Source organism: Nyctereutes procyonoides, unplaced genomic scaffold (genome assembly GCF_905146905.1).
Source record: "Nyctereutes procyonoides isolate TBG_1078 unplaced genomic scaffold, NYPRO_anot_genome, whole genome shotgun sequence".
Classification (NCBI taxonomy): Eukaryota; Metazoa; Chordata; class Mammalia; order Carnivora; family Canidae; genus Nyctereutes; species Nyctereutes procyonoides.
Genome location: NW_026575131.1, coordinates 13701697 through 13806886, shown reverse-complemented (window position 1 = coordinate 13806886; position 105190 = coordinate 13701697). Strand labels below are relative to the sequence as shown.

Sequence of the window (105190 nt, the reverse complement as noted above, 5' to 3'; positions counted from 1 at the left end):
AAACACATTTGCAAAGGAAAATACCACTGACCTTACCATTACTTATGACACTACAGTAATAAGGGAAATAAGCTTCAACTGGCAGCTCCATTCTTCCTAGTTTTTAAAACCCAGATCAAGTCTCTTTTTCTATTAAATGTTCTTGGACTACACAAAAATTTCTCTCTCTCAACAAAAAGCTCTTGTTTTCTTTCTATCTTTCACTTAGAAATGAACTGTGCAATATGAGAGCTCCTGAAAGTCAAGTTCCTTGGGGACAGGGATAACTTCTACTTCTAAGCTTCTCAAAGAGACTGATCCCATTATTCTTGTTTAGGGATTTGCATCTTATTTAGAAGTCAAAGGAGGTACATAAAATCCCCCTTTTGGAGCAAGGCTTTGGGATAATGTGGAAAGAAAATGTCAACAGAGAAATATATTTAAAACATAGGGCAACCTGTAAATACCCCACAATCACTGAGAATATCACCAGTATGAAATCCTAATGGTTGATTTTCAACTGCTTCAGAAAGCAACTCCTCTTGTTGATATTTCCCAGGCCAAAGGCAAAAAGAAAAACACTGAATGAATGGATCAAAAAGATATGATACACACACACATACACACACACACACATTAGAATACTATTTAGCCTTAAAAAATAATGAAATATTGCCATTTGCAGCAACACAGACAGACGCTAAAGATATCAGGCTAAGTGAAATAAGTCAAACAGAGAAAGACATACTGTGTGACTTCATTTATATGTGGAATCTAAAAAACAAAACAAACAAAGTAAAACAGAAACAGATTCATAGATACAGAAAACAAATTGGTAATCCCCAGAGGGAGGGTGGTGGGGGAAGGGAAGAAACAAGTGGAAAGGATTAAGAGATGCAAATTTCTAGTTATAAGTGAATAAGTCATGGAGATGTAATGTACAACAAAGGGAATATAGTCAATAGTATTGTAATAATTTTCTACAGTGAAAAAAGGTAACTAGGCCTATCGAGGTGATCATTTTGTAATACGTAAAAATATCAAACCAGTATGTTATATACCTGAAACTAATATAATATGATGTCAATTATAATTCAATTTTAAAAAGTAAGAAAAAAAAAGAAAAGGACCCTGAACATAGAATCAAAGTTTGACTACAAAAGAAAGCAGTAGTTTAATTGATGGTGTTAGCATATCTGAAGAAAGAGCACATCAGTAGAAATGGGGGGTGGTCCACATGGAATACAAATAAGGGAAAAGATGTGGGCAATACGTAGCCAGGCCTGTGGATATGCAGTGCCTTCCACCAATCTGTTTTCATGCAATCATTTTAATGTTAGAAGGGGCATCCTTTAAGACTATCACTCTAGGAAAGGGAAGCTGAAGATCACATGTCTCAAATTTTTCAGAGAGGAAATAAATATGTTAATTGTCAGGAATATGAGAAAAAGTGAGAAATCTATGAAATCATTTATGTTAATTGTGACTGATAAGTCAATGTTCTATCTGAAGTTCAATAATTGAAAAATTATAACACTTGTCACCAAAATAGAAAACAGATAAACTTTATCATTTCGGAAGAACAAAACTGATATGCAGTTCTACTCCTGAGCCCTATAGACAGACTTCCTCAACTGTATGTAAACCTTATGGTCAACTCCATATTCTCCTAAGATTTTGATTCTAGGGTCGAAAGCAACTTTGGGAATGTAATTAACTTCCCACAGTACATGTGCTTCCAGGTGTAGGGTATTTAGGTGTTTTTTTCTCTAACTCTTCTTTGGACTTCATGAAATATAACTTCCCTAGAATGCTTTCCCTGGCCAGTCATTGTAACAGGTCTTACACTGCCCTTATAAAACTCACTGCACATAAAATTATAGGCTCACAGTCTCATCTCCACCACATTGTAATCTCCTTGATGAGTCCAGGGTCTTTTTTTTTTTTCTTCAAGATTTTATTTATTTATTTATTTATTTATTTATTTATTTGAGAGAGAGGGGCAGGAGTGGCCGGCCAAGAGGCAGAGAGAGAGAGAGAGAGAGAGAGAGAGGATTGCTAAGCATGGAGCCTGACTAGGGGCTGAATTCCACCACTGTGAGATTCTGACCTGAGTGGAAATCAAGAGTCATGCTTTCAACAGAGTGACCCAGGTGCCCCAAGGCCAGGGTCTTTTTATAGGATGACCAACAGTTCTGGTTATTTGAGGCTGGGCAGGTCAGGTAGGGAGGGGGCTGCTAAATGCAAGAATTTCATTGCCAAAACCGGAAAAGTCACAGAAACTAAAGTAGGACAACAATTTGATCATTCTATTGGGCATTGCTGTTTTTGAAACACTTAGCATGTTTACAAAGTATTTTCCAAACATATACATAAGGAAAATGTGGAAAAAGCATACCTAGTACGTAATTATTTGTATACTATTATATCTCTGAAATACACTGAAAGGGAAAATTAAAAGTAGTTACTGTGGTTCCATAATAAAGTCATGGTTTTATTTTATTCTTACATTAAAAATTGTTTTTACGGTTTTTAAGTTAAAGTAATACTGGTTCTTCTGAATTCCAAATTCTATCCTACTTTTCCTCTGAAACTTTTTCAGAACTTTCTGAAAAGAAATAACTTTTCCTCTCTAAATTCTTTCACAATGGTTCCCATGACACTTATTTGTCATATTCCATTTTAATGACTTGTTATCACTGCTCCCACCCTTACCACCCTTGTGTCCTAACTGCTTATCTAGAATTGACTCTATGCCCCTAGGGGACAGCCATTATATTTTCTATTGCTTAAGGGCCTTCTCCAGTGCTTTACAACCTCTCTGCCAAGCTATCCCCAACCAGGCCCCTCCAGCTCTGCCTGAGGAACTCTCCACTCCATAATACAGAAAGCTGCAACCTACAGCTAGCCTGATCTTGCCATGGTGTGAAACTCAGTCCCTCTTCGAAGTACAGAAATTCTCATGGAAATGGCTGGGCCATTCCTTCTCTATAATTCTTTCCCTTAAAAGTCTTTATAGGCCCCAGGATGGCCATTGTGAGCCGAGTCTCTGTAAATCAGTCAGCCAGAGATATGCTGAATGGAAGTTGAACACCAACCCAGCTCTGCAGTTAACTTACGCTTCTGTTCTGCCCAGAAGCAAGAAGCAGTTTGCTTTTCTGGATGGAGTCAGGGAGAAGCAGGATGCAGCCAGGAAAGAGAGCAGCAGGTTGTTTTTAGAGGCAAGAAGTCTGGTTAAGAAATATACTGTCGGGATCCCTGGGTGGTGCAGCGGTTTGGCGCCTGCCTTTGGCCCAGGGCGTGATGCTGGAGACCCGGGATCGAATCCCACGTCAGGCTCCCAGTGCATGGAGCCTGCTTCTCCCTCTGCCTATGTCTCTGCCTCTCTCTCTCTCTGTATGACTATCATAAAAAAAAAAAAAGAAATATACTGTCATGTCTAAGTTGCTGCCAGTTGTAAGATTTAGACTAACAAAGTTCTAGAAGGGTTCAAAACATGGAACCAAAGTTTAAGAGGCCCTTGAAAACATGTTTTTCATTATCACATGTAAAATTAATAGAGATGAGATATTGGCCACAAAAGAACATCATTTATAGTTGCTACACTGATGTGTCCCTTCCACAGGTAGGTAGAGCTCTGGAAGCTGGCCTGACAGATTTAAATGAGAAAAGAAGATAATCTTCCCTCTAAAAATGTGCATTCTTTAAATCACAGGAAAGGGAGTCCAAGAAAGAGCAAGCTTCAGCTCTTGAACCTGAAGGCAGAGAAAAATGGAAAGGTAATACGGGGAGAGATCTCTGAGAAGTTCTGTATTATGCCTATCTGAGAAGGAAAAATCTCTGTCTCTTGAACAGTCAAGGTAACACTAAATTCATGTTCATTTATTGGGAATAAATGAAGGAGCAAGAAAACCATATACAAATCTCTTTGTAGAGGACACCTTGCTCTCAAACCTAAGACCATATTATACCCTAAACTTTCCTTCCATTCATTTCTTCTCTTTTCCTCTTCATTCCTTGGGAGACTCAAGCAGTAACAAAAGGCCCACTGTCATGTTGGAGACTGAGGACACATCAGGTCTACTGGAATTCCAGCCTGAGGAATACCCATCATTTTTGAACATCTAGTCACTTTATCCTGACATTCTGTGCAAATCTGTGTACTTCTAATCTACATGACCCCCACACTGCATCTTCACAACATTGTATAATTAATACCTTTTAACAAATCTTTTTTCACTACTCTGTCCTCACAATTTCCTAAAAATTAGCTTCTGGCTTATTCCTCAATCTTAGCTGAATTAATACACTCTGCAAGCAAAGTCATATGTAGAGGACAGAAACAATTACTGATAAAATATTCAAGAATAAGAGAGAACAGAGAGGGGGGTAACCCTATCCTATTATGTTACTAAATACAATTCATAATATCACAGCATGAATGCACTGTTAAAAAAAACTAAATGCAAATGATTTATAAAATTGCATTCCTGAGGCAATTTGGATTTTACTTTATTTGTACAGAGTAGAGGTGCTTTGCTTTTATATTTTGATTTTATCTATTATGGCAAATATAAAGAAGGATGCATTCTGTATGATACTATAATGGTAGATATATGTCACCATAAATTTGTCTAAACCAATAGAATGTACAACACCAAGAGTAAACCCTAAGGTAAACTACAAACTATGGGTGATTATGATGTATCAGTATATGTTCATCAGTTATAACTATGAACCTATACTATGGTACCATTATGATGCTGGATATTGATAGTGGGGGAAGCTATGCATATGTGGGATGTATTCCCTGGAATGTCTTCTGCTTCAATTAGTCTACCCAAGTCCCCATCACTCAATACCCAACACAACACATCAGGGAGCTTCCGCATGGTTTTCACCTACAGGCTTTCCTGTATTCCTACTTGTGGATTCACTGTACTCATTGTCCTGATGCTTATGGGCAGGGTCTCTGATTACCTTGTGTGAGGCAAAGAGAGGTCTGAGAAAGAACACCACTGACTAAGAATCTCTTGGGGAGATCTGGGTCCTGGTTTATCTTTAACACTAACTGGGCTGAGATTTTAAGTTAATCACTTAGCCACTAACTGTTTCCTTCTGACAAGGGAAGAGATCAGAGTAAAGTTTGCCAAGATGTTTTAGTTGTTCTTCAAGAAACAATGTTACATTAGTCTTTTTAAAGCAGGAGTCTCAAGAACATTTATACATTAAAATGAAGGATTAAACTTCATGAGCAATTTATAGCATGTAGCCTTTCCTAAGCTTAGTGGATCATGCAGCATCTTATAGGACTGAGTCCCAGTGGAAAACTCTCTGAAAAATATTGAACCCTATTTTGGGTGTGTCTCACAGTCCTAATAGAGGAAGTAGCTACTTCTGTGTTGTCGTTTAAATCACATCTCTTTTATTTTTACTATAAATCACGTGATATTTTATTATGTATGGGATTTTTAAATTATTTCCTCATCCTCCCCATACACAGACAAAAAAATAAGTATACTGTTTAACATATTGGAATTGCAACCTCATTACTGCCTAGAGGAGGATAAATTATTTCTAAGGCATGCTTAGCCAAGAGGCTAATTCATCTGCTAATCTCCAGGGACATGGGGATGAAGATGGTAGATAGACTATCCCCCATCAAACTCTCCTTCACTGCCATTCAATAACTTCTTCAAGCCCAAATCAACAGCACATTTTTTGCCATCAATCATAAAATGTTCCCCCAAAAAAACCTTTTATCATCATCACCTTCTTCTACAGAAATCTAAGAAACCTTTTTCTGAAGTATCACCAGAAAATGTGTTAGTGTGCAAAGGGAAATATCATAGAAAGCAAGATTCTGGTCATCCTTAAAAATGAGTTAAGGATGGGATTCCCTTACAGATAATTTTCCCAAAGTTCACATCATTCTCAGGCTGAACAACCTGAGCCTTGCAATCTCATCTGCTGTCACAGCTACCCTCCTGTGCAGTGGCTTGGAGAGAAGCCTCATACTTTTCCTTATAATTGTTTTCATGTAGCTGTGTCTTGTCTTTCCAATTGGATCATGAGGCATTTATCATGTGTATCTTTGTGTTTTCAGAAATAGGAAAATAGGAATGCAGTTAAATGATTATTGCACTGTTCTTGCTTCTTGTTTCTATGTCTGTAGTAGTGTTATTATCCACCTACTTGTCCCCCCTAAATAATAAACATTCTCTCATCTTCACCTGTATAGGCCCTACACATGCTCTAATATCCAATTCAAACAGTGCTTTTTTTACTAAGTATTTTCCAATCTAAACTCCAAAGCTTTGTGTCTTCAATATGACACCTACCATATCTTATTTTCCCTGTCAATATCCGTACAGTCTTCTTGTTTCTTAGCTAAACTAAATACTCCTTGGAGACAGAGAGAGTATTTACCCATCTGTATTCTCACAGGCTACTCACTGAGTTTGTTGAAATGAATTGAGCACTTGAATCTGTGCAAGCTGCTGCTGCATAACAAACTACCCCAATACAGCGTTCAACACAACCACCATTTCTTTGGCTTATGAACTGTGGCTCACCTGTTTGGACTAGGATCATCTGGGGAGGTTCTTCTAGGGCGTGTGGGGCTCATTCCTGCAATTGCAGTCAACTGCTGGTCAAGTAGGCAACTGTGCTTCTTAGGATGGAAGGCTATTGCCTGGGGCAATGTGGCCAATGAGCCCACATGTCTCTCATTTTCCAGCTAGCCAAGCAGGGCTTATTCACTTGACAGCTATCAGGTATTAAGGTTCTGAGACAACCAATGGAGTGTACCAGACTCCTTGAACCTTAGACTTGGAATTGGCATAAGGTCACTTCTGCCACAATCTATTGCCTAAAGAAAGTCACAAGCCAGCCTAGATTCAAGGGGTGGAAAAATGGACTCTATCTCAGTGGGAGAAACTGCAAAGCCACATTATGAAAATAATGCATAAAGGGAATTATGGATACTGTGCATCTACTACATAGTTTCTCCTTTCTGCATGTCTGAAACTGTTGCATATACTCACCTTGCTCAACCACTCTTATGTTCTCCTCTTTCATGGGGTACCAAGTCACACACATTTCCCAAAGTCCAGGTTACTGCTGAAAGTATGTGCCACACATGGAAGTTGAAGGATATAAGAAATGGGAACAATCATTAGTCCTCTAGAATCCAGTGTCTAGATGAACACATACCTTGAAATGTCTAATTCATCTCTTTCTGTTTTGTTCTTTTTCTGAGAATTAGGAAGTCTGAACTATTAGCGCCAAGATTAAATTTTAAGGTCATCTAGTCCAGGGGGGTAAACTGAAATACCACAGGGAACCAAATAAAGTAAATGAGTAAAACTCAGTTTAAACCAAGACAGATTTAGGGACTGAGACTAAGACAGACTGAGAGACTGGTAGGCAATCGTCTCAACTAAGGACATTAAAATTCTTGCTTTAAAACAATAAAAATAAATAAATAAAATACACTAAATTCAGACCCTAGGCCTCCATGTTGTCATATCTGACACTAGACCAACTCTCACTTTACAGAGGGGAAAGCCAAGGCCCAAAGAAGTTAAAACATTTTTCCCAAAGTGGCCCAGCTGGCAAGCAGCAAAATAAGACTGGACTCCATGCAGGTCTCCTGTGACTTGGCGCTGCCTAGAGTGTAATTTCGAAAGTTTTTATCCTGATGGGAGAGCGAGATTCAATCTCTTTGCAAACAGTTGCCTCATGGGTTTTGTCAGAATAGAAAAAGCTCTCCTGGAAAACAGCTGTCTCATGGGAGTGACTAGCTGGGTCAGGTTTATGAAAGGAACGACAATTTGATTTGTGACACTCACCCCTGGGAGCCCAATTGTGCCTACTGCTTCCTTATTGCAGGCAGGAGGCTGAAGTGAAGCAGACAGAAGCTGCTGTGCTGATAAAAGCCACCAGCCTGGGCACGAGCTGTTTCCAGACAGCCCAGAAGACATATCTGACTTGACCTTCTGGCCCAACAGATGATACTGCCTGGTGGAAGTGAAATGTCAGTATAGGACAAGAAGGAAAAGAAATGCAAGAAGACTCAAGTCACCCATGACTAGGAATTGATGTTTTTATGTGTTTTCCCCCTTGATCCTGCTCATCTGTTTATTTTCCAATTTTAAAATGTCCTGGTTTTCTCATTCTTGGCCCTGATGGGGAAAGGGTGGTTGTTTTCAGGAAAGAAAAAGGAGACAAAGCCAGTGTGGGAAGAGTAAGGAAGGATTTGTAAATTAAAGGAAAATGTTTCAACAGAAAATCATCCCCTAAGTGTCTTAGTCTGTTTGGGCTGCTAAAACAGAACCATAGACTATGTGGCTTATAAGCAACATAAATTCATTTCCCATAGTTCTGGAAACTGGACGTACAAGATCAGGGTACCAATGTGGTCAGATTCTGGTGAGGACCATCTTCTGGGTTGCAGACTAGATGTCTTATCGATGTATTCTCACATGGCTGAAGGGGTGAGGGAGCTCTCTGGGGCCTCTTCCATAAAGACACTCCATTCATCATGATTCTACCTCATGATCTAATCACCTCCAAAGGCCTCAATCCAAATGCCATCATATCAGGGATTATGTCTCAACATATGCATTTGGGGAGACACAAAAATTAAGTCTATAGCACCATGTGTATGCAGAAGTGCAAACCACAATTTGGCCTATAGTCTGGCTTCACATAGAGCTGGTGGCTTTGCTGATGCTCTCAGAAAGACCCCTTGAGGCATCTGTCCATGACCATCAGAGCAGAGATGCCTTTGGCCTAAGCTTGCATATCCCCTCAAAGCTGGTAGATCTGTTCTTGTCCTGGAGAATTATCAGTAGATATTTGTTTATGAAGTTGGTTAGACAAGATAAGAAATTTCTTTATTCCAATTTTTTTCTAGCATTAAAAACACAAACACAAAAAGTTTTGATGACAACACATGGGGGTAGTAATTAAAAGATTGGACACTGCGTGCATAAACTAGAAAAGAAATAGAAACAACAAATGAGCCATTGAGAAGTGGATTTTAAATATATTGTGGCCCAGACAGGCAGTTGACTCCTTTTAACACAGACCAGCAGAATCAGGGTGCTGGACAGAACTTCCAAGCCTGTTCCTTCTAAAGAGCTTTGCCATCCATCTTTTTTCAAAAATGAATGAAAGTGTTTGCTTGAGATGCCTGTGGTCTACCTGAGCTAATTTTAGAAAAAAAGATTAAAAAGGCAAAAAATATCAGGATAGGTACTGCCTCTGAATATTTTCAGAAATATGTACACCCAGGTCATATTAGCTCATTTCCTACCCTTTGCACAGCATCCACTTACTTCCATACTGTTTTTACAATGTGACATTTTGGTATACATCAAATGAAAAATAGAGATGTGTTATAAAGGTGGTCAGGAGGCCTAAGCTCTGTTCTGGATCTGTTAAGAGTTGGATCTGTGATCTGCTCAGCCCTAAATTTCCTTATTTGTAAAATGTGAAATTTGAGTACAAATTTATGAAATTATTTCAGTTTGATAGTTCTATTGTCATCAATTTTGATATAGAGTATATTCATGCACTCATTCATTTATTCCTTTTTTTCATTAATTCAGCATATTTTATTGAGCCCTAGTCCATATGCAGCATTGCACTGTAACTAAGTATAAAGTAGCAAGCAGTAAAAACAAACTCCCTGTCCTAATGGAGCTTCCACTCTAGACAGTGAGACAGATGATACTAAACCAAGTAAGAAAGCAAGATAACTTCAGATTCATTTGAGGGATGATCACCAGAATAAGGGAAAGAATCCAGATAATATGTTGGAGAGGAACTGAAGTTGAAAGGAGTGGGGAAGACCTAGAACAAGAGGTCAAAAGTCCTGGGTATAGCTCCCAGCTGGGATATAAATTAAGTTTGTGGTATCAGCAAAGTCTCTTTGGAGACTTTGGATGCCTATATTCATTTGCTATTGCTGTCATAACAAATTGCCACAAATTTAGCAGCTTAAAACAACACAAATAGGTCAGAAATCCAACATGGGTCTCATTGGGCTAAAGTCAGGTATAGGCAGCGCTGTTTTTCTTTCTGGAGAATTTGGGTCTTTGCTCATTCAGACTGTTGGCAAGATTTAGTTCCTTGCTTTTGTTGGACCAAGGGCCCTATTGTCTTGCTGCCTGTAAGGGAGAGCCAATCACAACTCCTACAGGACTTAATTCTTTGGCTGAAGGTTCCCTTCATCCAGCTTCAAAGCCAGCAACCACTGGTGGGCTTCTCATACTGAAGCTCTCTACTCTGCTGCCTTTCTCTTGTATTTCTAAAGACTCATGTGATTAGAATGAGCGCATCAGGACAACCCAGGATAATCTCCCACCACAAGGACCTTCCTTAACTTTAACCACATTTACAAAGTCCCTTTTGCCATGTAAGGTAATATTTTCATAGGTTCTGAGGATTAGGACATGCACACTCTTGAGGGGACATGATTTTGCATACCACAATGCCCCAGTTAACTTATCAGTAAATGAAGTATGAACTAAAGCTCTTTCAAATCTAAAGTGTCATAACTCCTTTTGTTCCTACGTTTTGTTCCTAAGTCCCTTTTCCATAACAACTCACTAAAAATTTTGCTGAAAGTGAAGGCAAAATCTCTTATTTGAAGACAGTGCTTATTTAATCTAGGACAAATAGTGGATAGTGAGGTATGGCGTTGTGGCTGTAAATACTAGGCATTCTCCAGGATGGTGTAGGGAGCGTGCTTACGGTTGATCCCTGAAACTAGTTGCTGAGGCCGCCCTGTGTTACATGGCTGCTTATGACCCTCCTGACTATAATAAATTAGAATCACTTCTGTTAGAGCCACATTTTACCATCAGGCAAGCAAGTCAGGCAAGCAAGTCAATGTGATAGACTGTTTAAAGGTATAGCTTCAAGGGAAATATATGTAAAGCTTCCCTAAATATTCCTCTGAGTATATATCCCAGGTGTGGTGACCCAGTCCCATGTCCCTTTCCCAAAATGTGAGGCTACCACAGGCTTCATTGCACCCATGCACACACACCCTGGAAGAATGGAATTCCTACTTGGTCCAGCTTTAGTTGGTGGCTTTGCAACTCTCTTCTTAGATATTCTAAGAATTCCAGCAGTGCTAAAAAGAAATGGGTATTTTCTACTATTGTCTTTTTGTCCTTGCAGCCTGAGAGAAAATCACATTGTGGTGGGGGGTGGGCAGGTAGCAACAACAGTAACTCTGGTAGAGGCTGGCAACCAAGTGGGTGGAAAAGAATCTACATATTTATCTGGACCTCCCCAAAAGCAGTGTTGGGTCCTAAAAAATCTGAGCCATAATCGCAATGGCCTTCCTTGGTATTCACAACATGCTTTGGTCAGAATTGGCTGGGAATAGAACCACAGCTTAGAGGTAGGCTGGTCAACGGGGTCTATTCAGGGATTAAAGCCTAGAGTTTGTGCCGCAGAACACTATTTGAATACAAGTCTCTTGAAAGGTGCAGTCATTCCTACAAGCTGCCAGGTTAGTTTGACAATTTCAAAAATTCTTATTGTGTAGCTCTTGCACTCTCACACTCTTTCTCTCTCTCTCCATGCACATGCACCAAGGAAAGACCAAGTGAGGACATAAAGAGAAGGCAGCATCTGCAAGGCAGGAAGAGAAACTTCACCAGACACCAACCCTGCCAAACTATAATTTGTGACTTCTAGCTTCTAGAACTGAATACAAGTTTCGTGGGTTCAACATCAATCCCCTCACCCAGAGAAGAGGACCATTCTCCTGGTGAAGTGATTGATCTTCATTATCAAGGAGAAAACAGGTGGCTGCTGTACAGTGCAACAAAGAAGACAATATCTGGAATCAGAGGATTCACTGACATTTAGTAGCTTTTAGTGCCCCCACAATAATGGTCAGTGGAACATTGCAGCCATCTACTAAAGACAGGGCCAGAAAAGATTCAGATCCCAGGAATATAGGTTGGATCCATGCCACCTGGTAAAAAATCTTCTCCATTTTAGGTAGTTGTGGAAAACAAAAGGGGCCTTAAGTGGGTGTTGGAAAATGGAAGCTATGGAAACTGAAATCTTAAAGCCAGGTTTTACATTAATTGTTTCTTTCCTTCCCCCTTTAAGTATTAAAAAATGGTGATGGCTAAAATTTTATATTTTTGGTAGGAGTATATCTATAGTGCTATCATCCCATGATTAAATGAAATATTTTGTATAGGTACATAAATTTTTCATCAAGAAGAAGAACAAGAATAGATACTGAAAAGCAAAAGACGTGGATGCTGCTGGATATTTTTGTTTTCATCTCCAAAACTCCTCCTCAGTCCTCCTACCCTGTTCTGTTTCCTGGGAAGTTAATGCTATAGACTGTATCAAAGAACTCCTTTATCCTAGGATAGGATTGACCAATGGGAAGTATCTGCAAAAGATATGATGGAAGGAGGAAATTGAGGTCGGAGTATGTATTACTTAGATTCCTGCAGAGTCTTTAAACACGACAGCTCTGACTGCAGAGCCCCCTCTTACTACTACAGTTGTATTTTCTAGGTTCTAGTAACTGCTTCATCCTCTTGCCTCTTTGGATCTGACTGAGCATTAGCGACTCAGTTCTTGCTAGCCCTGATGTGCTTCACCCAACCTTTCTGGTTTTCCTTAATTGCTCACATTTTGTAAATAGTTCTTCCCTTAATATTTCCTCAGATATATTTCAAATACACCTTGTTTAAATGTGAACTCTATTTCCTGAGGATAATCTGAAGGATATAAGCACAGAATAGACAAAATATTAAATGTTAGGTATTATTTTTTCTTCTACCTATTCAGTATGAAACATTAAAAGTTCCAGGTAAAATAGATGTCACTGTCATAGAAAGTGTTGCCAATATTATGTTCCTGTATGGCAATTCAGTCCTAATTTTGATGAGAGGGTAATATGAAAATAAATGGATCTTCTCTGAAAAAGAATTCTTATTTTTCAGATTATTAAAGAGTGTAGGGTTTGGAGACAGAAGATCCTGCTTTAAGTCTTTTAATAAGATTATTGTGTGACCATAAGCAAGTCACTTAACTTATCAACTTCTTCATATATGAAGTGGGAATTAATAGTATCTATATTATACCACCATTATAGGGTTCAAATAATATAAGGAAAGCACAAGTGCTTTGCAAGTGGAAAACATCTTAAATATTAGTTGCAAATGTTATTATGCTTCACAGTTCTTCAAGCAAGGGTAAATTGAGGGTGTTCATTAATTTTGATTAGCTGTCACTGTCTGGAATTGTATATTCATGCTATTGCTGAATTAATGGCTGCCTCCTGCCCCCAATGTCCTGCAAGCTCCCTGAGAGCTGGGACTGAGTCTCTTGGATCACTACTGCCTTGATGGTTTCTTGCCCATCCCTGGCACTTAGTAAGTACTCAAATATTCAAGAATGAATTAAAGACAGAGAGAGTAAGAAAACAAGGAGAGAGGACAATGGATGACAGGAAGAAAGAAGGGGAAGGAAGGTGGGCGTTTTGAAAAAGGCAACAGTGCAGTGCAAATCTTACTCCCTAAACTGCAGCCTAATGTTACTTGTAGCCTAATGCTATCCTTCCTAAGAGACAGTTTAAAATGATAATAATGAAAATAACAGCTAACAATCTTTGCCTAATAACTATTATGTACTATGCAGTATTATTTTTAATAGTTAATTCTTAAAACAGTTTTATAAGATAGCACTAATGTATGATCTTTTCATAGATAAGGAAACTGAGGTTGGGTATGGTTAATTCACTTGCCCAAAGTAATACAATAAGTGGTGGAAAAAGATGAAAGGCTTAGCTAGAAAATCTAACTCAGAGCCTGTACCATACTACTTATTCCATGTTCACTCTTCTTTTAATTTTTACTTCAAGAAGTACTAGAAAAAAGTGCAGTGAAGATAAATTATTGAAGGCAGATTGTGTTACAGGAAAGTAAAAAGGAGCCTCCTAAAAAGTGTCTTACAAAAGGAAAGAGGAAGAAGTACAGTATAAGGTCAATGGATAGAAGATACTGTAATATGCTACCAGACGGCTTTCATATCAATTCTATAAATAAATTATCTTTGCAAATATTCAGTTAAAAAAAGCAGACATTATTTAAAGACATGGCCAGGTAAAATGACAGATGGCATACAACTTCAATTTTTCTCAGGCATGCAACTTTTAGCTGAATAAACATAAAAGAAATCAATCTACATGGTGCAAATGTGGGGGGGGAAACCACCCAAGACCTATGTCAGCAATAATAAAATCCATCTACTGTTCTAAAACAGTCAACTCATTGTAAGTGGATGCCCAGACCAGAGAGAGAAATGCATGTTGGGAAACCCAAGAACCTCATCCAGTTAGTTTTAAGGGCAAACTCTCTGGAAAAACAGTTCATAAAAAGATTGCAAGATAAAAAAAAAAAAAGATTGCAAGATAAACTGAATAGAGAAACCCTAATAAGGACAAACTATTTGCTTTTGTCCTTCTGTTTATGATCAGCAGCAATTCCAGATCTCAGCCTGATTTTCAAATATTAATTATCCTCTGAAAATTCCAGGAAGCAATATTTATGTTGTGATGTTACAGACCACACCTGCACAGCAAACTATCAGCACAAACTTCATAAGTCAAAGTTGACTAAGAGATATTTTGAGTAAAATTAGGGGTCACTCCAAAATTAATGCATCATTTCCTAAGCTTAGCAATCTTGGTGTAAGACATGCAGCAAAACAAAGAATTAGAGATTTTTGGAATCTTGAAAATTATCTAATCTAGACCTAAAATAATAGTGACCCATGAGCCAGATGTGATCCAGGGATAGATTTGTTTGGCTTGCATTTTTTAAAAAAACTTGAGTTAGCTGCTAATGTTTAAAAATGGGAAAACTCTAAAAGTGAAAAAATCTGGATTTCTCTTGAAAATGTGAAATATTAGACAGCACTGGTTCATTATTCCTGAATGAAAACAATCTGCTAGATTGAAAAGGGGTGATCCCTACTGGACAGGGAAGCTTTCTTAAATTGATAAAGTCCCTACCAGGCCTCATTACCTTGTCCTCATTCTATTTCATTCATTTATACTATTGGCCTGGTCTCTGTGGTCTAACATTTCCATTTTACAAATAAAAGAGAGTCTCTGTAGTTTGAACAATATCATAGAAATAGGGCAGCCGGGCGGCTCAGCGGTTCAGTGCCGGCTTCAGCCCAGGGCCTGATCCTGGAGACCTGGGATCGAGTCCCACGTCAGGCTCCCTGCATGGAGCCTGCTTCTCCCTCTGCCTGTGTCTGTACTTCTCTGTGTCTCTCATGAATAAATAAGTAAAATCTTTAAAAAAATCATAGAAATACCTACTGTGTTAGGATTGGCTCTAGAACCCAAGACTTGTGGACTCTGAGATGTTAACCATCAGTTTCATGTGCTCTTTGCAATCTAACAAGGACATATAAACACCCAGAGCATTCAACCTGCTGTGTCCCTCAGGGGCTTACTACCTCTTACCTTACATTAGAGTCATTTTCTATATGTTCAATTGGCCCCTTATTCCTGTATTCATTTAGTAGTTATTGAACATTGCCTATATGCCAGATAATATGCCAAATCATGGAGATACAACAATGAACACAATTCTGTACTCTGGTGGGCAAGATAGACAAGTCTTAGCTCTGACTATCTGGCAAGCCTTTAAAAGACAGGATCCAACCGGATTTACTTTTGAGATAAAATTCAGCATGACAGTATAAATGTGTAAATGTCCAATAAAATACAGAACAGATAAAGGAATTTTTTGTTCATTCATTTTTCACAAAAAACTAAGAAGGAAGCATGGCAGAGATTATCTCCATTAGCTAACCAGTTAATCATGACACTGAGATTAAATGTCTTGGCCATAGTTTATAAGTGCTAGAAAGAGATACTTTTCCATGCATCCCTAATTAAGGCAAACATCTTTCTATAAAGAGGTTTTTACCATTAAGTCACGATGAAGCATAGCAGTACTGTATGAAGAACACTACATTCTATTTCTCTTTTACTCTATCACATGGATTCTGGTTCTAGAGCAATGCTGATGAGCTAGTGATTTTGGAGAAGTCACTTAATAATTTTCAATTTCTTCATTTATTAAACATTAGATTGGACAAAATGAAGTCCAATATTCTTCATTTGAGTAAAATTCTATAATATTTAGGATATAATTAAAGAACTTTATTTATTAAAGTAATGCTACAGATTTATTCATTTCTTGTTGGATTTATGCTCCTAATAATGTCTAGAGCTTATTGTGTGCTGGCAGCTTAAATAAACTATAGCTAATGTGGTTTCATAATTGAACTGTGATAAATTTAGGCAGATACTCAATGTTGATTCATTTTTAATGGAATAATGATGGTTCCAATGTGTCGATGTCCGCTTCATAGGATCATCATTGGAATAAAAATATCAGTATCTCATTATATTGTTTTAACTATTTTGATTACACTTTGACTTACAATGAAAATGAGAAATTTTAAATTACCAAGCTCTTTTTAAATTAGCTTAGTGTACAGTAAAGATCATTTCTTTTCATTTTGGAGCTCTTCAGTGGTTATCTTTGAATGCTGCTGGTTTATTACAATGATATCTTTTGTTTTTAAGATTTTATTTATTTATTCATGAGAGACACACAGAGAGAGGCAGAGACATAGGCAGAGGAGAAGCAGGCTCTATGCAGGGAGCCTGATGTGGGCCTTGATCCCAAGACCCCAGGATCACACCCTGGGCCAAAGGCAGATGCTCAACCGCTGAGCCACCTACCTAGGTCTCTCAACAATGACATCTTTATTAAGGTTTCTCTAGAAGCACAGGAAAGAAGAGTCCCACTTTACTTTAAAGCTATTTAATATTAATATTTTATAGGGAAATCAAAAGTTATATAGGCTCTGGAAGACTTAGAATATTAGGTTTTACTATTCACAGTGAAATGTTGATAGATGGGAAACTAGCTGAAGGTTCTTCAGGATAGCATTTCAGAAGGCTTTTAACTTCTAGGCAATATATTGAAATAAATCCCACCATGTATATATCCCACCCTTATGTCTCATATTTAGTCTTCTTCTTGGTACGTCATGGAAAGGGCCTATGTAATTCTTAGAACAAAGGAGTAAATGAAATATGATTGTTCTCAAGATGAAGGTCAAGTAATAGACATCTAGATAGGTATATAGGCAGCTTCTATGAAAGATATAGCTCAGGCTCTCCCAAATTAAATCTCTTTAAATTAGGCCCAAGTTTTAAATGCTTCTAATTTGTTCACAGGACTTCTAAACAAAGCTATATTTAAAAAAATTTTTGGCACTATTTTTCATCCATCACCAATACTTTTAGTTGTCTTCATATTCCAGAGTACTAATTTGATGTCCCCAGTAAATACCTAGTTCCTTTGCCATGTGTGACATTGTCTTATGATCTTTGTTGAAAGTTAATTGAATTTTCTACTTCTGTGAAATTCTGCATTTTGTAACTGGACCATAGGAATTTCACTTAAAACAAATAGGTCCTTCATTCATGAATTTTTCCAGTCCCACCACCACTACTCTAGTTACAAGTAGGTAACAAGCAAACTAGATTAACTGTACTGGCAGTGTTATAATTCACCTTTATTCCGCAGCTCACGCTGAACCAGAAACAAAGACTCAGATGATTAGCTGGCAGAAGTTGGAGACAGGAAAATTTGCAGGGTTTTCTCCTCTGTAAAAATCCACAAAACTGAGCTAGAAAGAGGGAGGAGGGATTATAAATATAACTTAGACTACAGGAGTGGGGAAACTGAAGTATTTGGAGTGGCAGGGAGGTAAAAGAACCCCACCTGGAAAAAGAAAATGGATTGGGAACTGAGTGAGTGATGGCCTCCAGGGTCCAACTTGTTGACCACTGACTATCCAAAGTCCCCAAATTCCCATGTTTCCCAAGATTCACAGCTGTTTTCCCTAGAGGATTGGTGGAGAAATGGATCCATGACCCAAGATGGGAGAGGACAGAACCCAATAAACATGGCCCCTGTAAACAAGAGTGCTGATAAGCATAGCAACATCATTTCATATGCTGTTTCCTTAAATGGCCTTCCCCTTTCCCACCTTTGAGCTTTTGCTCTTGTCTTCTACACCTATGATATCTTTCCTCCAAAGATTAGGGTGATCACACATACATTTCCCAGCACACTCCCAGTTTATTCTTATTGCATCAGTGTAATTATTAATAGGATCCCCTTTCTCTCTGCTCTCTCTCCTGTTGTCCAAGGATGAACAACAAATTATCATCTTACTAGGTCCATTTCTATCTTTAAAACTGTCTACCATCAATGTAAATTTAATTACTATCTCTTACAAAAAGCCTTCCTTAATTTCATAAGTTATCATTCCTCTCTTTTCTATGACTTCATAAATATTTGAAGGGATACAATAATATTCTGCTCTTATAAAATAGTAATTTGTGAGTATGTCCTTTCTCCTTCTAGACTTGTAGGGGCAGGACCTCATTCTTTGTAGTGTTATCCATGGTGACTTGTATGTAAATAGTTAATATATATTTCTCAAGTTGTTTTAAAATCATATCATTCCAATATCATAATTTTTGAATGTGAAAATCCAGAGACACATTTTCTGTAAAATTAATATTAGAATTAAATTACATTGCAGGGCAGGCCGGGTGGCTCAGTGGTTTAGTGCCATCTTTGGCCCAGGGCATGGTCCTGGACACCTGGGATCAAGACCCACATCAGGCTCCCTGCGTGGAGCCTGCTTCTCCTCTGCCTGTGTCTCTGCCTCTCTCTCTGTGTGTCTCTCATGAATAAATAAATAAAGTCTTAAAAAAAAAGTTACATGTGCAAAATACTTAGCACATTGTCTCACACATAATAAATTTCATACTGGCAACTATTTTATGATTATAATGTTATATAATAATATATAATTAATATAAAATATAAAAACATATGAATGTATAATTCCATTATCATAATATGTTATTATAGTTATTATAATAAATAATTATATTATGTACTTATGAAATGGTTGTTCCTCTGCATTGCCATTGCAATTTGTCATACATATATTACATTTTTTCATATATTATTCAGATCTATGTCACAGCTCAAGTACAAGATACACAGGACAAAGATAATGTTTTATAACAATTTTAGCATAATGCCTGCTTTACCCTAGAGTTGAAAAATATAAAACATAATGAATTTGATTTTTGTTGTATATGCACAATTGAATTTACTTTTGCAAATCAATAAGGGATTTGTATCCAGAATATGTAAAGTGCTCTCATAATTCAAACATAAAAAGACAAGTAATATAATTTTTAAAATGGGTAAAAGGTAATGTCCACAATAGCAAAAAAATGGAAAGAGCCCAGATGTCCATAGACAGATGAATATATATATATATATATATATATATATATATACACACACACACAGTGGAGTATTATTCAGACATTTGAATGAAATCTTGCCATTTGCAGTGACATGGAAGGAGCTAGAGTGTTTCATGCTAAGTGAAATAAATCAGTCAGAAAGACAAATATCATGTTTTCACTCATTTGTGGAACTTAAGAAACAAAACAGATGGACATAGAGGAAGGGAAGGAAAAAAAATCATAGAGGGACACAAATCATAAGAGACTCTTAACTCTAGGAAATAAACCAAGGGTTGCTGGGTCAGGGGAATGAGGTAACTGGGTGATGGGCATTAAGGATGACACTTGATGAAATGAGCACTGGGTGTTATATGCAACTGATGAATCGCTAAACTCTACCTCTGAATCTCTTATACTATATGTTAATTAATTGATTTAAAAAAATTTTAAGTGGGCAGATGGTTTAAGTATACACTTCTCTGAAGAAGATACACGAATCACAAATGTTCAGTAATCACATGAAAAGATGTTCAACATCATTAGTAATTAGAGAAATGCACAACAAAATCATAATAATATACCAGTTCACATCCACTAGGATGGCTAAAATAAAAAAGACAGCCAATAACAAGTGTTGATGAGGATAGGGAAACTGAAACCTACAAATGTTGCTGGTGGGAATGGAAAATGGTAGGTCTGCTTTGGGAAATAATTTGACTGTTCCTTAAACAGTCACACATAGAGTTATCAGATAATTTAAAATTCTACTCCAAGTTATATTCCCAAGAGAAAAGAAAACATACGTCTACACAGAGACGTGTATACAAATATTCAGGAAACAGTATTCACAATAGCCAAAAATTGGAAACAACACAAATATCCATCAGCTTGTGAAAAGAGAAACAAAATGTGGTATATCCAAATAATTAAATATTATTAGTCATAAAAAGGAACTCAGTACAATACCACAACAAGAATGAACTTCAAAGACATTACCCTTTATGGAAAAAACAGGCACAAAAAATCCATTATATTGTTATATTATTCCATATTTATGAAATGTTTGGAAAAGGCAAACATACAGAGACAGTGGAATAATGATTGATTAGGGTTTGATTAGGAGTGGGGAATAACTGTAAATGGGCATAAGGCGATGGAAATGCTCTAAGACTAAGTAGCAGTGATGATTGTATAACTGCAAATACACTAAATTTCATTGACTTGTACACTTAAAATGGGTGAATTTAATGGTATGTAAATTATACTTCAATAAAGCTGTTTAACAGAAATTGAATTGACAACCTATTGAATTCAGACTAGTAATGTAGAAAACCCTAGATGCATCTCTTACTTGCCAATCACCCTTTCCCTCAGTTTCCCAATCCAAGAGTGTTCTCCTTCCCTCTAATTAGGAAGAAATGCTAGAGAGGTGTAGCAGATATAATATACCTTTGATGATTAAAGAAGGAAAGGGAGAAATGTGGTGTGAACTATAGAGAAATAAGGGGCCCAGTCTGCCAGTCAATAACTGGGGTGACAAATCACCCCATCACTGGTGTTCAGTTCTCTCATCTTTAAAATGAAAGTAGACCTAGTTTGTTATGTTTGCGCATCCAAAAGCTGCACAAGGGGCTGGCCCAGGTAGCTACAGCTGATAGGATGAAGGGTAGACAGAAAACTGAGCCTGAGCCAATCAGACTCTCCAAGAGATTTTTGCTTTGGGACTCTAGGCCAATAACTATGTGCAGTTAGGAAAAGTCATGTCGACTGCCCTTAGTCCAGTATTTTAGACCATTGATAATCTGAGAAATGCCAGAGGAAAACAATCCATAGCAAAGAGCAATACAATGAAGCAAACCTAAAGCAGAAGCAAACAATTTTGAAAGATGATGGCAAAGGCAGACTTAGTTTCTGCCAGCTTTCTGGTTCTTATGAAGTCAAGCAATTTCTGTGTCCTTTTCTTGGATTCCATAAAACCTGTTGAAATCCTTGTATAATATTTAATTTTTTGCTCTAACGTGAGCAGCCTCTGGTCCTAGTAATCAGAAGAATTCTGTCTAGAGAAGAAGTCACTGCAATGATTTCTACAGTATTTTCCAGCTCCTACACTTTCTTTAGACTTGATGCTACCTCCCAGCTTGCTTTTGGTACTCAAGCCCAGAAATGAGACAACGACTTCCTCACAAACGAGTTGTTAATTTCCCCCATTAAAAGCTACTTTCACCTCAGTGAAATCACCTTTGAATTGACCAAACCAAAATATGCAAGGCTGAAACTTATAGCAATATGTGTCAAGATTAAAATACTTTACAAAAGAGTTAATTTTTTTAAAAAAAATACACTCTTAAAACTTTTAGGTTAATGGCACCACTGAAATAGCAATGTTTCTAACTTTCGAGTCCTGAAAACAATATTATTCATTACCATGAACAAAAGTGGATCCTTAAGTGAGAGCTGGAGAAGATTTCCTCTAGTATGCCAAATAAATATTTGGGAATACTTATTGGGTGAGCCTAATATAATTACGAGGCTCATTTTACACCCCCCATATTTTAGTGTAAGCATGATTTTTTTTTGTAAGCACGATTTAAAAATTAAGGCAACCAAGGTAAAGGGTGGGATTCTGTGATCTACAATAGTTAGCAAAAACACCTCAGCAATCACTCATTAAAAGCCACTCCTTCCATCTCAGCCACCTCTATTCTCTTGCCCTCTGTAGTTTCTAATCTTTAAAATTGCATAGTAGCTCCCAAGAGGAGAGGTCAAATTTTAATGATTAAAATCCAACTATACCATTCTGCCTCCCTCCTGCTTCATAGAAAAGGATTTTTTTCAATGGCAGGCAGATGCAAATCACCACATTATCCCATTTCACTGGGCCTAAATGATTTTATGTGCTTCCTAAAGAAGGAGCTAATGCATCCCATAAATAAAACAATCAAAGTTTAAAGCCTCCAATCTGTTTTTTCACCAGACCATCCACTCTGACTTTATGGCTAGACTGGAAATAGGAAATCAGACATTTTAACCAATCACACAGAACCCATGAAATTATCTTTACTATACTGTTGAGTCATGAGAATTTAGAACTACCACATGTCTTTGCTGGGTATCACAGAAAAATCACTAGAACACAGTGCCTGAACTTAAATTTCGATATTAATTACCCATCTAACAGAAGTTCATTTATGCTGTGGAGCAGTGATTCTTAACCAGTGGTGATTTGGTCCCTCAGGGGCATCTGGCAATGCTTGGGGACAACTTGAAGAGGGAAGGATACTATTGTTATCTGTTGGGTGAAGAATGGGGATACTGTTGAATATACTATGTCTAAATTTTGGTTCAGATCTCAAGACACATGCATATGGCACACACAAACAACACACACAGAGTATGAAAAGGTTTATCGCTCACACAATGAAACTTCTTGGAGAATGCAGGGCAGGTGCCCAAGCCAGTCTTAAAATGGTTTGGGTTTTTATTGTAGTTAGGGTGAGCATTCTCATCCTTCAGGCTGGTTCAGGTGTGGGACAAAACAGCAAGGAGGAATGGTGGACCTTGAAAGTTGTCAGTGGTCAGCCATCAAAAATGGAGTCAAATTCTTATTACATCCTGCAATACAGGACAGTCCCCATAACAAAGTTTCTCCAGGCTTGAACTTCAATAATGCTGGGGTTGAGATACCATGTGCTGCAGCTGGGGTGGTCTGATTCAGATTATACATAGGTTAGTGACCATGTAGATGCTGTGGCACCTCCCAGATAGCCCCCCTGAGGAGCCAGGCACTCATTCCTCCAGCTATGCAGGCTGCTGACTGCTCAGAGTAGAATCCCTCTGCTGGAACTGCCCTTAGCCAGTAAAGGGAACGACTTCACTCAAAGTAATGCCCCTTTCCTGGGAGCATCCCACAACCAGTATCTGGCTGGGTAGGCAGGCTGTGAGGGTACAGATGCTCTGCCTCCTTCTTCAACTTAAGCTGACTCTGGGTGGGGGGGGGGCAGCTAAACTCCAGAGTTACTCGTAGTAATCCACTGAGACCTCTGTGGTAATTGCATCTCTGTTCAGTTTCTTCTTTTGCCCAATCCTGCCTCCCTCTCATTGTCACATATGTTGTTCCCATTCTGCAATTCCCAATAAACCCATTGCACACCAATCTCTGTCTTAGAACTTATTTCCCCAGGAACTTGAACTTCCTTAACCAGACCTGAGTGACAAATAAAATTCACATCAAGACCAGACCATATATGCAAATATATATTCTCTCTATATGAATAAAATTAATTTTGCAAATTAATACTAACCATTATCATGAAATACCCTGATATTTCCTATTCTACTCCATTTTGTTTTTTATTTTTTCAATTTTTTTAATTTTTTAAAAAGATTTATTTATTTGTTCATGAGACACACACACACACACAGAGGCAGAGACACAAGCAGAGGGAGAAGCAGGCTCCTTGCAGGACCCCAATGAGGGACTCAATCCTGGATCCTGGGATCACGACCTGAGCCAAAGGCAGCCACCCAACTGCTGAGCCACCCAGGCGTCCTCATTTTGTTGTTTTTTAATGCTGTCCCTGAGCCAATACATGGATCTCACAACCTGCTAATCATTCTTGATCTGCAGACTGAAAAGCATTTACTGAGATGTACAACCAGATTAACTCTTTTGGTGGACAGTACTTTTTAAGATGTAACCAATTGTTTTTTATTCTCCCTAACTCAATTTATTAGGCCAATTTGGATCCAAAGACTTGATTAGTTCTCTGTGTGTAACCACAGAGTAAAAAGTCTCAACTATAGTCTACTGTTAAAGTCTACTTTCAATCATGTTTTATAAATCCAACTAAGGCTAACAGATTGTAAACCCTTGCCCAAACCTACTCTAACATTTAGGCTTGTCATTATTGCATCATAAGAACCAACTAGCTGCAAAGCTGCAAGAGCTGATTTTCTTCAGGAGGTCAAATTCCCCTTACAAACCTGACTTACATAGTTTTCCTTTTGTTTAATTTTTTATTTATTTATTTATTTATTTATTTATTTATTTATTTATTTATTTATTTAATTCGATTTGCCAACATATAGTATAACACCCTCTCATCACATCAAGTGCCCTCCTCAGTGTCCATTACCCTGTGACCCAACCCCCCGCCCACCTCTCCTTCCACAACCCTTTTTTCGTTTCCCAGAGTTAGGAGTCTCTCGTGGTTTGTCTCCCTCTCTAATTTTTCCCACCCAGTTCCTCTCCTTTCCCTTATAATTCCTTTCATTATTTCTTTTTTTTTCTTTCACTATTTCTTATATTCCCCATATGAGTAAAACCATATTATGATTGTCCTTCTCCAATTGACTTACCTCACTCAGCATAATACCCTCCAGCTCCATCCACGTCAAAGCAAATGCTGGGTATTCATAATTTCTAATGGCTGAATAATATTCCATTGTTTATATATATATATATATATATATATATATATATATATATCACATCTTCTTTATCCATTCATCTTTTGATGGACACCGAGGCTCCTTCCACAGTTTGGCTCTTGTGGACATTGCTGCTATAAACATTAGGTGCAGGTGTCTGCCATTTCACTGCATCTGTACCTTTGAGGTAAATCCCCAGCAGTGCAATTTCTGGGTCATAGGGTAGCTCTATTTTTAACTCTTTTAGGAACTATACACAGTTTTTCAGAGTGGCTATATCAGTTCACAGTCCCATCAACAGTGCAAGAGGGTTCCCCTTTCTCCACATCCTCTCCAACATTTGTTTTTTCCTGTCTTGTTAATTTGCTCTATTCTCACGAATATCTTCTTTTAGAAGATGTGTGAGGTAGTATCTTTCTTTTCTGAAATAGAGCAAAGAAAAACTCTAATGAGGTTATAACAAAGGAGGTTTTACTAGATAGTTTCCAACATACAAGAAGAGTGATTGAAGAGGCAATAAGTTGATGTGTGTGCCTCTTGCCTTATAAATACCATTTGCAAAAACAGACAGAAGTCATATCTGCAGAGGGTATAGTGCCTCTGGGATGCGGATTCACGAGAAGGTGAGGAAAAGCCACAGCCAAAACTCCAGAAAAGGACAGTGATGAAAGAAAACTCAGAAATTGTCCAGTGCCTTCCTTTTTCCAGAGAGAGAAACTGAGGCCCAGGTCAGGTAAGAGACTTACGTAAAGACACATTATCTGATGGAAGAAGAACCTAGAAATTCACTGCTACCTTTTCCTGATGCTCTTTCTACTACATCATGGGACTTCCAGTAGTGGAGATTTTCTTTTTATTAGCAATATCTTGTTCTTTATGATTTCCCAGGAGATTTATTCAAAATAAGCTCAAAGGAAGAGGTGGGATTATTTTCCATTCAAAATATACCTACCACAGGGTTTGCTGCCAACATTAATAATACTTTGACACCTCTAGAATCACCTCTAACAGAGGCAGACGTTTACTCCATATTGCTTTTCTTTTGATAAAACAGCAATTCCCAAATCTATTCTCTCTTCTCAAAATCCAGAAAAAACTGCTAAAACTTGCTGTGCTTCATTTTTTTGAGACATTAACTGAGTCCTTGGCAGTGAAAAGAATTTAGCAAGATTTTGGCATAATGTGTTGAGGAAATTATGCCTTATTTGCTCATTTTGCAGGTGTTTGAGCTAGTGTAGACTTCAAGTCAAGATCTTAAGGAAGTTCTTATTCTAAATGAGCCATATTTTAGAATTGCCCTTTCCAAATTCCTATCTGATGCTTTAGCAGGCTTTGTAAGGAAATCCCTTTATCTCTTTTGGATTTCTGGAAATCCTACTGGTTGGACCCAGAAAAGTAAATATTTTTGGCTAAGTAAATTTCAGATCTTTAGCACATACTAATGTGAATGTTTGTATTAGAACACATGTAAATATTTTATGAAAAGAATGCTGGCCTAAAATAAACATTTCAAAATGATCAAAGGAAACTTTTATTTAGAAAGTACCTTTCTCCAAGGAGTTCAGAAATGCTTTATAAACACTTGCTTGATCTTAAATCAAGATTTTTTTTGTCTTGAAACTATCAAAATATATCGCTCCTACTGTGTCTTATGTCTGAGTAGAGTTTTTATCCAGAAGAAAATGTTCATGATTTCACTCAAAGTTCCCCAGAAATAGTCTGATAGTCTGAAAATCTAGAAACCTGGCCTTTGGTTCTCTTCGTGCTGTTAACCAGCTAGATGATCTGGAACAGGTCAGCATGCAACTCCTTGTCCCAAAACCAGAGTTTGGGCTGAAACCTCTGGAAGAAAGTATCTATTCTGATTGGTAGAGAGTCACCTAACCCTAGAGGCTTGAGGACATTTTGAGAGATATCAGCCTTTTGAATTTCTTTGTTTATAGTTAATTGTACAAAGGAGCTATGCAATTTATTTGATAAAATCCCACTCAATACAAAGCCCAATTTTCCCTGTCTCTTTTACATGCTTATAGTTTCATTCCAAAATTGGAGTCCACAGAATGTGGGATTAAGAGAAAGAAGTGGGTTCAAAACCTAGCTCCTTTACTAATGAGCTGTGTAGCACTGGTGACATTATCTACCCTCTCTGACCCTCACTGTCCTCATCTGTAAAATGGAAATAAAAACACTACATGAGAAAGTTGTCAGGAGCATTAAAGGAGATAAGATATGTAAGGCCTCTGACACACAGTAAGAACTCAAAGATGGTAAAAGAATCTTAGGATATTTACCACTGACATATTTATCCAGTTTCTGAGAGAACTCAAATAATAATCAATTATTTCCAGAATGAGTTTAGGGGGGAAAGAAGAATGATTAGAAAGAATGTTGAAAATAATGTTTATTTTAAGAAGAAAAGGGATAAATAGAGAGAATCGTCTAGAAATAAGATAGCTTCATAAATGAGGAAGATGTATTGTGTGGATAAGAATAGTGCAGGTTATAATAGAATGAGCTGAGCTTTGAAAGGATCCTACCTGATTTAGAGAATGAAATTATGGATCTTCAATAAATTCTGAGTAAATCCACAAGGCAATGAATGTTGACATTCCATGAGATGACAAAAAGATCTGTGTGCTCCAGAGAATGACTGAGATTTTAAGTAACAGAGGGGAAAAAATCCAGGAAAAATGTAATGTCAAATCTCATTGTCACTAGAAATGGAACTGGAAACAATGCTTTCTGAACTAGAAGTGCTACTTCTTTAACATCATAATTATTAATGCATAGTCTTAGAGATGATACAAATCTCTCATTCATGTATTTGATATTTAAAGGCCACCAACAATACGCCACACTCTGTGGTGGGCACAGGGGGAAAAATCACCTGCAAGAGTTCCTGTTCTCTAGAATTCTAGAATCATCTATTACATACTCCCAAAAGAGATAAGAAAAGCCCTGTACAGCCATTTTGTTCCATTGACTGAGCACCTGTGAAGTGCCAGGGTACTGTGCTAAGTGTTTTTGGCATTACTTCATTCACCCTGACAGATGCACTTCTGCCTCTGCTGGAAAATGACAAGGTACTCTCCACCTAAGGCCACACACTCCACTTGTGAACAGATGCTATAACTGAAGTCTGCATCCTTATAACTTCTGCCTAATACCCCTGGAGCCACATAGTATCAGGCTAATTCTTTTTCACATGTCAGCTGTTCAACAGATGTCCGCTAGCAAGGAGCCCCATATAATCTCCAGATTAATTATCCCCTTTCCTGAAGCTCCACCATGTTTAACTCCTGTTTGTGACTATATCCTAGTACCTAGATCAGTGTCTGGCACATAGGAGGAATTCAGAAATGTTTTTGCTGAATATAAAATCCTAGCCATATACGCTAGATGTCCTATGATTTATTGATATCCAATGCAGAAGAAAAAAATCAGAATTGAACACACTCTTCCAGATATGGTTTGATCAGAGCAAAGTACAGTGAGTTCCTTCCCAATCCCTTGAATATAAACCAATGAAACATCTTTTCTGACAAAAATGTCACCCGTTCATTTTGAGCATGAAATTAACTCAGCCCCAGGTCTTGTTCACAGAACCTTTTTTTTTTTTCAGGTAGGCCTTGCCAGCCCCTCATCTGTGCAGATTTTTTTTAGAATTCTAAACACAGATCTTTACATTTATCTTTGTATATTTATATCTTAATAAACTAGGCCCAGTTTGCCTATCTGGCTGGTTTTCTTTAAACCTTCCATGTGGTTTCTAATAAGATTTCTACCCTCTCCTAAATTCAGGCATCCCACAGACCTGATCAGCAAAGTTTCTATATGTTATATGAATTATTAAAATTTTGAACAAAGCAAAGCCTCATAGAATGCCACTGGCAACCTGGCTCGAAGTTGATCTGGTAACACCATTCAACTCTTGAATCTCCATAAATCACTACAATATGGCAGACATTTTTCACAAGGATATTATGTAAAATCAATTGCTTTGCTCAAATTTAGTTATCCCAGAGAGCCCAACTCATACTGTAGTAATCTTACCCTCAAGCTAAGTATGCTGAGGAGCATAATGTATTTCACTTCATCTAATCTATTGTTTATTGCATAAATTTTACACCCTGAATCCTTCAGAACTTCAAGTTTTGAAACTAATCCCAAGTTCTTACAACTCAAAAGCCTTAGTTTTTGGTACTCAGGGTACTTTCTCTGCTTTTCTGGTGTATTTCTCCCTTACCTGGAACAATGAATACTCAAGATTCAATGAGACAAGAACAATTTGTTTGAGAAAATGGACAATGAAAGGGTGCATTTAAAGGGAACTCCAGTTAAAAACCTCAAAGTGTTCACAAAATATTATTTGATTATACAGGTTTAGAAACCAGTCTCCCTCATGCTGTCAACATTTTTTCCTCATGCTAGAATCTCAATTCACAGGCTAAATGTACACTAAGACTTTCTAGCTAGCTACACAGTAGAGTAATTGAGTTATCACTGGAGAAGCGTTTCTTGGTATTGCACCCTGGTTGAAGATTAAGATAGAGATCAAAGCCTTACATGACTTAAGCTTTTCAGGAACTTGCTTTGCAAGAATGAAGATTATAGCTCTTTACAATGAGAATAATAATTAATTTTTTGAAAATAAATATTTTTATTATTTTGCCTTTAGAACTATTGAGAAATCTAGATTTTTGGAATATGGTGTCTTCAGATGTTTTGGCTTTACCATCTGTTAGTATAGAACAATCTATTCTTCTTGGGGAAAAACCAAACATCTATGACATATGTTTGTTTTATAAGATGCTTTGTTAGAATTTATTAAATAAATCACAATGTCCTACTTCTATTTTTTTGTCCTTTCACAAGGATTTCAACAGTTCCTTTTAAGATATATTTTTTTAATATTTAAAGGGAAAATATCTGTTCAACAAAATAATTGAAATTCTACTATGCACATTCACCAAGGGAACTGTAAAAGTTTTACTCTTGAAAAGCTTACAATATAGGAAGAAGCAATGTTAAGGATATCAAATTGCTACAATAAATATCTACCATAACATTCTTTAATAGCTGATTTTTAAAAATCTGATTATGTAATTGTAATTCTAGCCTTTTTGGGATCTTATATAAAAATAATAGGCTTATTGCTATTTTTTATTGTTGAGTGAAAAGTCCCATGTCAACATTTATATTCTTCCTAAAAATTCTTTTATGATTAGATCCAGAGCTATAGTAAGGCTATCAAGTTTTTCCATATTTGACTCATTATATATATATATATTTTTTTGACTCATTATATATTTTAATGAAAAATGGGGTACCCAAAAGTCCAATAATATGTGATTGTTAGACTGAGTTATTAAAAATAATATCTCATGACAGCAATGTTCCTGATATAAATTATTTAAAAACTCTCATTCACTCAGTCTTTTCGTTGTTCTTATGAATTAATATCACTTACTTTGGTGTAAAACAAGGCTGATAAATAGGAAATTATCACATTTTTATCCACAGTTATTCATTAGAATTTGTTCCTGGTCAATCAGTGCATCTTTCTTTATTATAGTTCATATTGTTTCCTTTCAGTCCTTTCTAGTACTTTTACTAGAAGCAAAGTGACATTGTCATAATTCTGCAGGCTTTGTGTGTTTTCACTGCTGAAGCAACTCAATGTGCATAACTTTGATGAAAAAAATTAAATGATGGAGGAAGAGCTCACTGATGATAAATGTCTTACTGATTCCAAATGAAAATTAGAATAAATTATTGGTTTAATAATATTGCTCAAGAATTTCCAGCTTTCTGAAAATATTAACTAAATGACACAATAGCCGGAGTGAGTTTTTCCTCCACTTGGAGATATTTAAAGACTCTAGTCCCTTGAGGATAAACTAATTTGAATTTTTCTCAGAGTCTAATACATTTTTAAAAAACATATTTAAGTAAGACATTAAAAAGAAAGTCTTTAACTTATTAGCAGTTGTCCCATATCACTCATCCTTACTATCATCATTTACAGATAAAAGACTTGCTTTCAATATAGGCTTCATATTTATTAAATGCCATCGAGATGCAGATTTTATCATGGTTTAGACAGAAGAAAATAAAGAATTAGAAATGTATAATACATTCTATCTTATCTGCTTTATTTTTTTTCTCGTTTTTTTCTTATCTGCTTTAATAACAGGAATTGGATATTGTGGTTAATCCACTAAGAGAGTAATATTAATATATCTGCAGAATCCCAGTACATTTTTTTTAAAGAGTGATACTACATTAAAATTCCTATAGGACTACAATGGCTGTTTTTGGACGTACTTTAAGTTTTATAGTACCTCAGAAACATTATGTCACCAAAATGTAGACAAACTCATTGTTTCATACATAAATTTTGACTGAGTGCTTACTGGATGTCAGGCTGTATCTTAGAATACAAAGACATGAAGACATAATCCCTTCTGTAAAGAAGCTTTTAGTTTGAGAGGAGAAGACAGACAACTAAATATTTACATCTAATAATATGTAAAATATGGTGGCTTAATTTGGATTTCTCCAAAAGCAGACCCTATTACAAAGTCATGGGTAACATGTAATTTATTTGGAAGATTATCCTAGAAACACAAATGAGCAGGTTATCATGTGAGCAACTGGGGCTCAACTCCACAGAACCTAGTCAGGAACCATGAACAGCATACCTCAGAACTGATCTGGTAAGGGATGGGTAAACCAAGTCTTCCATCATGCTCTTCCTCACTGGTCTAATCACATCCTCTTCCTTCTGGACTATCAGCTAGAAAGCACCCTTAAAAAGATAAGCAGAGATATGCAGGCTCTTGAGGTAGGAAGCCACTGATGTGTGAGGGTAACTTCCCCCCTCAGTTGCAAATAGACGTTGAAGTAGACAAAAGGACAAAGGACACACTGTCAACAGCCCCTACTACAGATGATGTTGTAGAAGTCTGTCATTGTAGAGCAGGACCCAGAAGAGGAAAAAATCAGTTCTACCTGGTAAGTCAGGGAAGACTTCAGAGGACAACAGATGCTTGAGTAAGTGTTATCTGGGCAAATGTAAGGGAATGATGTAGAGGGCTGCTACTTGATTGAAAATACGTGGATGCCCTGAATCCTACTTATGCATTAACTGTGATCAAATTCACTGTTAAAATAAACATATATGTGTTTTCACATAGGTAGATACAGGTTCCAGTGCAGCCAGTTTTTGAAGCCAATGTAAATGTTTCAAGCTATTAACCATACAACAGACAATTTCTTGTGAGAACTAAGGAAATAATTGCTTTACTTCTCAATCTTGGCTTTGACTAAAAGAAATGAATGTGACATTGGAAACCTGGAGTGGCATTGATTGCCTGGAGTTCTGCTGGTAATGGAACTTTAGGAGATAAATTAAGTTCCAGGAGAACAGGAGGGCAGGGTGAGCCATTGGTCTTACAGGAAATGGGAGCTGGATCAGGTTTCAAGGCAGCTCGTATGATGAAGAGGACTAGATACACAGTTCTTGAAGTTGTCGTCCAAATAGAGATGGAAAAACAGAGCAGGATCCTACTGACTAGAACTGAGGCCCCAAATCAGAACAAGAGTAGCAGCGAGAGGAGGTGGATTGGGGGATGCGTTAAATACGTGATGGGATGCACTTGTTGTGATGAGCACCAGGTGTTCTTTGTTAAGTACTGAATCACCAAATTGTGCACCCAGAACTATTACACTGTATGTTAACTAACTGGAATTTAAATAAAAACAAACAAACAAAAAAGAATAGCAGTGAGAATGATACATCCAATAAATTTTTATTCATTTCCACATACACTAAGTCAGTACTTTGGGAACATTTGTAGCCATAAGAATTATTTGGCAGGTTTGCTTTAAATGAGCAGGTTCCCTGAGTTCTAACCTTTCTCTGCTCACATAGCACACTTCCATAGGTTTGGAGTGACATAGGGAATTAGCATTTTTAACAAGGGTGCCATGTGGCTCAGATGCACGTTGTCAGTGCACTATGTGGTAAGAAACACTGATTTAGGTAAGGTTGATTTCACGGTCTGGGAAAGAAGTAATCTTCAACTGAGCCCAACAATATGCAAAGTAGGGTGATCAATTCATCCCTCTACAAATCTTCCTCAACTTATGAGGGGTTATGTCCTGGTAAACTCATCATAAGTTGAAAATATCATAAGTTGAAAATGCATTTAATACACGTAACCCACCGAGCACCACAGCTTCGTCTAGGCTACCTTAAAACATGGTCAGAACACTTCCATCAGCCTACAGTGATGCAAAATCAACTAAAATAAAGCATACTTTATAATGAGAATTTAATATTTCATGTAATTTAGTGAATACTGTACTGAAAATGAAATCTAGACAGGTTAGATAGGTACAGAATGGTTATACAGATAACAGTCATCTACCTTCATGATCACGTAGCTGACAGGGAGCTGTGGCTCACCATAGCCACTCATCATCACAGAAGAGTATCTTACCACATATCACTAGCCAAGGAGAAGATCAAATTCCAAATATGGTTTCTACTGACTCCATATCACTTTTGCACCATGGTAAAGTCTTAAAATTGTAAGATGAACCATTATAAGTCTGGAACCATCTTGACACCTTTCCCAATTTTAGCATAAAAAGTCCCATGTCCCATTCTATTGCAGTGTCAGGACAGTTGGTCACCTGAGCATAAAGGAAAGTTCCACTGTGCCATAGAGCTCATTAAAGAACTAGACATTGTTACCTCAATTCTCTGGCATCCCTGTAGACTCCATATTGAGTCACACACCGTTCATGGTACTCCTTTCTTGAGTCAGATTTGTGATACTAACTCAGGTAAGATTTGATGCTTAAAAGCTCATGAGGTGCTAGGCTGAAGGTCCTGCTCCCAGAAGTTATACATCTACCCCTAACTCCCTTATCTTCTTGCCTGGAAATGGAGAAACCCCAGAAAATAAGAGGAAACCAAAGAAAAGCAAATACAAATCACACTAACTTCTGGATGACTATTTATATATAAACATCTTAACATCATGGGCAAGATCGGCTTTGGTATCAGGTACCCAGGTTACAGCTCTGTTCCATCATTTACAAGATATGTAAACTTGGTCCAATTACTTCCCCTCTATGTACCTCTGTTTCTTCATCTGTAAAGTGGAAATGATAGTAATATTAATAATCATAAGAATCAAGGTAATGTCTACTTCACAGAAGTAAATTAATTAACACATGCCCTCAGTACAGTGTGTGCCATATAACAATCACTCCATAAATGGAAGTCAATGTGATTATTAAAACCCTGATATTTAATCCCAAGTCATTCAGTTACTTGTATGAGTAACACTCATCTTTCACTCCCAAGCAAATTAAGTTGTAACATTCAAAGTCATTTTATGCAAAGAAGATTCTTTTCCTATCACCTATAATACCTAGTGGAAAATTTTACCCTGCACTTCAGTCTGTCTCTGGTGCTGATAGAAGACAGGATGAATCAGCCCCACACAGGATATTTATTAGTGCCCAGTCTGCTCCAGCATCCAGTGAGCTTACAAGCACAGGGAGGAGGCTTGGAAACACTTCAAAGCCTGCCGACATTCAGATTGCTTCTGGTGGCGGGTGGATTAGTATTGGTGGTCTGTCCTTAACCACACACTTCACCTCCATATGTCTCAGCCCTCTTCACCTTTCCCTCTGACTGTGACAATGAGAATATTGAAATCAATAAGTTCACTCTCCTTGCTCCAAGTACTCAAGTGCTTTAAAATGAAAAATGGTTCGGGGAAAGCAGCCAAGCAGAGGCAGGGGGGACATAGGTGGAAGTTAGAACTGGTACTTTCTACAGTCTAGAAGAGAAGAGAGAAAAGACAGGGGACTAGCAGTACAAATACTTGGGTCTTACTCCAGTTTTTCACTACTCAGTAGTGGGGACAGGTAATTTTAATTCAACGGGCTCTGCAATCCTTCCTCTGTAAAGTAAAGGCATTGGTCCAAATAAACAGCTATTAATCTTTACAGTTCTAAAGACTCTAAACATATTTTTTTGTGATTACATGTCAGACAGCTGGTTTTAGCTTTCTTCATTCATCTCTTTCATCAAAGCCTCCCCCACTGTTACCCTGTTATAATACATTCTTCTAACACAATTCATAAATTTAAATCATTCTGTACCTTTGTCTCCCCTGCTAGATTAGAAGTCCCTTAATGGCAGAGACTTCGTTTCAATGTCATTTTGTTTCCAATGCTTAGAACAGACCACACATATAAAGGTTTATTCAATAGGTGTTTTGGAACCGAACTGCTGCATTAGCCTCCTCACTTGTATTAGGATTTTGGCTAGAAATAGAGAGCCCATTCACACTGGGTAATTGAGGAGTCAACTAGGAGGACGATTTACAAGGTCTAGGCAGAATTAGGGTAAATTCACCATTGAGGGATTGTGAAGCATCCTGGGACTACAATAGCAAAGAGTTACTCTCCCCCTTCTAGCCCTCAAGGGGGTGAGGGAGAGGGAGCAGTTGCAGGAACCTGAGAAAGGGTAGCTAATGCCTATGTATTGAGACTGAACTGCCTGGCAGGATATGGACCTTCTGGAGAAAGGCAGGAACCAGGGACCTATATGCATCCCAAACTCACCCTCCTCAGCTCTTTGAGCCTTTCAATCTCCTGCCAGTACTTTCATTGGTTGAGCAGGAGGGAAAGCTGAGAAGATGGTAGAGTGTCTACACCTTCCATCAAGGTCAGCCTCCAGAGCACAGAGCAAGGTGAACAAGGGTGAAAAGTAGATCCAGAAGGGTAGACAAACAATAGCCAGCATGTGATCTCCCTACCCTCCTTCCAAAAGGATGCTGAATGACACTAACCTTTCAGGTAACTTCTTTACTCCACAAATATATAGACATTTCCTCAGCAACTCCAAATACAGCAAATATACCCACATACACATGTTTACACATTGCTTTATAAGTGTTACCTAGTTTCTAGCATAACCTCTTTTTCCTCACCAACCAGATTGTAAGCTGCCCAGGGGCAAGGACAATGTCTTCTACCTTTCAGGCCATGTCTAGTCCATCCTTGCTATCCATACAATGAGCACTCAATATTTATAACTTGAATGACCATCTTTCACTAAGTTTTCATATATCAAATTATAGAGTTATCTCATGTTAGCAGATTTGTAAATCTCCAGAAAGAGCCTAAAAAAATAGTGTGGCTAATTGCCAAGTACTGTGTTTCTGTTGAGTGATGACCATGAGTTTCTTCTCCTTAGAAAAACTGGCTTTGGATTTCACTCTACAGTAGTTCCTAGACTTAGTTTATTCAATATGTCTTTATTAATATTCAGAAGGAATAAAGTGCTGTACAAGGCATTGTGGGAAATGAAAGGTCAATTTGACTTATATTCTGTTCCAGGGAATTTAGAGTGCAGTAGGAGAAAGTATTGATGTAACGAGGTGGAAAGAAGGAAAAGAAAACCCTCAGAAAAACATTTTTTAAAAAAGACATGAAACGTTCAGAGAGTTCTAAGCAAGAGCAATGACTTTGGTGGAAGAAATTGAACTGATATCCTTTGGGTGAGGTCTTACAGAAAGGTCTTTGGTCTGAAAAGAGGAGAGAGAATATGCTCTGTGCATATACCTTGAGGCTTTTAGGGAAAAACAATTCTGTTGGTTTTCCTCTGAGTGAAAGCAAAGTGTCTAATGGATATACAATTGGGAAAACAATATGCCCGAATCAGATAAGGAGGGCCCTGAGTGGCAGGCTGAATCTCAACCACATTTCTCTAGGCAATGGGGAACCAGTGAAGGATTCTGAGCAAGTAATGAGAGCTGGAACTTCAAGGAAAAATAATAGCAAGTGACAATGCTTTGCGAGTTCTCTGTGCCAAGCAGTGCTCTTAATATTGTTCCCCAGTGGTATAATCAAGGGTGAAGGTAGGAGGAACAGTCAGCTCCAGGACTAATATTGTTTAGAATTATAGGCATACGAAAATAAAAAGTATCGAGACTTTTAGTTGGTTTCATTCTTTCCAAACTCTCTATAGACAGTGCATCCTTCCCCTTTCTGGCTCCATCTGGGGCAAACCATATACACTTATTAACTCATTCAATCTTCAAAATATCCCTGTGAGGTAGTACCTTTATAATTGCCAGAGAGGCACAAGAAGATAAAGTGATTTTGTCAAGATAAGAAAGCTAGTAAATGGCAGAGCCAGGATTTAAAGGCTGGCTCTCTGGCTCCTAAAACTATTCCAACTGTCCTGGCAAGAAGGTGATAACTTCTTTTAAATCAGGGGTTGTGCCTATTAAATACAGCTCCATGCAACGCCATGACAAATAGGGCCTTAAAGTGGTTATTTTATGACAATAATAGGCCTAAAATGATTAATTTTTCTATATACATCTAGAATCCTAAATAGTTCTATCCTAATTTTAAGTTAGTTCTATTTTGAGCCCCTATATACATAAGTCAGGGTGTTTACTAAGGATACAGGTGTATTTGACAGAAACAAAATAACTACAATTGTCTAATCAGGCATGTGGAGATAAGTGCTATGCCAGCTGCTATATGGGCAGGTCAGTGAGTTAACATTCTCAATGGTTAAGGAAAATCACTTCTTGCATTCTGACAGACAGGCTATTTGCAACATTCCTTTTCATATGGCCCAAGAACTATTGTTCAAAATGGTTGTTCTTAATATTAAAACCTTTGACTATTCTAAATGCCAAGGGCAAAAGCTCTTTGTCAGAGTATGTTTCAAGCATGATTAGGCATTACAAGAGAATTTCATATTATTAGTTCTTATCTTAGTGCACTTACACTCCACTTTGAATAAGAAACCCTTCTGATGGGGGGGATGAAGTAATCATAGTTTCAACTATGGGGTTGCCTTCTGATTCCAGGTGTTCTCACAGCCTACCCCTACCATGCGTTTCTCTCCCAGCCTCACTCCCTTCCAATCACCACCACCTCCTCCACTGTCACCTCCAATGCCGTAGTACTCAGTGGGACCACTGACACTGTGGAAGTTGGCATGTGCATGAGGCCCTCAGGCTGGACCAAACCCCTAGAGATTAAAACAATAACAGCAGGGCACCTAGGTCGCTCAGTCAGTTGTGTCCAACTCTTGATCTCAGCTCCGGTCTTAATCTCAGGGTCATGAGTTCAAGCCCTGCACTGAGGCTCCATGCTGGGTGTGGAGCCTAGTTTAAAAATAATGACTATAAAAATAATATTAATAAACATAACCATAATAACAACTGCTAATACAATTTTGTGCTTAGACTTCACATGCACAATTTCATTTAATGCTCAAACTATTGCTATCCCCATTTTCACATAAAAAAAAAAAGACTCAAGGGGTTCAGTGAAATAGTCAAGATCACACTGTTCATAAATAGTAGCATGTGAATTTGCTGGGAGGTCTATGTGACTTTAGAGTCCTTGCTTCTCCCCCCTCCGCTACACAAAGTATTTCCCCTGCAGTGGTACAATCAGAGGAAATAAAATAACAAAGGAAAGACAGACAGTCTGAAAAAAAAGGGAGATGTCTGAAACAATTTCTGTAAGAAGCAAGAGTCCTAAGATAGTTGTCCCTTTCAGTGGGTACAGTGGATGGGAAGGGGCTTTTTTCCTCTTGGAACAGAGTTGAGCATTTGCAAAATTCTCTGCACCCCTCCTGGGTCATCCTCAAGACTCTGGCTGGCTGATACTATTACCATTTTCTCAAAAAAAAAAAAATCAAACCAACCCGGGAAAATTTTTTTTTAATTTATTTATGATGGACAGAGAGAGAGAGAGGCAGAGACATAGGAAGGGGGACAAGCAGGCTCCATGCCGGGAGCCCGACGTGGGACTCGATCCCGGGACTCTAGGATCGCGCCCTGGGCCAAAGGCAGGCGTTAAACCGCTGAGCCACCCAGGGATCCCCTAACCTGGAAAAATTAAATCACTTTCTCCAAAATATAAGAATCCTAGACTTCTGACCCTCCTCAGTAAGACCTTGGTCTATTCATTTAGTGCACAAAAACTCTTCTGCCTTGCATTAGCAAAGGAAGGTTGTTGTTTTTTTTTTATAAATGAGATTTGACCAACAATATGTTATATGAAACTCTCCAAATTAAGCCCATTTTTAAAGATAATTGAATGTTAAGTTTTTTACTTACTTAAGAGTAATCCCATTCCACCCACTTTGCCTATTAGCATATAAGACAGTCACAAGCACGCTCTAAATGTAGGGTGTTTCACCTACTCCATTCTTCTCCTAGTCAATATATCTTTTTAAGCAGAAAAAAAAGATTTAAGAACATCAGATTTCCCTGCAAGGCAAATGCCAAATCTGAAGGTGCATTATAATGGTAAACATGTCCTCAATTTAAAATGAATATGTTTACTATCCCCCTTGGTTGATCTCATTTTAATTTTATAAGATAAGTGTAGACCCACTTGCATCCAAATAATGCAGTGTCTACAGAGATCTTCCAACTCTGTCATCCAGATGCTCAGATGGCCTAGTTCAGGAAGAAAGATAAAGGAGTAGGGGATTTGCTTATCAGCAAGAGCATCGATGCAATAATTTCTCTCCTAAATAAGGAAGATGGCAGAAAAATATTTTAATGTATAATAATCCTGAATAATTCTTAGAGGTTTCCTGGAATATTGATTTGGAAATGGTTCTTTACACTGTCAGCACTCAGTAGGAGAAAGTGAAATAGTGATGTCTTACATAGGTGCAGAAAGGAGGGGCAGTTTTGGTGGATAAAACGATAATGCAATCAACCTGTCAATTTTTGCTGACTCCAAGGTTGGGTTTCCCATAAGCCATTCTCATTATTTGCCCCTGGTTGCATTTGTATGTATATTGTCTGTCTAGGTCTCAGAGTAATAAATGCAGTTTATAGTTTTTAAAAGAATGCTATGTTAATTCTTGTATATCTCTCCATTTGGTCTCTTTATCATCATCTCCACTACCAGTACAATAGTGCAAGGCAGTATCACTTCTTCCTTGGCTTTTAGCAACAACCTTCTAACCAGCCATCATGAACCAACTCTTAGCCCTACTAAGCCCTCTTCTAGCTATTGATAAAGGATTCCTTTTTAAATACTAGACTAATCATGCCATACCCTGCTTAAAACAAGTCAGTGGCTTTCCATAGCTTTCAAGATACAGTCCAGATTCCTTAACCAGGTTGACAAGCCCCATGTATTGAGCTCTCAAATCTTCCCAACTTTATCTTTAACCACATTTTCGCTAGCTCTCTTGAGCTCCAGCCACAGTGGCCTTTCAGTTCCTCAAATGTGCCCTACTCCCACTCACCACAGCCTTCTGCACAGATAACACTATCTGCCCAATTATTCTCTTCCTTCCAACTGAACATCCTCCACATTTGTTGAATTACTCATCTTTCCTCTGGAGAGCCTTTCCTCAGGTGACTATGTAAACTGTGATCCAAACCAGGATAATTTTCAGAACTAAAGGGCTGTCAAGAATTAAGTTGGGACCATGGGCTAGGACCATCCCATTATATGTGCTCAAAGTAGCTCATACAGGTATATGGCTCTTTATCCTGAAGGAAGAGGAAGTAGAGACGGAAGAGGGTTAGACTGCCTTGTTTATTGAAACTCAAATTACCTCTCCTTCCCTATTCCTCTAATGACAAAGTACAACTCAATTTGTGGCCACCATATGTTTAACATCAAAGATGTGGCTTTATCTCTAAATTCTTTCATGGGAGAAAGCCAGCATGGAAAAAAGAATACATTCCTCATGTAAGTTCTGGGTGGAGAGAAACAAACACATGCTACTTGGATAGATATCCCAGTAGTATTTTCAATTTAGAAGTACTTTAATTGCCTTTTTGTGGTATTAAAAATAATATATGCTCATTATTTTTTAAATTTTAAACAAAAGATATGCAGAAAGTAAGAAAAAAAACAAAGAAAACACCAAAAAAACTTTCATAATCTAACCTTCTTTAATGAAATCACTGTTGATTCCTCCAATCTTTTTTCTATGTCTAAACATACTTCTGATATTTTTTAAATGAGAGTACTGTCCTGTAACATGCTTTTAATTTTTTTCTGAATATACTATATAAATCTTTTGAGAAAGAGAAAAGAAGCCTGTGATATTTGACAGCTGGCTGAGTACTGTCAGCTATAACTTGATGTTCTCTGTGAAATATAAACAATTTTATTGAACATCAACATCAGACAAAACCATTCTGTGACCATGATGGATCAGGACAGAAACAAGACTACCTGTCCTCATGCTTAAACACAAACAAAAACATGAACATTGTCCAAGACACCACAAAAATAACCAGACATTCCCTTTTCCTGACTAATATCAGGGACTGCTGCTTCTTTATCAATTATAGATTTAACCTTGCTTATCTGTCTTCCTTCTAGAAAAGATTTATTAAGATACACCTTCATGGAATTGTTCCACTGCTTGATAGCATACAAACCAGAGCAAAGCCCTGCTTCCTTAAACCCTCCCCAAAACCACCTGACACAAGGCCAAATCCCCTATAAATCATTTCTTTAAAAAAAAAGATTTTATTATTTATTCATGAGAGACACACAGAGAGGCAGAGACACAGGCAGAGGGAGAAGCAGACTTCCTGTGGGGACCCTGATGTGGGACTCAATCCCAGGACCATGGGATCATGGCCAGAGCCAAAGGCAGACGCTTAACCACTAAGCCACCCAGGTGTCCCCTCATAAGTGATTTCTAACAACTTCTGAGGTGCCTCACCATTTCCCATGGTGAGGTTCTCCCTCCCTGAAATGAGGAACAATCTCAACTTGTTCAACTGCAGGTGGGTGCCTGGTGGGCATTAGCTGGATAGAGTCTGATGTTGATATTCACATATCTGTTCACTTAAAAAAAATCATTTTATGGGATCCCTGAGTGGCTCAGTGGTGTAGCTCCTGCCTTCGGCCCAGGGCATGATCTTGGAGTCCTGGGATTGAGTTCCACATTGGGCTCCCTGCATGGAGCCTGCTTCTCCCTCTGCCTGTGTCTCTGCCTCTCTCTCTCTGTGTGTGTCTCTCATGAATAACTGAATAAAATCTTTAAAAAATCACTTTATGGTATTCTATTGCATGAACATATCATATTTTATATAATTGAACATCTGATACTATTTACTTCTAATGACAGTGCAATAAATACCTTTCTTTCCATATTTTTCTATAATTGCCTAGTAATTCCCTTATTATAAATTACTAAAAATATAATTGCTGGACTATGCTCATTTTCATTTCATTTTAAACTATTTTGTTATTATATAAAGGTGATATATTATCTTGGCAAAACATAATAAATCAAAGTTTTTTAAAAAGCCATAGGAAATATCACCTCACACCTGTTAGAATAGCTATTATATTAACAAAAAGTTCAGATGGTCATAAAGTTATAAACAAAAGTCCTCTTTCTCTCCACAGTCCTCCAGTATCATTCCTTAGAATTAACCATGTATATCTTTCTATAACTTTTGCCCAAATAAAAAGTGGATATAAGTTTTGACCACGTGTATACATATATTCCCTCTCACACAAAAGTATAGCTGTATATTCTTTTTTTGAAAAAGGTTATATTATGCTTGTAATTAATTTTGACATATATTGCAAAATTATGCTACCTTTACACTCCTACCAACAGTGTATGAGAATGTCTACTTTAAGCATGTAAATTTAGCATTTAAAGTATTAAGAAGAAAAATCTATGGCCTAACTCAGTTTCATTTTCTTTATTTGTAAAAGTCTGCTAACAATATCTTTTTTTACAAAGCTGTTTCAGACATTTTTTTAAATTTTTATTTATTTATGATAGTCACACAGAGAGAGAGAGAGAGGCAGAGACATAGGCAGAGAAAGAAGCAGGCTCCATGCACCGGGAGCCCGATGTGGGATTCGATCCCGGGTCTCCAGGATTGCGCCCTGGGCCAAAGGCAGGCGCTAAACCGCTGTGCCACCCAGGGATCCCTGTTTCAGACATTAAATGAGATGATATAAAGAGAAATTCCATGCATTTTCTGACACACAAAACATGTTTGTGTAAATAATAACAATTGATATTATTATTTGGTTTAGCTGCCACATTAAATTAGCACTATGTAATGCTCCCAGTTCTATTCTTTAATGTTAGGAAAATAAATCTAACATTTCAAACCTTAAGACCCAAATTACATTTTAATAGCAAGGGGCTAAGAAATTTTAAATGATGTGACTTGAGCTGGCTACAGTCTCTAGGAAAGAAAAATATCTTCCATATTATCTTGCTAATCAGTCCTCTGGCTACAATTTTCTATTGATTTCTCCCTTGGAGAATTTGAGAATATTCTAATACCCAGAACTTTGGCACACAAGCACTTGATAAATGTCTCCAGATTCTATCTTAAAAAGCAATAATGCAATTTGGGTGAAAATAAAGATGTGGCTGAGTGGAGGCTCTAAGGATGAACGGGCAGATTTCATGGACCTATTTCCCTATTACAGAAAGAGATATTTATTGCCTGCAGCCCAGCTGAGGGACTGCATTTGGAAATGCCATAGACAGTAGTCTGTGGCTGAGGTCCTGGGGCTCAGCCCAGGATAAGGCATTTGGCAGGTTCAGCTCGAGAATGGCAGGAAGCCTGCTTTCCAAACAGCAGCTGCAAAAAGAGACAGAGTTTGTTAAAACTTATTTGGCCTCATTTTCATCTCTCCCTGCACCCCTTCAGCACTCTCCCAGGCACAGTGCTGTCTTTGTAATCCAAGACCGGAGAGCAGGGCAGGAAAAGAAAGGAAGGGGAAAAGGGAGGGTGAGGAGAGGCGGACAGGGAGAATGGAATGAGGAGAAAAGGAAAAGAGCATTCAAGGCATTGAGAAAGAGAAATTGGAGGAAGCTGGAGAGAAGATTAGAATTCACTTCCAGACAATAAGAACCATGCTCTGGGGGTATTTGACAAAAATCTGGGGTCTTTCTGCATTGAGGCCTTTAATCTGAATCTATAGATGTCTTATTGTTATCATTATGATTTCCTTTATCAAGGTTATATATATCTATTGTTTTAACTTTGATGATAAATGAAAATGTTAAATAGTAACTTTCCATTTTAGGTAAAAAAGCACAGAAATATTAAGTAACTGTACTACTAATACTCCAGAAGTTGATGACCAAGGGGATATTAAGAAACAGATTCCCAGAACCCCAACCCAATGCTTCCTTTCCAATACCGGCCTTCTGATTAATTCTCTATGTTTTCCCATTTGTCTGGTGGATTGATCACACTATTATAGATGTCACCTAATTGACAGGAACAGCTTGATAAATTAGAGCGCAGCTTCCACAAACAGGTTGTATGGGTATGAATTTGGGTTTCATCATGCATTAGCTATAGGACTATAAACAAGGTCTTTAACCTCTCTGTGTCACAGTTTCCTTATCCACAATGACAGTATCCAAAATGGAAATAACAATAAGGCATAGCTAAAAAGGTTACTATGAAGATTAAACAAAATAATGCTCATGATGTGATTAGCATGGTGCCTGACACAAAGTGAAGACGCAATAAATGTTTGGGGAAATGGTGGTGGTTATGCATTAGTAAATTTCTATCAGATTATACGGACAGGATTTCCCAGTTGCATAGCAGATCTTGAAAAAGTGTTTTCATGATCTCTACTACATTTTTGATGAAAAAAGCAATTGAGATTTTCTGGAGCTAGGGAGAAAAGTTGCTCTAAGAAAATATACATCAGAGGGCAAACATTAGTATTTATATAGCTGAAGTTCCCAGGTCTCCAAAGATTGGGAAGTGAGAGGTGCCATGAATTCTACTTCACTAGGGCAACTCTACAAGTCATTTAATGCCTTGGAGAAAAACGATCCCATCATATTAGTGGTTCTTTACCTTTAGGGAGAAATTCATCTTTTCAAGGCTCTGATGAAAGCTATGGAAAAGAATTCACAAACATGCAAAATTTTGCATCCAATTTTAAGAATTAAGCTCCTATGAAATGCCAAGCACACTTTGGCAGATGAAGAAAAGATAAAAGATGTAGGCAAAAACAGCTCTGCCTTTCTAAACTTAAGATCTGCAGCAAAGTGGAGTTTTGATCCTAGATTATTCTCCCTGCTGACTTGCTACTTTGGAGTGTCAGCATCTCCTCTAACCTACTTAACTGGTAAGTGGTAAGTGTGCACTTGAATATTAGGTCAGAAGTGAGAAATAGGACAGAAGTGGGGGGAGGAGATGTAGCAAATGTGTAGGCAAGAACCTAGAACCTTTTATTATGCCTCCTTCAACTTTCTCACATGATAAGGGGGTAAGGAGGGGAACAAAGCTGGATGAATTTATAGGAACAAAGAAAGGCCTCTTCTAACCTTGTGATCTGTACTAAGAAAATCCAATCCTGTCCACATTTTCCATGAGGCATCAGTTGCTCTTTATAGTTGTTAAGACAGCAGATTATTATTAGTCCTATGGAAAATACTGAACCACAGTTGTTCTTAGGAATATCTTGCTGCTTAAACTTAAATGTCACAAGGTATTTGATCATAGTAGATGCCAACAGGGCAGGCAAAGTCCTATAGCCTGGAAAGCAAAGGGCATAAAGAAATGACAGAGGTACGCACAATACAGATCTGAGGATGACACAGACAGGTAATACATTCTTTCTGAGAATAGTTATTTAGCTTTAGAATGTAGCTTCTAACCCTCTAATTGTCTTCCTTGCACTTGTTCTGCTAAGGCAGGCATTTCCAGCCTTGGATTACAACAGTTCCTTACCAATCATTTGATAAAGTTGCAAATAAGTTCCAGCACCTCTTTGATAATAGAAGTTCTCACCCTCTCTTTCACACCTTGCCTCCCTATGAAAATAAATTAAGCGTATCTGACTAGGCCTTCCCAAGGATCTGGTAAAAAAAAAAAAAAAACAAAAAGCAAAAAGATAAAGTGTGAATCACTCTATTATATATATATATATGTGTGTGTGTGTGTGTGTATCTTTAAAATGTGACTGATTCATAGAATCAAAATACCTGATGTTGAAAGAATTTTCTAAAGTCACCTAGATTGAGACATTTGAGATAGCAGAATAATGATATGCAGATTGCCTGAAAAGACTAAGTTAAATTTCTTTTTGCCTTCCTTGCTTCGTTCTTGCCTTTCTTCCTCCCTCCCTCATCTCCTTCCTTTCTCCTTTCCTTCTTTCTTCCTTTCTTTCTAGTAATGAGGTTTCATTAACTCGGACACACTGTGTACACAAAATAACTAGAATAAAGCTGATAAAACATTACTGAGCAGAGGGCTAACTCTAAAAAATAGATAAGGGTGGTTTAGAATCACATACCAATCTACCCATCATTACTTCTGTACACATGGGTTTAGTACATCCTAGAGGATTTGAAGGTACTTTTTTTAAAGATTTTTATTTATTTATTCATGAGAGAGAGAGAGAGAGGCAGAGACACAGGCAGAGGGAGAAGCAGGCTCCACGCAGGGAGCCCGACGTGGGACTCGATCCTGGGTCTTCAGGATCACGCCCTGGGCTGGCTGAAGGCGACGCTAAACTGCTGAGCCACCCGGGCTGCCCTGAAGGTACTTTTTTTTCCAGTTTCCCTATAAGCCTATTTGGCCTCTGGGTTTACTAGCCACTTTTCTTACTTTCTATGCATAGGACAAAATCTTCTTTGATCCAGACTACTCCTAAAATTCTGAATTAATGATGTCTGTGCAATGCAGGTTTCATGGGCATGGATTTCTATCTGTATGCCCCCCTCATTTTGCTTTAAGTCCAGCTTCTCTCCCGAGCTCTACCCATTTCTGGTTTCTCTACTGCAAGTCTTCAAACTAGACAACTTGTACCCTCCTATGCATGGATTTTCCAAAGGCTATGTGGTCATGAACATTTTCAAGGGAATGCTTTTTCCTAAAACTTATCTCCTAAGAAAGTATAATAGTCAGTATTGTGCCAATTGCTTTTCCATCTCCCCCCACCCGATTTTCTCCCTTTTTACAAAAAAAAGACACAGCTCTCACCTATGATTCTTACTATCATAAGATTAATCAGGTTGTTTCCAATTCTTTGCTTTCAATAAATTTGAAGGAGAATTTAATGAACATGTCCACTAACACATCATTGAAAGTGAGTTTGATGATAGATTATACGATTCTTGGCATATATCTTTAAGGTGTTCATAGCATTGAGTAACAGTGCCATATTAAAAAAAAAACAGAGAAGTGACAATGAACTGATGTTGCATGATGTCTCATTCTGACATTCTAACATTCTTTTTCTCAATATCGGAGCTAATTAAAAAAGAAAGTCAGCCCCAATTATCTCATTAAAAGATGCATTTCCAATACAATTCTATCTAGTGTTTATTGAATTGTATATTATGTGTATTGTGTGATCAATCGTCTACTACTTGTAACAAACAGTTTAATACAGAAGAGATTTTTAACATTTAGACTTTATAGACACAAAAATTCTAATCTTTTTAAAATTTGAATTTATATGCACATTTGTGCAGTTGCTAAGTAAATAGATCAATAAAGCTTCCAAAAGAAAAATGTATCACTTTAGGATAAAATTCTGTGGGAAAATAGAATGGAAATGTGAGTTCAATGAGAAAAAGTAAGAATGTATATTTTTTCATTGTGTAAGAATAACTTATTCAAGTATATTATTAAATAGATACTGGTGATCAAATCACTATGGTTTATAGGTCTGGGGTACAAGACATTTAAGAGATACGTAACATTTTCTTTTAAAACATTCATAGTGACAGAAATTATATTCTTTGTTTTAAACAAAATGAAAAATACTAGATACCAATTCACAAATGTACAAGAAGGTAGTTTTAAAAACAAAATATTTGAAGAAACGAAAACATTACAAGTCCTTTGCTCTTGAACCTTGCTACTCAAAGTGTGGTCCTTGGACTCCATCAAGATCACCTGGGACCTTCTTAGAGCTACAGGTCTCAGGCCCCATGTGCTAAATCAGAATCATTTCACTAAGATCCCTGAGTGATCCATATACTATTGAAGTTTAGGAACTACTATATAGGATTTCTTCACCTGGATCATGTCTCAAAGTTAACCTATTATCCCCTTAACCTTCAACATTTCTCACCAGTGTTCAGTGAACCCTGGCTAGAAACCTAAGAATCCTCCCTGAAGTTTCAACCTTACATACTTACTCCATCACTCTTCACATCTAGTAAGTAGAGATGCCTAATCATGTTTATTTTCTCCACTAGTCACTGTGAACCAGGCAACGAGAATACAAAGTTGAATAAGATCTATTCTGTCCTGCCTTGAGCATCTATCTTCCCGTGCCCACTGGTCTCTGCCCTCTGGTCTTCACACTTTTCTGTAATCTTCTCTTGAATGTGTATAGGGTTGCACCTATGACTTGTTCTAACCAATACAATACAGCAGAATAGGTCACCTTCACGATTATATTGTATAAGACTCTTAGCAGTCTTTCTCTGGAGTCTATCTCCATATTACTGGTCTCAGAGAAGTGAGAGGTTGGAAACTGCATATGGAGAAAGCCACGTGGCAAGAAACTGCAGGAGGTCTCTAGGACCTGAGGGCAGCCTCTGTCTGAAAGCCAACAAAACTACTGAAGATCCCAGAACTATAGCTGCAAACATAAATAAGTACAAATATTTTTGCCAATAACCTGAGAGAGCTTAAAGCAGATTCTTCTCCACTCCAACCTCCAGAAGAGAATGCAACCCAGCTGATACCTTGATCACAGTCTTTGAGAGACCCTGAACCCAACGAACAGAGAACCCAATCAAGCCACTCATGGGCTTTGGAATGTTAGATAATACACAGAAGCTGTGGGATGCTAAATATGTGTTGTTGTAAGCCACTAAATCTATGATAATTTATTATGCATTATAGAAAACTTTACCTGCTCTGACAATGCCTTAGCTGGCCAGGTATGAGAAGACTCTCCTCAGTACCTTTCTGCAAAGCCTCTCTCCCCTCTTCATCAAGTTTTGACAGTGCTAGCAGAGTATATAAAAAACAAACCTCACCATGTGAAATCCGTACGTAGAACACTCAAAGGCCTAGGGAAAAAAAAAACGCTTAGCATATCATAAGTTTTTTCAATAAATATGTGTTGAATGAATGACAATATAAAACTATCAAGAAGTTACCTGTCTATAACACAACCTTAAGCAAAAGACAAATAACATTTTAAAAGACAGTACAGGCCCTCAAAATGGAACAAGTCTATGTACCTAGACAAATAATGAGGCTGAGGTAATGGGTTATTCTGCTTTAATTTTTGCTTTGTAGCTATTCTTTGGAATCTTTGGAAAGTGATCTCTCATACCTAGCTGTTCTTTTCTTTAATAACAAAAATAGGTAATTTTCTGTAAGTGCCTAATTTATCCATTTTTAAACCATGTTGTATTTCTAATTGCAGGGAGAAAGGAACTTGCTATTCACTGAACGATATTTCCTACTGTATATTTCACTGGATCCCAGTGAAATCTGGGGATCCAGCACATGCCCAGCAAACACGTACCCTATAGTCACACTTCCTCACATCAAAGTAACTTTCACATTTCCCTCCAGAGAGCTCTGAGTGTTGCCAGGTTCAAAATGTGTTGCTAAGAGACAAACTTGCCCTGGGATAAGGAGCAGGAATCAAAGGCAACTTGCTAATGGTTTCATTACTGACTCATTTATCAACCTTGGAAGTATAGGGCTGCTCTACCTCTTGGTTTTTCCAAATGGTAATTAGGAAATATTGTAACAGTGGATGTTCTGTGTAGAGATATGTTCCTATTTGTTCCCACTGTGACAACACAACACTAGGCAATAGCTTCCAAGCCCTACCTCCTGCCTCAGCTCTGTACAATCAATGGTGCACATCAATGCCAGGTTAAGTTTTACATAGCACACCTCTTATCTGTTTGTCCTTACATTCACACTAAAGTCTTTCATTGACTCCCATGCATTAAGTATTCATTCAAAATGTTCAATGAGAACAGGTCCTTTAGGATCTGGTCTTATATTCCTGCTGACACTCTACCTACCCTGCATGTTCCCTGTACCTCAACCACCTGGCTCACTAGTTAACCCATGTCTTTCCATCTCAATTTTTTTTTCTGCCATGTTGGCTGGTTTAGAATGAAGTCCTGTGATATTTCTGCCAATTAGAACTTTCCCTATCCTTCAAAGCCTTTGATATGCCTTTCTTGACACCCTGTTCCCAAACAGAAGAAAGTCCCTCTACCCTAATTCCTGTGATTGTGTACTTTCTCTTTTTGAGATCCTTGCTTTCTCTCCCGCTCCACCCCCCATTAGTCTATTGAGCTACTTGGTTACAGGACTGGGTTCCATAACTGTATTCCACATGATAGCTTACAAAAGCAGTACTAAATTTGTTTATCAAATAATAATAATGGCTAACATTTGTTGTATGTCTTACAAGAGTTTATGCTTAGTACCTGAATTACCTTATTTACTTTTCATTATAACACAAAGAGGTACTGTTATTAACTCTAAAAATTAGGAAACTGAGGTTCTAAAGAGTTCTAAACTAGCTCAGGTTCACAGTCACATAGTTTTTAAGTGACTAAATCAAGATATGATTAGAAATTTCTATGACTTTACTGTCTTTTTATTGAATGCTATTGACTTAGGTATGTTTGGAGGCTTACAACAAAAGTTCTGAAAGTCCCTAAAATTCTCCTGAAGAAAATGATAAGGACCACATCATTTGTACCAAATTTAATTTTTTTCCAGGCTATCTCATTCACTGCTGGTCAGAGTGTATGCTGGTATAATCCCCTTTTAGCACATTGGGGTATTATTTTCCAATTTTTCAACGTGTATCTTATTCCATTAAGATAGGATCTCATTTGAGAGTATGTAATTGGAGAAAAAAATGTAGTAGTTTAAACAAGATAGAAATTAGTTCTCTATGTTAAAGAAACCCAGAGGAAAGCCTTCCAAGGCTACTATGGTGGCCTTCTTAAGTTATCAGACACCCAGACTTCTTCAGTCTTGCTATACCCCTGTCTCCTTAGCATGTCACCTCATGATCCAAGAGGATACTCAAATCCAGTCAGCATAAAAGAGGAAGGGCAAAAGAAAGATTTGCTTTTTTCTTAGTAAAGAGACTTCTTAAAAGAATTATATACCACTTGAGCTCATATTTAATTGATTAAAAGTAAATCACACAGCCATATATAGTTGCACTAGAGGCTGGAAAATGTAGTCTTTAGTTGGCTGCACTGCTGCTAGAGATAAATGTAAAGTTATATTATTGAAGGAGTAGGGAATAATGGGTATTTAAAGGCAACTAGCAATCTCTGCCTGTATCTAACATAGGATTTCTACTTCTAGAAACTAGTTGTACATGTATCAAAGACATATGTATAAGGATAATTAGTACAGCACTATTTGAAACAATCAAACCTAAGAAATAATTTGAAAATCTTTAAAGATTTGAATAAAAGAATTATGGCATGCCATTACAATGTGATAATGCTCTGTGTACAGATATGGTTGAAGTATATATTTAAGTGAAAAGCGACTTGGGAAAGGATGATCACATTTTTAAATAAACACATATGAATAAAAATAATTCATGTTTTGCTTTACTCTATATTGTTTTAATAATTTTCGCCCATGAATATGTATTGCCTTTATAATCAATTGTTTTTAAGTTAAAATTGTCTTTATAAAAAAAATTCCTTAACCCTAGGATCATTTACACTCCTTAATATAATTTTCTTTGTTATTCCTCCTGCTGCTGTCTTATTTCTTACTTCAGAGGAGCAGCCTTATAACGCTTCCCACTAGAGACTATTATGAGATTGCTTTTTAACCACTCTTCAGGAGTTACTCTTGAGTTTATCACTGACTCCTCTTCCCTTAGACTGCCTGTCCCCTTAGGCTATTTTGATGCAGGCCCAGGAAATACTTAGATTCACAGTTCCACAATGGAATTTCATTATCAAGGAAGTTTGGGAAGTGCTAAGTTAAAGTAAAGTAGACTTTTTTCTACAGGACATTTTAGAACCTTTGATTCTGAAACAGAATTGTCAATCTATAAGAAAGGAAAGTACAATAATATGCAGGGTTTAGCAAGAACTTTACCAGGAGGAGCCCTTTCTTTCTTTAATAGAGTTCCATATCATATAGTATTCAATGTTCAGCAAATTCTGTTCCAGAGAAAAATGGGCAAATTACCCAAAATACGCAAGCTCTTAGTGAAGCAACTTTGTCAACCTTTCTATCTCCCAGCATCCACTCACCATTCCTTTTGCTCCATCTTCACCAGCCCCTGGATGTTTTCCAGATACACCAATTTTTTGTCTACCCTTCCCACGCCCTGCATTTGAAAAATTTCTACTTTTCCTTCAACCTCCTACTCAAAATTTAACCCCTTAAGGAAGCATTCTTTGCTTATCTTCTTACCTCTCTCACCCGCCACATTTCCCCACAGTTTTCTGTACTTTCACCATAATACTTTCTCCTCTGTATGTAAGGTCTAATTCACTTACCAGTCTCTACCATTAGAACACAAATTCCTCCACTATGAGGGCTCATCCAAACTCAGAGAAAGAGAGGAGAATGGTGCTGTTAACTATTGAGCAGGAGGATGAGGAAATGTCAATCAAAGGACACAAACTTAAAGTTATATGACAAAAATGTACAGTGGGGATCTAATATATAACATGATGATTATAGTTAATAATACCACATATAGTTGAAATTACTAAAAGGGTAAATCTTAAATGTTCTCAATACAAAAAGAAATGGTAATTATATGTGTGATGGCTGTGTTAGCTAATCCTATGGTGGTAATCATTTTGTAATATATAAGTGTATCAAATCAACATGTTGTATACTTTCAACTTATACAATGCTATATGTCAATTAAGTTCTCATAAAGCTGGGAAAAATATGAACAGGAAATTTGATATTAATAAATACATCCTAGCAATGGAGAAGAAACATCTCTAATAAGAAAAAATATTTTTACATCACAATACAAAAGCTTACCAATCATTTTGTTGTGAATATTTATGGATGAATACGGATGCAATTAATAACATATAATGTCTTTCTTTAGAATAAATTACACAATGCAGAGTACTAACCACTATAGGATGAGGCACTGATCTAGTGGGGATTCTAGAATAAATTACAAAAAAGAAAAATTCACTATTATTTTCCAGCTAGAAGAAAAATTATTTGAAAAATAAGAAATTCGCGAGTTCTTTACATGAAGGAGATTTCATGATTGAAAACACACTTTAAAAAAGGTTTCAGAATTTCAAATGGCTATCATGAAATAAAAAAGTATCTCTACTTTGAGTTGAAAGTTTATTTCTCATAATCATAAGTACTGCTCAATTTTCCCAATTAGGGTATAAAATATGTATTTTTTCCATTGATATAAAGGTCCTGTCAGCAAATATGTAAGATGTTACGGATCGAATTGTTTCTCCTAAAAAGATATGTTGAAGTCCTAGTCCCCAGTCGCTATGAATGTGACCTTATTTGGAAATAGGGACTTTACAGATATAATCAAATTAAGATGAGGTCATACTTGCTAGGATGGCCTCTAATCCAATATGACTTGCATACTTCCAAGAAGAGGAGGAGAGACACAGACACACAGGGAAAACGCCATGTGAACATGGATGCAGAGATTGGAGTGATTCACCTGCTAGTACAGGAACACCCAGGGTTACTATAGCACCAGAAGGTAAGTGAAAGGCGTGGAATAGATTGTCTCCTCTGGAGCCTTCAGAGAGAGGATGGCCCTATTGACAATTTAAATTCAAATTTATGGCCTTCAGAACTCTAAGAGAATAAATTTTTATTGTTTTAAGCCACTGAGTTTGAAGTACTTTGTTACAGCAGCCTAGGAAACTGATACAGATATTTATTGTTCCAAATAATTCATTTAAGCCAGTGGCTCTCAGACGGATCCCAGGTTCCATTTCTCCAGCATTTAATTTTGTAGATCTAGGGTAAAGTCCAGAAATGTGTGTGGTTAATAAGTTCCTCTGGTAATTCCAATAGTGATGGGTCACACAAAAATTGTTACAAAACACTCATTCAAACTGCCAAGGTGTTTTTCTTTTTCTCTGGCTTTTATCAAAAGCCAGGCATTTTGTCCTGTACTTTTCCACAAGTATTCTAGAGAACAAAAAGCAAACATGTGAGTTTGATTCAATACTAACTCAAAATGGTCAGCAGTAATTTGAATGATAAACCAATGCTAGCTGAGCCAACATACCATATCCCAAATTATAGATGAGACGAAAAAAAGAGTTAATCAAATAACTCCTATTATATAGTTTATACAGGGGGAAAAATTGAAATTCTGACAGATTCTTATCTTACACCAAAAAAAGAGAAAGTGTTGCAACAATGAGAATGATATGTATTGCCAAAAGCATTTCCCTCTCATTAAGGTGGCTCATTTTGAAAGTTTTAGTGTGTCTCCTTGCTTACAGAACATCTGTAGCACAGCTCACAGGAAAGTGGAGGGTGCTGGGGGCTCATCAATTGTGTTGCTTTGACCAATCCTTAACTTAGAAGCACAAACCCTGACTTAGAAGCCCATGCTTAGAACTTGGTCTGCATTAAGTTGTTTGCCTGAAACTAGTCCAACTGACTAAAATCTTAAGACTATGAGAACCATGTTTAGGGCAAGTTGGTTAAAGTTCAGTGTTAATGCTCTTGGGACCTGATCTCAAGACTGATTGGATCAGTTGATGTTACCATCCAAATCAAGAAGTAAATTAGTCTTGATGAATAAATCACAGGATCTGGAGTCTAGGACCCACGTTAGCCATCCCTACTTTGTTTGGGACTAGGCCCAAGTTATTAAATTTCTCTGAACCCCAGCAGCTCCATCTGCAAAACAGCGACAACAATTACTAATTCTTAAGGGCCATTTGGAGATTGAAAAAAGCAGTTTGTGAAAAATTATCCATGAAGTATTAGTTAATATAGGTCAATGGCCACATACATTTTCTTTGGCTATAGGCTGTATCTTTAGCCCTAGGTGCCTTCTTCACACTGTGAGCTCAAAGACCAGGTAAGAGACTATGAATCTACCTGTATAACCCACCACCATGATTGTTCCCAAAAGAGCTTGTGTTGTGGCTAGCAGATGCATCATGTATTACGGTGAGTACCATGGACAGTAGAAACCCTCTGTAATCATCCATTGTGACAAAATGGGTAGTTCATCTCAACAAGATACTAGCCAATAGGATCCAACAGTACATTAAGAAAATTATTCACTGTGGCCAAGTAGGATTTATCCCCAGGACACAAGGCTGGTTCAACACTCGTAAAATAATCAATGAGATTCATCATATCAGCAAGAGAAAAACCAAGAACCATATGATCCTCTCATTAGATGCAGAGAAAGCATTTGACAAAATACAGCATCCATTTCTGATCAAAACTCTTCAGAGCGTAGGGATAGAGGGAACATTCCTCAACATCTTAAAAGCCATCTACGAAAAGCCCACAGCAAATATCATTCTCAATGGGGAAGCACTGGGAGCCTTTCCCCTAAGATCAGGAACAAGACAGGGATGTCCACTCTCACCACTGCTATTCAACATAGTACTGGAAGTCCTAGCCTCAGCAATCAGACAACAAAAAGACATTAAAAGCATTCAAATTGGCAAAGAAAAAGTCAAACCTTCCCTCTTCGCTGATGACATGATACTCTACATAGAAAACCCAAAAGCCTCCACCTCAAGATTGCTAGAACTCATACAGCAATTTGGTAGCGTGGCAGGATACAAAATCAATTCCCAGAAATCAGTGGCATTTCTATACACTAACAATGAGACTGAAGAAAGAGAAATTAAGGAGTCAATCCCATTTACAATTGCACTGAAAAGCATAAGATACCTAGGAATAAACCTAACCAAAGAGGTAAAGGATCTATACCCTAAAAACTATAGAACACTTCTGAAAGAAATTGAGGAAGACACAAAGAGATGGAAAAATATTCCATGCTCATGGATTGGCAGAATTAATATTGTGAAAATGTCAATGTTACCCAGGGCAATTTACACGTTTAATGCAATCCCTATCAAAATACCATGGACTTTCTTCAGAGAGTTGGAACAAATTATTTTAAGATTTGTGTGGAATCAGAAAAGACCCCGAATAGCCAGGGGAATTTTAAAAAAGAAAACCATATCTGGGGGCATCACAATGCCAGATTTCAGGTTGTACTACAAAGCTGTGGTCATCAAGACAGTGTGGTACTGGCACAAAAACAGACACATAGATCAATGGAACAGAATAGAGAATCCAGAAGTGGACCCTCAACTTTATGGTCAACTAATATTCGATAAAGGAGGAAAGACTATCCATTGGAAGAAAGACAGTCTCTTCAATAAATGGTGCTGGGAAAATTGGACATCCACGTGCAGAAGAATGAAATTGGACCATTCTCTTTCACCATACACAAAGATAAACTCAAAATGGATGAAAGATCTAAATGTGAGACAAGATTCCATCAAAATCCTAGAGGACAACACAGGCAACACCCTTTTTGAACTCAGCCACAGTAACTTCTTGCAAGATACATCCACGAAGGCAAAAGAAACAAAAGCAAAAATGAACTATTGGGACTTCATCAAGATAAGAAGCTTTTGCACAGCAAAGGATACAGTCAACAAAACTAATAGAAAACCTACAGAATGGGAGAAGATATTTGCAAATGACGTATCAGATAAAGGGCTAGTTTCCAAGATCTATAAAGAACGTATTCAACTCAACACCAAAGAAACAAACAATCCAATCATAAAATGGGCAAAAGATATGAACAGAAATCTCACAGAGGAAGACATAGATATGGCCAACATGCACATGAGAAAATGCTCTGCATCATTTGCTATCAGGGAAATACTAATCAAAACCACAATGAGATACCACCTCACACCAGTGAGAATGGGGAAAATTAACAAGGCAGGACACCACAAATGTTGGAGAGGATGAGGAGAAATGGGAACCCTCTTACACTGTTGGTGGGAATGTGAACTGGTGCAGCCACTCTGGAAAACTGTGTGGAGGTTCCTCAAAGAGTTAAAAATAGACCTGCCCTACGACCCAGCAATTGCACTGTTGGGGATTTACCCCAAAGATTCAGATACAATGAAATGCCGGGACACCTGCACCCCAATGTTTCTAGCAGCAATGTCCACAGTAGCCAAACTGTGGAAGGAGCCTCGGTGTCCATCAAAAGATGAATGGATAAAGAAGATGTGGTTTATGTATACAATGGAGTATTACTCAGCCATTAGAAACGACAAATACCCACCATTTGCTTCGACGTGGATGGAACTGGAGGGTATTATGTTGAGTGAAGTAAGTCAATCGGAGAAGGACAAACATTCTATGTTCTCATTCATTTGGGGAATATAAATAATAGTGAAAGGGAATATAAGGGAAGGGAGAAGAAATGTGTGGGAAATATCAGAAAGGGAGACAGAACATAAAGACTCCTAACTCTGGGAAACGAACTAGGGGTTGTGGAAGGGGAGGAGGGAGGGAGGTGGGGGTGAATGGGTGAAGGGCACTGAGGGGGGCACTTGACGGGATGAGCACTGGGTGTTATTCTGTATGTTGGTAAATTGAATACCAATAAAAAATAAATTTATTACTAAAAAAATGGGTGGTTCATCAGTTAATAAAAAATACTGATGAAATTGGAAAATTCTTAAAAAATATGCATACATACCTTACCTTTTTATTTTAACTTAAAATATATAAATTGGATCCATTCCTAAGTTTTTGGTGTAGGCCAAGTTTTGTTGCTGTTATTGACTTTAAATAAGTCTCTTGCATAAACAACTCAAACAGGTATCATCTACCAGGATTTCCGGGTTTGCTTTCTATAAAGCAGAGTGAGAATGTACATACTTTTGTGAAACCAACTGAATGCAGACTCTTTCTAGCTTATGATCCCCTCCACCCCCAAGGCTTTCAGAGTTGTTGCGCCCACAAGTGATTCAACAGCACTTTTAGCAACTCAAACTTTTCCCAAAACATTTATGGAACCAACAATTCTCTTTTTGTACTTATATTAAATCAGTCGTGAAACATTTAATTGAAATATGTGATTACATAACAAATAGAATTGGCATAAACAGATATGGGCAGCAACACAACTGACTCTTGGCGAGTAGACAACAGCACTAGTGGGAACAGAAGAACCAGGATGAAACAGAGAGCAGCCCACCAGTTGGGAGTGATCCACATTCTCTAGGCATTAGGTAATGTGCTTTACATAAGGTGTAGAGAGCAGTGATTAATCAAATGGGTAGGAGGAGATTGGTTAACAGTTTCTGATGCAGCAATTTGTCTAATGGAGAAGCTCTAAACTACTAACAAAGAGACTCTGGGGCCAGCAAAATTAGTATGAACCAAAAGCAGTCTTGTTGCAGATCTGGGAACTCCTCTCATAGGGTAGGCAGAGAGCTCTAGGGCTCTTTAAGTTCTACTTTAAGAAAGAGTTTATTTCATCAATTCCTTGAATATTAAGAAACTTAGCCCCTGATGAAACTTCTGTACGTCTTGAGCCAGGAAGAAGAAAGCCCTTAAGCATCCTTAGGAAAAAAAAAAAAGTCTCAGAGTGTCAGACTATCAACACTGGCAGACAGCTGAACCTCTTTTCTTTGATTGAAGACCTAACTGGAGTCCCCTGGAGGAAACTCACTTGCTTTAGGTCACAGTGCTCACTCTAACTCAGAACTGACTAGCAGTCTCAGGACAGCTTCCTCAACAAACCTCACCAGAATCAACGACAAGAGCAGTGGCAACTAACATTTATAAACCCTTTCCCAGGATCAGGTATGACACTAAGTGCTGAGTAGACGTTTGCTTATCTATACTTTACAAAATTTCCATGAGAATATCCTATTAGCCACATCTGACAAACAAGAACAGTGAGTATCAGGAGGTCAAAATCCTATGAACATACAGCTTGTAAAAAGAAGAGCTTGGATTTAAACCAAGTTTGTCTTACAACAGGGCAAATGTCTCTAATCACATGACAATACAAAGATCAGAGAAGGGAACTTTTCATGGGTGTGCTGATTTACGGGAGCATGTTGTGATATTAGGAACAACAGTTGTGAATATTTAAATGGCATTCCTGAAGGTAGAAAGAAGCTTAAACTTCCAAATTGCCACTGCAGATGATACAAAATGGCTTTGGAGAGAATATATTGGGCAGACAGTTGTCAACATCAGCATCCTGGTGAGGAAATGTGGGCTGATCTGTTTGGAATGATGATGATGACATAATGGGAGATGAAGATGTAAGAAGAGAAAGAAGCAGGGGAGTCATTGTTCTATATTAGGCAGACGACTAGCTCTTCCAATTTATCTCTTTTCTAGTTGTGCCTGAGATAACCCCATTGTAAAATACTGCCCTAAGATATCACCTGAGTGGCAGGCCAAACTGTGGCCACTAATCATTTATTAGTATATAGTACATCTCTTCCCACTGTGATCAACAGGGTGAGCCCTTATCCCTGGCCTACACCAATAGTTAAGTTAGAATGCTTTGGAAAACATATAGCCCTATTTAAAGAAAACTCATACATATCTCACTTCCTTTCTCCAACATCGCAGAGGGTTATCAATAGAGAAGGTACTAAACCAGCATTTTGACTTCAGCAAAGACAAGATTCACTCAAATTCACAAAGACTTCTAGATATTAGAACCAGTTATTTTCTGTAAGTACTCTCTTGGTTGGGAATAAGACAAGAGAGCATAGCAAGAGTAAAAAAAGAAGAAAAAACTGACCCAAATTGAGCATTTCCTGCTAATATTCTTCAAAATCAAAACTAGACCTGAATAATCAAGAGATGATCATGTTAATATTTTGAGGTGCTTGGTTAAAAGATATAGTCTAGAATTTAGTCTCATTTTCATTCATTCATTAAAGGTCTATTAAACACCTATTGTGTACCACCTAAAGTGCTAGACATTAGGCAAAAAGCAGTAAATAAAACTGTTAAGATTCCTACCTGCAATCTCTGAGCTATCTGCTGTGTACCGTCCCACTTGTACTAAGAGGTCGAGTTCTCTAAGGCAGGTAGGTCCATGGCCAGCCTATAAGGCATCCATCAACCTCTTGAAAGTTCAGACAGAGTTTTGGTTATTCACATGTTTATTTTTCTGAAAGGCTTCATTTCTTCTTTTATTTATTTCTCCAGTTCTTAACTTTTAAAGTTAACAACCAACAGTAAAAGAACCATGACTGAAATCAAGTAATAAATAAAGAGTAATTACCAGTGAAGGCCCACACTCCTCCCTTCCATGCCACTCCACTCCAATTTCTGGTCACATTTGGACAAATCCCAGTAGCCACTAGGATGTAATCGTGTGATATTTGCCTTGTAATCTCTAAAATATTATGTATAAATAATAGTGTTATGGCCATTATTGCTCAATTTGTAGGTTTCTTCTTCTAACAGTTTCAAAGAAAGACAAATATTTAAGGACCAGCCACTGTGTTCCAAAGACATTACCTTACAACACAGGTCATTTATGAAATGACAAAAGAGTGACTCAGCACTCAAGCTACCAGAGTGGCCAATTAGTTTGATCTGCTTTCCATTTTCTTTCTTTTCTTCTGCCCTGCCTGCATTTCCTTTTTAAAAATACAAAAACACTGGAAAACTTGGGGTTTCTGAGGGATTTTTTTAAATAGCTATTAATTCAGGATGTTTTAAAATGGCATTATATGTGCAGCCTAAGGCAAAATGGGACCAAGTGGGTTTTATGAATATAACAAATAAATAAAAATGCATTTCCACAGAGCTGGAAATAGATACTTAGGTTCCAAAATCTTTTTAGAAACTAAGAGAAATTAATGTTTTCCATCCTAAGAACCCTGGTCACAGTATACAGACTGCATACTGAATTGTACAATGGTTGGCTAGATTTTATTCTCTTCCTCCTTCATTTGATACACACTACAGCTAAAACCCTCCTGAAGAATTTAAGCAAGCACTGTCAGATAATTGCAGCCTTTGAAGACTGACACCCAATAACATTCTCTCTCTCTCCTTCTTTGCTTTCTTCAGCTAACATTTCCAGACTGTTCCTCCTGTAAAGATGACTTATTTTTTTAAATAACTGCACTTATTTTGACTAGTCTGGTTTTTAATTTTATTTATTTTTTAAACAGTTCTTTTTTTAATTTTTTTTATTTATTTATGATAGTCACACAGAGAGAGAGAGAGAGAGGCAGAGACATAGGCAGAGGGAGAAGCAGGCTCCATGCACCGGGAGCCCGACGTGGGATTCGATCCCGGGTCTCCAGGATCGCGCCCTGGGCCAAAGGCAGGCGCCAAACCGCTGCGCCACCCAGGGATCCCTAGTCTGGTTTTTTAAAAGACAATTTAGTTATATTTATTGCAAAAGCATTTGGAAATTGTCTATTTATTTCCTCTATTCCAGGAATGGAATATGCACTCTATGCACTATCAATTCATCTTCTGGTTATGAAAGAAATAAACATCCCACAGGAATCCTCTGTTTTCAAAGTCAGGTAGTTGTGTAAAATCTCTAGGTTTTTCAGGATTTAAAGCAAAGTGTATCTGGAGAAAGTGTTCCTGTCTTCTGTTGCTGTTAAATTCAAAGGAAACACAATGATTTGGCTTTGCAGAACATGAGCATCTTCCTTCCTCTGACAGGTCTAGTAATAGTGCCTGGGTTAGAAGTAAGATCCTCAGAAGGTGGAAATCAAATTCTATATAATCCGCTTAGAGGGGAAGCAAATTAAAAGCTATTTTTGATACTTTTTGAGCCCAACATATGGTCTCTTCCACAAATGAAATTTGACACTCAATCCCTACCACTGACCTGAGGAATGTAAGTCTGCCAAGAAGCTTAAAATTCACTAACAAGTCCGTATGAGCAATGGGCTATCCAGTCTAAACGTAAGATTTCTAAACAGCTTATGCTTTCTAAACAAAATCTGTTTTCTATTTTCTGTTGGTAAGTAATTTCCCTGCAAATCACTTAAGCATTTGAGTTTACTGCATTATCTCAAAAAGGCATTAACTTTCAGCCTCTTTCTCTCTCAGTCATAAAATATTACAAAGCCAAGTCTAAGCCAAAAAGCTTAAGCCTGCCTGGAAGCAGCTCTGTTGAGATGCCATTTTTCGTTGTTGTTGTTACACCTCTCTTAGAGGAGGAAGCAGATGATGCTCTAGTCTCCCTCATGATGACTGTCTACAAGAACACTGTGTATGCTGTATTGCTACAAACCACAGTAGCCACTTAGAAATATGAAAGGGGAGTTGGATTTTTTTTAAGATTTTATTTATTTATTTGAGAGAGAGAGCGCCCATGAGAGAGAGAGAGATCACAAACAGGGGGAGGGGTAGAGAGAGAAGCAGACTCCCTGCCCTGCAGGGAGCCTGATGTACGACTTGACCCCTGGGTCTTGGGATCACGACCTGAGCTGAATGAAGGCAGATGCTTAACCAACTAAGCCATCCAGGCCCCCGGGAGTTGAATTCTTTAAGCCAAGTGGAAAATTACCTGCGGACATTAAAGACTTATTCTCTCTTATGATATTAGATACTTACTAACAGGCAAAAGTTTCTAGCTGATATAGCCTATGGTTAAAAGTGCAGATTTTGCCATCAAACAGAATGTGTTCAAACTTCATCAGGTGGCTATATGGCCTTGGGCAGTTACTATACCATGCTGTGCACAGTCTTCTATTTTATGATGAAGGTAATAATAGTATCTCTCCCAGAGTCACTGTGATGATTAAGTTATATAATGCTATAACAATACCCCTCCTTTCTGGACTGTCTTTGGAAGCTGGCTATTCTCCAGCTTTATTAAACTGAGGCTTAGATCTTTCCATATCTGGCTTCTGCCCATAAAAAGTGAGGTACAGGAAAGACTTCTTACACATCCAGGAAAGCTGTCAGCCCGAGCATTTCCCTAAATAGAAATTATTTCCTCCTCCAAAGGAATTCTACTTTCAGCTTTAAAATGAAATAAATAAAAGTATGGAGTACAGTGCATAGCCTGTGTTAAGTTCTTAGCAAATGTGAACTGAATCTGAGGCTGGCCTGCTTTTGTTTCTTCAAATTCTTGGTACAAAATCTTTTTGCCATTATTCAAAGAATCAGTCATCTGACTGCCTACTACCTTCTGCCTTTGTGTAGGGAGATGCTCTTTACTCTGCCTCAGAACTTTTACTGGTCACAGTATCTCTGGCATACATTGGGTTTTCTGTTTCCTGTAGATTCTACTGGCAGGAATCACAGAAACAGAAAGAAAGATGAGCAGAGGATATGAGTAGGGATCTAGGAAGCTACTCTGCTGATGGACAGCATGATATCAAAGAGGTGCTAGATCTCCCCAGTATTCAGACCATATACAAGCCTCTGAAAAAATCAACAGTATGGCCAATATTTTTGTCTTCTTTATTCATCCATGAATTAATATGATAACCCCTTCCTGAAGGTAGCCTGAATCTCTTCCTTGCAACCAAAAGAACCTTACCTCACATGATTCCCATTGAATCGGGCATTTTGTCCTCGTCACCATACACAACTGACTTTCAGGGAGCACCAGCAGGCTTTATCTGCACCTACTCCTTAAAAGGCAGGAGGCAGGGAACCATGCATTTGTCTTCAATTGTGAGCATCCACCCAGGCTCCCATCAGAGACCAGTAGAGAATGTCAGCTAGCATACATCCTTTCTTAAAACCTATTATTTCCCTATCATGTGTCCAAATGAAAACAAGAAATATGTGGGGGAAAAGTCACAAGCAAAGATAATTAATATGCTCCCAGAGGGGAATCTCTTGCTTGTAGGAATGTGCTGCCTCTAAGTCCCAAGGAATAGTCCCTAGACCGAATCACCGGAGAATGTCCTCAGGTGCCACAGAGATCCCTGCACCTTGATGACAGAGTTCCTCTGCCCTATCCAGTGAATTCTTGGGCACCTGGAAGGGTGAGCTTAGCTTTAACCCCTCAACTCTTTGACTTTTCCAGCCATTAACCATACCTTCCTGACCCCTAAACCAACTGCTAATGTTAACCTTAGGATATGCCTGCAAATCCTACAACCCAGCTGCTTATTATGATTCAGAGTTCATAAATGTGTTTGGCATATGCTACCTACTTGGGTCCCTCTATGCTTCTCATCTCAACCCTAGAAGAAGATGATATTCCACTTAACTGCTACTCTTGATACTCCTCACCTGCAGATAATAGCTCGTATCCCCTAACCCAGCTCTGGAAACTATAATCAATAGAATCTGAAATTTTTACATTCCTGTACAAGGAATCAGAAAATTCAGGTTTTAGTCCTAGATCCATCTTTATATGATCTTGGCAAAGAGTATCTTGATATATTCATTTGCTAGGGCCACCAAAATGAAGTGCCACTACCCAGATGACTTAAAGAATGCAAATTTATTGTCTTACAGTTCTGTAGACTAGAAATTCAAGATCAAGGTGTTAGCAGGGTTAGCTATTTCTGAGAGCTCTGAGAAAAAGACACATTCCAAGTCTCTCCTCCAGCTTCAAGGAGCCTTAGATGTTTCTTAGCTTATAGACAGTCATTTTCTCCCTGCGTCTGCTTACATGACTTCCTTCTATGTGTGTTTATGCTTAGTTTTTTTCTTTTTATAAGAATATCAACCGTATTGAATTAGGGACCCACCCTCCTCCACTATGACTAACATCTTAACATCTTAACTGCAATGACTTTATTTCTAAATAAGACCACATTCTGCGTGGTACCAGGAGTTAGGACTTCAGTATGTGAATTTGGCTGGGGAGCAGAAACCTAATGCAACCCACAGCAGCTGGTAATCCCTGCTTTATCTACTTGCCAAGATGATGTGAGAGAAAATGAGTACAAAAGCATTTTACAAATTGTAAAGTACTACACAAACACTAGGACTTCAAGTATCTGTTAGAATTTGTTTTTTGAGACTTAGAGAATGTGGTCATCCTAAAGATTATCCTATACATGAGAGCTCACTAAAACTGGCCTTGCTACTTCTATAAAAGCGAAGTTATTTTTCTGCAAGTGCTGTTTCCTTCTCATTTATTGATTTGCATAAAATGCCACTTAATGGCTTAAATATTTATATTATGTGAACTCAGTAGTAGTTTAATTTCCACAAAATAAAAGGGTGCATTATCTCTTACTGCAGACAGATTCCTTTTTTTCCAAGGCATTTACATTTCCATCTCCCCAAGACAGAATTTATATAAACGGATTAGTACTGCGAAAACAAAATATAGTCCTTGAAGGGGAAAATTTGACGGGGAAAAGGGCTTGTACTCTGAAACTTTCTCCAAAGGTTAAGTTGATAGAGAAACACTTGAAAATCAAACTAGTTGAAATGACAGAGATTCATTATTTTCCCTAAGGAAGAAAGAGACAGGAAGTTTTCTGATTCCATTTCAGTGCCAATCCAAGATGTTAGTATTGGGCCCATCCTTCTGCAAAGGGAGGGGATGACAATAATCAAATTGTTTTCACAGAAAGTAGCTATAGAAATTTTTAATATCTTTGAAAATTATTTTTTAATTACATGGCATATTAGTTTCCTGTGGCTGCTACAACAAGTCACTGCTAGCTCACTGGCTTAAAACAACGGCCTCACAGGGGCACCTGGGTGGTTCAGTTAGTTAGGCAGGCAACTCTTGGTTCAGCGCAGGTGGTGATCTCAGAGTTGTGAGATTGAGCCCCACGTTGAGCTCTGTATTCAGCCCAGAGTCTGCTCAGGTTTCTCTCTCTCTCTCCCCTGCTTGTGCTCCCAATCTCTCTCACATAAATAAATCCTAAAACAAAAACAAAACAAACAAACAAAAAAAAAAAAACCACCAACCAACCAACAAACCAGCCTCACAGTTCTGGAAGCTACAAGTCCAAAATCTGGCAGGGCCATGCTGACTCCAAGGGCTCTAGGGAAGAATCCATTTCTTGCCTCTTTCAGCTCCTGGTGACTGCCCTAGCTTTCGCAGGTTTGTGGTGGCATCAAAATATTGGCCTCTGTCTTCACATTGCTTTATCCTCTGTGTGACTGTGTCTTCTCCTCAGCCTAAAATCTCCCTCTCCTTCCTCTTGTAAGGACAATTGTGATGGCATTCAAGGCCAACAGGCAATGCCCTCCTCTCAAACTCAACTTAATCACATCTGCAAAGACCCTTTTCCCAAATAAGGTGGCATTCATAGGTTCCAGGGACTTTGTGTGGAAATCTTGGATAGGGTGGAGAGATATTTTTCAACTATCACACACGGGTAGAAAAAAAGCTTCCAATATATATTTTTAGATCATTAGTTTTCAAGCTGTTTCCAAAAAGCCTTGTAGCTCTGAAGCTGAATAGTAGGAATTACAGAGGAAGGTGAAATGTGACCAAATCTTAAGGCCATCTGCCATCATGTGAACAGCCCTGCCTGTTTCTATTTGGGGCAATGGGGTCCTATGAGAAATGCCATTTCTAGGAAGAATTCAGTGCCTTCAAAACAACTCTGAAAAGTAATGTTCAAGATTGGTGATTGTGAAAATATTTTTTGTTGGCTACACAAAATTCACATGGAAAAAGAATTTTCTTACACAGAATATGTACTCTCAACACTGAATATTCTGAATCAAAAGTCTGGAAAGGAACCTTGGAATCTGTATTTTAAGAGGTATCAGGGTGATATGCTCTCATAGCCACATAAGGAATCTTATAGCTCCAGCTAAATCAGGATCCTCCTGGGCTCATTCTTGATCTATTATCTGAAATTGCTGGTAAGAACAAGAGGGGTCTCCAGTACCCATTAAGAATAAGAGAGGTCTGGAGAGGCCATTTCTGTGAATGTAAACAGTTTAAGGCACTATTTTTAAAAGATTATTGCCATTTGTTTAAAAGCATTAGAGTTCCCCCAAAAGGAAACATTTTGTATGATTCCACTTATACGTAGTACCTAGAGTAGTCCAAAATCATAGAAATAGAAAAAAATGATGGTTATTAAGAGTTGAGTAGAGGGAAGAATAGGGAGCTATTGCTTCTTAGGTAAAAAATTTCAATTTTTGCAAGAATGAGATGAGTTCTGTGGATGGATGGTGGTTATGGTAGCACAATGTGAATATACTTAATGCCACTGAACCACATTTACAAATGGTTAGGATGGTCAGATTTATGTTGTATATATTTTATCACAAATTTTGAAATTTTTTTATGAAGCAGAACAATTGTCATGGGCAATGCTGGTGCTCCACTTAGATCCTATAAGACTTCTGTTTAACATTTTTATACACCCTTGTGTATAAAAGGGTTATAAATTCTGTATGATTTTGCTTCTAACAACCATCACTGTGTCATATCTTTGGAGATCTCCCCTCGAGCTATTTGAGCCACTCTGCACTTGCAAATGCCTGGAACATGACTGGATGGCCCTAACCTAACAACTCATGGGTGCTTCGTGGTCAGGACACTTCTGAGCCATAGTTTGTGTTCCATAGTTCCCTGTAGGATCAAGTGGAAGGTAGCTGCTGAAAGATTTTGTCTTTGTCTCACCTTTGTCTGGCTTCCTCCCATTCCATGGTTCCTGTTATACTCACGAGGCTCTCCTCTGGGAGCCCTTTCTTAATAAATCACTTGTGTGCATGGACACACACATGTACATACACTATTACTGTTTCCATTTTTACTGAGTTGGTGAGAACAAATCCACATATAGGACTGATCATATGATTCTTCCATTAAAAAAAAATAAAGAATTATCTCTCCTTTCTGGAATTTGTTGATTTTTTTAAATGTACATGAATAGCATGAGAAAGTATGTGAAGAAAGCTATAGGAGTGATAAAAATACGTTCAGGCACTTTAGTGGAGGAAGAAAGTAATTCAGGCTGGGATAGCTCAAGACAGCTACATAGAAAGATAGGAAGGATTTCGGTAAGATTGGAAGATGACAGCTCAAGAAAAGTAGAAAATGATGCCAAAAGTAATGGAGAGGAAAATAAAAAATATGTTCTTGGAAGGGCCAGTAGAGAAACCATGTTGAATGCTACATATCCTGAGGCACTGGCCTGCAGGCACTGAAGGAGAAAGAGTCCTACGACCAGAAAGTGGTTGGTTACTTTCAGTAGAGCAAGATTCAGACTTAAAAGTACTGAGCTGAAAGACAAAGAGAAGTTAGGGGCCAGCATCGGTAGGCCACAGTGGCTAGATGCATAGATAGGTATGCTGAGAGACAAAACTCATAACACATGAGAAACAAAACTCATGAGTTTCTGGGTATTGAAAACATAATTTTTAGAAAAGAGAAAAGCTGTGCTTCTATAAATATAAAGTTAAAATGTGTGAAAGATTTTATTTAGCTCATTAAATAATGAGGGAACAAGATGTAAAAAAACAAAAAACAAAAAATAAAATGAGGAGAAATCACAAAGGAGAATCCGGAGAGCAGACACATACAAGCAGTCAGAAATGCTGAAATAAATTTGCTAGCAGACACATCCTTGCAACTCCACTGGGAGAAAAAAATGCATTTGCACTTGCAAGAACAAGAATCATTGGCATTACCATTAGTTGCCTACAACTTATGAATCTGTAAAATAGCTTGGTCAAAGACAATAAAAGGCCAAGATCCCTATAAAATCAAATCAGCCAAAAGAATGAGGTAACTAATGCTTCATATTCAATTGGAAGAACATCCAGAAACCTCTTTTGGCCATTGCAGTCTCTCAACTTTTTCTGACAGTGGTCAGATAATTTGGGGACACACTGGATTAAACAAAGTTAATCTCTTCTCAGAGCCTTTAATTTCAAATAAACAGAAAGAGAATATAGTATGGACCACTTCCCCAGTTTATTGGGTCATGGGACCAACCTTTCTTCATGGAATTCTTTTTTAAGATTTTATTTATTTATTTACTTATTTATGAGAGGGAGAGAGGGAGAAAGGAAGGAGAGGCAGAGAGAGAGGAGAGAATATTAAGCAGGGTTAAGTACAGAGACTGACATGGGCTCAATCTTATGACCCTGAGATCATGACCTGACTCAAATCAAGAGTCAGATGCTTAATCACCTGAGCTGCCCAGGCACCCCTAAGATATTATTAAATATCAATATTCTTTAGAGCTGTTGAGGAACCCTGCACGTGAGCACTCTAATGTGCTAGAAATAACAGAAGAAAAGGGTAAAAGGATGTCATTCTCTTTGCCTGAGGATTTGGGGTGGCTATAACGGGTTTTTTTTCTCACTACTGAGTAAGCAAGTATCTCCTACACGTTTACTGTAATTTGTCCTTACCTTTTCTCACATCCCTACCTTCTGACCACACTTCATGGTACACAACACCCTTTCAAAGCAGCACAAGAATGGTTGAAAGGATTAGATTTAGGATGCTAGAGAAACTATTCCTGTCTCTTTCTCCGCCCCATCGCAAACTTTTATAACGACCTATGTTATTTGTGTCTGGCATGCCTTGAGCTTGATTACAGACCAAGACATTTTTCAAAAGAAAGGACCTGTGGCTGAGATACAGCTGCCACATATATGTCTGTCAACTAAGCTATTTAGAGCCTTTAGGAGCACTCACTGAAGAACAAACAACTGTTCTAATCAGCAGTAAGCTGGAGACAAAGGTATCTTCTTCCGCAATGGCTAAGACAATAAAGCAACGGCATCAAACCGCTGGAATTACCTTCTTTCTGGGGTAAATAAAACTTCTGGTCATTATGTGGCCCAGCGAGCAAAACATGGCATTTGAAACCAGAAGACATGAATTCAAGTCCTAATGTTTTCATTCACTAAGCATCTAACTTTAGGCAATATTTCCCTCTCTCTGAGCTTCTTCTTTTTTAAATCTGCAAAACAAGTACAAAAATAACACTGAGCTCAGAAGACTATTGTAAGCACTAAGCTATTCACTGAGATAACATATATGAAGCACCCACTCTGTACCTGGGATATATTAAGTACTTGATGAACTATTAATTCTCACCCAACTTATTTCATTTAATTAAATATGATAAAGCATTGTTAGTTGGTACAGTAGTGTGCTTCCCTTCACAGCCCACAGATGGTTTTACCTGGTACATATATTTATTCTTATATGTAATATTAAAAAAAATAGTCACCCCTCAAACTAGAGATCGCAGATCATTTTGCTTAGGACAAACCTATTTAAGTTAAAAAAAAAAAACAGGTCAATTAAAAGGAAAATATTATATCAATAGCATTATAGGTAATGCACAGATATAGAACAACTGGAATAGTGGTGTATGAATAACTGAATTTTAGGAAACATTGAGATACATGTGCTGAATGGCCCCAAGAGGTTCTAGAAGCAAAAGCTTCTGCAAGAATACTTCACTTCACAGTGGAAGAACTTTCTAAGTTAGTTGAACAAAGATGGACTGGGCCTGGTAAGTCTTCTGCTACTGGAGACATTCCAGCAGAGATTAGCAGACCTGTGTGCAGAAATGGCATAGTGGGGATTCAGGGCACAAATGGATGATTAAACCATGTATCCATTAAGAAGATTCTTTTGAATCACATGAAACTATGTTCCTATGATTAGAAATACTTCTGTTGTGGAAGCTTACAAAACACAAGCAGAAATATTTAGTAAGTGGTTCCTGGGAAAGGTAGTGCGTTCAGTGGAGGACTTGGAGGTTCTCTGCTGGGTTCTGAGAGTCACCTGACCGATTTTCCAGGACCTGCCCCAATCTCTGTCTGCATGCCAATTTCTATTGCATTTCACAGGTTTTGCACTTTCTATTCACTGAATGTTTCCTTTGAGAATAAAGTCCAGATCCTCCACTGCAGTGATTTCCTTTGGGTGTGAATGGTCGAAAGGCACTGGGTAATTAAAGCCCATACATGCAAACGTGTCTGACTGATGTGCACTCCCTTCTGATTGGTGCCTGATTTGAATAAGAATGCCAAGCTAGCAGGGCTTAGAAAAAGCAAAAGTATAGGGAAGCCTTTCTAAATTCTAAAAAGAAAACGTCAGACCAGGACTGGGTTTTCATCTTCAGCCACACTCCTCCAACTTCCTCTTCCTATACAACACACACTCAAACTGAAGACTTTGGTATTCAGTTCTTGGGAATCCAGAAAGAGCTTCTGCAGGAAGAAAGAAAGAAAGAAAGAAAGAAAGAAAGAAAGAAAGAAAGAAAGAAAGAAAGAAAGAAAAGCTAACCTGCTGGCCTAACTATTTAATTGTTCCACACAAAATACCTTTTACAGGTTGTCAGAGTAGCTGCCTAAGTGGCATGCTTTTCAGGGAACATGGAAAGCCCCTCGAATACCTCCCTTCTACTGAAATCTCCTTATAGCTCTTTATAAAGCAACTGCCCCAAAACAAAGGAAATACCATGACTGAAATTCAAACTGATGTGGAAATGACCGACTTGAACTTTGATCGGAGAATTTAAATTAGAGATATTACCCATCAGGCCCTGTCCTAAGAAATGCTTCACATTGACACTTCCTCTCCCCTACCTATAAAGGGAGTGGTTCATTATTCCCATTTTACACATGAGTAACTTCAGAGTTAGGAAAGGAAAGGGCTTGCCCAAGTTTACACACCTAGAGATTCTAAATCCAACCAGTTGACTCTGAACCTATTATTTTAAACCAAGAAAAATCTATAAATCGTCTACAGTAGCCTCTTCTTTTTATTTCTCAAAAATTTTTATTTATTTATTTATTTATTTATTTATTTATTTATTTATTTGAGAGAGAGAGAGAGAGAACATGTGAGCATGGAGGCAGGAGAGGCGGGGAAGGGGACAGAGAGAGAGAATCCCAAACAGTCTCCACGCCAAGTGCAAGGCCTGATGCGGGCTCCATCTTACTATCCTGGGATCACAACCTGAGCCAAAATCAAGAGTGAGACACTTAACTGCACCACCCAGGCACCCCTAGCCTTTTCTTTCTAAAAATGAGAAATAGAGTTGCAGAAAGTAGAAGTGATATATCCACTATTATGCAGCCAATAAGTGGCAGAGCTGGTGCCCAAGTCCAGGAATTTCAGGAGAATCCAAATTTCAGGCTCTTTCTAAGAAGCAAGTATAATAAGAAGAAGGGCAGACATGTCAAGGTACCTGAAATTAAAGAAGACAGAAAAGAGTGACACTGAGAACAATTAGCACTTACTATTTCCTCTTCACAATTTCACTTTGGTGGCAGCGCAGAGTCCTAGAACTGAATTTCTGAGCCTTTACTGTGTGTCAGTCCCTCTCTAAGAGGCAACAACATGGGTTTTGATACCAAAAAAAGACATGGGATAGAGTCCCAGCTGTGCCACATTAGCCATGTGGCCTCAGATAAATGCTTAACTGCATTTATAATGCTACCCCGCTTAACTGCAAGAAAGGCAGAGGTTGGGAGAAGGGAGGCCATCTGCCTCAAATCACACAGCCGGGGTCTGGTGCAATAGAAATTCAAACCTAGGTTTTCTATAACAGGAATTGGTAAAACAATGGAACAAATAACCATGGTTATGTTATTTTTGTTGTTGTTTGGAAGGTTTTGGTCTTTTTGTTTTTAATCTAAGAAGAAGGAGAGGAAAAATGAAACGGGTTGCTGGCCTTCTAGGTGCTGAATTCTGGCTGTGATATCCCTGCTAAAATGGGATAGCCCCATAGCCCATTGGCACTGAGACTGTTTCCCTGGCTCTCCCCAGGGGCCTTGTGCTGCTCTCCAACCAGGCCAGCCCTTAGTAAGGAATAGTCTGTCTGGCTTCCCATGGGAAAAGGTGCCCTGCTGACCTGGAACAGACAAAAGGGTCACTTGGAGAATGGAGCAATTAGCTGCCCGAGATGAACTGCTGTCATCAGTGACCAGGCCAAAGAACCCTGCCCCCATCCTGACACTGCAGCACTCAGGAGGGGAGGCTGAGAAGGAAAGAGATATTTACTACTTGAAAGCTGACAGTCTAGCAGCTGCTGTTGCCCAAGTTGCCAGGTCCACTGGCTTTGCTACAAGAAGCAACCCCTGTGCTCCCAGGTCTGGCTGGTGTTTGCAGGGCGGGGATTTCCTGTAGGTAACCAGCTGGCTTGGAGAGATGAGTGCATCTCAGGGCCTGGGGCAGCTCTGGACTCTAGTGCCTTACTACTTCATGCCAGGGCTCCATGTGATGGATTGTAACCATTAATTAGACACATGGGTGATGCTTATGGCCCATAACTTCAACCCCTGTTAGGTTTTTGATTTTTTTTTATATATAAATCAAACTCTTCTGAAACCATCTGTCAGTGAAGGAGGAAGAACCAAGTGACAGGAAGGTAACTAAATGGCAGAGTTCTAGTTCTGAAATCTTAAAGACCTGGGCTTAAATCCCCAGTAACTATCAGTTTGTGTTGCCCCTGGGCCACTTCCCAACTTCTGTAAGACTTTGTTTCCCTGTATGTAAAACGGAAATAACATTTCTTATTCTTACTAGAATTGCTTTCAGACTACACAAAAAATGTTAGCTAATATCATACTGTATCATAATTCCCCATTCTTACACCTGTTCCCTCCACTAATGGATGTTATGGAAAAATGGAAACTATGACTACTATGTTCACCTCTTGACTTAAACTGAATTGCCCCAGAAGTAGTCCCCTAGACAAGGATTGAGAACAAGGAGTTCATCTGGAGTTGACACCAGGAGGCATGGCCAGGAGAACAGGAAAAGAAGGCAAGAATGGGCGAGGGAGCCAATTATAAGAGTATGACTTATCTAGCCAGTTAGTGCTGTGGGCAGCTGAGGCTCTATCCCATTAGGAATCTCTGGGAGATCATGCCTCTGAGTAATTCCATTCAAGGAGTGAGGAAACTGTGTTGCTTATTCACCAACTCTTATCCACCTTTGGATGAAGGTAAGAGCTGAGGCAGTGAGGAATCTGGGTTGTTTATCCACAAATTCCCATCTACTGCTGGCTATAGGTTGCTCCCAGGGGGATTAACTCTTTGGGACTCCCCCCTCCCCTGTGTACCTGGTAGAAAGTCCTTGAGCAAAAAGTTGTGGAGCTCACATAGGATACCATCAGCATTTTGCTGCTGTGAGTGCCCACAGGAAAATGGGCAGGGCACCAACAGTGTCTGCTTCTCCTCTGCTGCCCGGCTTTGAGCACAGTGTCTGATGCATGGCTGGTGCCTGATACATATTGAATGAATGGGAGAAATAGTTACAGATATTGGTAACTATAACATCAGATAGTAAATGTTCAGAATCATAAAAGGGTCAATTAAATTAGCAAGGGAGTTTAAAAGGAGATAACATTTACTTTTATCTAGAAAGTATTGTAAAGGTTTTAAAGAAGAGGTAGCAAGTGAGTGGGTTGTTTAAGGATATTATGAGTTAAATCATATCCCCCAAGAAATTTGTGTAGTGAAATCCTAATACCCAGTACCACAGAATGTGACTATTTTGGTGATAAGATCTTTCAAGAGGTGATTAAGTTAAAATGAGGCCATAAGGCTGGACTCCAAACTATTATGACTGATGTCCTTAGAAGGAGAGGAAACTCAGATGCAGATATTTACAGAAGAATATAGGAAGACACAGGGGGAACGCAGCCATCCCAAAGCCAAAGAAAGAGGCCTGAATCAGATTCCTACCTCCTGGTCCTCAGAAGGAACCAATTTTGCTGACACTTTGATCTTAGAATTCTAACGTCTAGAACTGTGGGAAAATATATTTCTGTTGTCTATGTCACCCAGTCTGTGGCACACTGTTATAGTAACCCTAGCAAATTAATATGATAGATAGCTCTAAGCTTCTGAAAGATTCTATCTCTAGCCCTTAGCATACTGCTCAGCACATCATGGGGACAAAAAAATTTTATTCCATGATGACTTTGGCCAAGTGGCAAGTGGAGGAAGGGCATTCTAATGAGACAAGTACATCAATAGTGGTATGGAGACCAGGAGGTATGGCAGCTATAAGAAACAGCAAGCTCAGTTTGCCTGGAACATAAGCGCTAATAATATGGTAGTGTGGCATTAATGTTGAAATGGTAGAGTGCATTCAGAATGAATCCATGTTAAGAAGTTTAGATCTTATTAAATGGTGTATCAACAATCACAACTTTCTGACCCTGGTTTTGATTCTGGATTTGATCAATGATACATTAGCAAGTGTGATGTAAGTCAGGCCTTGAGAGGCATTAGTGCACTGGTGCTTGCCCTCTCTTACTGCTCTTAGGAAACCTGGGAGCACATATGAGGAAGCCATAGCTAGCCTTCTAGAGGAGGAGAGACAGGTGCATTTCAGACATGCCATCCTAGATAAGATTCCTAGACCAAGGAGTCATCTCACTTTCAGACATATGAATGAGGCTCTCCCAGACATTACAGATCAACAGAGCTAACCCAGACAGAAAAACAGTCCACAGAATTACAAGAAGTAATACATATTACTTTAGTCCACAGAGTTTTGGCTTCGGCTCACAGTGGAAGCTAACTGATAGAAATGACAGGTTATTGAAGGTTTTTGGAGGTCTGAAGGGGGCAAAACTAAGGCTATAAGATTAATTGAGAAATAGTGTGCAGGATTTAGAAATCTGTTCGTTCCCTAACAGGAATAGGTAGACCAATCCTTTGCTCTCCCTTCTCTGAATTCCCTTAGCGCTGAGTCCAAGATGGGCCACCCAGTGGGCCCCATACTGGAACCCTTGACTATATTGTGAATTTGCCATCTCTAGCTACTGTTCACAGCCACTATGAGACCTACTCTTTTGGATCTAAATTTCACAGGCAAGGGGCAAATGTCAGAGGTGAGATTCCAAGGTAATAGAGAAATTGAACTATTATCAAATGCCAAAACAAGAGGGATCAAAACAAAATAAAATTCACTGCAGCTGACCTATATGGGAAAACAGTTTAGAGCTGGAGTTCAGATCAGGATAGAAAAATGGCTCTCACAACTCTGAGAGTCACAGCCCATGTCTGAGTTGATTGTGGCTATTTGCTTATAATCCCTTGGTCCTGACCCTTTCACCCTTGGAGACAACCAGAGTCACACAGTGTAACTGGAATGTAATTTAGATATGTGGAATTATTTTAACTCCAAGGCTATGATAAAAGTCTAGGTAAGAAAGGAGGTAAAAATTGTTGCCTAATATTAGCTATGATAATCTTCTCTCCAACTAGTCTAAGAACTGGATGTATTGTGCCATGCAAACAATTTCAATATAGAGATGGGGGTTCTATAACAGTGCCCTTTGTTTTTGAAGACCACCATACTTACAAATCTACCATAGTAACCCTCCCAACCACTTTATAATGCAGCTCTAGGCTGTGTATTTCTGGTATTTCACAAGTAACTCAATCGGGGTCATGGGAACCATGTGACTTTCCAGAAGGTCAAAGCAAGCCAGCAACAGAACCTAAATTAGAAACCACATCTCCAAATGTCCTTCCTGTATCTTTGTCTACAAGGCCAGCTCTGCCCTTGTAATTCCTCCAAATTAGCTATTCGTAATTTCTTCAAAGATGAGGATGGGGATAATTTGAGAAACTAAGAAAAAACTGCTTGCTCTGTTTTCCACTAAATTCCAGGGTACTCTTCAGCATGGCAAACCACATGAGACTTCCACTACAGTACAGAGCAAGGAGATGATGAAAAATTTGGATCGGGTGCTATGAAATTTGCTTTACCTTTTAAAAAATCATAATCCACACTGAGGGGGGCACTTGACAGGATGAGCACTGGGTGTTAAACTATATGTTGGCAAATTGAACTCCAATAAAAAAATATACAAAAAAATAAAAAGATAAAAAAATCATAATCCGCTATAATTATGAAGAACCCAGAAATGATTCTCTGCCCACCCTCACAAGCCCTGCCATACACACATTTTTATAACTTTAAAGGGAACTGATCCTCTGATTACTGGTAAGCAGTGTCTCTGGTGTACATGTTGAGAGTGTTAAGTCTTTGTGTCTCTATGGAACCAATTATCTGCAGATCTGGAAAATTAAGAAGTTGAATTATGTTTCTGTAGACGCATGATCAGATGCTAGACACTAGAGCAGAGTTGGGAGCTATAAAATCCTTTCCAGATATATCCTCATCTAAACACAGGACTTCAACAATTCACTCTCTTCAGTCACTCAGAATACAGGGCTTCAAGTTTGAGGGAGTAGCACATACAAGGCCTATATTTGGTGATCATTCACAAATATTCTCTCACACAGTTTCATGGCGATGTCACACAGACTGTTAAGGGCACATGTCCTTTAAGTGGGTACTATCTGGTGTCTGATTGGAAAGCTGCTCAGTTATCTAACTGATTTCATATTCTATTTTCAGTGAGATTGATAGGTTTTTGATTCTAAGACAAATAAGCTCCAATTGTCATATAACAGATGAATAGTAGTAGCACAGGCTTAGGAGAAAGGGAACAATATCACTAAATATTGTCATTAATAATAGCAGTATTAAATATCATTGCCAATAGTGTTATAAATAATAATACCGAATAACATCTATTGAGCTCTTACCAAGTACCCGTGCCAAAATATCAGCTCCATCACTTTCTGTCATTTTGACCCTTGAAAGTTACAGTATTAGTTTCCCAGGGCTGCCATAACACAGTTCCAAAAACTAGATGGCTAAAACAACAGAAATTTATTGTCTGGCAGTTCTGGAGGCTACAAGTCTGAAATCAAGGTGTTGGCAGGGCCATGCTCTCTCTGCTGGCCTGAGGGGAGAATCCTTCCTGGCCTCAATCTTTGATTATTTGCTGCCAACCTTTGGCACACAGTGCCTTCTAGATGCATCACTCCAGTCACACAGACGTTTTTTTTTTTCCTGTGTGTCTCCATCTCTGTGTCCAAACTCACCTTTTTTTTTTTTAAGATTCTTTTATTTTTTAAAAAAGATTTTATTTATTTATTCATGAGAGACACAGAGGGGGGGGGGGTAGAGAGAGGCAGAGACACAGACAGAGGGAGAAGCAGGCTCCATGCAGGGAGCCTGATGTGGGACTCGATCCCGGGACTCCAGGACCACACCCCGGGCTGAAGGCAGGCACTAAACCACTGAGCCATCCAGGGATCCCCCAAACTTCCCTTTTTTATAAAGACACAGTCATACTGGATTAAAGCCCACCCTAATCACCTCATCTTAATGTGATTAACTCTGTAAAGACCCCATTTACTAATAAGATCACATTTTGTGATACTAATAATTAGGACTTCAACATATCTTTATGCGGGAGGATACATTTCGCCCATAACAATTATCTAACCTCTCTCCCAACATCATTTCCCCTTTATAGAATGAGAATACAGGGAATATTGACCTCACAGGGCTGCTGAGAGGATGTAATGAGATAATGTATGTAAAGTGTTTAGCATAATGCCTGGCACATAGCTGGAAGACAGTAAATGTAAGCTATTATTATCATGAAAGTGGGGATATGGATCCTTAAAGCTCAGTTTATTTTGCTTGGCTTCACGGAAGAGAAGCCCATGCTGGTAATATTTTCCTCCCACTCTAAAGGGCATAATGATTTTTCTTAACAGTGTAAGTTGATTTTTACATGTTGTATTTTACCAAGGAACTATATGTTTAAAAAAATCTGCTTTTTATTTGAATATTGCCATCTATTCATACTATGATAAAATCACTTTGAATAAATACCTGTTCCCAGCAAGTAAATAAATCTTAAAGGTTAAAAACCTGATCAATTGTTAAAAGGTTAGTGAATGCTCCTTCTAGATTACCTCTAAAGTAAAAGAAATAAAGCATCTGAAATGTAATATTAAGGACTTCCATCCCCTCAACCATGCTAACGTAGGTAAAATATGTTGCAGATATTGAGAAAAATAATTATACACTGAAAAGAACGTGACTTTTAGATTCATGCATATGTGGGCTCAGCTTATAACTCACCTGCTTATGGCTCTGTGACCAGGGGGAAGTTAATGAACACTTTTCATTCTTGGTTTCATTATCCATGAAATGAGAATAATAATACTCCCTCAAAAGTGAGACAGTCTAACCACTGACAGATGAATGGATAAATAAAATATGAATTATACACACAATGGAATATTATTCAGCCTTTAAAAAGAAGGCAGGGGTTCCTGGGTGGCTCAGTTGGTTAAGCGTCTGACTTTGGCTCAGGTCAGGATCCCAGGGTCCTGGGGTGGAACCCCATATTGGGCCCTCTGCTCAGCCAGGAGCCTGCTTCTTCCTCTGCCGCACACTCTGCTTGTGCCCTCTCACTTATGCTCTCTTTCTTTCAACTAAATGAGTAAAATTTAAAAGAAAAGAAAAGAAAAAAAGAAAAAGAAGGCACATCCATGCTATAATATGGTTGAGACTTAAGGATAAGACAAGTGAAGTAAGACAATCACAGAAAGGCAATATTGTATGATTCCACTTATATGAGGTACCTAGAATAATCAAATTCATAGAGACAGAAAGTAGAATGGTGGATGCCAGGGGCTGGAGTATGGGAAAAGGGGAGTTTGTGTTTCATGGCTACAGAGTTTCAGTTTTACAAGATGAAGAGAGTTATGGAGATGGATGGTGGTGATGGTTATACAACAAAGTAAATATATTTAATGCATTGAAATGTACACTAAAAAATAGTAAAGATGATGATTTTGATTCTGTGCATATTTTACTATAATTTTTTAAGTTAAAAAAAATTTAGCCTAAGGAAAGCCCCTAATTAGTGTCTGGCCTGTAACAGGTAACAGCTAGACATATACCATCATTAATATTCTCTTTCTGCCCAGCACCAATACTTAACAAAAAGAATTGGAATGTGCACATAGCAAAGCATTCAAAGCAAAAGACTGCAGATAACCCACCCACCCTTGATTTTGAAATAAAACTAATAAAGTAGGGGAATGATATTGGATCAGGAGGAAAGAAAACTAGTGCATATGCTGCTACTATCTACTTCCGTGATTGTGAGCAAGTCACTTAGCTTCCTTGGACATATCTACTCATGTATCAAATAAGGGGGTTGAACTAGATGATCCATATTAAATCCTAGGCCTTGGAGGTATTCAACACATAAGTAAAGCCAAGATATGGTATTTAAGAATGGAGAGTCATAGCTTAGCATGCCATTATGTCCTCTTTACCCAAAAAGTACAAGAGGGAATAAATAGGAAATTAATAAGTAGTAAGGAAATAAATATTATTTATCATGCTAGGATGATAAATTGGTCAAAGGGAGATAAATAGATTTTAAATCAGACTGAAGGGATCCCTGGGTGGCACAGCTGTTTGGCGCCTGCCTTTGGCCCAGGGTGCGATCCTGGAAACCTGGGATCGAATCCCATATCGGGCTCCCAGTGCATGGAGCCTGCTTCTCCCTCTGCCTGTGTCTCTGCCTCTCTCTCTCTCTCTCTCTCTGTGACTATCGTAGATAAATAAAAAAAGTAAAAAATAAAAAAAAATAAAAATAAAATAAAATCAGACTGAAATGAGCAATTAGTAGCAAAATGGAAACCTGTTCAAATATTACTGTATTTAAAATCGTATAGTTTTGCAACATAAAAAAACTTCTAGAAATCTTTTGCACAACAATGTACATGTAGTTAACACTATTGTACTGTGCACTTAAAAATGATTAAGATGGTCTTTTTTGTTATGTGTTTTTTACCACAATAATAAGTAAATAAATAAATAAATACACACAGACACACACATACAAACCTTTCTTTTCTTTAACCTCACTTTTCAGAAATAATACCAATGGTTTGTGAATCACTTTAGAAAGCAAATCCATTCTTCAAAGACGTTTTATGGAAAAATAACTGTAAAAAAAACGGAACTGAAAATAGAGTAGTAGATGGGGGACACTAAACCCCCTTTGCCCCTGGGACTGCCCCTCTACCCTGGAGTCTTCCGAGGATGGCTCCTGCTTTAGTAGGTGAGTTTGAAAATCAATGCTATGTACTCTATAAAGAAATGTAAATGCCCTCTCAGTGCATTCAATTGGGAATTAATCAATAATGGTAGAGCTTTACTAGTCCAAGCCCTGCAATCCATCTAACCATTTATTGTAAGTAATGTTTAAGTGGATCTTAGAGAAAGCATTTCCACCTATTTTCAGGAAGAGAGTTTATGGATATAATAGGGGGAAAACAAGCATTAGTTCCTGGTGCCTTCTACCAAACTCAGAGTTTAGCACATGCTCAATAAAGATATGTATAAGTGATTGCATTCTTCAAGAGACTCATCCTCCAGCAAAGGCATAGCAGGAAAAGAAGTATTTCATTCATTTATTCATCCATCCATTCATTCAAAAACATTTCCTTATCATCAACTGTATTCCAGGCAATTGTTAAGCCCTGCAGAGAAAACATGAATCAGCCACAGTGTCTATACTCAAGAAGTTCACTGACTGGTATAACAGGCATGTTTCAACAGGGCATTGTAAATAACTGCAGACAATGTGAGGAGAATTAAGCACAGAATATATGGCAGTACCGAATCACCGGTGAGGGAGCCAAGGAAGGTTTCTTGCAGAAGTAAAGACAATTAGCAGGCCATGAGGGGGGAAAGGCATACCAGGCAAGCAGAAAGTATGAGCACATATGAGAAACAGTTTGGGAGCACAGAATGTAGGAAGGAGGAATGAGAGACAAGAAGCTAAAAACAGAGTTGTGGAGAGTTATGTGCATGGGTAGGATTTACCTACATTTTCCTGCCTTGTCTTTGCCTATCCCCTTTTGTCACATCCTGGGGAACCTCTAAGTGACACTTCCATGCAACCTTAGAAGTCTATAGTCATAGTTCACTTGTAGTCCATGAAGTAAGCAGGGAGAAAGATGAAAGAAGAAGGCTAAGAGGAAAAAGCAATAATATTTTACCTTCTCAATGGAAGCCACCATAAAAAAAATCACAACATGGCTTTTACCCATAGAAGAAAACTGTGAGGTTGCTTGTGGAGAAAAATGAGTCTTTTGATAGCCTTCTGAGAGTCACAAACCTTTGAATGACCAGAAGGCACTGTGCAGAAAGGGATCAGTTGGAGTCACCTATTCCTCCAACCCCTCAGGACCAAGCTACATACAGATGCTGGGGTTCCTGGGTTGATGTACCCAGCATCAGGTAGGCCCGACCCACAAATGTACTTCAGCTCTAAACTTTTCCTTCTTGGGACATTCCATTTCTCAGCTCTGTTTAATGAAAAAGTTCATTTCCGGAGCACTTGGGGGTGGCTCAGTCGATTAAGCATCTGACTTCAGCTCAGGGTCCTGGGATGGAGCCCAGGGTTAGGCTTTCCATTCAGCAGGGAGTCTGCTTGTTCCACACCACCCCCCCCCCCGCCCCACTCATTCTTTCTCTCTCTCTCAAATAAATAAATAAAATCTTTAAAAAAGAGAAAACATTCACTTCTGATCCTATTTTCTTACCAAATATTAGAAAACTCAGGCCTCGTTTCTCTGTAGGCCAATGTGAACACCTGAAAAACTCTCCTATGGGGGGGTGCTCTTTAGAATTTGAGTCAGAATGTTGACTGTAAGAAAGAGACTTCCTGATATCACTTTTCTTTCCTATATGAACAGCCACTAGATAAACATCAGACAAGCAAAGAAAATGAAAATGCTGACCTAGGGCAGACTTGAATTAAAATCTGATAGTAAAGGCCTCAAAATTCTCACTACTGTTTCTAAGAATATTTTCAGTTTTAAAATCTTTTAGTTGATAAAAATCAAAGCAGTGTCTTATTCCATGTGTTCCAGACTAGATGCATTGATGTCATGTCAAAGCACATACACCTCAGAAACTGAATAGTCCCATTTGCTAGATGCAGACCACAGGCTACTAGGAGAGAACGAATTTCAGAAACAATGAAAACCTAAAGAAACTATCCTTTTGGAGCTTCCAAATCAACACTCTAGAATCTGAATTATAATTGCAATCAGGGAAAATCAAACATTCTTCCTCATTGCTCAAAGTACTAACATTTCCCTTGAGATTGGATCTCAATTTCCATTTATTAAAGGAAGAAAATAATATTGAAATCTTACAGTCTCCTGTTTTCCCTCCTTTTTCATTGTTCTGAATAGCAAAGCACTATATTATTCAGGACAAAGTTTTGTATACATTAAACATTTTTGTGACTAAGATTTTTATGTAACTGATCCTTAAGGAGAAAGACTTAAGTAATTTTGGTACTGAGACTCAAGAAAGGTGTTTCCTCATCTTCTGTAAAACTGCAAACAAACTTGTTTGATAAAAATAAGAGAGACATGGTCAAAGTTTGAAAATAAAAGTTTTAAGCCTTAGACTGAAAATCAAAGGATGAGAGATCCACAATTCTATGAATTGTGCAACAACTCATTTTAGGAAAAAAGAAAAAAAGGACCTTTTAAAAAAAAATTAGGACCTATCTTTTAGAGCAGTTTTAGGTTCATAGCAAAATTGAGCAGGAACTACAGAGTTCTCAAATACTCCCTGTTCTTATACATGCATAGCTTCCCAACTCTGATGATCCCTGACAAGATAGCTATATTTGTTATAATCAGTGAATCTACATTGACATCTACATTGACATCATTATCACCCAAAGTTTACATTAGAATTCCTTCTTGGTGTTATACATTCTATGGGTTTTGACATATCCACCATTATAGTATCATACAGAGCAATTTCACTGCACTAAAAATCTTCTGTGTTCTCCTATTCATCCCTCCATCCCCTCACCCTCTGGACAACCACTGATCCTTTTACTGTTCCATAGTTTTGCCTTTTCCAGAAAGCCATCTAGTTGGAATCATATAGTTTGTAGTCTTTTCAGATTTGCCTTCTATCACTTAGTATTATGCATCTAAGTTTCCTCCGTGTCTTTTCATCATTTGTTTGTTCGTTTCTTCAGTCCAAAATAATATTCCATTCCCTGGATGTATCACAGGATGTATCCATTCACCTAAGGAAGGACATCTTGGTTGACTCCAAATTCAACAATTCATTTTTAAACTCCATCTTTAAAGAGTAACCATCTGAGATCAATTAGTATATTTATTTCCTTGTTGAATTTCAAAGGCCAATTCAGCCAAACTCTTAACTAATTGCATGAATTTCCTTCAACAGCAAACCCAAAAGGCATCAGACTGACTTTGCTTGTGTCCTCTTCTAACAAATAACTCACCATTCCCATAAGGTAGCCCATTGCATTACAGGATATCTGTAATTATTACTAGACAGTTCTTCCTAATGCTGGACTTTTCCTACACATCTCAAAATCAGGTTTTCCATGTACATTCCCAAATGTATTTTTTCAATTAAAATCTCAGTATCAAAAAAAAAATCTCAGTATCTTTTCTATTGTTTAAAGGGGGAAAAGTAAGAATTGTTGGTTTTGTTATTTTTTCAACTACTTTTGCAATTTATTTATTTATTTTTACTTTTGCAATTTAATCTCTTAAAATATTTACAACAATCAGAGTTCACTCTCACAACACCATTTTGAGTCTCCCACATCATTCTGGCTATTCTCCTTTGGACATGCTTTTTTTTTAATCTATACTTTTTCTTCAGATTTGGGCACAGTCTTCCATGAGTAATCGGATGAATGCAGAGGAGAGGGAAACAATTATCTCTCATGTGGAGTATATACATTCCAATTACTGCCACACTACTCTGAGACCACATTAAACCTACAGTTAATTAAAATTCGATCCTTCCCCATCTGCTCTACCTGCCTCCTCACTTCTTCATCATATTTTCCCTCTTAAATTTCAGCCTGTTACATTTGGTTGTCAAGATAATTTTAGAAACATTATCTATCTATCCAAAGCCTTCACCCTTTTTTATGGTATTTGGGATTCTGATCAATTGTATTTAATTCATTCACTTATTCATCATTCAAACATTATGTATTAAGCATCAATTATGGCATCACATTTAGGCGAGGCCTAGGTATACAGAGCAAACACTAGTGCCTATTCTTAAGAAATATATGGTGGAGGAGGAATGACAGATTATAACTGATCAGACTAATGAATGTGTAATTACAAACTAATATAACTGCTCTGAAATTTTAAAGTACAATTTTATTAGTGATTATAACCAAGTAATCTAATGTGGATATAGGTAGGGAAGTGGTAAGAAAAGGCTCCCCGAGAGAAGTGACAGTCGAGCTGAGACCTATAGGACAAGTAGAAGTTAACTATTAAAGAAGTAAAGAAAGGAAGAAGTAAAGGTCTGGAAGAACATTCTAGTCAGAGGAAAGGTCCTGGAGGAGAAGGAAGCATATCATGGTTCAATATCTGAACAGAGGCCAAGGTATCTAGAATAAATAGTAGTAGTCACGGGAGAGTCATGTAAGGTGATGCTACAGATGCAGGCAGGGCATGTAAGGTTTTTGCACACTGGATAAATGATCTAGCTCTACTATAATATCCTACAAAGAGTCTGTCTGGAGCAGACTCCACTACTGTGAATTTTACCTTCATTTTCTCAAATTTTCAGAGCCCTCCCCATTAGTCAAGTTCAAACCTTTTAACTTGCCATAAACAGTCCCCAAAATTTGATTTTCCTTTTCAAATGTGTCTCTGATGAGTTCTTTTTTTTTTTAAGACTTTATTTATTTATTCATGAGAGACACAGAGAGAGAGAGGTAGAGACACAGGCAGAGGGAGAAGCAGGCTCCATGCAGGGAACCTGATGTGGGACTCTATCCCAGGACTCGAAGATCACGCCCTGGGCTGAAGGCAGGCGCTAAACCACTGAGCCACCCAGGGATCCCTCTGATGAGTTCTTGATGTGAACCTTGTGCTGCTGCAGAAATAAGTAGTACATTTCCCCACCCCTCAGCCTTCACCTGAAACATTCTGCCTCTCTGTTCCAGCCTCATTTATGGTCCATAAGATGGATACATGGTCAAATGCACAACCACTTACCATTTCCTCAGATAATGACTCTGTTTCCTCAGTGAGACTACAATTTCCCAGGGGGCAAGAAATATTTTTGTTACTTGTTTCGAATGCTACAAAGCTCCTATACAACTTCCACACACAATAAACAGCTAATTCATGTTTATAGATTATATAAGTAGCCTCCTCTAAGAACTCCCTACTGAATAAGTTTCCATGGTTTAGTTACCACTGTGTTGTGCATAGTAGGCACATCAGTAATGCCTCATTCTTATGAGATGCAGTTTCCTTAGAATATATGCTGTGGAATCTTCTGTTTAGGAGTTTTTATACAATGGAGAAACCAAATTGGGGCATATGTATTTCTTCTTCCTTAATGTTTTAGGACAACATTTTCCAATGTGCTCCACACTACTGAGTGGCAAAAAAAAGTTAGTTGAAAAGATGTTCCTTGGCCATATATGTTTGGGAATATTAGATTATGTGTGAATTCAATTTGTAGAACTTCTCAGAGTATTAATCTATTAGTGAGCATTTTGATTATCCAAGAGACATTAATCATTAATTCATTCCTTTAACAAATATTAAGAAATTACCATATGCCAGGTAACATGGCAACAGAGGTATGCCACCAAATATTTCAAAACCAGATCTCTAAAGAAACAAGAAACACCAAACACCCCAACTTGTAGTATTTGATAATTTCTATAATGTACACACCTGCACGTGGTTGATTTTTCAGCCATCGAGGTCATGTCACTGAACTAGAAGTAGTGACAAAATACACACAGCCCTTTTCCAGCCAGTTCAAGTTGACTTCAGCACACTAGGTGTAAATCAATGATGAATAAAGTAGTTACGGTGTCTATGCTTACAGAACTTACAGTCTAGTGTGGGCAAAAGAAAATAAGTTATTAAGCCAATATATAAGGCTGAATTGTAAGAGGGATGGCCAAGGGAAGAAAAACAGAGCCCCATTGGAAAGAGAGCACCACTGGGATCTGGGGAGATGGTCACAAGAGTCCTCCTCAAAGTAAAGATGTTCTAGCTGAGTACAACATTATGAGAAGAAGCTTGTCAGAGAAGAAGGGAAGGGAACAACATTTCAGGTGAGAGAAACAGCATGTGCAAAAACAGAAGCCTGCAAAGGATATGGCTATTTTAAAGGATTTAAGAGGCCATTGTATCTGGACAGAGTGAATAAGAGAGAATGGAAAGAAATAAAGTTGCGGGATCCCTGGGTGGCGCAGCGGTTTGGCGCCTGTCTTTGGCCCAGGGCGCAATCCTGGAGACCCGGGATCGAATCCCACATCGGGCTCCCGGTGCATGGAGCCTGCTTCTCCCTCTGCCTGTGTCTCTGCCTCTCTCTATCTCTCTCTCTCTCTCTCTCTCTCTCTGTGACTATCATAAATTTAAAAAAAAAGAAAAAGAAATAAAGTTGCAAAGGTAAGTGGGATCTAGATGCATGGCCTTGACCTGGAGTATGGATTTTAAGAGGCAGAAGGAGGCAGAAGTGGGGGGCACCTGGCTGGCTCTGTCAAAAGACTCTGTGACTCTTGATCTCGGGCTCATGAGTTTGAAACCACGTTGGGTATAGAGATTACTTAAATAAATAAAACTTTAAAAAAAATAAGAGGCAGAAGGAAGCATTTTAAGATTATTTTTGTTTTATTTAAGGAGGAAGTGGAATATTCTTAAAAGCTCACATTTGACTGCTGTGTGAAGAATGGCCCAGAGCATTTCCGACACATACTTGACATGGAGCCCTGCTTCATCTAAGGATCTTTATCTAATATGTCCCTCACAGTACATCTTGGAAAATATTATATTAGAAGTTTTAAAGAAGCATGTAATTAGTTAACATTGTTTTTCAACTTCTCACAACAAGAAACAAATAGTTAAGTGTGATTAATAGAAGTTTCTCTATTGCTACTCCCTACCCAACCATCCTAGCCTTTTCCAATATGCTCAGGACAATCTCCAGTGTTTGTACATGTGATGAAAATGAAAACAGCTAAAAAAAAAATCTGAAGTGAAAGACCTAGAGATACTGTGAGATCCAGCTCAGGTAACATAGGCTGTTGATGGTTATGCACAAAATCTGGTTGTTTTTACGAAAATAGATAAAGCTTATTCTAAAGCAAAGCTGTCTGATAGAATGTTCTGCAATGATGGGAAGTCCTATAGCTGTACTGTCCAGGATTGTCATCTCTAGCCAGATGTGTCTATTAAGCATTTGCGATGTTGGTAATGTGACTGAGCACTGAATTTTAAATTTTATGTAATTTCAGTTCATTTAAATTAAATTTAAATAGCCACATATAGCTTTGGCTGCCATAATGGATGCCATAATTCTAGAAGATACTAATGGCAAAATAAAAAGTGGTGATTTCCCTCCATTCATAGCTAAATGAAACCCCTGCTTACAAATCAACTTAGTTTCACAGGAGAGCAGTAATACGCTAAAGGCATTTCAAAGGTCACTTTGCAATTTAGTCTTCCATTGTGATTTTTTGCCTTTTTTTTTTTCTATTCAAAGCCATATATACACAGGAGAACTTGTTAATGACTCTAAATAATAGATTAGAGTTATTTATGACTGTGCTCGCATACTCATTTTCTCCTAAAAATATCACCACATTTTAGACATAAAGGCTTCCTCTCTGATGGAAGAAAAAAGTTGGAAAGCAGTAGAGAACAAAATAGTCTTGTGACTTTGTTTTGTCGATATATAGCTGCAACCAACCAACCAACACAGCAACTATTACCCACTGCTCCTATTTTTCATGTCAGCACTCAGAGTTCTTTTAAATCTCCTTTAAGCTCCCAAGCACTTTTAAATTACATCATACCAAGTCAACAGATGAGAAAAATGGCTAGGAATACATGGTCCATTAAAAATTCCCAACTGGCCTTCTTATGACAAGGTGTTTCTCAAAACATTCTGTTATTTTGCAAGATAAATCTTTCTTATTGATTTTACTCTTTAACACCCCTATCATGAAGAATTGGGTTGTAAATGGTCCAACTCATGGGGTTGCAACTTGTTGTTTAAACGCTGCTGCCTGTCATTTTCTAGGAAGGCTTACTTTCCTTCTTTATTCCTTCATTTTTGTACTTCCTTCCTTCATCTGTTCAACAAACTTCTCCTAAGAACTTACTAGGTGCCTGGTACTATAGCAGGGGCTTCAGATACGGCAGTTATGACAGAGAGGGTCTCCACAATCATGGAGCAATGGAATGCTACCAGACACAAAACAGCATGCTGCACAGCATGAGGAGGTCTATAAACAGAGAGGTTTGTGGAACAGATCAAAATTCACGTCTGTAAGAAGAAAGAGGAAATGAAGAGATGGCTCAGAGGATCAACATACTGGGCTTGAATTTCATCCAGAAAGTCTGCCTTTGTAAAAGAAAAAGAAAACTATTTCCCAGAATCATCTTCAAGGGCTACAGAAAAAAACATTTGAAATTATGGAAAACAGCATCAAGGCAAATCTTGCTCCATCATTAATTAAAACATGTGTGAATGGAAAAACAGACAAAATCTCTTTCAGGGGGCTTACAGTTTAAAATCAATATGTGGACCATTCAAGTTTTCTTATTGCTGACCAAACAGTCCGAAATCCTTAGCCAGGTATTCAAAAGCCTCCAAAATTTAGCTCCATTTGACTTCTCCAAATTTGCATCTCCCTGCTTCTCTCAGGAATCCTCCATTACAAATGGATGTCCTGAAATGTTTGGAGGTTGCTTACTTCTGTTCCTTTGTTTTCCTCAAATTTTTAGCAATTCTTCACAGCTTGATTTAAGTCTTATCTCCTGCATGGAGCATTGTCTGACCATCTCAACTTCTAAAGAATACTCTCTTTCTCCTCAGAACTAGTAAGACACCTCATGTAAATAATCGTTTTTAGGCAATGACAATTTATTACTTTGCAGTTACCAAATTTATTAGGTATATCTAAATCATAAGATCAATGTACCTTATATTCTGCTTTGCACTAGTCAAACATTTGTGTATACATTTAATGTGTAAAGCATTTTTTTTCAAACCTCATCTCATTAAATGTGTTCCTCCCTACAATCTAATTAGGTAAGTATTTTCTTCACCTGTGCACAATGGTAAAAACCGAGGCCCAGGAAAGGAAGCCAATTCACCCAACGTTGCACAGCTAGTAAGATATAGCTGAGTTTAAAATAAGGACTCTTGACTCTAAAATTAGTGTTCTTTCTCCATAACAGTGAAGAGGTTTTTTTAAATACATGACCCTTGTTAAATACGACTCTATGTGTGCCAGTCTTGATCACATAGTAGGTATTTAGTGGGTCTGTGTGAAAAGAGTAATGGATTTCTGATTAATGAATAAAATGAAGCCTCTTTCAACATAAGCTTCATCAAATGCAAAAGAAGCAGGAATGGGGATTCTTTTTTTTTTTTTTTTTTTGTAATGCCATCCATGGTAATTTTGGGATTTAAAAAAACATCGCCAAAAAGAATTATCCGTGATTATGGCCATGGTTGCTCCAAATACATCTGAGTCACCTAACCTTTGGATCTACTTTTTCCTAATGGTTTCAGGCCAAATCACCCAATCTTTTATGGTATAACAGCTCCTCCATAAATGGAGACAGAACAGAACAAATTACTAATACTCAAGCAGATGCAGAAACCACCCCGATGGATAATTTCAATGTTAATGCAAAAATATTTAAAAGAGCTACAGAATGTCACATAGAGGATTAGTAATACAAAAGAGATACAAGGCATTTATTTTTGAAAAAGTGATTTTTTTCTGTGTATCACTTGTACATTTTAAATAGAGTTTCTACAGCTTACATATGAATGCTATTTTCCAAGTAAAAGGTAGCTTGAATTGTAGGTAAGTGTACTTCTTAAGGTTATGCATGCTTAATCATATTAGCCTGCATATTCCAAATATGTCCTATGTGCTACGCACTGTGAGGGAACTTCTTTAATCCTCACAACAACCTTGTAAGCTACATGTTGTTAGTCATCCCACTGAGAAAGCATGTGGGTTTTCCATATGAAGCAATTCTGGCACTAACTACCCAGCATTAACACATACCCCACAGGTCAAGGGCTCAGTCCTACTTTAGATGCCAATCATAAGTAGTGTACCTCCAGGTAATTCAAACTCCCTCCAACTCAGCTACAAATGAGAAGTTCCCATGACTCCCTCCTTCTGTTTCGATTGTTTGCTAAAGCAGCTCACAGAACCCAGGAAAACAGCTTACGTACTTCTGCTGATTTACTACAAAGAATATTTTAAAGGATAAAAAAGAACAGCCAGATGATGAGGTACAAAGGGTGAAGTTTGGAAGGGTTCTGAGCACAGAAGCCCCAGACCCCATGGAGCTGGGAATGGGCTGCCCTCCTAGTACCTGAGCCTTATACTCTGGGAATTTTTACAGAGGCATCATCATGCAGGCATGATCAATTGTTAACTCCATTTCAGCCTCTCTCGCCACTCCACAGAATGGGGCGGGGGTGGGGGGGGAGGGTGGGAGCGAGGTGGGGGACTGAAAAGCCCAAGCTTATAATCATAGCTTAGTCTTTCTGGTAACCAACCCCTGTCTAGAAGCTCACCAAGAATCACAACATTAGAACAAAAGATCTCCTGTCAATCATCCAGGGAATTCCAAGGAATTTAGGAGCTCCATGTCAGGAACGGGGTAGACAGCAGACACACACCCACACACACTTCTTATTATTTCAAAGGCAGAAGAATCCCCCACACTGACTATGGATCAGTTAAATGTAAGATTATACAAGAACTGGAACAAAGATTATATAATTTCTGTATGGTTAGGGGGATAGTTTTTTTAAGTAGGCTCCACACTCAGCATGGAGCCAAATGTAGGGCTTGAACTCACAACCCTGAGACCAAGACCTGAGCTGAGATTAAGAGTCAGACAGTTTAACCAACTGAGCCACTCAGGAGCCCCCAGATTTTTGCAAAATGGAGAATACTTAGAAAATCACATTTAAGGAAGACCAAGGGACAGAATAGCCAAATAGGAAAAATTAATATAAACTCCATTTCCTAAAAGGAAATACTTTCTTTTTTTCAGTTTTTTTTTTTTCTCTAAAAATGACCAAACAGCATCAGCAGCACTTTGACCTCGTCACCTCTTTATGTGGATCTCTGGGTCCCAGGCATTAGTTTTCAATATGTTTCTTCTAAAAGGAAACCTGGGATTCTCAGAGGGCAACTGATTCCCTGCTTTGGGATTGAGTCACATCTGGGGAGCCAGAGCATGTGCTAAAGACTACTGGTGCTCTTGAGGACATCAGGACAAAGGGCCAGCTTACAGAGACTCATACTGACCAAGTTAAGACTGTTGAAGAATCAAGAAAAGAACAACAGGGGTACCTAGGTGGCTCAATCAGTTATGGGTCTGTCTGCCTTTGGCTCAGGTCATGATCCCAAAGTCCTGGAATTCAGCCCCACATTGAGCTCCCTGCTCAGCAGAGAGTCTGCTTGTCCTTCTCCCTCTGCTCCTTCCCTCTGTTCATGCTTTTTCTGAAATAAATAAATACATAAAATCTTTAAAAATAATAATAATTATATAATTAAATTGAACAAGTCTGAGTCAATGAAAGGTCATGATTCTACCCTGATAACAGATAGGAAAAGTTATAACAAAGTAAATGAAAAGGTAGTTCTAATGCAAAAACTGACTACAAATATATATATTTGCCTTTTGATTGATTATAATAATTAAAAGAGATTATATGTAGGCATGTTGCTCCTACATATTCTTCTGTACATCTGTTCATAAGGTGCAGATACGTACCTGATGTCTAAGTAGAGGAGTAATTATAAGTCAGCTAAGTAGTTGCAAGGAACTTTGGAACTAAATCTTCAAATAGAAAAAAAATGATTATGGTCACAAATAATAATCAGGTGAAATGAGGTTTAAATCAGTAGACACATTCAAAGCTCAAAGAGAAAGAGGGTTCAACAGAGAATTTTGAGGTGATTGGTTAGCCAAATGTTCTCAGAAAGCTAGATGGCCCTACTAATTATATTAAATACTAATGAGGCATATATAAGCTATTAATAATACTTATAGGACAGGGTAATGTATAATCATTTACAGCATAATTGATGATATAGTGGTGGCCATGCAAAACTTAAGGAATGCCTCATTCCAGGGAAAAACCACAAACTGCAAATGTCTACAACTATGTGAAAGATGCAGAATTCAAATCATGCCACTAATGTAACAACAGTATAGTTTCATAAAGGTACCCTACCAAATGATCAGTAGCTCTGGTACAAATCAATTTGGGACACGCAGTCAGTCCCATTCAGACGTCAGAAATTAGCTTGTTGATAATCCAGATCCTAGAACCATGATGATGTGAGAAGATACTGGAGTTGTTTTGGTTCCGGGGGATTTTTTTTGGAACGATCAAACACCTTGTAATCCTAGAAGATGACAGTATAGACTCTACTATAATTTTAAGTTAAATTAAAACAAGTATTGTTGTAATCATACAAAGGTATTTAAAAATATATATCAAAGCAATAAAGAAATCAGACTATCAATAGTTTTGAATAGTTTTAGTGTAATTACAGTAACAAATTAAGTAAATATTGTAATTTTAGTTATCTTGTCTACTCTTCAAGGTATTTATAGTGTTCAAAAGTTTCAGTCACATTAAAATTTAAATTGTAGGGGCACCTGGATGGCTCAATTGGTTAAGTGTCCACCTTCAGCTCAGGTCACAGTCTCAGGATCCTGGCATCAAGACCCATGTTGGGCTCTCCGCTCAGCAGCAAGTCTGCTTCTCCCACTCTGTGATTTCTCTAACTTCCACTCTCCCTCAAATAAATAAATAAAATATTTTTAAAAATAAAATAATAATAATAATAAAATAAAGTAAAATTTAAATTGTAATTTGCACTATGAGAATTTAAATAATTTCGTTTGTAATAAATTTTAAATGTTCAATTTGATGTTTCAAAGTTTTTTTTTTTTAAATTTTTATTTATTTATGATAGTCATACACACAGAGAGAGAGAGAGGCAGAGACACAGGCAGAGGGAGAAGCAGGCTCCATGCACCGGGAGCCCGAGGTGGGATTCGATCCCGGGTCTCCGGGATCGTGCCCCGGGCCAAAGGCAGGCGCCAAACCGCTGCACCACCCAGGGATCCCTGATGTTTCAAAGTTTTATCTATTAAGTGTGTATATTTAGTATATTGAGCATATTATGAAATATAGATAGAAGTTTATATTTCTCTTTGTTTAATAAGCCCCTAGAGAATCAAAGAATCTTATCAGTAGAAATAATTTCAGAAAGGTTAAGTAATTTGTCCAAGATCACAGTGCAAACCCAGATCTGTATGAATCCAATCCTTTGTTTATATCTAAGTGTCAAATTCTTTGTAGATGTTTTTGTAGCAGGTTTTCTCACATTTAGGCCACTATTCTCTTTTACTTGACAGTGAATGATTTGGGGTTATATAGACACAAGAGTCCAGACAGTTTCCCCACGGGCTGGATTCAACCATAAGAACAATCAGTTTGGAGCACTTAATTTTTTAAATAAGAAAAAATGAATACATTGGTAATGTTTTTAAAAAAAAAAAAAACCTCCCATAGAAAAAAAGATGTCAAGCTTCTCTTGAAAATTTGGCAGATTTAGCAATATTGGGCTCTCAGGTGTCAAAAAGCAATATAAATTGAGTTATGGCTGCCCCTGGAATGGGGCATTCATGTCATTTTCCACTATCCCCATCTAGCCAGCTTACTATTTTACATTACCTGTCTGATTCCTCATATACATGTAAGTGTCCTTTTTCCATTGAAACCAACTGCACAAAGACCCCCACGTCATGCATGCTTGTAGAATCCATTGTCAAAGGGGAAATTTAATAGTACCAGACACAATAAAGGGATGGGACCTATTTCAAGAACCTCAAGGACCATGTTTCTCCAGTTCTAAACTGCAGACTCTAGACTGGTGACATCTACAAAACAATAAGACAGGTTTGACATGGAATTAGATTTGTGGAATATTCCACATTTGTACTCTTTTATCTATCTATCTATCTATCTATCTATCTATATATCCATCCATCCATCTATCAAAAATATATCTATCCATCTATCATATATATATCACTCTAAATACAATTAAACATTGAGCAAAGGAGAAAGAGCCAGCAAAGCTCTTAAAAAAAAAAAAAGCAGCCAACCTAGAGCAATTTACACATTCAGTGTAAAATATCAAAATACTGTGGACTTTCTTCAGAGAGTGGGAACAAATAATCTTAAAATTTGTATGGAACCAGAAAAAACTCTGAATAGCCAGAGGACTGTTGAAAAAGAAATCCAAACCAGGGGGCATCAAAATGCCTGACTTCAAGCTGTATTACAAAGCTGCGATCATCGAGACAGCATGGTACTGGCACAAAAACAGACACATAGGTCAATGGAACAGAATGGAGAACCCAGAAATAGACCTGACTCAACTCTATGGGTCAACTCATCTTTGACAAAGCAGGAAAGAATATCCAATGGAAAAAAAGAAAGTCTCTTCAATAAATGGTGTTGGGAAAATTGGACAGCCACATGCAGAAGAATGAAGACCATTCTCTTACATCATACACAAAGATAAACTCAAATTGGTTGAAAGATCTAAATGTAAGACAAGAATCCATCAAAACCCTAGAGAAGAACCCTTTTTGAACTTGGCCACAGCAACTTCTTGCAAGATACATCTATGAAGGCAAGGGAAACAAAAGCAAAAATGAACTATTGGGACTTGATCAAGATAAAAAGCTTCTGCACAGCAAAAGAAACAGCCAATAAACCTAAGAGACAACCGACATAATGGGAGAAGATATTTTCAAATGACATTTCAGATAAAGGGCTAGTATCCAAGATCTATAAAGAACTTATCAAACTCAACACTCAAGAAACAAACAATCCAGTCATGAAATGGGCAGGAGACATGAACAGATGTTTTTCCAGAGAAGGTCTACACATGGTCAACTAGCACATGAGAAAATGCTCTGCATCACTTGCCATCAGGGAAATACAAATCAAAACCACAATGAGATACCACCTCACACCAGTGAGAATGGTGAAAATTAGTAAGACAGGAAACAACAAATGTTGGAGAAGATGTGGAGAAAGGGCAACCCTCTTGCACTGTTGGTGGGAATGCAAACTGGTACCGCCACTCTGGAAAACTGTGTGGAGGTTCCTCAAGAAGTTAAAAATAGAGCTACCCCATGACCTAGCAACTGCACTACTGGGGATTTACCCCAAAGATACAGATGCAGTGAAATGGCAGGACACCTGCACCCCAGTGTTCATAGCAGCAATGTCCACAATACCAAACTGTGAAAGGAGCTATAATGCCTTTCAACAAATGAATGGATAAAGAAGATGTGGTATATATAAGTATAAATATACTCAGCCATCAGAAAGGATGAATAGCTACCATTTACATCGACATGGATGGAACTGGAGGATATTATGCTGAATGAAATAAGTCAATCGAAGAAAGACAATTACCATATGGTTTCACTCATATGTGGAATATAAGAAATAGTGAAAGGAATCATAGGGTAAAGGAGGGAAACTGAGTGGGGAAAAATTAGAGAGGAAGACAAAACATGAGAGACTCCTAACTCTGGGAACAAACAAAGAGTTGCCGAAGGGGAGGTGGGTGGGGGGTTGGGGTAACTGGGTGACAGTCACTGAGGGGGGCACTTGATGGGATGAACACTGGGTGTTATACTATATGTTGGCAAATTGAATCTAAATAAAATATAAAAAAATAATAACAAAAATTTTTAAAAAGAAAGAAAAAAACAGCCAAGAAGTGGATGAAACCAGAAGAGTTCATCCATCCATCCATTTACAAAGGTGCTCTGCCAGACACGTAAGTACCTCAAAAATCTTTCCTGGCTTTGTCATCTATTCATCCAGAGACTTTGAGAACCCACTTTGTTCTAGGCACAGTGGATTATGCATGAGCTAGAAAGCAGCAAACAGAATGTGCAGGATCCCTTCCATCACCTGTCACGCTCCAAATTCTACAAATAATTAAAACTGTAGCAAATTTTAGGGGCACATGGGTAGCTCAGTCATGATCTTTGGCTCAGGTCGTGATTTCAGGGTCCTGGGGTCAAACCCTGTGTCCAGCTCCCCACTTAGTGGGGAGTCTGATTTCCCTCTTCCTCTGCTCTCCTCCCCCTCTTGTGTGCTCTCTCTCTCTCAAATAAATAAATAAAATCTTAAAAAAAATGTGGTAGATTTTGTAAAGAAAAAAAAAGTAAAGGATGCTGTGAAAGCGTGTACCGGGGGTTGCCTACCCTAATTTAGGAATTCAATGCAAGGACATTACATTACAAGGACATTACATTAATTACTTAGGACCCACAGGCCACTGATTATTCCTTTCCAAACCCTGGTCTGCTTCACCGTATGTCCACTTATCAGCTGAATTATTTCATAACAATAATGGTAGTAGTTAAGATAAACTAAGGACTTACTATGTACTCAGCTTTGTGGTGAGTGCTTTATACAGACCAACTATTGAACCTTCATGCTAATTCTGTTTTAAGACTGATGCTCATACTATCCACATCTACTGTGTAGATGAGGAAAGCAAGTAAAGGCACAGAGATATTGAGTATTTGTCCAGAAACTGGAAAACTGAAGTCAAAACTCAAATTCAAATCTGCCCTTCTAGAGTTGCCATACTCTTAACCCTTAACTTTCTTTTTTTTTTTTTTTTAAGATTTTATTTATTTCTTTGTCAGAGAGACAGTGAGCGAGCACAAGTAGACAGAGTAACAGGCAGAGGGAGAGAGAGAGAGAGAAGCAGACCCTCCACTGAGCAGAGAGCCCTACGCAGGGCTCAATCCCAAGACCCTGGGATCATGACCCGAGGTGAAGGCAGATGCTAAACTGATGGAGTCACCCGGTACCTCTTTCCTTAACTTTCTTATAAAGAATCCATACCATTCCTGATGAAGTCCGTCTACCTGGTAAATAGCTGTATATTAAGCACTCTCTCTTTCTTTCTATCTCTCTCTCATTCTCTCTCTCTTTCCAGAGTAGCTTTTCCCAAAACAATAAATGTCCATGTATCTTAACCTACTTTTATAGTAAAGAACTGATCCAGCAAGTACAAGCCTATTCCTCCCATAATACCTTTTTATTAAGGATAAATATGAGTTAGGAGACACGGTGCAGCATCCAATCTCAGAAAGCAATTTTCAAGGATTGAGTATCTCCACTTTATGTTGCAAAATAACGAACACATGGATACCCCAGAATGCTTATCCAACACAGTTTGCCATGTTAGCATTTAAAATAGGCGAGCATGTGCTGAAAGATATAAAGAAATGTAACTATACAGATGATTTCTTCCCTATTTAGCTCAACATTGATCATTTGCTGTTAAGTAAACACTCTAAAGTAAAAGGAATCAATGGGAATTTGGATCTTTCAGGAGAAATTACATGGCAAAAGCTCACTATAGGGAGGCGAGAAAAGAGAAAGCAAAGGAACCTTTAGTAGTGCTGAAGGAAAAATGAAAAGCTGATAACCTTGGCTGAGAAAACCCTTTCAGAATGAGTCATTTCCATATGCAAGAAAGATCACGTTTTATGCAGTTGCATTATGAAATAAGAAGAAAGCTTTTTCCCCCTTATCCAAGCAGGGAAGATCATTTTCCAGATTAACGTTAGAAGCATAAAAATATTTTTTTTTCCAGCATCAAGCAACCATGGCCTTTCTTAACCCTTTGACACTCACAGCTTTATAAGTATTAATGCCTTGGAAAGTTTGTGCTGTAGCCCGAATCTCAATCCTTAAATACCCTGCAATGTGTGGGGAACAAGAAAAGCCAGAAATGCCACCAGACACCCTGGGGCATTCCTTTTACCCCCCAAAACAAAGAAATCCCATTGAAGCTTAAGTTTCCCTACATCCCTCAGAGCTGGAGTATCTGAGCCTTTTAACATGAGATAGTATGAACACACTTTGCCTAAATTTAATGAACATCCAAAAAAGGTTTGGCCAAAAGTTGAAACAATGTAATAGAATAAGGTTTTATGTTGTTGTTTTTTTGTGGGTTTTTTTTTTTTTTTTTGGCAGAGGTGGGGGTTATTTCGTTTTTTTTTTCTGTTTTGCATATTTTATAGGAAAAGAAGTGTCAAATCGTTTAGTGCTGTAATGTTGCATGATAAATTAGAGGAATATTTCTGAAGTATATTTAATTACAAATTGGCCTGAGATTTCAAAAGGACAGAGCTTGTAGACAGATGTGTCCTGAATATGAAACATTACTATATTAATGGTGTATTAAATCATTTTTATAAAACAAAAAAAAAACACTGCTTCTAAAGTACATAAGTATCCATAACTCTTAATATATACTATATGAAGGAGAGGAGTTTTGTTAAATATCAAAACACCAATGCATTCAAGGGAATGAAATCATCTAACTAAGCCTTGTAAAGATCTGTATCTTCATTCATTCATCTCATAAATATTTATTGAGGGCCTATAGGGCCAGACATTCTTCCAGGTCCTGAGGATACAGCAGTGAATGAAACAAAGTCACTCTTCTCCTAGGGCAGACATCCTATTATGGGGAAACATGATAAACAAAAAGCAAATAAACATGCATTAAAATGTTGAGGGATACAGTGTCTGAAAATGAGAAAAGAAGAGCAACTGTAGAGTGGAGAGGGGAAGAGGTAAGTGGGGGAAAGGTTTATGAAAATAGTTTGCCATTGTCTTACTCCTGCCACTAGCCCCTAGAAAGGGAGTGGTGAAATTGAGAAAGAGCTCTGGGTTAGGAGGCAGGAAACACGGGCTCTAGGCTCTAGGCAAAGCCTTCTCAGCAAGGGCTCATCTTTGTTAGGTACTCTTTAAGATCTCAGGGAAGTCTGAAAAAATGAGAAGGCCTCAGAAATTTGGAAACTGGAAAGAGATCTTATGATACTGTTTCTTTGAAGGCCAAGTCTGTTGCTTTATCGGAGGAAGAAAAGAACATGGGCATTAGAAGCAGAAAGACCTAGTTTAATCTCTTCTTAGCTGTGTGACCTCAGGGAAGTTGCTTCATCATTCAAGGTCAGTATTCTCATCCATCAGAGAGAGAGAGATACCCGCCTTAGGAACTTTCCGTAAGAATTAAGTGGGATCACACGAGTAATATTAACTCAGTGCTTGGCTCATAGCAAGCACTCAATAAATGGAATATGGTATTATTATAGTAGATAACAACACAAGGACTAATGCCCTCAAAACGGGGCCAAAAAATCTTTTTATTTACTCAAAAGGCCCCTTCTTTGCTTCTAGGTGAAATAACCCGATTATGGTAAATTGCTTTTGTTAGGCTGGTGAATGGTACGTATCATGTTACGGATTAGCCTACTAAATATTAGCATTTTTAAAATAACAGAACCCATTTGCAGTTATTTAGAAAAGAAGGGAAAAAAATCCACTGAAAACAAATGCTAGTCATTTAGTTACTAGGTCTGAATCCTTTACAACTGCAGGGGCCAGATTTCCCTAGATTTGGACTCACATGCAGGCAGTAGCCATGGAGAGAGGGCAACCCTTGGTACTGAGTGGGTGTGTTTAGGTGTGTTTATATTTGTCTGACAGACTGCATTCTAAATGTGAATATAAAAATAAATTTTAACTTTGAGTCCTTTATGGATTATTATTACCCAGAGTTCTCAGCTAATGCTGACAGAAATATTTAAGTGTTGACTTGAAATATATTTCTGTCATTTAGATACCTTGCTCAGAAACAAAGAAGAAAGAAAGAAATAGAGAAACATTTTTAGAGCTTTGCAAGCGCACAACATGCAGACAAGAGAAGATTAGCCATTTGGCAGCAAGAGGCATGGCCAAAGGAAAGCTAATGCCAGGAATGTAGACAGAATATGACCTACGGACATGGTGTATTGGGATAGAAGGAGTTCCCAAGAAGTATCTCTTACATTTGATCCATGAAGCGACAGGTGTTCTTGGAAATAGGATCCTGTGTTTGGCTCGGGCCATGTCCTCTGTCAAAATAGAGACAAAGGATTGGAAAAATCACCACCACACTGACAATTCCCATTAACCTCTGGCATGGAATAACACGCTCTTATCTACCCACAACTGCTGCCTCGGCTGCACCCAGTCTCTTATCTTCATTTGCAGGCCATGGAATTACCCTGGCCTCTGAAAATGCACCAAGAGCAAATATTGCTGCAACCTGAACCTCTTTGGTGATTAAGAGCCCCCTGAGGCCCAGAGAGGAAGGTTGCAGATAAATGTTTATCTTGATGAGCACACATCACCCTGCCTAGGCTTTTTAATCGAGGCCAGCAATAGCTCCTCTTTGTTCAGAAAACTCACAGGGATTGAGTATCAGTCAAGCTAAGAGAGGAGGGTAAAGGAGAGTACGAGTAGGTGAAGTTTGTGGCCACCCTGCTGTCTCAGCCAGATACATAAATGTGTTTGGAACAGAGGTGACAGCCTTCTCTTGCCTGTAAGAAGCCTCTGAGGAAAGAATGGCCAATATAGAACACCAGTCAATCCCTCACCTATGACAGACATCCCAAATCGGCAAGGACTATTTTACCTGGTCATCCATAAATAGCCAATCTCAACCCAGTAGTCTGAGCAGTCACTTTCAACGGATCAGAATGGGAACATGAGCAGAAATGTACTCATATATTTTAGATAAGAGCCCAGAATACTCACCATGCACCCTTTTGCCTATGGGGGATGAAATCCTAAAACAACCTTAAGCTAGAAATTGTAAACACCATACTTGGCTAGATTTTTGACTCACGTGACACCATTTTAGAAACCACATGGTCTATAAAGGAAAATGTTATCACAAAGTAGCAGATGTGAAGCCTTGAAATGTCAAGTGGATTTAGAGAAAAACCAAATTCTTAAATGGCAACAGGTGGCCTTTACTTTTCATACTCATTTTGGGGGAGAAGATCACAAAAGGGAACATACTTGCCCTGTCAAGGTAATGATGGATAATCAGGTAGAAGGTGAAAATATAATGTGACAAGTCAAAACATTTGAAAAGGTTAAAAAAAAAACTGTTTTCCATGATATTCAATGGTTTTCAGTCCTTTTGTAGGAGATGGCACACATGCATGCATTATGTCATTTCAAATATGATTCCTTTTATAAAGTAGGAAAAAATAGATTTTGCAGAGAAGGGTCAACTTGTATTTCATGTCTTCCCTACAGCCTAATCCAATTCTTGGAGGAAAGTTGAGTTTGTACACACTTCAATAGATTCACAGGTGACTAACCTGAAAGAAAACTAAGCCTTGCATTTAGCAAGGGGCTCATTGTGAAACTATGTTGTTGAGTTTTATGCAAAAGTCTTGTCTTGTAGCTCTTTATTAGCCTTGTTTTCATTTGCTCAATCTAGCCATTTTTTATCAGCAAACAATTTTCTCAGTACTCAGTATGATGAACTAATAATGTCTTATGCCACCAAAATAGAGAACTTTAAGAGAAACTCTAGAAGCACCTAACCCATCTTCCTGGCAAAGCAGCAGTCTTGCTTGGCAGGTATTTTCCACTGCTTTGCTCAGCCTCATTTTAAATAAATCAAGCAAAGAGTCTTTCACTGCCTAAGACCTCTCATAGTTCAAGAAGTGTCCTTTCTTACCTTTAAGTGTAGATTGGACTATGTTCATCATATTGTTTCTATTCACTGCTTCCCATCAGCACTCATATTGTCCCCAACAAAAGCAGGCATGGAGAGAGGGAGAAAAAGGGAGGGAGAATTGTCAGAAAGCTTTGAAAAGAAAGGACATACAGAGTTGAAGAAATAGGTCTTAGCTCAGCTACAGAATTAAGAATGTATGAAATACTTCATAATCATAAGCTAGATGATCCTCTATAGAGCACATGAATTTCCTACCTCGTACCCCCAATTCTTAAAGCCTTTTAATGCTTTCTTTACTCCCACATGTAATGTCTTACCCCCATTACATTCTCCAGGTGTTGATTCCCACAACTGAGTTAACTCAAGACAAAAGAATTACAGATCATTTTGAAAGAGGAATATTGATTATACCCATTTGACAGTAATAGTTTTTTGTTTTCTGCCAAAAATTCCTAAAAGGATAATTTATCTTGGGTTATTCATTTTAATGATTTTCAATAGATCTTTAAATTATTTTATTGTATAACTTCTCACATAATCATTGCAATGAATTCACAGGTTAGGCAAAACAATGCTTACATTTTGCTATTGTTGCATTTTTTTTATTGTTGCATTCTTGCCACGTCTAATTAGTTATAGTTCTATGATAATAAATAAATGAATCTTAAATAATAAAATCACAGATTAGAATCACATGACATGATGATTTCTAAGGTCCAGAGAAATTTCTCATAATTCTAAGATCTTTTACTTTAATTTTGCAACAATTTTGGGTTCAAGAGTAAAGAGACATGAAGAGACCAACTGTTGGAGAGACCATTTCATAAAGAGAACTTGTAGACAAGGCTTCGTTTACAATAATTTATGCCTTCAGAATTTATAACTCAGAATTCTTCTCATTTCTCCTTTCCATTTCATGTCATTTCTTGCCTGTATTCCTTTTAGTAATGTGTATGTTTTTATGGGAGAAAGCACTAAGTATGACAATAATAATAATCAATATTTATTGGGTGTTTCCTCCATTACAGCTACTAGTTTAAATTCTTTGTGTGATAATACATTTCACCCTAACAAAATCTCCATAAATTTTATTATTATGTCCATTTGATGAAAAAATTGAAGTACAAAAGATTAAGTAATATCTACAACCTCATCCAACCACAAATGGTGGATCCAGAGTCCAATACCAGAGCCTATATTCCTAACCACTACATTTTACTTCATCCCTCAAAGTGCAAGCTAAATTGATGCCATCTATTATTCTCTTGTTTTTTTTTTTTCTCTCAACCTTTATTCAACATTAAAAAGCAAATACTAGTGGCAATTATCTGAGTTGTTTGCCTTCAAATGCTACTAAGGCCAGAAGACAATTTCTATATTGTTCTGCCTGGTTTTACCAGTTTCTATATGTTGAATGTTATTTCACTCCAAATAAAATGATGTATCACTTCAAAATGGTGTGGTTGGAAATAATTGGTACTACCTTATCCATTTTTTAAATCAAAGTATAAATTAGACTCCTGATTAAATGTCAAGGCAGTATTCCAAAAAATGGTGGGAAGGTATCTTGCACTGACGTTGACCTCGGAGAGGATTAAAACATCAACAAAATAAAACAAGAATTAAAAATATTTCCAACATCAACCCTTTCTCACTTCTCTTCTCCATTTTGTTTAGGTTACATCCATGAAATCTATGCCCAAAGTCTGACACCCACTCCAAATTCCTGCAGAGTTTATAGCTACCCTTCCTTTCACTGTCATTTTTTAAAATTGTAGAGGTACTGTATGGTACCACTCATTTTCTCTCCCTATAAAAACTCCTCTGAGGATTTCTTGTTTGTGCTCAACAGATTGATTATGATTATGGTTTCTACAACAAGAAGGAACTCATAGAAATTATCTAGTAGAATTTATTATTTACAGAAGAATTAACTAATACTAAGAGAGGTTAGAGGGCATATCGTAGGTTACACAGCTAGTTAAGGAGCAGATTAAATACTGGCATCTAGATATTTTCATTCCTGATCCTGAGCTCTTCACCCCAAATCAAGGTTTTCAGGCTGAAGAGAAGCCTTGCAAAAGAGAGACGATGCAGAAATACCTGGCTGCTTCCATATATTCATATCCATGTATTTAAGCAAATTACATAATGGGAGTCTGAAAGTGAAAAGACCATCAGTAATATTTAAGAACTTAAATAAATAAGAGATACAAATATTTTTAATCAATAAATTTGATGCCAAAAAATTAGAGTCAAATACATAGGATGATAAATTTACTCACAGATAAACCTGATGGGAAATTCTAAGCTACTGAATCAGGGTGAGGATTTAGAAACAGTCCATGTCCATTTTAGCAAAGCACTTCACATTTTCCATAATCACCTGTTGCTACAAGGATTAGCAATGATTTGAACCATTCCCAGTGAGTGCTGCTTAAAAGATCAATATTGAGTTGGATAGAAGTCCCTAGAATAGTGCCACAAAGCTCTGTTTGGGGTCCAATTTTCCTGAATATTTTAAGCAATAGATCTGATTAAAATGTAGAATATGTGTCTGTAAAAGAAAAACTCTTTAGACTAAAACAATCCTGGGAAAGATAGCAGTACAATGGACAAAAAATGAAGTTTCAAAACCATCTCTGCAGGCAGCAATGCTAGGCTGAAATGAGTCAGAAGACATACAAGTATGAAACAAGATTCTTATATTTAAGCTTTAAAGAAATGGAAAATAAACAACTAAA

The 105190-nt window shown here is 38.0% G+C and overlaps 1 long non-coding RNA gene across 2 annotated transcripts; it reads right to left on the bottom strand.

The window, feature by feature from the left end:
* Nucleotides 1-31592: 31592 nt before the first annotated feature.
* LOC129521469 (uncharacterized) lies at nt 31593-103137 on the bottom strand. 2 transcript variants are annotated; one of them, XR_008666816.1, is made up of 3 exons: nt 102447-103137; nt 100756-100821; nt 31593-31652 (listed from the first exon to the last, which is right to left on the bottom strand). It is a non-coding gene; the product is annotated as an uncharacterized LOC129521469 (long non-coding RNA). The 2 variants fall into 2 exon arrangements; XR_008666815.1 differs by lacking the exon at nt 31593-31652 and adding an exon at nt 94557-94746.
* Nucleotides 103138-105190: the final 2053 nt, after the last annotated feature.